The sequence below is a fragment of the Ceratotherium simum genome, chromosome 33 (genome assembly GCF_057802395.1).
Source record: "Ceratotherium simum simum isolate JZ-2026a chromosome 33, ASM5780239v1, whole genome shotgun sequence".
NCBI classification, from domain to species: domain Eukaryota; kingdom Metazoa; phylum Chordata; class Mammalia; order Perissodactyla; family Rhinocerotidae; genus Ceratotherium; species Ceratotherium simum.
This window is the reverse complement of record NC_141932.1, coordinates 12,781,095-12,886,657: the sequence shown is the minus strand read 5'-3', so window position 1 is coordinate 12,886,657 and position 105,563 is coordinate 12,781,095. Positions and strand designations below refer to the sequence as shown.

The 105,563-nt window shown below is 51.0% G+C and overlaps 6 protein-coding genes across 18 annotated transcripts; 4 read left to right on the top strand and 2 right to left on the bottom strand.

Moving 5' to 3' along the window:
- The first annotated feature begins 5,364 nt into the window (after positions 1–5,364).
- Positions 5,365–21,943, top strand: SNRNP70 (small nuclear ribonucleoprotein U1 subunit 70). 2 transcript variants are annotated; one of them, XM_014795154.2, is made up of 10 exons: positions 5,365–5,567; positions 6,305–6,461; positions 8,416–8,478; positions 8,591–8,645; positions 13,766–13,830; positions 13,989–14,051; positions 14,726–14,807; positions 17,973–18,074; positions 20,959–21,046; positions 21,155–21,943. In XM_014795154.2, the coding sequence occupies exons 2-10, from the start codon at positions 6,315–6,317 to the stop codon at positions 21,777–21,779; spliced, it is 1,290 nt and encodes a 429-aa protein (XP_014650640.1). In that variant the 5' UTR covers positions 5,365–5,567; positions 6,305–6,314; the 3' UTR covers positions 21,780–21,943. The 2 variants fall into 2 exon arrangements, with proteins under 2 accessions (XP_014650640.1, XP_014650638.1); XM_014795152.2 differs by having other exon boundaries at positions 21,128–21,943.
- A 4,992-nt stretch (positions 21,944–26,935) lies between these two features.
- Positions 26,936–31,022, top strand: LIN7B (lin-7 cell polarity scaffold B). 3 transcript variants are annotated; one of them, XM_004440420.2, is made up of 6 exons: positions 26,936–26,991; positions 27,412–27,530; positions 27,823–27,894; positions 28,867–29,076; positions 30,408–30,571; positions 30,919–31,022. In XM_004440420.2, exons 1-6 carry the CDS (start codon positions 26,955–26,957, stop codon positions 30,938–30,940), a joined length of 624 nt encoding a protein of 207 aa, XP_004440477.2. In that variant the 5' UTR covers positions 26,936–26,954; the 3' UTR covers positions 30,941–31,022. The 3 variants fall into 3 exon arrangements, with proteins under 3 accessions (XP_004440477.2, XP_087277517.1, XP_087277518.1); XM_087421391.1 differs by lacking the exon at positions 26,936–26,991 and having other exon boundaries at positions 27,184–27,530; XM_087421392.1 differs by lacking the exons at positions 26,936–26,991; positions 30,408–30,571; positions 30,919–31,022 and adding an exon at positions 29,731–30,127 and having other exon boundaries at positions 27,184–27,530.
- Positions 30,564–32,645, bottom strand: C33H19orf73 (chromosome 33 C19orf73 homolog). The gene is given in 5 exon segments (XM_014795090.2): positions 30,564–31,302; positions 31,305–31,469; positions 31,471–31,634; positions 31,735–31,912; positions 32,538–32,645. Coding segments are annotated over 5 exon segments (747 nt in total). The 3' UTR covers positions 30,564–31,170.
- PPFIA3 (PPFI scaffold protein A3) lies at positions 31,478–53,999 on the top strand. 8 transcript variants are annotated; one of them, XM_014795180.2, is made up of 29 exons: positions 36,482–36,736; positions 36,986–37,087; positions 37,385–37,549; positions 37,912–37,986; positions 38,467–38,541; positions 38,861–39,082; positions 40,024–40,170; positions 40,261–40,395; positions 40,793–40,876; positions 41,025–41,156; positions 41,631–41,693; positions 41,845–41,924; positions 42,215–42,359; positions 42,920–43,107; positions 44,361–44,583; positions 45,235–45,398; positions 45,517–45,644; positions 46,361–46,454; positions 46,778–46,859; positions 47,607–47,807; positions 49,111–49,173; positions 49,337–49,363; positions 50,445–50,620; positions 51,022–51,119; positions 51,344–51,519; positions 51,607–51,675; positions 51,901–52,072; positions 52,476–52,547; positions 52,633–52,781. In XM_014795180.2, the coding sequence occupies exons 1-28, from the start codon at positions 36,497–36,499 to the stop codon at positions 52,532–52,534; spliced, it is 3,585 nt and encodes a 1,194-aa protein (XP_014650666.1). In that variant the 5' UTR covers positions 36,482–36,496; the 3' UTR covers positions 52,535–52,547; positions 52,633–52,781. The 8 variants fall into 8 exon arrangements, with proteins under 8 accessions (XP_087277510.1, XP_087277508.1, XP_087277509.1 ...); XM_087421384.1 differs by lacking the exons at positions 49,337–49,363; positions 51,901–52,072 and adding an exon at positions 31,478–31,685 and having other exon boundaries at positions 52,633–53,999; XM_087421382.1 differs by lacking the exons at positions 49,337–49,363; positions 51,901–52,072 and adding an exon at positions 35,790–35,978 and having other exon boundaries at positions 52,633–53,999.
- Positions 53,587–57,456, bottom strand: HRC (histidine rich calcium binding protein). The gene is made up of 6 exons (XM_004440261.3): positions 55,473–57,456; positions 55,327–55,397; positions 54,709–54,777; positions 54,416–54,470; positions 53,905–53,941; positions 53,587–53,724 (listed from the first exon to the last, which is right to left on the bottom strand). Exons 1-6 carry the CDS (start codon positions 57,268–57,270, stop codon positions 53,688–53,690), a joined length of 2,067 nt encoding a protein of 688 aa, XP_004440318.2. The 5' UTR covers positions 57,271–57,456; the 3' UTR covers positions 53,587–53,687.
- A 1,569-nt stretch (positions 57,457–59,025) lies between these two features.
- Positions 59,026–98,873, top strand: TRPM4 (transient receptor potential cation channel subfamily M member 4). 3 transcript variants are annotated; one of them, XM_087421388.1, is made up of 25 exons: positions 59,026–59,185; positions 59,511–59,578; positions 64,325–64,499; positions 64,870–65,050; positions 65,230–65,393; positions 65,594–65,777; positions 70,384–70,445; positions 70,563–70,754; positions 71,051–71,150; positions 74,984–75,096; positions 75,428–75,775; positions 75,942–76,076; positions 81,868–81,997; positions 82,171–82,316; positions 83,322–83,434; positions 83,797–83,874; positions 87,685–88,116; positions 91,619–91,751; positions 92,022–92,196; positions 92,475–92,643; positions 97,140–97,333; positions 97,612–97,744; positions 97,983–98,055; positions 98,147–98,252; positions 98,502–98,873. In XM_087421388.1, exons 1-25 carry the CDS (start codon positions 59,162–59,164, stop codon positions 98,504–98,506), a joined length of 3,633 nt encoding a protein of 1,210 aa, XP_087277514.1. In that variant the 5' UTR covers positions 59,026–59,161; the 3' UTR covers positions 98,507–98,873. The 3 variants fall into 3 exon arrangements, with proteins under 3 accessions (XP_087277514.1, XP_087277515.1, XP_087277516.1); XM_087421389.1 differs by lacking the exons at positions 64,870–65,050; positions 65,230–65,393; XM_087421390.1 differs by lacking the exons at positions 59,026–59,185; positions 64,325–64,499; positions 64,870–65,050; positions 65,230–65,393 and having other exon boundaries at positions 59,518–59,578.
- Positions 98,874–105,563: the final 6,690 nt, after the last annotated feature.

Here is a 105,563-nt window from a genome sequence, read left to right as displayed (position 1 = left end):
TCAGTATCATTCCTGTCATTCCCATGTTATAATAACATACCTTTTGTTACTTTTAATTTTGAAATATTGTTAGACTTACAGAAGAGTTGCAAAGATTGGACAGAGTTCCTGAATATCCTTCACCCAGCTTCCCCTAATGTTAGCCTCTTACATTGCCGTGGTGTATTTGTGAAAAGTAAGAAATTGACATGGGTACAATACTATTGCCTGAAGGACATTCGGATTGTCTCCGCTTTTCCACTAATGTCCTTTCTCCATTCCAGGATCCAACCCAGGATACCACGTTGCATTTAGTTGTCATGTCTCCTTATCTCCTGCAATCTGAGCTCATTTCCTACTTTCTCCCCTTTCTTTAATGACCTCAAAACTTTCGAAGAATACTGATCAGTTATTTTATAGACTGTCCCTCAATTTGTGTTTACCTGGCATTTTATCTTGATTAGATTAAGACTATAAAGTTTTTTGGGGGGGCAGGGGAAGAATATCACAGAGATGAAGTTCCCTTCTCATCACATCATATTGGGGCCCATGAGGCTGATATGTTTTATCATGAGTGATATTAACTTTGATCACTTGGTGAGGGTAGTGTCTGCTGGGTTTCTCCACTGTAAAGTTTTTATTTTTTCCCTTTGTAATTAAAGAATATTTGGGGGAGCCACCTGTTTTGTTCAGTCAAGTATATGGAGGTTTAATTTACATACAATAAAATTTACCCTTTTTTTTTTCTTGTGAGGAAGATCAGCCCTGAGCTAACATCTGCCAATCCTCCTCTCTCTTTTTTTTTTGCTGAGGAAGACTGGCCCTGGGCTAACATCCATGCCCATCTTCCTCCACTTTGTATGGGACACCGCCACAGCATGGCTTGACAAGCGGTGTGTCGGTGCGCGCCCAGGATCTGAACCGGCAAACCCTTGGCCGCCGCAGCGGAGCGCGCACACTTAACTGCTTATGCCACTGGACCGGCCCCTAAAATTTACCCTTTATGGCATATGCTTCTATGAATTTTGGCAAATGAATACAGTCATGGAACTGCCACTACAATCAAAACATAGAACAGCTCCCTCACCCCCCAGAGTTCTCACCTTCCCTTTGTAGTCAGCCTCTTCCCCAACTTCCAGGACGTGGAAAGTACTGCTCTGTTTTCTCTCCCTCCGTCTCTGTGGTTTTGCTTTTCCCAGAATGTCAAATCAATGAAATCGTACAGTATGTAGCCTTTTGAATCTGGCTTCTTTCGCTTAGCATAATGCACTGAAGATTCATTCGTGTTGTTGTGCGTATCAGTAGTTCTTTCCTTCTTAACACTCAGCGGTATTCCAAGGCATGACGTACGCCCATTTGTTTATATATTCACTGTATGTGAAGGACATTTGAGTTACATTTTGTTTATGGCGATTATGAATAAAGCTGCTATAAAAATCCATATACATGCTTTTGTGTGAACATAAGTTTTCAGGTCTCTTGAATAAGTAGCTAAGAGTGGGCTTTCTGGGTTGTATGATAAATCTATGCTTAACTTTTTTTGGCCATCAGCAGACAATTGTGTCATAAGACTTTCTATCTTAAAAAAAAAAAAAAAAACTGGGGCCAGCCTGGTGGCGTAGTGGTTAAATTTGTGCGCTCCACTTCAGTGGCCCGGGGTTCGTAGGTTTAGATCTCGGGCACGGACCTAACCACCACTCATCAAGCCATGCTGTGGCATGTCCCACATACACAACAGAGGAAGATGGGCACAGATGTTAGCTCAGGGCCAATCTTCCTCACCAAAAAAAAAATTCCTTCCTTTACTCCACTTCCTTATCCTGCCGTTAACACCTCTCACTGCTCTACCCACCCCACCCCCATTTTTTTTTTGTGAGGAAGATTAGCCGTGAGCTAACATCCGTGCCCATCTTCCTCTACCTTATGGGATGCTGCCACAGCATGGCTTGCCAAGCAGCGCATTGGTCCGCGCCTGGGATCCAAACCTGTGAACCCCCTGCCGCTGAAGCAGAGCACTCGAACTTAACCTCTATGCTACTAGGCCAGCCCTCTCTGCTCCCTCTGTAGCAAAACTTCTCTAAAGACTTTTCCTGATCTGAAGTGTCCACTGCCTCTCCCCTTGTCTTGTCAGGTCACCTCTGGTTGCCAGACCTCAGTTCTTACCTTTGTGCATTTCCCAGCAGCATTGCACACATTGAATATGGCCTCTTTCCTGAAGCACTTTCCTTCTTGGCTTCCTGGACACCCGACTCTCCTGGTTTTCCTTTACATTCGCAATTACTCCTACTCAGCGTCCTTTGCTGGCTCTTCCTGTTTTATCTGAACTTTAAATGATGAAGGGCCTTGGGACTCAGTCCTCAGACTTCTGCCCTTCTCCGTCTTCTCTCATCTCCTAGATGAGTTCATTCAGTCGCATGAAAGACCATCTCTACTCCAGTGACTCCCAAATTAGGTTTCCAGCCCCAACTCTTCCGTGATTGGCATATATTCCAACTTTCCACTCCACAGCGCCACTTGAGTGTCAAAAAGACATCTCTGAGATGTCCAAACCCAGAACTCCTCCTTAATAATCCCACTCTTCCCTACGTCCTCATTCCCTAAATCAGTGGCACCATCATTCACCTAGCTGCTCAGTCTACAAATCTAGGAGTGGGGTTTATTATCATTATTATTATTATTAAGGAAAGATTAGCTTCATTTAAAATTTTTTCTTTAAACATGTTATTTTGAAATAATTTCAGACACAGAAACGTTGCAAAAATACTACAGAGTTCCCATATATCCTTCACCCAGCTTCCGCCAATGTCCACTTCTTATATAACCATAGTACAATTACATGTCAGGAAATTAACACTGGTATAATGCTATTAACCAATAATACTTCAGACCTCATTTGAATTTCACCCGTTTTCCACTAATGTTCTTTTTCTTGTTCAGAATCGAATCTAGGATCCCACCTTGCTTTTAGTTGTCTCCTTCATTTCCGCTAGGAGTTATTTTTAACTTCTCCCTTTCCCATACACTCTAGTTCCACTCCTATAGCAACTGAATAAGTGAGCTCTGCCTTCACGATATATCCTGAATCCCACCACTCCTTTCCATTCCACTGCTACCATCTGGGTGCAGGCCACCATCTCTTCCCTGGAAATTGTAGCCTCCTCACCATCTCCCTGTTTTTTGTGTGTGTGTGTGTGAGGAAGATTAGCCCTGAGTTAACATCTGTTGCCAATCCTCCTCCTCTTGCTGAGGAAGATTAGCCCTGGGCTAACATCCATGCCCATCTTCCTCTATATTATGTGGGACGCCTGCCACAGCATGGCTTGAGTAAACGCTGCTTATGTCTGCACCCAGGATTCGAACCTGCGAACCCCCGGGCCACAGAAGCAGAGCGCATGAACTTAACCACTATGCCACTGGGTGGCCCCTCACCATCTCCCTGTTTCCCCTTCAGTCCCTTCCCTGAACTTTTTCTGTCCACAGCCATTGAAGGGGCCTTTTAAAAATGTAAATTAGGTTATGTCCGTCTCCTGATCAAAACCCTTTAGTTACTTCCTATTTCATTTCAAATAACACCTGCCCTCTCCACGTAATACTTGATTCAGGCAAGGATCAGCAATGGCTGCTACAATCATGAGGTGAGAGATGGTTGGGGAACAGAATATTTGCATGGTGGCAAAGTCTAACTGCTCAGATTACCAAGGGGAACATGTACCTTTAGAAAAAGAGATCTGGCAGTTAGCTCCTTGACCAGGCGACCAAACTCAGCATCATAATGGTGGGACCATCTGACATTACGCACCTCCAGATGTGATGCAATACGATGTCTGCAGTATTACCAGGGAAATGTTCTTGCCAAAAATGCTTAACTTCAGTGGATTCAAACCTTCAGACTCAACTTCCATTTTACAGGGAAAACAAGGGTAGTGGAACAAAGTAACCACCAGGAGGAAACCATCAGACAAATCCAGAAGGTGGGACATTCTACTGGAAACTGGGTTGAACTCTGGGAAAAATCAACAACACAATGGGAAAAAAAAAGTGTGTGGGTGTGTGCATATGTGTGTCTACTCTATATTAAAAGAGACTAAAGAGACATGACAAGTAACGGCAATGGGTGAAATTTGATTGGCTCCTGGTTCAGATTAAAACAAAATATTCTTGGTCAGTTGGGAAAACCTGAATAGAGGCTAAACTTTCTTAGAGATGAAAATAATTTTGTGGTTATGTAGGAGAATGTCCTTATTCTTAGGAGATACATGCTGAAGCATTTAGAGGTGAAATGCTGCAATTTACTTTCCAATGGTAGACCAAAAAAAAACACATTACGAAGGCAGGTTTAGTTTTGTTTATTTTCTTTAAATTTTTTATTTTGAAATAAATTTAGAATTACAAAAAACCTCCAAAAAATGGAGCAGAGAGTTCCCACATACATACACAAATAAAGCAAATGTCAAAATATTTTTGAAAATGTCCTTTTATATTACATGTTTCTTGAAACACGAAATTAGTCATTTACATTTTGTAATAATTTCTGTAATTATTATTAAACAGGCAATTGAATCTATCCAAAAAACTTAAAATACAATACTTAACTCCTGATGGGTCTACAGGGCCCTAAATAGCATGGCTGCTGACTCTAATCTCAGGGCAAATGACATGAGGTTCCTGCCATCCGTCCTAAACCAGGCCCTTTACACTTGCTGTTAACCCTGCCCAGATCTCCCTTCCATCTGGCCTTTGTGCAAATGTCACCTCTTCAGAAGTACCTTCCATCTTCACCCTTTTTAAATCACCCCGCTCTCACTGCCCACCCCCTTACTCTGCCCTATTTTTTTTTATTGCGCAGACCACTATCCGAAATTATATTTATCTTTTTAAATGACTTTATTGTCTCCCTCAGTACAATGCAAGCTCCAAGAAGAAAAAGACTTTGCTTTAGTCACGTGCTATGTCCCCAGAGACCAAACAGCGCGCTTGCTTAATAGTTGTCGATTTAATAGGTTAGACATCAACTCGGCCACCCTATTCACGTAGGGACTCTTTGCCAGGTGGCGGAAGGGTCTATCACGGTATAGACGAAACACGCATGCGCGCAAGATCCGGGAAGTGTGTTAAGGGGAGGGGCGGAGCATCGAGAAGAGTCTCGCGGACACAGGCGGTTGGAGCCGCGAGCGCGAGGTCGAGGGGGAAGGCTTGGTGAGAAGCGCGCGTGCGCACTGCGGCCTCCAGCCTGCCGCGGCAAAGGAGTTTAAGGTGCACGAAGGCGGGGTGGTGACCTCGCGCGTGCGCAGTGTCCGCAGCGGCGCCAGGTCCCTGTGTGTGGGCGGGTCTCGACTCGCGCGGCGCGTGCGCAGTGCGGCCGGCGGAGGGATTTGAGACCGGTTCCACCCCTTGCCCCTGTCGCGAGCCGAGGCCGCGCGGGCTCGTGAGCAGCGGCCTGGTTCGCGCGCTGAGTGGGTGACGGAGGCGGAGGGACGCGGACCCCGCCGGAGTAGAAGACAGAGTAGGAGTTCCTGCTGCTGAGGGGCCGCCGCAGCCGCTGCGAGCCCCCGGACCGTCGCCAGGCCGAGGAGGGCGCCGCGCGGCGGGTGAGTGTGACTGGCCTTACCGGGTGCGGGGCCACTACCCACAAGGCCCTGCGGTGGGCCCCAGTCCCTTCCCCGCGGCCGGGTCCCCGTCCCGCGCCACCGCCAGAGCACCTTTCTGCATCCCTTACCCACAGTCCCCTGGGCACTCAGGCCCTCTTCCCATGGCTCCCCCGCGGTCCCTTACCCACAGGCCCTTGCGGTGTGTTGCCTTTTTTTTCCTTCTCTTTCGCGGCATCCTGGACCCTTACCCATAATTCCTTTCGTCTCTGGGGTCCTAGATGTATTAGCCGCAAGCCGTTACTTGAGAGGTTTGCTGCTTAGGACCCTGTCTTTTTGATTGGAGGCTTCCTGTGCCCCCTGCCTCATAACCTGTTCTCCAAGGTATGGGACCCCCAGCCGCCACTGCTCTGGATCTCCCTCGTCAGGATCCTTGATTCCCACACAAACCCCCAGGGAACCTCTCGGCCTCACAGTTCCTTGCTTGGGACTCAGACTTTGCTCAGAAACCCTTTTTCCGTCCTTGTTTGCCTTACCGGCCTTGCCCTGCCCTCACGCAGCCTTCCCGAAGAACTTGCTTTCTCCTTCGGGTTTACTCCTTGGCCCTGTGACATAGGGTCACTCTGAGCCCTGGCTGAGATCCTGCCCCATTTCCCTCTTTTTCGGGGAGTCAAGGGATTGTAGGGGCTGCCTCTCCACCCGCCCACCCCCACACAAGGCTGTCTTGCTTCGGCCCTCAGACTTGGCAAGATGACCCAGTTCCTGCCGCCCAACCTCCTGGCCCTCTTTGCCCCCCGTGACCCCATCCCGTACCTGCCGCCGCTGGAGAAACTGCCACATGAAAAACACCACAATCAACCTTACTGTGGCATCGCGCCTTACATCCGGGAGTTTGAGGTGAGTTTGCTGAGCAGACTTGGGGTGGTTTGGGTTTTAGGGGCCAGGGGCCTGGATTTGGAGTCCAGTCTCTGGCTGTGTTCCAGCTGTGTGGTTTAGGCAGGTGACTTGCTCCTCGTGATCTTCAGTTTTCCTCTCTTAAATGGGGTTGATAGTACATCCCTTGTAGGGTTTTTGTGAAAATTTAGTGACTAGCAGTGGGGGATTCGGGCTCTGAAGGCAGGTAGTCTTTGGCACACGCCATTTATCAGCTGTGTGACCTTGGGCAAGTGGTGTATACTCTTGTGCATCAATTTCTTCATCTTGGGCCGGCCCCGTGGCTTAGCGGTTAAGTGCGCACGCTCCGCTACTGGCAGCCCGGGTTCGGATCCCGGGCGCACACCGAGGCACCGCTTCTCCGGCCATGCTGAGGCCGCGTCCCACGTACAGCAACTAGAAGGACGTGCAACTGTGACGTACAGCTATCTACTGGGGCTTTGGCGGGGGGGCGGGGGAGGACCGGCAATAGATGTTAGCTCAGAGCTGGTCTTTCTCAGCAAAAAGAGGAGGATTAGCACGGATGTTAGCTCAGGGCTGATCTTCCTCACAAAAAAAAAAATTTCTTCATCTTTAGTGAGGGGATAATAGAATTTTCCTCATAACATTGATGGGGAATTAACTGCAAAATTTATGTTATGGGGCCTGGCACCAAACAGTCAGCAAATGTCAACGTGTGTTAGTGTATTTATCATCTTTGTGACGTTCATAAAGGGTTAGCACGGTGCGATGGGGTGCTTAAGACCATGGGCTTGAGAACTTGAGCTCTGCACCTGCAGGGTAAACACGAACACATGACTTAGGTTCCTGGGCCTCAGTTTTCTCATTAGTAAAATTGGGATAACAACATCCGTCTCTGAAGGTGCATCAGAGCGCACCTGAGAAATGCTGGCATGCAGCCAGCAGAGGAAAGTTCTGGCATAGAGTGGGAAAGGGCAGCTGGAGGCGGAGGAAGTGGCAGAGCAGAAGTTAGTAGCAAGATAACAGAAGGTTGGCTCTTTAGTGGGATTTGTTGCCTTCAGTGAGCCGGTACTTGGGAAATGTCACTAGCCAGTTAAACTAATTTAGTGGCTGCAGGTCAGTGGCACTCTTTGATGACCCAGGTCATGTGCCAGTTACTCCTTAATGAGTGGTTGGTGAGACCCTCAGGAATTCCCCGGGGCCGGCCCCGTGGCTTAGCGGTTAAGTGCGCGTGCTCCGCTACTGGCGGCCCGGGTTCGGATCCCGGGCGCGCACCGATGCACCGCTTCTCTGGCCATGCTGAGGCCGCGTCCCACATACAGCAACTAGACGGATGTGCAGCTATGACATACAACTATCTACTGGGGCTTTGGGGAAAAAAGAAAAAGGAGGAGGATTGGCAATAGATGTTAGCTCAGGGCTGATCTTCCTGACAAAAATTAAAAAAAAAAAAAGTGCCCGCCCCTCAGAGAGCGTTCAGTTGTTTGCTTCTGGGCGCTGCACCGTCAGCTCCTTTTGCTTCAGGCCTGGTCCCGATTCCTCTCTGTGATAAAGAGAGATCCATTGCAGATTGTGCTTTTGATAAACACAAAAGAATTATTTTCTTTTTTCTAGTGTTTTTAAAGAAAGATTGTAAAATAAAAGATTGAGTCTTTATTATTAAATTCAGTGGGCATAAAGCTACCCCATCAGATCGTTGTAGAAGTTTCTGAATACTTACGGTTTTTTTACTTTTCGCGTCACGGACCGTTACCAGTTTGCAGATAGCATTGGTGCAAGGACCGCGCTTTGATCTGCACCACTCCCCTGCCTCCACTGGCCTGGGAGCTGTCCCTGTTTGTTTACTTTGTGTGTGTGGGGTGTGTGTGTGGCTGAATTGCTTAATATTTCCCGGATGGGTGTCCCTGGCCGTTTTCCCCAGTCCCTCCCACCCTGTCACCTCTCTTCTTGTTCCTAGGACCCTCGAGATGCTCCTCCCCCAACTCGAGCAGAGACCCGGGAGGAACGCATGGAGAGGAAGGTATGTATTTTTTGCCTCCTGGCTCTGCGACTTTTTTGCCACTTTCTCCAGGATGTTCCCTGGCATCAGGGCACTTCTTTCTGCCTTCAATTGTCCACCTTTCCCCTGACAGAGACGAGAAAAGATAGAGCGGCGACAGCAGGAAGTGGAGACAGAGCTAAAAATGTGTAAGTCTCTCTTTCCTCCTCTTTTTCTTCAAACTCGCCTGTGTTTCTCTCCCTCAACCCCAGGATCCTGTTTTGGGAAAGTGAGGTTGTTAGTGCACTTATTTAGTCCCCACTGTTTGCCAAGCATTGTGTTTGGCATTTAAGCAGGAGAGCACGGAGAAGGGGTTGGCAGGAGGGGAGCCCTGCTACCTCGGGCTGTGTCCTGCAGGGGAGTGCACTCGGAAGGGCTGCCGAAGCCCAGCCGGGTCTCACCAGCTGAGGCAGTCCTGGCTCCACCTTACCTCCCTGACCTTTAGACTAGGGATGTTCCATTCCTTCTAGGTACAGGAGGAGTTGGAGTACTGGACGGATACGCTGTAGCCAGTAACCAGACTTCACAAGAGGGTCCCATATCAACCTCAGAGGGTCCTTTCTTGTTGGAGCGAGGGCTTTGTAGTCAGGAGACTTGGGTTTTCATCCTACACCATGAGGCTGTAGTGAATCACTTCACTCTGAACCTTATTCCCTGGAGTGGCACATTTCCTCAGGGTGCTTATGTAGATGCCTGCCGCCTAAATCCTGGGCATCTAGCTGAGCGCTCTCTGAGCCCTGACTCTCACTACAGTGGCCTTCCTGTCTTGTCTTGGATGCCTCAGAGGCATCTCAGACTCAGTGTCCAAACCAGTCAGGAGTCCCCGTCCCCACCAGTCTGGTGTCCTTTGGATATTTCCTTCCGTAGGACGTGGCCATGCCGCTTTGCAAGTCGTAACCTTGGTTGTTGCCATCCAGTTTTTTTTTTTTTTTTTTTTTTAATTTTATTTATTTATTTTTTTCCCCCAGAGCCCCAGTAGATAGTTGTATGTGACGGCTGCACGTTCTTCTAGTTGCTGTATATAGGACGCGGCCTCAGCATGGCCGGAGAAGCGATGCGTCGGTGCGCGCCTGGGATCTGAACCCGGGCCGCCAGCAGCAGAGCGTGCGCACTTAACCGCTAAGCCACAGGGCCGGCCCCCAGTTTGTTTTTAACACCTTTCTTTTTTGTGCTTTCCCTACCCTGTCACTACTTCTCTGTCTTTGCTAAGTCCCGGGGGTTTTTTTTTAAGTACAGCTCTGATTGTACTTTCTCTGCTAACAGCTTCCATTTGCTCTCAGCATAAAGACCAGAGTCCCTTCACTGCCCATTGTTGCAGACTCGTCATGCACCGTGCTCCCCTCCCCTCCTGCTTTAGCCACACTGACCTCTTCTCATGCCTCATCCTTTCCAGATGGTCTCCTGTCATTGGGCCTTTGCCCAGGCTGTTCCCCCAGTTTCTAATGATACCTTGGTTTATGAGTAACAGCCCTTCAGATCTCTGTGCAGCTGTAGTTCCTCAGGGAAGCCTCTCCTGACTTCCTTGCTCAGGTCGAGTCCCCTTGTACACTGAAAGCCCTGAGTTGTGCCGCAGGTTGGTCACTTCAGTTTGCAGGGAGGATTCGCTGATAAATACCTGTCTCTATGCTGGAGGTTCGCATTTGCTCTGAGGGGACAGGGTGTGGATGGGACTTAACCACTGTGGCCCCAGCTCCTCTAGGACCTGGCACACGGAGTTGTTGGTAGCAGTTAACTTGGGAAGTCTTTCAGCTCTGCTGCTAGGGCACAGGCCTTGTGGTCTGACCCACCTGAGTTTTAATCCTGCCTCTGCCACTTACAGCTGTTTGACCTTGGATAACGTCCCCTTGGACATTGTTTTTGCCACTTTAAAAACGGGATTCTATGGCGGCTGGCCCCGTGGCGTAACGGTTAAGCACGTGCACTCCGCTGCTGGCGGCCCGGGTTCGGATCCGAGGCACGCACTGACGCACCGCTTGTCAAGCCATGCTGTAGCGGCGTCCCATATAAAGTGGAGGAAGATGGGCACAGATGTTAGCCCAGGGCCAGTCTTCCTCAGCAAAAAAAGAGGAGGATTGGCGTGGATATTAGCTCAGGGCTGATCTTCCTCATAAAATAAAATAAAATAAAAATGGGATTCTGGCATGTTAAACAACACTGTGAGGATGCAATCAGTCAATCCCAACTGTGGGAAATTGTATAGGACTAATTTGTGACCCAGTGCCTTCAACAAATAGATGACAAGCAAAAATGAGGGCAGGGAGTGGACCTTATGGATTAAAGAGTTGAAGGACACATCAACCACGTGATAAGTGTGGAGCTTGTTGGATCCTGATTTAAATGAGCTAACTATAAAAATCCAGCTATGAAACAATTGAGGACATATGAACACTGGACCCTGGGTCTTGGTCCCAATGTCCAGGGTCCCAAAGGAATTAATGTTAAGTTTTTAAGATGTAGTAATGGTACTGTGGTTATGGTTTTTTAAAAAGTCTTCTCTCTGTTAGAGACTAAAATGGTGTATCTGGGGTTTGATATGAAATGCTCTGGTGGGTGTGGGTAGAGGTAAACAAGTGTGGCCGTGTGTTGGTAATTGAAGCTGGTTCATAGGGCTTCCTTGTACTCTTCTTTACTTCTTTTAAGTGTTTGAATTTGTCCATAAAAGCAAAGAAAAAGGAAAGAAAGAATGGATTGAGTACAGTAGGGTTTCTGTGCTCCTGAGAGCCTCCGTCCCCAACTACAGAAGCTTGCTGTGCCTCATCGCAATTCACAGCTCCCGTCCTCGGGGGCCTTGCACCTTGCTGAGCACTGGTGCACTTCATGTTATTATCTTCCCACAGCTTCCGAGTGGGGCATGGGTTGTTGCTCTCATTTTTAAAATGAAGAAAATGGAGGCTTGTCAAGGCTGAGTATGCTTACCAAGGGTGAGAGTTCTGAGATATTTTCTCCGCCATCTAAAAGCCTAGGGAGGTTTCCCAACTCCACAGTCCGGTCTCTTGAGCCTCTGCTGCTACCTGGACAATCCCTTTAATCAAGGATTTCCCAAGGGCAGCGTTGCCAGCAGAATGGAGGGCAGTGGGGGAGTGTGTGTGCGCGCATGTGCGTGCTGACTGGTGAACTGCTGACCACCTTTTGTTCTCTGCCGCCCTTTTTGAGTTGACCTGTTCTTCTTCAGATACGTGGGTACTGTTGGTTTGACCGCACTAGCTTTTCCCGTTAGTCTCACTGCTGGGCCCCTTGGGTAAGCAAGAACTGCAGAGACTCGTGCACTGTGCCTGGGTGGTTTCGCCTTTGGTGTGCTGGGCACCTCCGGGCTGCCCGTCAGGAAGCTCAGCTCTCTGCTGTTTGACCTTCATCCACTCCCCCAGCAGCGATCATGCTCCTACTGTGGTGACTGTAGTGCTCCTGCCATACCTGTTAGACCACCTGCTGCCTGGTGTTGGTGAGGTGTGTTTCCGGTTGCTGCTGTCACACCTTCAGGTCTTCAGCCAAATGCCATCATCTCAGTGAGGCCTCTCCTGACCTTCCCGTTAAAACTCTTCTCCCCTGGGTGGGCCCCGTGGCATAGCAGTTAGGTGCGTGAGCTCCGCTGCTGGCAGCCCGGGTTTGGATCCCGGGCATGGACTGACTCACCGCTTGTCTGTGGCGGTGTCCCACATAAAGTGGAGGAAGATGGGCACGGATGTTAGCTCAGGGCTGATCTTCCTCACCAAAAACAAAAACAAAAACAAAAAAAACTTCTCGCCGTCTTCCTGTTGTCATCTGGTAGAACTCATAGATGAGGCCCTTGTCGACCTTGTTTACCGTCAGCCTTCCTCCGTTAGTGTATGAGCTCCAGAGGGCAGGGATCTGTTTCATCTTGTTCACTGTTGAATCCTGGACACCTACCGCAGTTCCAGGCACATCCTAGTGCTTACTGGATGTTTGTGGGATGAATGGATGAGAGTGACCCAGTGCAGACTGAGGGACCTGGGCCCAGAGAAGTACAGCCCGGAGGGAGGAGGTATGCTGAGGAGCTGAGGGGGCAGGCACAAAGTTGGAGTTGTCTTCAGAGGCAACCATCAGTCTCCAGGTAGTTACGCCCTTAAATTTGGGCTCAGGCTTCCGCTTTTTAAGAAATTCTCTGAAGTCATCTTGAGCTTCGTTTATGTTTGCAGCCGAACCCTCTCACAGGAAATGGATCTACGACTTCAGTCACTGGCTTCTTTCAACCCCCAGACTATCTTCGTGAGAAGCTAGTGCCCCGCGGGTTTAGTGTGGGAGCCTGGCAGTTAGAACGCCTGGACTGAGAGGTCAGGCTGGGAGGTAGAGCCGGGCTTGGCCTCTGCTGCTCTGATGATTCCCCTCTTCCATGCCTCAAGGGTTGGTTTTGTTGCCGTTTGCAAAGTGATGGTAAATAATTCTCAGCGTCCAGCACAGTGTCTGGGCCTCATTATGCAGTCAATAAATTATTAATATTATTCGTTTTCTCATATTCTTCCAGAATGTGGTGAGTCCTTCTGAGGGTGACACTGTGTTGTAGAGGAACTGCATCCACTGTGCAAGGGGCAGGGTGCCCTTGGGGCCTTGGCGGGAGTCAAGGGCTGTTATGTGTGCTGGGGCCACCATACTTGGTGAAAAGGACTTCTTCCCGGGCTTGACCCTTTAGAATCACCTATAGATTTGGTTTTGTAATAGATTCTGGCTCCTGTGTGTGGAGGTGTTATCCCTCAGTGGCCTTGTGGTGGTCAGGCTAGGAGTACGAATCCGATCAGCCCATTGCAAGCTCCAGCACCAGTCCCAGGTTCCTCCCTGAGGCCACGGGGCAGAGCAGGGCTTGGACTCGCCTCGCCTCCTGCTCCTAGCCTTAGGGTTACTTGATCTCAGGTTTCCCTGAGGGCTGTTGTTGCAGGCTATGCCACTGGGTGGCAGTGTGGCCCTGCAGGTGAGGGAGGAAGCTCAGCACCTGACTCTCCAGAGATGCCCAGTTGGTTACTCACACCTGGGAGGAACAGGGACTTAGGATCTGTAAGTCTGGAATGGCAGTTAGGCTGGCCCCCATCCTGTTAGCATCAAGTCAGCCTTATCCCCTCTCTCCAACAGCCTGAATTGGCCACTCGGGTAAAGGCCACTGTACTTCAGGAAAACCAGGGCTCTAAGAGGGGCATGCTCAACGTCGCTGGGTCACCAGTAGTTTTCTTCTATCTAATGGGCGTCTGCCTGCCTGTCTGTCTGTCTTGCTGCATGAGACTGTTGACATCTTCTACTTACAAATTCTCTTCTTCCTGTACAGGGGACCCTCACAATGATCCCAATGCTCAGGGTGATGCCTTCAAGACTCTCTTTGTGGCTAGAGTGGTGAGTCCCCAGCTCCCGAGCCCCAGAGGAGCCCGGGACCTTGGGCTGCTGAGAGCTTGAGTGTGGGACAGAGGATAACAGGCTAGGTCCCGGGAGTGTTTTGAGGGCTTTGGGACAGCTCACTTCTCCCACCTAACTTCATATCTGTCTCCTTGTAGAACTATGACACAACAGAATCCAAACTCCGGAGAGAGTTTGAAGTGTATGGACCCATCAAAAGAGTGAGTGGACTGGGGCAGGGGCTATGTGAATTGGAGGTGTGGGGAGGGAGAGTGAGGGCTGGCTCCCAGCCCTGAGGATGCATCGTATCATTTCAGGGCAGCTGAGTCTGTTGGCCTGGCTTTACATCCCGACTGTACTTTCATGCAGCAGACTTTGGGTAGCAGGAGTAAAATTAAGAAGTACTGACTTTGTTGTTGCTTTAGAGCAGCGGTTGGCAAACCTAAAAACTTCCTAATTGAAAGTAAAGTTGTGTTGGTAACAGCCAGGCCCATCTGTTTATTATTGTCTGTGGCTGCTCTTTTGTGTAAGGCAGAGTCGGGTAGTTTTGACAGAAACCGTATGGCCCTCGGAGCTGGAAATCTTTCTGCTGGCCCTTATAGAAAACATACGCTGACTCTTGTTGAGAGCAAGGCTTTATGTTTAACTGAGATTTCTTCATTTAGTTTAAGTCACTTAAATGCTCTGGGCAGTAGTGAGGTCATAAATGCACAGAAATTGCTAAGCCCAGTGCTGTTAGAGCATCAGTCACTCTGGGCTCTTGAAGGGCAGAGCGAGGGTCTGAGGCCGCGTGTCACTGGCATCACCCAGCCCAGGGCCTGGCACACAAGCTGTATGATGGATGGGGGGATTTCCCTGTGTCAGAACTGACCTCTGCCCGCTGTGCCTGCCCCAGATACACATGGTCTACAGTAAGCGGTCAGGAAAGCCCCGGGGCTACGCCTTCATCGAGTACGAGCACGAGCGGGACATGCACTGTGAGTACCCGCCGAGCCCTGTCCGCTGACCTCCTCTCTGCGCCCCAGCCCCTTCCCGGCGGCTGTCCCCACCCCCACCCTGCCAAACCTGACATTAGCCATGTCTCTTCTCCTCCTCCCTCTGTTTCTGATATATCTTTTTTTTTTTTATATATACGTGTTTTTTAAAAAACAAAAACCAAAATCCCCCACAACGTGTGTGTGTGTGTGTGAACCCGGGGAGGTAAGTGTCACACGTTGAACCTTAGGGGCAAGGAGGGAACTGGGTGGGGGCTGGGGCCAACTGGAGGTGGGGGGAGGGGTCGGAGTTTTGGGGAGCTTCTCCCCACTCCCCCCCACTGGAGTTGGGGGCGGCCAGGTTGGAATGAGGACTGGCCTTTGAACCTGCCCTCTCTTACTCCCAGCAGAGCTGGGGCTGGGCCACCCGACCCTCCGCCTCCCCACCCCTGGCCCCCCACCCTGTTCCTCAGTGGGCAGTGGGCTGGTAGGCGTGTTCAGCGCCTGCCCCCATATCTCCAAAGTGCCCTTTAAGGCTGCGGCGGCGTCCACATGGGCAGGGATGGGTGGGTGGGGGTGGGCAGGGCAGCGGCGTGTCCAGGGGCCGCCGTATTAATTGACTGTTCTTATTGTCACTGCAGCCACCACGCAGCTGGCTTGCAGCTGATGCTTACGCTCCCCTTACAACACCTCAGTGTATGGTTGGTATAAGGGTTTGTATCATGGGTAAGATCACTCAGCACCGCACACCAGCCCAGCTTAGCCAGGCAGCTCAGGAGCAGCAAGGCGTCCCTCCTCCCATCCCCAGTCGCCCCCTCAGCCTCCCTGCACCCAGAACCCTTGCCTTGTTTGGGTGCCCTTTGTCCCTCCTGTCCTCCGATCCATATGCTCTCCGATGATCTTACTGATCCCAGGAGGAGAAGGGTGAACCCTAATGGAAAGGCAGCTGGCCTCTCCAGTTGGGCTCCACTTAACCCCAGACTTACGGGGCTTCATGATGTCAGCGGCAAGGTGGCGGGAATACTGAAGACGGGGTGCACGAGGGCCAGGGCTCCACATGGAACCCTCAGCCCTTCGCTCACCTGCCCCCGTGCCTTCTGCGGGGCCCTCACTGTGGTGGCCCTGGAGAATCATTTTGGTTGCTAGATTCGGGGTGTTCTGCCCCCCTTCCTGTCCGCCTTATGGTTGAGGCCTCCTGAGGGGCTGTGGTGCCCAGCCGCCCTCCAGAGTGCATGGAGTGGGGAATCGGGGTGTGGGAGGGATCAAGTGACAGGCTGCGAACTGCTGAAGGTGTTGTAGAATTTGTTGAAGACCCTTCCACTGTCTAGAGACCTAAGAGAGGGAGAGAGAGAGAAGCCTAGAAGTACACACGTCACATGTTTTCTTTGCTGTTACTCCCGGGTTGGGCCTCTTTTGGGGTTTGGGACACTGAACCAGAGCAGGGTTCCTTTGCTTGACTGTGTTCCCAGTCCTTAAAATTCCTTTTCCAACTACCGTCCTCTGGGTTCAGGGGCCAAGTGGCCCCTCCTCTGATCACAGGCAGCACTCCATCTCCTGGACCCCCGAGGCTGTCTCCTCGTGTGCCAGCCTTTGGCTGGAGCAGGTGGTGGGAGGGAGCGTGGAGTTGGAGGTGGAAAGGTCCTCTGTGCTGAGGGGGTGGGCGTGTGCCTAGGTTAGCATGGACTTTACTGGGGAGAGGTGAGGGTGGACAGGTTTGCTGAGGCCTCTCCAGCCGCCTTTTCAGATTCCAACAAGATAGTCCCAGGGCCTGCCAGCTCCTAGACTTGATGTGAATTCGCGCCCCGCCTCTTTGAAGGCCTCTGTGAGGTTTCTTTGGGGTCCCCCACTTCCTCTGCCTGTCTCCAGGTGGTGCAGGAGATGTGGTTCCTCTCCCTCTCTGGGGCTCCCTAGGACCCCCCAATCCCTTCCCTGTAGCTGTAGCTGACCCCATGGTGGTGGGGGTGGGGTTTGTGCGCGTGCTCAGGTAAGCTTGGGGGCTCCAGGTAAGCGGTCCCGTGTCCCCCCCCGGGAAGCCCGCCTCCTCGCCAGGCCCCCAGGAGTTGCCGAGCCCCCCCAATCCCGCTCGGTTTGGACACCCGCAAGGCCGGCATCGGTAAATGGCACCTTTTTCTCTTCCTCTGGTTGTTATTTGGGGGGGGCGGGCTGGGGCGGGGCAGGGTATTGTGGTTGGTTGAGGAGAACCCCCTAGGCCAGGGCTGGGGGTGGAAAACAGGGACATTCTTGGCCTTCCTGACAGCCCCTTGTGAGACAGGCCAGGGGCTTGGGCCTGCCCTTCACTGCCCTGCCCAAGAGCAGGAACGTGCTTCTCCCCGCATCTCCCCCTCTACTCCTCACCCCTCCCCAGAGGCTCGGGCTGGGGTTGGCCTCCCAGTGTGTGTTGAGCTGGGGGTGTGGAGGGAGAGATGGGCTGGAGGATGGGGTTGGGTTGCAGTCAGTCGTCTCAGGTAAGGTAGGAGTTTTCAGTAGCACCGCACGTCTCCCAAGCCTCCCTCCACTTTCCCTTTCTCCCACCTGCTGTCGGGGGCCCCTCCAGGGCCCCTGGGAGCCCCATAACCTGCCTTTCTGCTCCCTGCCATCTCCTGAAGATTGCTCCCATCCCCTTCTGGTTCATTTTCTGTTCTGATGTCTGTTCCTGCCACATTCACCTGCCCCCCCAAAAAAAATCACAGAAAAAGAAATCCGGTGTGAACTGGGTTGTGGAGCGGCCCTGCTGGGCCTCCTCCCCCAGCGTGATGTTTCAGGGTGCATGCCTGGGGTTGTGGGGGAGCCCTCCCCCACAGCAGAGTCCAGCCTTAAGTTAACCTCCAGTTTCTTTGCAGCGACTTTGGCCGCCTTGGCAGGAGGGGGCTGCTCTGTCGAAGGGGAGTAGGAAGGGCCTGGGAGCCCAGGGGGGTGGCAGTTGGGTGTGGGCTTGCCCCCCCAATAGTGATTGGGGGTGATAAGGAAGCAGTTGCTGAGATGGAGCAGGCCCCTCCCTGGTTTGGGAGAGGGTTGGTCTGGCTGTCAGTTGCCTGGCTGTCTGTGGGCGTGTGCGTGCGAGTGCGTTGATGGGGACGTGGGGTTGGGGATGCTGCAGAGCTGGGCCCTGTCCTGACTAGGGACCCTCTGGGGACTCCTCCCCCTTCCCCCTCCCCACATCTGTTACAGCCGCTTACAAGCACGCAGATGGCAAGAAGATTGATGGCAGGAGAGTCCTTGTGGACGTGGAGAGGGGCCGAACTGTGAAGGGCTGGAGGCCCCGGCGGCTCGGTGAGCACATCCTGCCCCGGCTGGGCTCTGGGGGGTCCAGTGCTTGGTGGCTTCATTCTTACCTCTCCTACACTCTCTGCTGCTTTCTGTTTTGTCTTCCTCTCCCCGCTAGCTGGCTGCTCACGTCCTCCCTCCCTCTCCAGCTCATCCACTCGTCACCCTCATATTCCTGCTGTCTGTTTTCTCATTCTGGATTACCAAAGTAGGAGCAGGAGCCCTGGCCTGGAGAGGACAGTCTGGGATCAAACGCCGGCTTGTCTACCTACTAGCTGGTGGATTTCCCCTCTTCCTGCTGCATTTTCCTCATTTTGGAAAGTGGGAGTAACCTCAGAGTTCACTAGGCTCAGCGCATCAGATGTCCAGCTGGGTGGGAGGCATGTGGTGGGGCTTGTCAGTGTCCCCCTCTCATCTGCTTACACTTGGCTCTTGCTCATTTGTTCATTCATTCATTCAGCAAAGCCCTTTTTGGTCACCAGCTGTGTACCAGGCTTCTAGGCGAGAGCAAGACATACATAGACAGCCTCTGCCCTCAGAGCCTCCTACATTCAGTCCCCCTCTTTGTCTGTCTCTAGTTGTCATTCACCGTCTTAGTCAAGGTCAGTTTGGTTGCAAGTATCAGAAATACCTTTGAGCTTCCTAAAGCGTAAAGGGGCCTTGTCAGTACGGGATCCCTGGGGGTCTTTGGGAGCCCAGAGACATGCGATGCTGGTGGGCCTCAAGAGGACCTGGTAGCTGGATCTTAATGCTGTCAAGAGCCACCTCTGGCATCTCTGCAGCTTGCTTCCACCTTGTTTGCTGTCTGTGCAGACTGCTTCTGCTGTATCTCCCTGCACTGGGCCTGTGTGGCATTCCACACCTCCCTGCTTTACGCCCAGTCCTGGATAAGTCTCTGCATTTCGGGGTGGGCGGATCTAAGTGGCTCAGCGTTGGGCCGGGACCTGGGGCTGAGCTCTTGCCGTCCATACATGCCTGTTGAAGAGCAACTCCTGCAAGGGTGAGTGACAGTTCTCAGAGAAGAGGGGCTTCCCTGGGCAGGCACCCCAGGCGGGTCCAGTACCCTCTGCTCTTAGTCCTGCCTCTCAGCCCATTATTCTCATTTGTGACTTGCCTGTGCTGGGTAGACCATATGCTCGTCTGCTGAGTCTCTGCACTTACTAGACAGGTTCTTAGATTGCTCTCTGGGATGGAGTGAGTTCTGCAGTCTGCTGTTTGCTGTTGTAGAATCCTGGAATCCCAGAATGTTCTAGTTCGATTGGCATTCAGACTTTCTGATAGCGATACCCAGTGTGTCTTGACCGAGGATGCATGCAAAAATACATATAAGCCAAACAAAAGTTTTAGGAAACAGTAGTTATCTTTCTACAGGCAGTACATACTAGTATTTTACATTCTGTTGCTTTATTTTGTTTTTTAGTACATTGATTGCAACCCATCAAATTGATGATGTGATTCATTGCTGGGTTGTGACCTGAAAATTGAAAACAGTCTATTCTACCCCATACCTGTGACATTCCAGATGTCTCATCAGTCGCCTGTCTCTGTTTGAATGTCTCTGATATCCAAGCAGCCTGTTTCCTTTTTCACTCTCAATGCTGAAAACCATTCCTTATATGGAGCTCCAGCCCGCCTCACTGAAGCTTTCTTCCAGGCAGGGAGGATGGGAGAGAGCACAAGAGGGCAGGTTCTGGAGTCAGCTGGGAGTTCCGTCCCAGCTCTGCACCTTCCTTGCCGAGTCACTAGGGGCAAGTGACTGAGTTTGTTTCCTCATCTGAAGGAGACTGTCCACTGCTCCTTGGGGTGTTCAGTTGTTTGGAGGGTGCACATGGACCTTTGTATCCTGGATGCCGTACCACATGCTGGTCACAGTGAGCAAAGCCAGACATACTCCTGCTTCCATGGGGCTTTACAGTCTGCTGGGAGAGGCAGGTGTTCACCAGCTCACACACAATGTGTAAAGTTTGAATCTCCACTGGGAGTTCTGGGAAGGAAATGAATATGGTCTATAAGTGTATAGTGGAGACTGGCTTAATCTGGTAGGTCGTGGAAGGGGTGCTGAGGAAGTGATGTTTGGGTTAGTGTGTGAAGGGTGAGTAGGAGTTAACTAGATAAGGAAGATGGGATTCCAGGGGAAGAGTTGAATGATCCCAAAAACTGGGGCAGGAAGGAGATGGAGAATATGAGGAGACTGAAAAATGCCTAGAACATAAGGAGCCAGGGGCACTTGGTTTGAAAGGTGGGCTGGGGCCAGCCCTTGGGGGCCCTGGGAGCCCCTTGATGAGGAGTTTGGACTTTAGGCAGTGCGAAGCTGTTGAAGGCTTTGAAGCAGGTTGTGTTTCCAGTTAGGGTTTGCGTGAGGATGAGGATGTCTTGAGAGGAGGGTTTGCGAGGAGGCTGAGTGTCATACGTAGTGGTTAAGAGTCTGAGCTTTGGAGTCTGAATACAGGTATTTCCCAACTTGCACTTCATGGAGGTTGCCTAACCTCTAAACCATGGTTGTCATGTTAAAAAAGTGCACCCAGGGGCCGGCCCTGTGGCTTAGCAGTTGAGTGTGTGCGCTCCGCTGCTGGCGGCCCGGGTTTGGATCCTGGGCGCACACCAACACACCGCTTCTCTGGCCATGCTGAGGCCGCGTCCCACATACAGCAACTAGAAGGATGTGCAACTATGACATACAACTATCTACTGGGGCTTTGGGGGAAAAAATACATAAATAAAATCTTTAAAAAAAAAAAAAAAGTGCACCCAAAATGTCCTCACCGCCCTTGGCCCCAAGACACCACCAGAGGTGCTGGGTGTCCTTCTCTTTGCTCTTTGATGTCCCTCGTCTCCCTTCCTCCAGTGCTCTGCCCAGATTGACGCTCTGTTCATCTGTCCCCGCTGCCAGGTGGCGGCCTAGGTGGTACCAGAAGAGGTGGGGCTGACGTGAACATCCGGCATTCCGGCCGTGATGATACATCCCGCTATGATGAGAGGTAAGATCGGGCAGCCAGATTCCTGGGATGGGGCAGTCACGTGGGGGAGCCCTGCCGCAAACCTCTGCCCACCTCATCCAGGCCCGGCCCCTCCCCGCTTCCCCACAGGGACCGGGACCGGGACCGCGAGCGGGAGCGCAGAGAACGAAGCCGTGAGCGAGACAAGGAGCGAGAACGGCGACGCTCCCGCTCTCGGGACCGGCGGCGGCGCTCCCGGAGTCGAGACAAGGAGGAGCGGCGGCGCTCCAGGGAACGTAGCAAGGACAAGGACCGGGAACGGAAGCGGCGAAGCAGTCGGAGCCGTGAGCGGGCACGACGGGAGCGGGAGCGCAAGGAGGAGCTGCGTGGGGGCGGAGGTGGTGGCGACATGGCGGAGCCCTCTGAGGCTGGTGATGCACCTCCTGATGACGGGCCTCCTGGGGAGCTGGGTCCAGATGGCCCTGATGGTCCAGAGGAGAAGGGCAGGGATCGTGACCGGGAACGACGTCGGAGCCACCGGAGTGAGCGGGAGCGGCGCCGGGACCGTGACCGAGACCGGGATCGAGAGCACAAACGGGGGGAGCGGGGTGGTGAACGGGGCAGGGATGAGGCCCGAGGTGGGGGTGGGGGTGGCCAGGACAACGGGCTGGAGGGTCTGGGCAACGACGGCCGAGACATGTACATGGAGTCTGAGGGAGGCGACGGGTACCTTGCTCCAGAGAACGGGTATTTGATGGAGGCTGCGCCAGAGTGAACAGGGCCTCTGTTTTATTTGGACGTGTTCCTCCCCCCCCTTGCTGTCAGCCTCTCCCCGAACCTTGGCCGCCACCTAAGTTTGCCAGCCAAGGGTAGGAGTCTTCTTATTTGTTCTGGTCCTTTGGATTTAAAAATAAAAATTAATTTCATGTTGATAATGGGCACCTTGGTTTCTTCTTCACTGCTCTTAATATTTTCCCCAGAAGGTTGTCACCTGACTTTTGATGGCCCTACTGTGGTTTGTGTTCCAGCTTTATGACCTAAGGCTGGGGCTCTCCCCAGTACAGCAGAGCTGTGTAAAATGGGGTAAGGAAGTCCTCTCTAGGGGTCCTTGATCCCTTTGTGTTTTTCTTCCTCCTCTTGTTAGGTCTCCCACACGTTCCCTGTGGGGCTGTTCATACCCTATTTGGTGGGAGGGTGAGGCTGCAGGCGCTAGATCACTCAGTGGAAGCTGCAACTTTGAATGTGTGAAATGGAAGCTGTTGTCTGAGTCGGAGAGCAGGAAAAAGGGCGAGGAAATGAAATATGGGAGCAAGATAGAAGGATAAGATTGGGTAGAGCAGAAAGTCTGCACAGGGCCAGGAGAGAAAACTGCCTCCAGTTCACCTTTTGATTTTACTTCATACTTCCTAATGATAGTAGCAGAATAACCAGAAACGCAGAAGTTCCATCAGCAGTTGGGATTTCAGCACATTTCTGGACAGAAGATTAAATAAGACGATGGTGAGAACACTTCAGTCTGGTGACCATTTGAGAAGGAAGCCAGTGAGCCTTGCAGAGCCCTAGAGAGACGCCTGACTGCAACTCCAGGTATAACGACAGTAGGGGACTCGATGGAGACTGTACACAAAACGGTTGCCCTCTGTTTCAGCACTCAGGATGCCTGGGAGCTGGGCATTTGCTTTCTAGGGAAATGCAAGACCAAAATGCTTTGTCTTTTAGAAGTTTCTCAGCCTAAAGGCAGACTTGGCCTCAAAACCTAGAGGCAGTCTGTCAGTTAAATCTGACTGACCCACACAAGGATCCTGGTATGCTTTTTAGCTGCCTGAGTCCTTATAAGCATACCAAACCAAAGACCACAGGCATTTGAGAAAATCCAGCAACGAGACCACAAGATAAATAGAAAAACTGGTCCTGGAAGAAACAATTGAGGGAATAAAAGAGAACTTAATACCCCTAATTAGTATGCTCATAGATACCCCAGATACTGCAATTAGACTTGTGGAACTGGCTACAAAGAACAGCCCATTTTGAACTAACCTAGCACAGATCAGTTACATAAAGATTGGACACAATATATATGAACAACTTGTGAGAGGCATTGGGGAGCAACTGTTGTAGGCCAGACTTGAGGGGGAGAGCACACAGAGGTGAACTTCATATTGACCCTCGCTGTTTCCTTGAGGACAGCTGCCAATTTAGCCTGGGGGAATACATGCAAAGGGGCAGTCCTCCACTGGGCTAGCGTCACAGAGCTTGCACCAGAAAGCTGGCTAAAGTTCCCAGATGGGGCATTGAGCCCCCAAATCTACATGCAATCTCCTGTCAAGGCATTTGCCAACTCCTAAGCTGCTGGTTGTCCTTGCACGACCCCCAAGGGACTCATCAGAAAGCAATAACGAGGCTAAGGAGCTGAGCAGAGATCTCGGCAGCCATGCACTTCTGGAGGCGACAGGTTTGGGTCCAAGGCCTGCCAAGGTGGAGTGGCCATGCTTGAGGTCTCCAGAGAGACACATCATTTGAAGTAAGGCCACAAGTGAAATAGACCAGGCCTAAGAAAACCTAAAATCAGACCTCATGATTTAGGTGATCTGCCTGCCAGAAGAAAACTTAACCTAACTCTTTGGAGGAAGATACCATTCAGATCCGCTATGATTTTTAGCACACAACGCTCAGTGACTACTCAGAAATTATCAGGTATTATCAGGTATGCTAGAAAGAGGACTTGAATTACAAAAAATAGACAATACAAACAGACCCAGACATGATTCCGATGTTGGAGTTATCAAGACTGAAATAACTACGTGTTCACAAAATAAGGAAAAGATGGAGAATTGTAACAGAGATCTGGAATCTTTTTTTAAAAAAAGCCAAATGGGGGTCCTGCCTGGTGGCATAGTGGTTAAGTTCACACACACCACTTTGGCATCCCTGGGGTTTGCAGGTGCAGATCCTGGGGCGTGGACCTACACACCACTCATCAAGCCATGCTGTGGTGACGTCCCACATACAAAATAGAGGAAGATGGGCACAGACGTTAGCTCAAGGCCAACCTTCCTTGGCAAAAAAAGAGGAAGACTGGCAACAAATGTTAGCTCAGGGCCAACCTTCCTCACCACAAAAAAGCCAAATGGAAATTTTAGAACTGGGAAACAATAACTCAAATTAAGAATTTAGTGCATTTGGTGGTTGACTAGATACTACATAACCTGAAACATTCCTGTTATAAACACTAGAAGTGCTAGGGAAAATAAAGAATTAGACAAACTTCCTTGAAAGTAAGAGAAATCTTAGAATCTTTTTAGGAGGTTAACTGAGGATATACTTCATCAAAATGAGGGATTTTTTTTTTTTTTTTTGAGGAAGATCAGCCCTGAGCTAACATCCATGCTAATCCTCCTGTTTTTGCTGAGGAAGACTGGCTCTGAGCTAACATCTATTGCCAATCCTCCTTTTTTTCCCCAAACCCCCAGTAGATAGTTGTATGTCATAGTTGCACATCCTTCTAGTTGCTGTATGTGGGATGCTGCCTCAGCATGGCCGGAGAAGCGGTGTGTCGGTGGGCGCCCGGGATCTGAACCCAGGCGGCCAGCAGCAGAGCACGTGCACTTAACCGCTAAGCCACGGGGCCGGCCCCAAAATGAGAGATTTAAAAGAGGAAACCACAAAGTCTGGCCTGGTGTCATAGTGGTTAAGTTCGTGCACTCCACTTTGGTGGCCCCAGAGTTAGCCAGTTCGAATGCTGGGTGTGGACCTACACACTGCTCATCGAGTCATGCTGTGGCAGTGTCCCACATACAAAATAGAGCAAGAAGGGCACAGATGTTAGCTCAGGGCGAATCTTCCTCACCAAAAAAGAAAAAAAAAAAAAACCAGATCCAGTTTAGCAGAGCAGTGGAGGGTAGTCCTAAAATGGCAGGTTCTAGAGAGTCCAGATTGGGGTCAGAGGACTGAAGTTTCCAAAGAGTTTCAGGATAAAAAGATTCAGTAAAATATCTGTTGTGATGGAGAGTTTGAAAGAAATTGAGAATGTAATGAAGCAAAAATAGAACTCACAGAAAAAACCAGAAGCTGTTCAAGAAAGGAAATGTCATCACAGAACACTCCCTGGGCTCTGCAGTAAACAGTGAGTACTTAGACATAACGTGAGCACTTTATAGACTGACCTAAAAGCTAGTACCATAAAACTACCACGGGGGAGAGGGAAAAGGTGGTAAGAGCAGAAAATCAATATGTAATACATTACTAACGTTGAAAATTGAGAAATAGCATGCTCCTTAAACAAGCAACTAGCAGATTAAACATCTCTAAGTCATTGCCTCTTGCAGTGGGCAGAGTTAGGACAGGGACAGGGGCTGGTGCTTTTCAATATTAGCCCTTCTGTATCATTTGATTTTGTTCTTAACTCTGTAAATACGTTATTTTTTGTTAAAATTAGAAGAGAAAAGTACTATGAAGGAGAGGGATAGACAGACCTGCTTTCAGTCCTCGCACTTTCCTGGGCTCCATATCCCCATCCGGCTAATGGGGCAGCAGCCAGACTTCTCCACGCTCCTGTCTACATTTCTTACATTTCTTTAGAGGCCTCTCTAGAGAATCTGATACCACTGCCCACTTCCTTTTTCAAAACACTCTCTTCTCATGGTTTCTCCTACCTGCTTATCTTTCTACCTTTCTGGCCATGCTTTCGCTTCCTCCTGACTTTTAGATTTTATTTATTTTACTTCCCCCCAAAGCCCCAGTACGTAGTTGTATGTCATAGTTGCACATCCTTCTAGTTGCTGTATGTGGGACGCGGCCTCAGCATGGCTGGAGAAGCGGTGCCTCAGTGCGCGCCCAGGATCCGAACCCGGGCCGCCACCAGCGAAGCGCGTGCACTTAACCGCTAAGCCACGGGGCCGGCCCCCTCCTGACTTGTAAAGGTTAGGAGTGTGGAGGACTCAGTCCTAGATCCTCTTCATTCTATATTCTGCCCCCAGCATTCTTGTCCACTCTTACGGTTTTATTTACCACCTTTGCCCAGATTCCCCAAACTGCTTGGATACTGCACAGGCTCCTCAAATTCAAAATAGCCAATATCCCTCCTCCAGCATAGACCATCTTAGCAAAAGGCCCCGCAAGCAACTTAATACCCACTTCTCCACTTCCCAGTCCTCATAACCAAGACATGTCCAGACACCTCCAAATCTGTCCACTTCTCCTCCATGCCTCTGCCCTGGTCCAAGCCTTCACCGGGTTGCTGGATAGCCTCCTCACTGGTCCCCGCTTCCACTCTCCCTCCCGTCCAATCCCCCGTGGCCACAGTGATTTTAAGCACACATTTGAATAGGACATTTTACTCTTAGGAGTTACCATGAAGTCCAAAATCCTCAACACGGGTATGCCAACACACAAGGCCATGCATAAACTGTATCCTGCCAACCGTTTAATCATAAACCACCCCAATCCTCATTCTGCTGACCAGCCATGTGGGCTCTTTCTGCCTGGAAAGTGACCCACGCCCCACCTCAAGGACTCTGTCAGTGTCCCTCCTAGATCGTCACCTCCCCTCTCCCAATTCTGATCACAGTCGTAGTTGGTTGTCCACCTCCCGCCTCCCATAGACTAGGTTCCAGGAGGGCAGTGGGCTTATCTGCTCTGCTCACCATCGCGTCCATCACCTTGGGCCCAGATGTTTAACACACGTTTGTCCAATGAATGTGGAAAAAAGGATAGAAAGGTGAGGCGTGCAGGGCAGACAGACAGAGGCTGCAACAGGAGGGGTGGCAAACCGGGCCGACTGACGCGGGCTGAGGCAGGGCGGCTAGACCCGCCGCAGCAGGTGGAGCGGCGCGCACGCCGGGCCGCGCCTCCGCAGCGGGCGCCCGTCGCCCGGGGCGTGGCCTCGCGCGGCCCCGCCCTCCTCGCCGGCGACCCGGCGGGCGGGCGGGCGGCTGGCAGCGGCGGCGGCGACATGGCTGCGCTGGTGGAGCCGCTGGGGCTGGAGCGGGGTAAGCTCGCCAGGGGGCCCTGCCCACTCGCCCGCAGCCTTCGTCCCGGACCCCGCTCCCCTCCCCTCCCCCGGCAAGGCCCGGGCAGGTGGGCGGGCGGACCAGGCGGGGGTGGGCGGGGCGGGCGCCGGGAGTCGGGAGATCTAGGGTTGTGGGAGGGTCCGTGGGCGAGCGGGCCAGGGAGGGGGCGTCCGCTGCACACCCCTGCCTGTGTGTGTATGGGGATCCTGGGGACGCAGGGCGCCCAGCTGGCCGTAGTCTTTCCCTTGCCACCGGCGACTCTGCGGGTGTCCGACTGGGACTCGGCTGTCCTTCCCGGGGTCTGTCTGCGCTCGCCCCTACTTGGTCTCCCACCGCATCTCTCCGTGCCTCTGCGTCTTCGCGTCTCTGACTCTGTCGCGCCCCGCCCCCGCCCCGCAGACGTGTCCCGGGCGGTGGAGCTGCTTGAGCGGCTCCAGCGCAGCGGGGAGCTGCCTCCGCAGAAGCTGCAGGCCCTCCAGCGCGTCCTGCAGAGCCGCTTCTGCTCTGCCATCCGGGAGGTGAGAGCTGCGCGGCACCGGGGCACGAGCGGGCGGCCGCCGTCCTCCTCCTGGTCGCCCCAAGCTCGGGGACTACGCCTCCCAGCAGCGCCTGGGGCGGTCCGCCCTGGGGTGCCCGCGCTTCGGCACCGGGGCTCTCTGGGAGTTGTAGTTTCCTCGGGCTCCGGGCTGCGGGGGCGTGGTGGATCCTTGGGTGGGAGGGTCTGGGGGCCTGGACTCCTCTCTCTAAGGGGGCGGGGGGGCGGGGGGCTGTGTGGCTGGCGGCTCCCTGATGCTGCTGCGCCCTCACCAGGTATATGAGCAGCTCTATGACACGCTGGACATTACCGGCAGCGCTGAGATCCGGGCCCACGCCACAGCAAAGGTAGACGCCCCCCACTTTCCATCGCTCATGGTATCCACTGGACTGCATGGTCTATCTAGCTCAGGATCTTCTTAATGTCAGTTATTGCTGTTTCCTTCCTCTTTCACGATTTTTGCCAAATCTGTGTACCACCCTTACTATTACTTATTTATAATTTATTTTAAATAATCTCATATTTTTAACTTAAACAAATGTTATGTAAAGGCATCTTTAGCAACTACAAACAGAAATTAGTACTGCATGCCTGATTAGAAGATAACCTTAAACATCTATACAATGAAATAGCGTTAAACACTGAAATCTTTTTATTTCATTTTATTTATTTATTTATTTATTTATTGTGAGGAAGATCAGCCCTGAGCTAATAACATCCATGTCAATCCTCCTCTTTTGCTGAGGAAGACTGGCCCTGAGCTCACATCTATTGCCAATCCTCCTCCTTTTTTGTTTTTCCTCTTTTTCTCCCCAAAGCCCCAGTAGGTAGTTGTATGTCGTAGTTGCACATCCTGCTAGTTGCTGTATGTGGGACGTGGCCTCAGCGTGTCCAGACAAGTGGTGCGTCGGTGGGCGCCTGGGATCTGAACCCCGGGCCGCCAGTAGTGGAGCACGCACACCCAACAAACAATGAAATCTTATTGAACTAAAGTTAGATGCTATTTCTTGCTGCTTCCTGGAGGCTCTTAGCTCCTTCCAGGCCTTGTTTTTCTGTGTTAAAAAGCGAGACTGGCAAGTGTCGAGTATTCAAGACTCCCAACAAATGGCGACTTTCTCTTTGACACGTCTGAAGCATGCACAGTGAACTAAAAGGGGCAGACGGTCATTACAGAGTGAGCATGTGGGGAGCTGGGGCAGGGGCCCCGTGCTTGGGGAAAGTGATCTGGCCTCAGTTGTTCTCTCCGGCCCAGATCCTCCACCCCAGTCTGCTCGCCTGCCATGGAGGGGCCCTCACCTCCGATGCTTTCTCTCTCCCAGGCCACGGTGGCCGCCTTCACAGCCAGTGAGGGCCATGCACATCCCAGGGTGGTGGAGCTGCCCAAGACAGATGAGGGCCTGGGCTTCAACATTATGGGGGGCAAGGAGCAGAACTCGCCCATCTACATCTCCCGTGTCATCCCTGGAGGCGTGGCTGACCGCCACGGAGGCCTCAAGCGTGGGGACCAGCTGCTGTCAGTGAATGGTGTGGTGAGTGGGGGGGCTGAGGTCCAGCTGGGGTCACAGTCTGTCCAAGGTCGCATAGTCCCTGTTTTTGACATTCCTTCAGCACACACTGAACACTGCCTCTATGTCCAGCCTTGTGCTGGACACTGCTGCAGACCCTGAGAGAAGTTGGCCTCAGCTCCTACATTCAAGGACTCCCTCTCTGATGAGAGAGACGAACTTTGACTGAAATAGTCCTAATCCAGGGAGATAATAATGAGGAAGCAGAAAGCATTGTGAGAGCCCGGATGTGGCACCAGACCAGTGTAGATAAGGGAAGTTTTTGTAGAGGAAGGAACATTTTTTGTGTGTGTGTGTGAGGAAGATCAGCCCTGAGCTAACATCCATGCCAATCCTCCTCTTTTTTTTTTTTGCTGAAGAAGACTGGTCCTGGGCTAACATCGTGCCCATCTTCCTCCACTTTATATGGGACGCCACCACGGCATGGCCTGACAAGCAGTGCATTGGTGCGTGCCCGGGATCCAAACCGAGCCTCCAGCAGCAGAGCATGTGCACTTAACCGCTATGCCACGGGGCCGGCCCCAAGGAAGGAACATTTGAGTTGGGTTTTGAAGAATGAGTAGGAGTTCCCCAAGAAAATAAAGTGGAGAAGGGTTTTTCTAGCTGAGGGTTTTGCAGGTAGAGGCTGTGACTCTGCATTCCTCTGAGCTGAAGAGAAAGGGCTTGATTCTGATGGAGGTCTGAGGCATGCAGGTAATTAAAATCACTGTGGTTAGAGTAGATGGAGGCATAACTGGGTGGGTGGTTGGGGCCAGCCATGCAGGGCCTAAGTGCCAGCCTGAGAAGCTGGGACTTTGTCTCAAGCATTCTGGGGAGCCATGGGAAGGCTGTGACTAGCGGAGGGATAGGCTCAGCTTAGAGGTGTAGAAAGACCTCTTTGGGACACCATGGGGGATGGACTAGAGGCCAGGCCAGGAAGGAGGCTGCAGTGAGAATCCACTGTGGAGAGGATGAGGCCTGAGCTGGGAGCAGGGTGGTGGGGACAAAGAAGGAGGAGTCAGGGCAGGAGGGATGGGGCTGTGGATTAGTGGGCTGTGTGTGGGGGTGGAGGGGACAAAAATGGGCCTAGTCACAAAAGTGACTGAGGGCATAGGGGGCTTGTCCCTGACATGGAGAACCTGGAAGGTTTTGGGGAAGGACACTGAGCCAAGAGTTAATGACTCTCCCATGAGGACATGAGGCAGTGCCATCTCAAGGTTGGTACCCAGGTCACCAACAGATGGTCCCATTTCCGGGGTTGGGGCTGGGTGAGGGTGGTGGGCCCCAGGCCCAGCTGTCTGTGTACCACCCTGCAGAGCGTGGAGGGGGAGCAACATGAGAAGGCAGTGGAGCTGCTGAAGGCAGCCCAGGGCTCAGTGAAGCTGGTGGTGCGTTACACACCCCGTGTGCTGGAGGAGATGGAGGCCCGTTTCGAGAAGATGCGCTCTGCCCGCCGGCGCCAGCAGCACCAGAGCTACTCGTGAGCCCTTTGCCACCACACCCCTGGGGTCTCCACGGCCTCCCTTATCTCCAGACTCCCAAACCCGGCCAGTGATTTCTGGGACCTTGATTGCCAGCCCTGGCTCCTCTCCCCTGGGATTCTGACCCTTGACCTCTGACCCATGTTCTTACCCCAAGCTGTTCTGGCTAAATCCCTTGGGGACTCCTAGCTCACTCCTATCCCAAGATCTGGAGCCTCCTCTCTCTGGAATCCCTCCACCCACTTCCCTGGGCCTTTGGCTCTGGAACCCCAGACCTGGCTCTCTCCCATACCTCCCCAGGCCCCCTCCCCTGAGCCTGGCTCCCATCTCTTCACCCTTCTTGCAGGTCGTTGGAGTCTCGAGGCTGAAACCGTACATCTGGACCCTCATCCCCTCCCCTGTACAGTATTTATTGTCACCCGCTCCTTATTTAAAGATCTTTGACCCACATTGAGCGTCTGTGTGTCTGTCCTGCATCCTGGGTTAAGAGTGTCTTGAGATGTAGGGGAGGGAGAGAAGCTGAAGAAGCCCTTTTCAGAGTCTGGGAGCAGAGTTAGAGACCTCTCCCCAGGTCTGAAGACAGAGGCTGCCCGGCTTCCTAGGGACAAGTCCAAGGGCAGAGACTGGAACCCAGTCTGGGTCTGCGTGCAGGGTCAGAACTGAAGACAACGCTCCCTACCCTTAAGAGAGTCAGAGGGCGGAGGCCAAGCCCCTTCCTCCGTAGCTGGTGGGATGGAGTCCTGAAACGCTGCAGGAGCCAGTGGGCGGCCTCTGTGTGGGCGGGGCGGAACGAACCATTAGCCTCGTCCGCCGGGGGAGCCCTGCAGGCTGTACTACCGTCTGCGTGGGAGGCGGGGGCGGGGGTGCCGCGTGCAGTTCCCGAGGCGGGCGCAGGGGGTGCAGAATAAGGTGCACTCGCCGACCCGGCACCCATGCCACCTTCCAACCCGAGCGCTTGTCTCTGGGAGCCGCCCCCGCCTTAAAATCCAGCCTTTCCTCTCTTCTCGCCGCTGGCCCAGCCCTCCTGTCCGGTGCAGCGCGAGGGCCAGCGCGCGCCGCCGCCTGGATCCAGGATCGCGACTCACGTTCCACGCCGAGCGCCACTCGCTCCAGGTGACATCATCCCCCTGCCGGGCTCCGCCTCCCGCCCCAGCCGCCGCACGCCGCGCGCCTATTGGCCGTCTCGCCTTGAGCCCCGCCTCCCGCTCTCCGCCCGCGAGACCCCTCCCGGCCAGCGCGGAGGCGGGGTTTAGCCGCCGGCCGGCGCCGACGCCGCTTCCCATTGGCCACTCAAGACCGTCTGTCAGCCTCCTGTTAAAGGGGCCACGACCGCCCGGGAGCTGTGAGGGGGGAGGGAGGAGGAATTTTTTGGGGGGGAAGGTGGGATTTGGGGGGCGCTGGTGGGCACCCCTGGATCTGGCGGCTGCGGCCTTGCGGGAAAAGGCTGAACAGTGACAGGGGCAGGGGGCTATTTTAGGGGGTAGAGGGCTGAGACCGTGAGGGGAAGGGGGGTCCCCAGCGCCCAAGCCGGAGCAAGAGACGCGGAGCCCGCGCGAGCAGCGGAGACAGGGCTCCGGAGCCTCAGATCCGGGCCCCGGCCGCCGCCAGGGGCCCCGCCCGGTCCCCCCACCCCACCCCACGTCCCTCCTGCAGCCCAGCTCCGCCCGCAGCCGCCGCGGACCAGGTAGGTAAGAACCCCGGCCCGGCCCGCCTGGCAGCGCCCACCCCGGGGACCCCTCGCCGAGCTTCCCCGGCCTCCCCGAGATCCTGGATTCCCTTCTCCATCCCCGGGGACCCCGGAGCCCAGATTTCCCAGCCCAACCCCAGAGACCCAGGCGTGCCCCTCCTGGCTCTTAGAGTCTCCAACCGAACCCTAGAATCCCAGGCGTACTGCCGCCTTGCGCCTCCTCCAGGGCCCAGGAGCCTGGATTTCAGTGCAGCCCCGGGAACCCCCTCTGGACCTACGTCCTCCTCCTCAGCCCCGTCCCGGGAGCTCCAGACACCCTCCGCGGCTGGGTCAGACTCCCCCGGCGAAGGCCGGCCGTCCCCCGTCGCGTCCGCATAGTCCCCCATTCGCGCACCCCGTCTGCCCATCTCCAGCCCTCCGGCTTGAACAGCCGGCCCCGTGCCTCAGTCCAGCCCGGCTTGGCAGCCGCCCTGGACGCAGGCCCGCTCTGGAGCTGTCCATGGTCAGCGCACTCGGCAGCCTTGCCTCCCCCACCTCCTCCTCCCGCCGCCGGAGAGGGGGCGCCGGCGGCGCGGGGATCCCCCCCGCCGCGCCTTTGACCCGGGGATACCCGGGCCCTCCCCGACCAGGGCGCCTGGGCCTCAGGGTTCCACTGGCCAGGCTGCCGGCCCCGTCCTCGGCACCCCAGGTTTCTGGGACCCCATCTCTTCCTGAGGAGTCAGGGCTTCTGAATGTTCCTGCCTGGTCCACCTTAGGGACCTCGGCATCCGGGGATCCAGCTCCCACCCAGCTCTGGGAGCCCTGTCAGTGCTCCCTCCGTGGGGCTAAAGGACCCAGCTGGTAGCCCTCACCCCCTCAGGACCTAGGAACAGTTTCCCAGCCTTTGTCCCCTTTAGAGACTCAGTTCAACTAGCCCCTGTGCCCCTTAGACAAATATACCCAGCCTCCTGGCACCCCAGCATCTGCTCCCTTAGGGATTCAGGCGCCATGACTCTCTCCCTGTCTCAGGAGACTCAGAAAGCAATGCTTTGGCTTCTGCCTACCCTCCACCTTGGAGACCTAGATGCCTTGTTCCCAGTCCTGCATCCCTCAGGGACCCAGGAGTTCAGATCCCAGCATCTGTACTGCCCACCAGCCTTTACCGAGGCCATGAGCCCCAGCCCTCCTTCCCAACCCCCTGTCCTTTACTTCCACAAGGATTCAGAAGTCCAGGTCCCCAGCTCTGACCTCCCCACGCCCCCCCCCACCCCCCGCCGGGTATCTAGCTCCTTAGCTCTTACTCTTAGCAACCCAGGTCCCTACGGCCTTCTGACCCCCCAATCAACTTGACATCTCTGAGGGCCTTGACAAACCCCTGCCTCATTCCCATATCATCTCAGGGCACTGGGCCCCCTGGGACTCTCTTCTCTACTCTCTCCCCTGAGACCCAGCTTCTTGAGATGTTTCCAGCACCCCATTGCCTCCTAAGGCCCATATTGTGATGTCCCATCCTCTGAGTACACTCTCAGGCTGATGAGCCAAACATATATCCCTTCCTCCAGATGTGTTCTGTGGCCTAGGCTCATTAGGTGATCTAGAACCTACACGCTATCTTCTACATTTCTACTTAAACATGTGCCCTTGCAATGGTCCATGTTCTAGATTCCTTCTAAATCCTAGAACACCCCCAGTCAATATCTCTGTTCTGTCTGCACCCAAGGCATGTCCTAAATTCTAGGCTAGATGCTAAATTCTAGCCGTGTCTTTTCCCAGGTAAATTCAAATATCTAGATAATACTCCCAAGCCAAATTCTGATCCCACCCTCTCCTCAGACATGTTCCAAAGTTTTAGAAACCAGTCCTTGCTTATTCTCTGCTAAAATTTCATTTTAGGTGTCTTCTAGGTTCCAGCCACATCCTTGACTTTGTTCTAGATTCCATTATCTTCCCCAGGGCATTCTAAGTTCTAGAATGTGTATGTTCCAATTATGTGCCCTAGCCTTTCTCCAAATTGTGCTATCAATTCTAGAGTGCACTTCCCAATTTTAGGTTCCAACCAATTCTACAGTCTTAAATCTAGAGGATTTCCACTGAAGTGTTCTACATTACATTTTCTTTCCTCACATTATAGGTTCTAGAACCATCCATTCCCACCTTCTCTGTCCATCTTTCCCCTAGTGTGACCTTAATTTAGAACTTGTCCCCTGGTGGATTGTGGGCCTCCTCCTCCATCTGCCACTTCAGCATTCTAATCATGCTCTAGGCTCTTTCCTGTTCTGAAGTTTTCAGCCTAGAAATGTCCTCATTTCCAGAACATCCCCACCCCCTTTGCCAGCTCAGTCCTTATGCCAGTAAATTCTCAATTCCCAGCATGCATCCTTCTGCATCTTTCCCCGGGCACTTCTAAGTTCCAGGCAAACTCCTTGCTACTCTCTAGGCTTTTCTTCACCTCCAGGGCATGTTCTGAATTCTAGAGAATTTCTTCTGTATTCTGAGTTCTAGCATTATCTAGACACATGATAAAACCAAGAATATGACCCCTGCTATATTTTGTGTTATACTTTCATCGCTGGCAGATTCTGAGTTCTAGCTTATGTCTCCTGACTAGGTTTCTTAGGTATTGCCTTAGGTACGTTCTTAGATATCATTATGCTCCCCTCTGTGTTTGGTGTTCTGGGGTGACCCAGATACGCTTTAAGTTATTGACTGCACTTGGCTGGTTCAAGGTTCCAGACCTGGGTTCTAGAATACGCCTCTTGACCTGGTTCTATGTGCGGATCTTACCTGAAGCACATTGTAAATGTGGAATTATATGCCTGCATTCTGTACTGTGTCTTCATGCCAGTGGCTTTCTAGATTCTATGCCCAGCCTTGCTGTGTTTTGTTTCCTTCTCAGTGAATTTGAAGTTCTAGAGCAGCCTCCCTCAAGCATCCTGTGTTGCGTCTCCTAAGTAGGTTCTGGGTTTTAGATACCATGTTGGTTTCTGGCCTAAGGCTGGCCTGCCCTCTTATAAAACATTTTCCTGAATCTGGCCTCTGAATGTTGGGATTCAGGAGTCTGGATTCCCAGATGCACCTCTTCAAAGACCCAAGGGTACAGCCTCCCAGCCACCTCCTCTCTCTTGTCCCAGACTTTGGACGTAGTCTGCACATTGGGTGGGGCTGAGAATTATCTACTCTCAGAACCGGTTATGCCGCTGCCCGAAGGGAGAGAGGGAAAGGAGGGAACAGAGTGAAAGTCCCTCCTGCTTTCGGCCGGGCCAGCTGGACCCGTCTGACCTGATGTGTGCAGAGGGAGCGGCTCAGGAGACCTCGCTTCATTCTGCCTGCTGCTCGTGCACTTGGACTCCTGGGGCCTGGGGGCCTGGACTCCTGGGTTCTGGGGGAGGAGGGGTCTGAGGCTGGGATTTCTGGGTCTAAGGTTGGAGGTTGAAAGCTCAGACTCTGGTGTCCTGGGGGAGCAGGGGGTGTGGTCTCTGATTCCTGGGATTGGGGAGGAGGGGGCTGGAGGCTCTGACTCCTGTGTCTGGGGGAAGTAAGGGACTCAGGGACCTAGACTCTGTGACCTGAGGGAGGAGAGGGGTGGATCTTGGACTCCTAGGTCATGGGAGATGGCTAGCATGTCCTCCTGCCATGCCTTTTTTTTCCCCCCCCAAGTGGAGTGGGTCTTCAGGTTCTTCTGGAGCTGGGGTCCAGAATTCTGGGAAATTGAAGGAGGCAGGACTTGGGCTGCATAGCAGGTGAGGACCATCCCTGTGACACTATACAGGTAACCTCATACCAGTGACCTAATTCTGTGACCCCAGTCCTGTGGCCTCCTGAAGGCCTGGTTCTCACCTGGGGCTCAGTTTTCTCATGCAGTGGGTTGAGGGGCATTCTCAACAAGGCCAGAATAGGGAGAGACTGATTTTTCCACATTTACTCAGGCAGTGCGTGGGTCACCCGGCTTCGGTTTCTCTGACTAGGCTGGGCCTAGATTTGCTTCCAGTGCCTGGTGGAGTCTGACCTCGGTTTCCCCAAATGCTCTCACCTGGGTAGCCAGGCCTGGTTTCCTGAGAGCAATGGGTTTCAGTATATCCTGCGCCATGATCAGAGTGGACGGGCCTCAGTTTCTTCTGTGCAATGCCTGGGTTGCCCCGCCGTAGTTACCGCTATGTAGTGTCTGAGTGGCGGTGCCTCAGTTTCTCTGCCTGTGTCTTGAAGAGGCTGGTCTCTGTTCCCTATCCCCTCCCCGCACCCGCAGGCCAGCACCGCCGCCATGATGTGCGAGGTGATGCCCACCATCAGCGAGGATGGCCGGCGGGGCTCGGCGCTGGGCCCGGACGAGGCAGGCGGCGAGCTGGAGCGCCTCATGGTCACCATGCTCACGGAGCGCGAGCGCCTGCTCGAGACTCTGCGCGAGGCGCAGGACGGGCTGGCTACGGCGCAGCTGCGGCTGCGCGAGCTGGGCCACGAGAAGGACTCGCTGCAGCGCCAGCTCAGCATCGCGCTGCCCCAGGTCTGGGCGGGGCCGGGGCGGGGCTTGCGGGAGGCGGGGCCTCGACCTGGGAAGGCGCGGAGAGGGCGGTCCGGAAGGGGCGGGACTTGGCACTTGGAAGGGCGGAGTCGGGGATGGAGTTGGCTGCCGGTGATGGGCGGGGCCTGAGCGGCTAGAAGGGGCGGGGCCTTCAAACTCCCAGGCCTATGGAATAAGGGAGATGGGGAAAGGATTGATCTGATTGTTCCGATACTGCCCACATCTGGACAGGAGTTTGCGGCTCTGACGAAGGAGCTGAACTTATGTCGGGAGCAGCTGCTGGAGAGGGAGGAAGAGATTGCAGAACTGAAGGCGGAGCGGAACAACACGCGGGTGAGGGGTGTTGGGGGCGGGGCCTAAGTGGGGTGGGCGGGACCTCGAGGTGCTGCAACCTGACCCATCTTATTTCCCCATCTCGCCCTCCTGTCTTCTCCTCCCTGCTCCTACTACCTGGCCGGTCTCCTCTGGTCCCCTCCTTCCTTCATGTCCCCTCCCCTAACTCCGTAAGGTTTCTCTTTCCTGTACCACTCATTCCTTGGCCCTGTTCCCACCTGTCTGAACCACCCTCTTCCTCAAAGTTGCCTCTCTTCCCTTGCCTCTCTTCCTCGGACCGGTGCCCTATCTGTGCAGCTTCTCCTGGAACACCTGGAGTGCCTGGTGTCCAGGCACGAGAGATCACTGCGCATGACCGTGGTGAAGCGCCAGGCCCAGTCCCCGGGCGGGGTCTCTTCCGAGGTGGAGGTGCTCAAGGCTCTAAAATCCCTTTTCGAGCACCACAAGGCCCTGGATGAGAAGGTATGAGAATCGGAGGAGCCCAGATGCAGAATGGAAACCCGTGGATGGCTGGGGCTGAACTGAATGGGAGAGATTCCGGCTGTGATTGGTTGGGGATGTCCTAAGTGGGAAGAACGTTGGCTCTGATTGGGACAGACGACGCCGGCTGGGACCTGACTGGTTGATAATAGAAAAATGAACTAGGGTGGGGGCCACTAGGGGGTGCGGCTACCTCGGTAGCTGGCTGGGGCTGCACACCCATTATAGATAGAGGAATCTTAATGTTGCCCTATCAGGCCCGTCCCAGGGGTGTTCTGCGTCACGGTCAAACGTCCCAGACTGGGTTTGATCTCCATCTCACTCCATCCTGTTCCCATCCCCAGGTCCGGGAGCGGCTGCGGATGGCGCTGGAGCGGGTGGCAGTGCTAGAGGAGGAGTTGGAGCTGAGCAATCAGGAGGTGGGGGCGTGGCCAAGAAAGGGAGGGCGGGACTAAGGAGCTCCCAACGCGGTAGAGTTGATTGGGTGGGTTCCAGAATCTGCTGGGGCAAGAGTAGCGCAGAGGACCAATGGGGTTGGACTATGGAGAGAACTGGTGGGGTTGCTAAGGAGGAACTCATTGTCAGGGCTGGGGGAGCACTGCCCAGTGAGAGTGAGAATAAGGTGAAAACCAGGGGCTGGGGCTGAGGGAAAGAACTGACTACGGAGGAAATGGTTGGATGAGGAAAGCCAGGGCTAAAGAGGACACCGCCACAAGGAGGCCAAGGTAAGAGTAAGGGTGGACTTCCCTGGTGGGCAGCTAAGGAGAGAGATAATGAGGGCACCGGGTCGAAGGGTAGACTGTGAAGTGGGGGTGGCCCCAGCAGGGCCAGGGCCAGTGGAAAGTAGAGCTAGGGGTTCTGGGAGCCCCTTTGCCCTGATCTCCCTTTCCCATTCCCAGACTCTGAACCTTCGAGAGCAGCTGTCTAGGCGCCGGTCGGGGCTGGAGGAACCTGGCAAGGATGGGGATGGGCAGGTAAGAGGTGGAAATCCTTCGCTCCCTTGCTCTTCATTGATCCCCATTCTTTTGACCTCCACTCAGCTCCCTGACTTTGTGATGGTCCTTTTAATGTTTGGTATGATCGTTATGGACCCTAGGACATCTGAACCCCTAAGACCCTTACTGGCCTTTGACCTTTGATTCAGGTCACCTAACTAACTTCTGTGACCTCCATGACCCTTACTGATCTGTGATTCCCCTTACCCCCCATTAACTTTCTCCTTGCATTCTCTCTATATCTCTGTGTTCCCTACTCTGAGTCCTGTCCCTTCCTCCCTCACTGTCTCCACTCCAGACCCTTGCCAACGGCCTGGGTCCCGGCGGGGATTCGAACCGGCGCACAGCGGAGCTGGAGGAGGCCCTGGAGCGGCAGCGTGCGGAGGTGTGCCAGCTGCGGGAGCGCCTGGCGGTGTTGTGCCGCCAGATGAGCCAGCTGGAGGAGGAGCTGGGCACCGCCCACCGCGAGCTGGGTAAGGCCGAGGAAGCTAACGCCAAGCTCCAGCGCGACCTCAAGGAGGTGAGGCCGGAGCCCCTGGTGGGCTGCCCTCTGTCCCTCCCCTTCCCCCAACCCTCCCCCATTGCCTAAAGTCACAGAGCTCGTGAATGGTGGAACCTGGATTCAGTCCACAAGCTGTGTGGCTTCTCCTCTCTGGCCTCAGTTTCCTCACCTGTAAAATGGGATTTATGGTCCTTGTGAGACGGTTGGCATGGGGTACATACGTGGTAGGCATCCTGTAACTGGTCGCAGTTATTACGTTATCATTGAGAAATTCTCTGGCACCTCTAAATTGAATTCCTTGGTCTGCATTTCATCTCTTCCTGGCTTGAGCCCCTTGATCCTAACTCCCATACCTCAGGGACTGCTGGGAAATGTAGGACCTGGACTCTTGAAGGCAGTGGATGAGAAAGAAGAGTGAGCACTTGACTATTCATCATCCACTGGGGCCTTCACCTCGGATTTTAAGCCTGGATGGCCCTGGGGCCTGTTGGGAAGTGTAGTCCCCCTTATGCGGGCTCCCAGGTGAGAGTCCATCTCCCATGAGACCCTGGAAGGGAACTTCATTTCCCATGAGACCTTAGAGCACTTGCTCTGTGATTCTAAGCCTGGGCTGTGCCAGAAGTTGGTGAAAAATCCAAGACTTGGATTTTTGAGGCAAGTGGGCCAAGAAGAGTGGAGACTTCCCATCCCAAGGGCCTTGGGTCATCCATACGAGGAGAGTCTAAGCCAGTACTGACCTAGAAGCTCACAGGAAGTGTGGTACCACCGTTTAACTCTGGGACCCAGTGTTGGCTATTCCTGGGAGCTCTCTGAAGGTGTGGTGCCACCATTCTGATGCTCGGACGGCCGGGGACTTTATTTCCCTGATACCCTGGGGTGCCTGACCTGGGATTCTAAGCCTAGGTTACCCCAGGGCCTCTGGGAGCTGTAGTCCACACGGCCCTTTGCTACCTCTGCAGGCCTTGGCGCAGCGGGAAGATATGGAGGAGCGGATCACGACCCTGGAGAAGCGCTACCTGAGTGCCCAGCGCGAGGCCACGTCTCTGCACGACGCCAATGACAAGCTGGAGAACGAGTTGGCCAGCAAGGAGTCGCTGTACCGGCAGGTGGGGGCGTGGCCAGGGAGCAGCGAAGGGGGCGAGGCCGTGGCCCGAGTGACCTAGCTCCTCCCCTCCTCCATCTCTGTCCTCCCCCAGAGTGAAGAGAAGAGCCGTCAGCTGGCCGAGTGGCTGGACGACGCCAAGCAGAAGCTGCAGCAGACTCTGCAGAAAGCAGAGACCTTGCCCGAGATAGAGGCGCAGCTGGCCCAGCGCGTGGCGGCGCTCAATAAGGTGGGGGTAGGCCTGGGGCAGGGCCTTGATTGGGGGGCGCGGAGCCTGGAGGAGGCGCGGCTTGAGTCTGGAGGGGTAATAGTCCTTCAACCTGGATTCTGGGAAAGAGAGCCGGGCCTGGAGTGTGGCAAAGGGATGGGACTCGGAATGGGGGCAGGGCCTGGAGGTTTAGGGGGTCTTCTTTAGTCTGGAATGAAAGGATGGGTGGCCTGGAACATGAACTGAGAAAGGGGCAGGGCCTGTAGACTATATAGACGGGGGCAGGGCCTGAATCACAAGTGCAGGGTCTGGAGTCCTGTGGGGGAGGAGCCTGGCACCCAGCCTCGGAGGAGGCGGAGCTGGAGCCTGACTGGGTCCTAGTGGGACAAAGTCAGATGCCATGGTTTCCATCCACTAGGCTGAGGAACGTCATGGAAATTTTGAGGAACGGCTTCGGCAGTTGGAGGCTCAGTTGGAGGAGAAGAACCAGGAGCTACAGCGGGTGAGGGGGCGGACTAGAGAGGGCGGGGCCTTGAGGCTTGGGGAGGAGCTTAGATGAGGGGGCGGGGCTGGGGGCGGGAGCTTAGAGCAGGGGCGGAGCTCTGGGCCGGGTGGGCTTGAGCGCCTCTGTCCTGCTCTGTTTCGGGCAGGCCCGGCAGCGGGAGAAGATGAACGATGACCACAATAAGCGGCTTTCCGAGACAGTGGACAAGCTGCTGAGCGAGTCCAACGAACGGTTACAGCTTCACCTCAAGGAGCGCATGGGCGCGCTGGAGGAGAAGGTGCGCCCCAACCTAGGACTCCAATAAGCCGGAATCCTGGACCACCTCTTGCCAGAATCCTGGGGCCCCAAACCTTTCCCCAAGATCCCTTTTCTGAGATCTCCCCAAATCTGGGCATCCCAAATTCGACAGACTTCTCTACTCTATTGCCGAGACCACTCTTTTACCTAAACACCCCAAAAGCTGAATTCTGGGGCACCCATACCCTGAGTTCTTGGTTTTTCCCCAAGTCTCTAGCCATCCGGCCCAACTCTGCATCCTCTGAGATTACACAGGATGCCGAATATTGGGGATCCCAGGGACTCCCCTCCCCAGATGCATCTTCTACCCCACAACCCCGACTCCCTCCAGCTCACCATTCATGCCCACCTCATTCCCCCTAGGGTCCCCTCAGGCCTCTCTCTGGACACTTACAGCCCCCAGGGCATGCCCCTTCTAGGCTCCACCCTCTCACTGCACCCCTGTCCCCCACAGAACTCACTGAGTGAGGAGATTGCCAACATGAAGAAGCTTCAGGATGAGTTGCTGCTCAACAAGGTAGGGAGGGGCCTGGAGGGGCCAGCCTGGAGGGTGAGGACCAGGGAAATGGAGCAGGCGTTACTTGGGTTGGAATCAGCCAGGCTGGGAGGGGCTGTTCCTCAGGGGCAGGGCAAATTCTGACCTGACACCTCCAACCATCTCCCTCCAGGAGCAGCTCTTGGCGGAGATGGAACGGATGCAGATGGAGATCGACCAGCTTCGGGGGAGGCCACCATCCACCTACTCCAGGTGACAGTAATCTTCCTGCTCCACCTCTGCCCCTGGAGCCTCCAAGGCCAAGGTCATCCTTTCTGATCCCCAGGTCTCCCCCATTCCCACTTCCTGTCCTCCTAGGACTTCCACAGATCTCTCTTATTTTTAACCCCTAACTTCATGACCCCTGACCCCAAACTCCTTTTCCTGACCTTTGACTTCAGATATCTCTCCCAGTCCCCTGACCCCAGGCCCTTCCCTGTGACCTCTGACCTCTCTTTCCTTTTCCTGACCCTTGGTCTCTGACTGTCTCTCCATGCCCACAGGTCTCTCCCTGGCAGTGCCCTGGAGCTCCGTTACTCCCAGGCACCCACCTTACCTTCGGGCGCCCACCTGGACCCCTATGGGGCTGGCAGTGGCCGGGCAGGCAAGAGGGGCCGCTGGTCGGGGGTCAAGGATGAGCCCTCCAAGGTCAGCAGCCACTTTTGGGGCCTGGACTGAGCAAGGCTTGGGTGGGCAGCAGTGGGAAGAGGAGCCCGATACATGGGGCTCTGAAAGAGGTTGGGCTGAGTAGCAGGCTCTCCTGGACCCACGCTGTCTTCTCTTCTCCTACAACGAACTCCATCATCCCTGCTTGCCTGGATGTCTCTCCATGTGGATGTCCTGCTGCCTGGTGAGAACCTTACAGGAATGATGGCTTGGGGAGAGGAGTGGGGGCTGGGGGACAATGGGCAGGGTGTAGAATCCTAGAATGGGTGGGGCCAGGTAAAGAAAGGAAGTGGGCTGGGTGAGGGAAACAATAGAATCAGGGAAGGGGCGGAGTCATGGGTGGTGGGGGTGGTCCAGAAAATGGGTCAAGAGAGAAAGCTGGGCTGGGAAAAGTGGGACTGGGTCAACAGTGAGGCCAGTCAGTGTCAGGGAGCGCGGACAGGGTCATGGAGGGTGGGCAAGGTCAGAAGAGGAGAAGGAAGACCCAGTACTCACCTCAGCCCCTGCCCACCTTGCATCCCTCTGTCCCCACACAGAGACAGGAGTGGGAGCGGTCTGCTCCTGCAGGGTCCATGCCACCCCCATTCCCTGGGGAGCTGGATGGCTCAGACGAGGAGGAAGCAGAGGGAATGTTTGGGGCTGAGCTGCTCTCCCCGAGTGGGCAGGCCGATGTGCAGACACTGGCCATCATGCTTCAGGAGCAGCTGGAGGCCATCAACAAGGAGATCAAGTGAGTGCTGGCCCGGTCCTGCTCCACCCCGCCTGAGCTAACCCTGCCATCCTTCTGGCTCTAGAGACTGATCTATAGGCCTGAGCCCATCTCCTCTCCCACCATCCTCAGGGAATTCTCCCAGCCCAACACTCCCTCCAGCATCCAGGAATCCCCCAGGACATACCCAGAAGTCTCCTATGTTCTAACTCGCTATTTATATCCCCCCAGCCAGTACTCACAATTTCCCAATACACCTAAGACTGCATCCGCAAATACCAAAATTCTCAAAACAACATATCAGAAATCCTCCAGTACACCATGGATTTCACGGCTTCACACAACCAGTATCCAGAGTCTCCCAGTACCCTAAGAATCTCAACACAGCACAAGATACTCAACCCAAAATCCAAGGGTCTCACCCTAACACGTCAAGAACCTCAACTCTAGGGGCCAGCCCCGTGGTGTAGCAGTTAAGTGCGTGCACTCCGGCGCGCACTGAGGCACCGCTTGTCAGGCCATGCTGTGGTGGCATCCTATATAAAGTGGAGGAAGATAGGTACAGATGTTAGCCCAGGGCTGGTCTTCCTCAGCAAAAAGAGGAGGATTGGCATGGATGTTAGCTCAGGGCCAATCTTCCTCACAAAAAACAACAACAACAACAAAGAACCTCAACTCTAGATTCCAAGAATCTTCAGTTTATTAAGAATCTCCCACACCATAAATTCTACCCTGATTCCCGAGCAATTGCCCTATTTAGCAGTTCTCTAATAACACACTCTCCATGGGCCCCAGCAATTATGCCAACATGACCACCACCTTCGATTCAAACTCGCTCTGACTCGAGGCATCGACTGTCACATACCAAATGACTTCATGACCTTCCCAGATCCTAGGTTGACCTCAGAGTCCCCGATCTCAGCCTGATCTTATTACGACCTTGCTCTTGCTATCCTCCTTGGAACTTGACCTCTTGCCCATAGTAATCCCTTTATGATTTTCCAGAATCCCTTTGTTATCATCAGAGTTTCCCTGATGCAGACCCTGATCATCCTCCCTAACCCCTCCATGACCTCTTAACCCTATTATGACCCCTTACTCCCCTTGAACCTGTGATGCCATCATGAATCTGCCAAGACCCTCCAACTTCCTTATGCCTTCCCCAGAATTCTTTTCGCTCCACCAAGCCTTCCTGGCCCATTGGCATCCCTAGACTCCCTCTCCCATTGTCTGCCTCAGACCTCTCACCCAGTCTCCCCCCTTTCCCTCCTCAGGCTAATCCAAGAGGAGAAGGAGACAACAGAACAAAGGGCAGAGGAGCTGGAGAGCCGGGTGTCTGGCTCTGGCCTGGACTCGCTGGGCCGCTACCGAAGTAGCTGCTCACTGCCCCCCTCCCTAACCACCTCTACCCTTGCCAGCCCCTCCCCTCCCAGCTCTGGCCACTCAACACCCCGCCTGGCACCCCCTAGCCCTGCCCGTGAGGGCACCGACAAAGCTGTGAGTGTTCTGAAGTCTCCTCAGCTTGGTGGGGTGGCAGGGAGGTCAGAAACAGGGCTCCCTAACAAACAGCAACAATAACCCCTCACACCAGTGGTTTTCAAAAGCAACCTTAGCTTGCCCTAAAAGTTCCCATTCAAAGGGCAAAGGGTAGATTGAGCCACTGGATTCCTGAACCCTAATTTGTACTTTAGTCAGATCTGGTCTACTTTTACCTGTTTTATGCAATAAGTTTTTGCATAGGATTTTTTTTTAATGTTTCGGTGACTAAACATATATTTGAGAACTATCGTTAGATCCTCAGAATTGACCTCTAGGGAGGCATAAGAGATATTAGCTCTATTATATTTCCTTAAACTCAGCTTTCCTGCTTCCAGAACCTGTGACTCATTAGCTTTCCTTGAGGCTGTGCAGATCCCACTCCTGACACCAGAAGCTAAGATACTATAAATATGGGCTTGTCAAGCTCCAGGTTGAATGCACTCATTGCCTTATGTTTCTGCAACTAACCCCCACTTGTTCTAGGCTACCTTCAGAAATGGTACCCCAAACCAGGGGCATCCCAGACACCCCCGAGTAGACATCCCAACTAATGAGTCCCCAACACGACCCCTCCAACTCAACCCAGCATCTCTGCCTCTCTGTCCCCAGAATCATGTCCCCAAGGAGGAAGCTGGGGCCCCACGAGGGGAAGGGCCAGCCATCCCTGGAGACACCCCACCTCCCACTCCCCGCTCTGCTCGCCTTGAGAGAATGACCCAGGCCTTGGCACTGCAGGCGGCATCCTTGGAAGATGGGGGCCCCTCACGGGGAAGGTCAGCAGGGACAAGGGATGGGGCTTGCTTGGGAGGATAAGATGAGAGTGGATAAAGACTTGGGCTGAGAAGAGGCATCCCACATGGGGTATGCCCTCACTCTGTCCTGCTCACCTAGTGAGGGCACCCCAGATTCCCTGCACAAAGCCCCTAAGAAGAAGAGCATCAAGTCATCCATAGGCCGTCTCTTTGGCAAGAAGGAGAAGGGGCGGATGGGACCACCAGGCCGGGATAGCTCTTCTCTGGGTTAGTACCCTGATTCCAACCTTCTTTTCCTTCCCTCCCTCCCTCCCTTCCCTCCTTCCTTCCTTCTTCTTCTTTATATATTCACTTGACATTCATTCATATCTTCATTCATTTGGTAATTCATTTAGAATGTGGAAGGGAGAGGACTTGGCAGAGGGACAAGGAAAGGGCCTTCTGAGGCCTGCCCCAGTGACTGCGGGGGTGGTAAATGAATTTGTTATTTAATTTATTTATTTTTAAATAGAGACAGAGGGAGGAACATCCTAAAGGCAGAGCATCTGGTATGCTGGAACCTGCTTGTACTGGCTTGCGAGAGCCAATCATAAATTTTCAGGAATTTGTGAGCTGCTTGACATCACATCGGTGACTTGAAATTGGCATGGTGGGATAATTTACACCATGGAAATTGGCAAATGCTGCAAATCAGGGAATATCCCCTCCCTCCCCAGGGAGCCAGCTGTTAAACATTTACCAGCACACCACTGCCACCTTGACAAAGCCAGCCCAGTGAATCCAGCCCTATTTTGGGGATGTCTCCAATTTACTGCCTGGGAGGTGACATTGGTCCCTGTCTGGCTTTATCACTCCCCTTATGTGGCCTCATTTATACTCCCTTGGGGCCTCTGCTTTCCTGGCATCCTTCTCACCCCCCTCAGCATGAAAGATTCTGCCTCCCCCATGAGACTTTCCAAATTTTGGTTCCTCCTTGCCTCCAGCTGGAACACCCTCAGACGAGACATTGGCCACTGACCCTCTGGGGTTAGCCAAGCTGACAGGCCCAGGAGACAAGGACCGAAGGAACAAGAGGAAGTGAGTGTGTGTTTGTGGGTGGGGAGGTTGGTGGTCCTAAGTGAGAAGAAAATGCTGGGAGGGGGATGTCTAAGATCCTGAACTTGCTTGGCTGGGAACTTGGGAACTCCTAGAGTTTTTCCTTCTTTTTTCTCTTCTCTGTTAATGAGGGAGAGGGGGAGGATTTACAGAGATTGACGTGCATTTTTTTTTTAACCTTCTGCCATGTTTTCTACATTCATAAAAAGTGCTTTGCAGGGGGTGGGGGTTATGGTGAAGGGAGCCATCCAGAAGGGCTGGGGGTTTCTACCCCGAGAGCTCCTGCCCTGGCCTCCTCTCTCTAGGCATGAACTTCTGGAGGAAGCCTGCCGCCAGGGCCTGCCCTTTGCTGCCTGGGATGGGCCCACCGTGGTCTCCTGGCTGGAGGTACTGGGGCCCAGGAACGCCCTGACCCTTGATCCCACCTCTGTGACAGCCCCACCATTAGGAGCTGGCCTGGTCCCCCCAGCGCCATCCCCCTACCCCAGAGCTGGGAGCGGGGGAGGGGGATGAGGCCCTGAGAGGGGTCAGGCTTCCTGTTGATCTTCCTGTTGTTGTTTCTCCTTCTCCCTCCGCCCCTGTCCCTCTGGCCATGCCCACCTTGGCCCTGTTCTCCTGTTGTCTCTCTCTGTGTCTCCCCATGTCTCTCTCTCTCTGTGGGATTCTCTATCTCTGTTTTTCTGCCTCTCTCCTCATCTCTGTGTTCTTGTCATTCCCCATATTTCTGCCTCTGTCTCTGCGTCTTCCCATGTCTCTCTCCCAATGTCCTTTGCTCCTTTCTCTCCCCACGCCTGTCTTGTCTCTGTGTGTCTCTCCTCATCTCTGTCTCTCCCCATTCCTCCCTTTCCCCTTTGACTCTGGCATTACCCTTCTCTGTCTCTCCTCATTTCTCTCCCTCTGAGTCTCATGTCTCTTTGCCTCACCCTATCTGTTTCTTCTCTTTCTCATGTCTTTCTGTTTCTCCCCCACTTGCCTTTTCCCATCTCTCTGTCTCCCTCGCTCCCTCTCTTTCCTTCTCCCTCCCATCTCTCTTTCCTTCTCCCTCCCATCTCTCCTGTTTCTCCTGATATCGTCTCTTTCTCTCTTCTGTCTCTGTCTCTGTCCTTCCTCCCTCCCTCCCTCCCTCTGGTGCAGCTGTGGGTAGGCATGCCTGCGTGGTATGTGGCCGCCTGCCGGGCCAACGTCAAGAGTGGCGCCATCATGGCCAACTTGTCAGACACAGAGATCCAGCGCGAGATCGGCATCAGCAACCCACTGCACCGGCTCAAGCTGCGCCTCGCCATCCAGGAGATGGTCTCGCTCACCTCGCCCTCGGCTCCCGCCTCCTCCCGCACGGTGAGTGTCCAGAGGCCAATCTCAGCCCTTGCTGCCTCGGGGCCCTGTCTCTTGTCCTCAGACTAGCCAATCCTGGGCCCGCGCACTCCAGCTCTGTCGCATACACCCTGCTCTTCATTGTCTCTCACACTGTCTCCGAGGGGAGGAGTCTCCCTGCCTCCCCTCTATCCCCAACCCTCAGTTTGTGTTCTACACTGCAGCCAGAGGGACCCCCTGCCTGGGAGAAAGTCAAATTCGTATGGTCCCCTACAAGGCCTTTGATGAGGGGCCCCTGCCCCTCCTTCCCTGACTCTACCCCTTGGCACTTACTGCTCCCTTTCCTTGCAGCACCCCACCCCTTGTTTTCCCCCAGCCTGGCTCCTTTTCATCCTTGAGGTCTCAGCTCAGATGTCACCACCTCCAAGAGGCCTCGCTAACTCAACAGCTAAACTAGTCACCCGCCCCATCACCCCAGGATATTAACACCTAATTTTTCCCCATAGCATTTACTGCCTTCTAATATTTTATCCTTTCATTCCATACAGAAAATTATGTGTACCTATGCCTAATTCAGCAATTAACTCCTTGCCATACTTGGTATTTACATATACGTGTGTGTGTGTGTGTGTGTGTGTGTGTTTGAAGCACTTGAATGTAATTTGTGGACATCATAATAGGTTACCTGAAAAATTACTTCAGTGTGCAACTTCTAAAAATAAGGACATTCTCCTATGTAGCCACCATGCCCTTATCACACCTAAGAATATTGACATTATTGTTAATTTCATCTACTGTTCATTCTATGTTCAAATTTCCCCGTGTGTATCCCAGACCCTACAACTGTGCCTGGCACTCAGGAGGAGCTACATGTGTTTGAATCACTGTGTGAATTATTAACTCGTGGGCTTGTTGGGAGCAGGTGCTCAATTAACGTGAATACACGTCCCCCTCTCCCCAAACATTTGCCCCACTGCTGTATCTGCCACCTCATTCTGCACCCTCACTCTGTACCTGTGTGAGGTTGCAGAGGTGACACAATTTGCACAGGGTCACACAACAAAATACCCAGCAAAGTCCCCACTCAAACCTGAATTGGTCCAACGCCAAAGCCCATGTTCTTTTGCCTGGTACACAGCAGGTGCTCAATAATTGATCATTCCTTGTCTTTGTCACCTCCTGGGCCAGAGCAGTGACTGGCCTTTCAGAGCCAGAAAGCAGAATGTATATAAATGTACATGGCCTGGGCCTCCAGGAGCAGGATTCTCTCCCCCTCCTCTATCCGGAAGCCCTCTCTCAACCTTCCATAACACTGCCCACCCCTCAGTCCACAGGAAACGTGTGGATGACACATGAGGAGATGGAGTCACTTACGGCCACGACCAAGCCTGTGAGTGCCCCCTGCCGGCGGTCTTGGGGGTGGTACTAACTCTCCCTGGGGAGTGGCGGGGGGCGAGTCTGTGGCTGTCTGTCCGTCTGTTCGTCCCTCCCGCCCTCCTCCACCTGCCCCTTAACCCCACCCCTTCTCTCCCCTCTTCCCACTAACGGGTCAGGAGACCAAGGAGATCAGCTGGGAGCAGGTAGGGGGCGCGGGGCGGGACGTGGGCGCATGAACAGGCTGTGCACGCTGCATGGACGCCCCTCCTTCTCCGAGCCCCGCCCCTACCCTCGCTGGAGCATTCCATCGTCACCGCGGGGGGGCGCTGCGTGGAGCTCGGCTCTGGACTGTCTCACTGTGGCTTGGTGGGGGTGGTGTAGAAGCCCGGACTGTTCCATTGTTAGCGTGGCGCACGGGCCATTCCATTATCGAGGGTTGGGGGGGCTCCAGGGACTGTTCCATTGCTATAACCAGCGAGACGCTGAGCACCCGTTCTCCCTCTGGTTGAGGGAGAAGTGGGACTGTTCCAGTGTACGGGGCGAAGGGGAAAGCATTTGGGGAGGACTGACTGCATGTCAGGCTGAGAAGTTGGGGAGGAGGAGCTACACTGTGTTCTCAAGAAGGGGGAGGCATGAACTCACTTGAGGTGAAGGAACTATGTTGGACTGGGGTCTTTGTTTCCAGTGAGGGGGAGGTATGGATTGTTTCCTTATGCTAATGGGAGTGAAGGACTTTGGGCTGATCCAGAATATTGTCCTGGGCGAGATACAGCGTTAGACCAGTATTTTGGGGACAGTGCAAGAGTGATGGATCCATTATCCTTTGTTGGAGGGAGAGCTCCATTGGAAGAACCCATTGTCCTGACTTGAGGAAGTACAGGTGTTGTACTCATCCGTTGTTCTGAGTTGGGACAGTGCTAGACTAGTGCTTCTCAAACTTTAATGGGCAGTTCAGATCAGCTGAGGATCTTGTGAGAATGCAGATTTTGATTCAGTAGCCTGGGGTGGGGTCTGAGATTCTGCAATTCCAGCAAGTTCACAGGTGATGGAGATGCTGTGGGTCCAAGGACCACTCTTTGACTAGATAAGAGTCTATCCTGTCATTATGAAGGGGTAGAAGACAACTTTGGACTGGTCCATTGTCCTGAACAGAGATGGGCCATTGGCCTGCCATAGAATGGAAAAAGAACAACCTTGGATTGGGGGGTTGGACTGTATCCTTTCATATATACAGGGGAAGGGGTCAGAGGGCCTGACCCCTCCTCCACCTGCCCATGGCCCCAGATCCTGGCATATGGCGACATGAACCATGAATGGGTGGGGAACGACTGGCTGCCCAGCCTGGGGCTGCCCCAATACCGAAGCTACTTCATGGAGTCGCTGGTGGATGCCCGCATGTTAGATCATCTTAACAAGAAGGAGCTCCGGGGCCAACTCAAGATGGTGGACAGCTTCCACAGGTGGGGGCTGCCTGGCCAATGGGGACAGTCCAAGGGGAAGCCCTACTCCTGCAGAGTTTCTGGCGATTGGGACTGGGGATGGGAAATTCCTTGGACTATCTTTGGCTCTTTAGCCTGGATCCTCAGGAAATCCTGACTGTTGTGTCTCTTCCACCAATAAGGTGGTCCACTAGGAAAAGTCCAAATACTGAGACAGCTTGGCTAGTTGGCCCCACACCCCTTCCAGGTTAGCCAGTAGGAACTGCCTGTTTCAAATACCCCAGCAATCAATAGACCTGACCCAATGGAACAACTCCTGGACATCTCCCAGAAGACCACAGCCAATGGGGAGGGCCCAATAGGAGTAGCAGTCACTGGGGTTGTGAAGGCTCATCTGTGACTCGATTTCCCCTGCTGCTCAGGGTGAGTCTGCATTATGGTATCATGTGCCTGAAGCGCCTCAACTATGACCGGAAGGACTTGGAGCGGAGGCGGGAAGAAAGTCAGACCCAGATCCGAGGTGAGCAGAAGAGGATAAGAATCCGGCTGGAGCCAGCTGGAGGGTTTGGGGATGGGCTGGAGGAGGGGTGGTTAGGGAAGGGGAGGGAAGCCAGGGAAGAGGAGCGTTACCGTAAACTAGGGGGTGGAGCCAGCATAGGGGGCGTGGTCAGGAAAGAGGAAATGGGGGTGGAAGTATGGGCTAAATTGGACGGGCCTAGCCCTGAGGGTCCCTTCCGTCCCCAGACGTGATGGTGTGGTCCAATGAGCGGGTCATGGGTTGGGTGTCCGGGCTGGGCCTGAAGGAATTCGCCACGAACCTCACGGAGAGCGGGGTGCACGGGGCGCTGCTCGCCCTGGACGAGACCTTCGACTACTCCGACCTGGCCTTGCTCCTGCAGATCCCCACGCAGAATGCGCAGGTGAGCTGCCGCTCGGCCCGGGCCATACTGGGCATCCCCACCTCCCAGACTGCATACTGCAACCCCTCTCCCATCTCTCCTCCCCAGGCCCGGCAGCTCCTGGAGAAGGAATTCAGCAACCTCATTTCCTTAGGCACAGACAGGCGGCTGGACGAGGTGGGCGCAGCAGCGGCTCTGGAGGCTCGGCTCCCAGCTGCCCTTCTAGGGTCAGAGCTGAAGGGATGGGGCTTGACTTTGCCAATATGTCGTGATTGGAGGCGGGGCCAGGAGAGAGGCGGGGTTAAAGAAGAGATGAAAGCCGGAAAGGGGTGGAGTCAAAGGGAGGGGCGGGGTCAGAATGGGGGCCTGGTCCCTCACCGGCTGCCGGACCCCTATACCTAGGACAGCGCCAAGTCCTTCAGCCGCTCCCCATCCTGGCGGAAAATGTTTCGAGAGAAGGACCTCCGAGGCGTAACCCCTGACTCAGCTGAGATGTTGCCCCCTAACTTTCGTTCGGCCGCTGCAGGGGCCCTGGGTTCGCCAGGGCTCCCTCTCCGCAAGCTGCAGCCGGAAGGTGGGCGGCTCCCAAATGCAACAGCCCCTCCTCCCTCCCCCTTTCTCGGGATAGGACAAGGACCTACTCAACATTCCAGAAGCCTCCCTCTCCAGATTCCGAAGTGGCCTAGCCCTTTCTCCCCCACCCTTGACAAATGGACCACTCCAATGTGCCAGCTCCTACACCCCCTTTGCAGGGTGGGAAATGAGCTCGTCCAGTGCCACCTAGGGCACCTTGGATGAATTCAAGGCTGCGAGAAACGGAGGGAAACTGGCGTAGAGCCAGGCGATCGTTGTCGTCTCGGGAGGGGAAATCCGAGGGAGGACGCTTGGGGTTGAGGCTCGGATAAACCCTGGGGAGGATCTGGGCGGGGTGGGGTGTGTGATGCTCCAGGCTGAGCCGCTGCTCGCTTTCCCTCCAGGCCAGAGTTCTGGGAGTTCCCGGGCAGACGGCGTCTCCGTCCGGACCTATTCCTGCTAGTGTAGACCTCCAGGTGAGGACTGTCCTGGGTGATCTTGGGGGTTCGGGGCGGCACAATGGATCTTCACTGCTGCACGTACTGCCCGGCGTCCATACAGGTGACCTCACTCGGATGGAAGAAGCTTCCAGAGGCTGGGCTTTTCCCCCTCCCGCCCAGAGTACGGTCTGGCCAGGGAGAGCGGGCGGGGGCGCTAGCGCCGCGGACTGGACCATCTGCACAGACAAGCGGGGGGCACGCGTCCCCGCCTCACACATGGACTGGGCCTGGACCAAACCACATGAACTGGACTGAGAGGGGGAAAGAAGAGGGCGGGAAGAAATCCCGCTCCGAACTTCCGCCTCCCTTTTCTTTACTTTGTAATTTATTGATCAGTTTCCGATGGGAGATGGAGGCCCTTTCCCCGCGGGAAGGGGGCGGGGCTTCCCTCCCGGGCCGCATGCGGGGAGAGGCTGCCCCCTCTCCTGTCTCCTCCCCAGTCGCGGGGCCCAAGTCTTCCTTCTTCGTCCGAAAGGAGGGGAGGGGGGACTCGCTGCTACAAGCCTCGCCCCCTGTGCCGCTCAGCCCCGCCCCGCCGCGTCCCGTCGCCGGTGCCTGGGGTCAGCTGCGGGCGGGGCCCCCTCTCCATCCCCAGTGTCTCGTGTCCCCGGGGCCCCTCCGCCCCCCGTGCTGTGGCCGTGTCCGTGCCCCGGGGGTAGGGGGCGCAGAAGTGCGCTCCCCGTTCCCCTCCGGCTCCGGGGTTTGCATGGGAGAATCCTCTTTCCACGATGCCACTGGGCGACGTGGCGTGGGGGAAGGGAGGATGGTGGGGGAGCCCTCGCCCCCGACTCTTGGTCGGCCTCCCTGCCCCAGGCGTCACTCAGTGATCACGGGTAAAGAGAACTGTTTCAAAAAGCTCCCATGTGGACTGATTTATTTGTCAGGACCTTATGAAAGCAACCACCTCCAGGACCCGGGAGTCCAGGCTCCTCCTCCCTCAGACCCACGAGTTCAAGTCCCCAGTTCCGACCTGCGTTCCCCGGTGCCCTGAGAATCCAGACCCCACGCCTGACAGTAGGGTTTCGGGAAGCACGTTTATTCAGAGAAATAAATATGGCTCGTGGAAGGGGGTTGGAGGGCCAGAGAGGTACGTCTGCGCGCAGCCGCGCGGCCGGGTCAGGGTTCCGGAGTTGCCAGCATGTCCGCCAGGGTTCTGGAGAGGAGGACACAGAGGTTAGACAGCGTGTGTCCAAGGCTCACCCCAGGGCGCTTACAGATCATTAACTTGCCCATTTTACCGACGGGGAAAGGGAGTCCCAGGGTCCTCCAATAACTCATAGCGGGACAGCGCCACTCTAAACGGCCCTTAAACTTCCCCCCTCCACACACTTACTGGTACAGGGACGAGGAGAAATAGTCGACGTAGCTTCCTGTGGGAGAGAAGAGGCTTGAGGGATACTCCACGGGCGAAATTACGGGGCCGCTTTTCACTCATTCCGGGATCAGAACTAGCTCTGCCCCCCTTTTTCCTAATTGCTTCTCCAAACTGGATTCCTTCTATTGGGACTCCTTTGAAGGTCCCTCTCCTTCCTCCTTGCTCTGGGGGTCCCCATTCTCCAGTAGCCGAGGGCCTTCGAATTCTGCCTGCTTTGGCCCCGCCCACTAGGTTCTAGGCGCACCCCTCAAAACCCTCCACCTGCTCTAGCCTCCTAGGCTTCAGGATCCATCCCCAACCGTCCCTTCGTCCAGGCCCTGGCCCTCTGTGCTCGCCCCGCTCCACCCATAGACTTCCACCTCTGGCCATGCCTCCCCGCCTAGCCCCGCCCCACAACCTTCCGGGCCCACCCCTCCGATTGGCTCCTGCCCCGCCAGGGTTTGCTTCGCTGGGCCCCGCCCACGCTCACCTGGAGTGCAGACTGTTTCGCAGACCAGGGGGCAGAGGTAGCAGAATTGGCAGTGCTGGGGGCGGGGATGGGGAGAGAGTGAGAGCTGGGAGGTGGTTAGGGGCGGAGTCACGATGGAGGCGGGGGCTGTACAGGGGCCAGAGGTGGAGGTTAAGGTCAGAGGCAGGATCGGGTGTGGAGTCAAGGGCGCATCAGGTGTGAGGGCAGAGGCCTGGCTTTGGGGCGAGGGGTGCTCAGAGGGTCCTGGGCCATCCTGGGACCTGGTGGAGCCCGGCGTCCGGGGGAAGTCTCACCTGGCACTGGTCACAGTGCTCTCCCATGTTCTCCTCGTCGCAGTGACAGTTCTCACATTCAGTGCATCGCTGGGGACCGGAGGAGCCTGGTTAGATGGAAACCCTAATCCCGTTTGGAAGCCTCCTCCCAGCCGTCCGCCCCGCCCCCTGGACATTTCCTCAACTCCTCACCCTTATCCCTCCAACACTGAGTTCAGGATCTTCCCCCAAACCCGCTTTCCTCCCCTCTCATTTCCCCATTGCAGGGTGACCCCATGTCCCCCGTCCCTCTGGGCTGGACCTGCGGGTACTCTCTTCACCCGCTCTCTCCCTATTCTCCCCACAGCCTGTCAGTCCCCAGTCCTGTCCCACATGCCCCCCAACTCTGCCATGGACCCTCCTCTCTGTCCCCACATCAGCAGGTGCAGCTCAGGCCTCACTCTCTTTCCTGGATCATTGCCCCAACCTCCTCCCTGGTTTTCTGGCCTCCAGTCTGTCCCCCACATGGCCCCAGAAGTGTCTTTGTTCACTCAGAACTGCCCCTGACCCTCCTTTGCTCAGAGCCCTCCTAAGGTACCCCAGAGCCCTGGGACAGATTCTAAGGACAGCTTGGTGGATGGATCTGGGCTGGGGACATACATTGCAGAAGGAACAGTAGCTACACAAGGACCCTGGCTGGTAGTTCCCGTACTCCTGGGCATCCTGTGGACCTGTGGGGACAGGAGGGCAACAGTGACTTAGGCTGACTCTCCTCCTCCCCGCCCCCACCTGGCCAGATCACTTACTAGTGTCCTCATCACTCTCCTCCTCACTGGAGGCACCTCCAGCCACCTCCTTCCTAGCCAGTGGGTTGGGGATGATGGTGAAGGGGAGCTTGTCTTCCTGCAGCCCCTCCTCTTCCTCGTCTTCCTCCTCCTGGTGCTCTTGGCTCAGTGGAGCCTGAACCTTAGCCCTCTCTTCCCTCCTCTCCACCTCTTCCTCCTCTTCCTCCTCCTCTTCCTCCTCTTCCTGGCTCAGGCTGAGCCCATGACCTTCCTCCTCATCTTCCTCATCTTCCTGCTCTAGGCTGCTGTGATAGGTGTCTTCTCCCAGCTCTGAACCGTCATCATCTTCCTCCTGGGAGCCATGGTCCTCTTCCCCCTCCTCCTCCTCTTCCTCCTCAGAATCTCTCTCCCTGAAATGGCTTCTATCCTTGACCCCCGTTTGTTCTGGGGGCTGGGGGCTAGTCTCCTCTTTGATGGACCCTCTGTGGCCAGTCCGTTCATCTCTGTGGCCTTGCTGCCTGTGGCTGGGAGCCTGGTGGCCAACCTTGGCAGAGATGTCCTCGTCTTCCTCCTTGGGGACTCCGTGGTGGTGATGGCTGGGGACTGCTGTTTTATATTCACCTGAGAAGTCCTCTTCCTCAGAGCTCTTGTGGCCTTGGGGTTGGTGGCTTGCAACATGGTGGCTGAACTTGACTGTGATGTCCTCCTCTTCCTCCTCCTCCTCATCTCCAAGGCCATGGTGGGTATGTCTGGGAACTTGGTGCCAGTGTTCAGTGGACTCATCCTCATCTTCCATGTCTCCATGGCCTCGGTGCCCGTGGCCGGGGACATGATGGTAGTGTTCATCTGAGGCATCTTCATCCTCCTCCTTCCCGTGGCCCTGATGCCTGTGGGCCTGGTGTTCATACTCAGTGGAGACATCATCATCATAATTATCATCCTCATCTTCTTCTTCCTCTTCTTTGTGGCCTCGGTGTCCGTGGCTGGGGACATGATGGTGATGTTCATCTGAGATCTCTTCATCCTCTTCCTTCCCGTGGCCTTGGTGCCTGTGGGCCGGGTGTCTGTACTCAGTAGAGACATCATCATCATCATCATCTTCTTCATACCCTCGGTGCCCCTGGCTGGGGACATGATGGTGGTGTTCACCTGAGACATCCTCATCCTCTTCCTTCCTGTGGCCTCCGTGTCTGTAGGCCTTGTGTCCATACTCAGTGGAGAGCCCCCCCTCTTCCTCATCTTCTTCATCATCCTCTTCTCCTCTGTGGCCTTGGTGTACATGCCTGACGATACGATGGTGATGCTCACTGGACACAACTTCATCCTCGTCCTCGTCTTGATGGCCGTGGCTCCCGTGGCTGGGGAAGTGGTGCCCATGCTTGGCTGAATCATCCACGTCTTCATCTCCATGGCCTCTGTGCCCGTGGGCCTGCCGAGCATGCTCTGTGAAGATCTCCTCCTCAGAGACATTCTCATCTCCGACCTCATGGCCTTGGTACCTGTGGCCCTGGGGTCGGTGACCGTATTCCCTGGAGACATATTCGTCTGCTTCTTTGTGGTCTCTGTGGCTCTGGAATTGATGCCCAGTCTCTGTGGAAACATCCTTGTTCTCATCTCCATGGCCCCTATGGCTGTGGATAGGATGGCCAAACTCACCAGACACGTCCTCTGGGGGCCCCGGGACTCCTGCATTGTTGTTCCAGTTGCTGGGGCCCGGCCCAGCCCCTCTCAGCTGCTGGGTCATGGCAGGGGGGAGGAGGAGGCTGGCCACGGCAGCCCAGAGGAGAAAAGTGTGCAGCCATGACCCACGGTGGCCCATGGGGACAGACAGCGAGCAGAGCTTCTCCCAGGGCTGGCTCCAGCTGCCGCTGTGGCTGTGTGGATGAATGTTGGGGTCCTTGTCCCTTTTGGGGGTCCTTCTCTTTCTTTCTCTCGTGGCTTTCGTTTGCTGGGTCTCTCCACCTCTGCCTGTCTGCCTTCCTCTGGCCCTCACCGCCAGGCTCCGGACACCCCTCTGAGGCAGACTCAGGAGCCCCCTGACCCCCCTCTCGGGCCCTCCCTCCCACTTCCCAGCCAATAGGGTCTCTCCCCTCCCCTCTCTGTGGCTAAATTTACTCTCAGCCCTGAGTTATTCTGGGTCAGTACCCGCCTGCCCCTCCCCTCCTGCTCCTCCTCCCTGCTGGGTAGGGGGTAGGTGCAGGGGTCTCTCCTTGGCCAGGAGAGGGGGACCAAGGGACTTGACTTTGGACTGCCAACAAGTTCATGTTTGGCAGCTGCAAAGACAACAGCTAGACTTTTAGCTGGCCAAGTTGGGGGAGCCTGAGGTACCTGGGTGGGCAGGAGGGACGCATCTGAGAGAGAGACCCCTGCCATGGAAGGATTGGGGGAGTTTCTGGCCAGAATGGGATACATTGCTGAGAGAGTGGATGCTGATATGGAGGCCCTGGAGAGGGAGGACAGGAACTCTGTTCCCAGCACGGATACCCATGACCTCCTGTCCCTGGAACTCAGATCTGAGGGCAGGGGACTGGGCCAGGCCAGGGCTATAAATACAGCAAGGGGGGCGGGGGGCTCAGGTTACCAGTAGCCGCAGCTGTCCCTGTCAGAGAGAGCCATGTCAGAGAGAGGAGACATGTGGCCCTGCCTGTCTGTGCCAATATCTCCCACTCCTCATTCTGTCGCTGTCACCCTCGCTCTTGGGTCCCCATCCCTCTTTATGGGTCTGCCTCTCTCTGGTGGTTTCTTCACCCACTCTCTCAGGGTCCCTGTCCCCTCTGCCCAGGATTCCGTCCCCCTCCCACTCTGAGTGTCTGCCCCTCACCCAAGTCTTTGTCTGGGTCTCTGGGTCAATGTACACTCCCCCCACAAATTTCTGTTCCCCCCTCTTTTTGGTTCTCTGCCTCCCACTTAAGTCCTTGTGTCCCCTCCTCCAGGGTCAATGTGCCACCTTTCCCATCTCTGTCATCCCCCTCTACCTCCCCCTGGGGAGCTGTCCCTCTGTCTCTGGGTCTCTGTCCCCACCTCTGAGTCTCCCCACTTCACCTAAGTCTTTCTCTCTCTCTCTGGGTCAATGTGCCGCTCTCTTGTGGATCTCTGTGCCTCCCTTTCTGAATCTCTAGCTCCTCACCTAAGCTTTTGTGTCCCCTCTGCATCTCCGTCCCCCTGCTTCTGGGTCTCTGTACCCTTCTCTCTGAGTCTCCGTCCCCCTCCCTCTGAGTCTCCATCCCTCTCTGTCTGGGTCTCTTTCCCCCTCTGTCTGTGTCTCTGTCCCCCTCTCTCTCTGGATCTCTGTTCCCCTCTCTCTGGGTCTGTGTCCATCTCTCTGGGCCCCAGTCCCTCTCTCTCTGGGTCTCCATCCTCCTCCCTCTGGTCTCTGTCCCCCTCTCTCTGGGCACTGGTCCCCTTCCCTCTGGTCCGTCCCCCTCTCTCTGGGTCTCTGTCCCCCTCCCTTGGATCTCCGTCCCCCTCCCTTGGGTCTCCGTCCCCCTTTCGCTGGGTCCCTGTCCCCCTCTCTCTGGGTCTCTGAAGCCTGTCCGGCGCTTTGCCCCGCCTCCGTCTCTGCGTGTCTCCGAGACTCCCCGCCCCCCAGATCTTGCCCCGCCCCAGGCTGGTCTGGGAAGTGGCGGATCCGGTTTGTCCGGGGCGTGTCTGGAACCGGAGTTGGTAGAGGGGATGTAAGGAGGCGGATAGGTTGCGGCGGCTGCGGCAGCATGGTGGGCTCGGAGAAGGAGCAGGTACAGCGGCCGGACCCCCGGGTCTCAGGGAACAGGGAGCTGGGGGCCTGGCCTCCTGGTTTCCAGAGAGGAGGGCGCTGGAGACCCAGATTCTTGGGTCGGAGGAAGGAGGGGGTAGGGAGACCCGGACTCCTGGGTCTTTGGGGATGGGTAGGAAGGGAGCTGGGAGGGGGTCGAGCTGGGAGGGGCCCTCCCCCCTCTGGGGGAGGAGGGCGCTGGGGTCCCGGACTCCTGGGTCCCGGGGTGGGGCGCGGGGCGGGTGACTCCGTGTCCCACAGGACTGAATTGGAGCCCCCGCATCCCCACCCCTTGTTCCTGTCCCCAGAGCTGGATCCCCAAGATCTTCAGAAAGAAGACGTGCACGACGTTCATCGTGGACCCCACAGATCCGGGGTGAGGAGTTGGCCCCGGGACGGACCCCTGAGCGTCCCCGGCCCGCTAGCCCCGCTCACCCGAGGGCCCGCCCCTCAGCCCCTCCCCTGTCCTCACTGCGGACACTCCCAAGGGCGTTCCCTGGTGGTCTTCTCCCTCGGGAGTGTTGGGGTCTGCGCGGACACTTCCCAGCTCCCATTCTCCCGCTCGGGGTCGCTGTTAAAGCTCCAGGACTCCGTTCTGTTCTTTCCTTCCCCGTGTCTCTTCTATGCGTCTCTGTCTCCTTATGTCTCTTTCTCTTTTGGCTGTTTCATTCATTCATTCATTCATTCACCCAAGAAACCTTCACTCAGCGCTCCCAACGGGGCATAATTTTCTGCAGCACAGGCCCCGCCAAAGTTCAAATTTCCCCGGGGACACGTGCCGTGTGGCTTTGGGCACATCATTTCGCCTCTCTGGGACTCATCTGGGCATAAAAGCAGGCCTTATCTCCAGGGTTATTGGGAGACTTAAGTTAATGCTTGCAATATTTCTGGAACAGTGCCTGGCACATAATAAGCTCTGGAAAATATCGGCAATTCCCACTGGAAGGTAGCAGGCACCACTGTGGACAGGCCCTGTGTTTGTGCCGGGTGGCTGGGGCTGCTGTGTGAGCCAGTCGGGGTGTTGCCCCCCCTTGAGGAGCTCCCGGCTTTCAGCGATGGTGTCTCAATGGGTTCTGACTTTCTCGTTGTTCTTTTTTTTTTTCTTTTTTTGTGAGGAAGATCAGCCCTGAGCTAACATCCATGCTAATCCTCGTCTTTTTGCTGAGGGAGACCGGCTCTGAGCTAACAACTATTGCCAATTCGCCTCCTTTTTTTTCCCTAAAGCCCCAGTAGACAGTTGTATGTCATAGCTGCACATCCTTCTAATTGCTGTATGTGGGACGCGGCCTCAGCATGGCCGGAGAAGCGGTGCGTCGGTGCGCACCCGGGATCCGAACCCAGGCCGCCAGTAGCAGAGCGCGCGCACTTAACTGCTAAGCCACAGGGCTGGCCCTCTCGTTGTTCTTAAGTCAATCTTTGGGGTGTGGGAAATGTCAACATTCCTATTATAGTGTGTGTTTTGTTATATATGTACTAGCGCAGTGTGGCTTGCAGCTTATATATATATATATATATTTTTTTTTGGTGAGGAAGATCAGCCTTGAGCTAACATCTGTTGCCAGTCCTCCTCTTTTTTTTTTTTTTTTGCTGAGGAACACTGGCCCTGGGCTAACATCCGTGCCCATCTTCCTCCACTTCATATGGGACGCTGCTACAGCATGGCTTGACAAGCGGTGCCTCGGTGTGCGCCCGGGATCCGAACCCCAGGCTGCCGCAGTGAAGCGTGTGCACTTAACCGCTACGCCACCAGGCCGGCCCATGCAATTATGTGTGAATAAACAGATACACATTGTCACCAGTGAGTGCTCAAAACATTTTTTACTGTGAGGCAAGGAGATGGGAGTTGCAAAGGATGCGCCACCGGACCCCATGGGTGCCGAGGGGACACAGGGTGTCACTAATGGCTTCTGGAGGAGGAGGGGCCAGTGAGGTGACATTTGAAGGACAAGTTGGAGTTTGACAGTTGAGATGGGCTCAAGAGAGGCATGTGGACAGTGATCCCAGGAGCGAGACCATCATGTTGAAGTTGCTTCTTGTTGGCAATGTGGTGTGGCTTGAAAATGGAGCAGAGTTCAGGGTGCAAGGGGCATCGTCACAAGAGAGGAGGCCACAGAGGAGGGCAAGGCCTCAGATGGGCCTCACAGGCCTCAAATGCCATCCCAAGGGGCTGGGACCTTGTGTTGGGGTACTGGGGAGCCACAGGAGGGGCAGGGTCAACTCTGGGTGTGGAAAGACCCTCTGGGGGCTGTGAGAGGATGACTAGGAGTTCGGGAAGCCAGGGAAGAGGCTGGGTGAGGGTCCAGGTGGAAGACAAAGAGGCCTGAGCCAGACCAGGGCTGTGGGGACACAGAGGGGAGGGGATGGGGGCAGGAGCTTGGGGGGCGATGGATTTAGGGAGTGACAGGGGAAGGGAGGAGGATGGCTCCAGACATCTGATTTGGGGTCTGGGAGACAGTGGGGTTGTCCTCGAGATGGGGGAACCCAGGAGGATGAGCAGGTTTGCGAAATGTCGCCAAGCTCAGAGTGGGACTTCGCGCGTAGAAGGGGCCTGGGGGGAACTGGGGTCATTGCAGACCTGGGTCTGGGACTCAGGGAAAGGTCTGGGACTTGAGAAGTCCTGGCTGTAGATGGTACAGAAACTGTGGAAGTAGGTGATATGCCACAGGGAAAAAAATGTGTAAATTCAGGGAGGTTGCAAACTGGCAGTTCTATGGCCAATTTTTTTTTGCATAGAAGAGCAGTTTTAAAAACCTGTCTCTGAATGCCTCAACACAAACACGCGTGCCTCATGTCTCTACAGATTCTGGTGACATGCCCGCTTATTTTCCGCCTGATGCTTCTTTCCCTTATATTACTTGCCTGGCCCCCGGAAGCATCGAGTTTGAGACCTGTGTAGGAAGCCGGTGGTCCTTGCTCTGGGGCGAAGCTACACTCAAGGGAAGCACGGAGGAAGAGAAAGCCACAGATGAGGCAGTCACAGAGCAGCTGGTGGGGGCAGGTGTGCCCTGCCAAGGAAGAGGTTCTCTAGAATTGGAGCCTTTTTGCTGTGACCAGCTACTTTGTGATAAAGTCAGATGAGGGGCCGGCCCCGTGGCTTAGCATTTAAGTGTGTGCACTCCGCTACTGGCGGCCCGGGTTCGGATCCCGGGCGCGCACCGACGCACCGCTTCTCCGGCCATGCTGAGGCCGCGTCCCACATATACCAACTGGAAGGATGTGTAACTATGACATACAACTATCTACTGGGGCTTTGGGGGAAAAAACAAAGGAGGAGGATTGGCAAGAGATGTTAGCTCAGAGCCCGTCTTCCTCAGCAAAAAAGAGGAGGAATAGCATGGATGTTAGCTCAGGGCTGATCTGCCTCACAAAAAAATAAATAAATAAATAAAAATAAAGTCAGATGAGACCTGAATACAGGCCACTGTATTTGGGGACGCGCAGGTAATTGCTGATCTTACAGAGAACAATTTCAGTTTCAGTGGCCACGCTGAGGAAGGAGGGTAGGAAGTGAGAAGTGCAGAAGGGGAGTCTGCCAGTGCTACCCACCAGAACTTTCTGCGATGGTGGAATGTTCCATATCCACATCCAATATGGCAGCCACTGGCCACATGAGGCTCCCGAGCACTTGAAATGTAGGCAGAGAGACTGAATTTTTCATTGTAATTAATTTTAATTTATTTGGATATAAAGAATCCCATGTGGCTAGGGGCTACTCTATTGGAGAGCATAGGTTCTGGAACATTCCATGAAGGAGTTTTGTTGGGAAGGGCTAGTGGGAAGTAAATGGAAAGGAAGGAGGTGGTCCAGGGATGAGGTTGAGATGGGTGAAACGATCAAGTGGGTAAACTGAGGCATGCCAGGACCCTGGAGGTAGACTCAGAAAGGAGGGGTGTGTAGTGCTCACTCTGCCAGGAGCTGGGCTGTATATTCCCTTCATCCTGTGTTTGGATCCACTGGCCATTCTTTTAGTGTCTTCACAACTTTTGCCACATCCACGTACCGCCTGTGCTATTCTTTCCATAAAACTGGTCCTTAAGTCTCAGTTCACTCGGTTTACATAAATGCGGGTCTCCCTCGATATATGAATCCTTTCTGGAATCAGGAACCAAAGAAATCTAGATACATTTTCAAATAAATCCCTCATTCCCCAAATTCACGTTGCTTGCTCTTTAAGACTCAGGTGCCAATCCCATTTAGATAGCAGGGATACTTGTACATTTATTTAGGGGGAAAAGGGTTTCATATATGATTACCATAAATGGAAAACCTGTTCCATTTGTCACAAGAAGGAAAAAAAACTAGCCATAAAAGACAGTTACAATGAAAAGCAAATAAAGGCATTTAGCTTCTAACTAGATCCTGTTGCCAGTCCGGTTTTCGTAGCCCGAGGCCGGCTTTTCTCTGTTAAAGAGTAGCAAGGTGTTAGCCCATAAAGATCCCGGCATCCGGCTGAGCCTCTCTCCTTGACTATAATCAGAAGTAGAAAAGGAATGACTTTCTCGCTGTGTTATTCAAGGTTATTTAAAGCTTTGTGTGGAGTTTGTGCAGAGTCGGCTCTCCCTCTGGGTCTGGAATGCAGTTCTCATTTTGGGAATATGGCGTGATTTCATTGGCTCCTCATTGTTCCATGAAGTAGCCTGTGTTATTATCATCTTTTCCTCTGAGGAGGAAATTTAGGCTTAGAGAGGTGAAGCCCCTTGCCCAGAGTCACATGGCACAGGCTCTAGCGCGTGCACACTCTCTGAATCTCTCTGTGGACTTTCCTTTTCCTGGTGAATAGCATCTGTTTGGACTGGGGATGGTGGGGACACCCCCTCTGAGCCCCCTGCACCGTTCCATTTCAGGCCCTGCAGGCAACAGCGAGGGTGGGGCCCTGCAGACCTGCCTGCTCAGGCTAATTTGAGCCGCGGCGGTGTCCTTCTGGTGGGCAAGGTGACTGTGGCTGTCCTCCCCCGCCAGTCTCTCCTTCAGGCTGGTTGGAGCCAGGGAGGGGCAGTGCCAGGGGCAGCATGGACTGTGACTGCTTCTGGGGAGCATGCAGAAGTATGCACACTTCTACAGGATGCTGGGGGCCGGTGGGGACACCCCTGGGGTTCATGCTCCCTCATCCCCTTCCCCCCAGGGGGACCTTGTGCCAGTGTGGGTGTCCCCGGAGTACGCACCCATCAGTGGCTGTGGAGGATGCGTTTGGGGCAGCTGTGGTGACCGTGTGGGACAGTGACTTGCACACCACGGAAAAGCCAACCGATGCCTACGGGGACCTGGACTTCTTGGGCGCCAGCCACAAGGCCAGCAATGTGAGGCCTGCATGTCTGGGCAGGGCCAGGGTCGGCGAGTGGAGCGGCATGCCTCAGGGGCTCCCCGAGCCAGGGTCTGGGGGTGTCCCAGCTGAATGCTGTGTCTCCCCATTTGCCCATCCCTGTCTTCACCTTTCCCTGGATCTCTGTCCCCTCCACCCCATCTGTCTTCTCTAAGTCTGTTTCCCTCTCTCTGGGTCTCTGTCCCCCTCTCTCTGGGTCTCTGTCCCCCTCTCTCTGGGTTTCTGTCTCCTTCTCCCTGGGTCTCTGTCCCCTCCTCTCTGGGTCTCTGTCCCTTTCTCCCTGGGTCTCTGTCCCTTTCTGTGTCTTTGTCCCCCTCCCCGTGTCCCCTCCTCCCATGTGTCCACAGTTCCTCCGGCTCTCTGACCGAACGGATCCAGCTACAATTTATAGTCTGGTCACGCGCACATGGGGCTTCCGGGCCCCAAACCTGGTGGTGTCAGTGTTGGGGGGATCGGGGGGCCCCACCCTCCAGACCTGGCTGCAGGACCTGCTGCGACGAGGGCTGGTGCGGGCTGCCCAGAGCACAGGTGACTTGGGGGGGCGGTGCCTCCTGGGCGGGGGCTGACTGCCCATCTCCCCCGCTTCTCTGGGATGCTGTCTCCCCCGCCATCCCTGTGTGTGGGTTTTTGTCTCACCCTATTCGCTCTCTCTCTGTCTGTACACACCCGTGTGTCTCTGGACCTCACCACTCTCTGTCTCTGTGTAGGGGCCTGGATTGTCACCGGGGGGCTGCACACTGGCATTGGCCGGCATGTTGGTGTGGCTGTGCGGGACCACCAGATGGCCAGCATTGGGGGCAGCAAGGTGGTGGCCATGGGCGTGGCCCCCTGGGGTGTAGTTCATAATAGAGAGAACCTCATCAACCCCAAGGTGGGACTCAGTGTCTTGGAAAAGGAGGGGGCTGGGGGCCCGGACTCCGGGTCTGAGGGAGGAAGGCCTGGGGGATGGACTCCCGGGTCTGAGGGAGGAGGGGCTGGGGGCCCGGACGCCTGATCTGCAGGAGGAGTGCCTGGTGTCTGTCCTCCTGGCCCTGATGGAAAGACTCCCTGGTCTGGCCACTTGTCTCCCAGGGATCGTTCCCTGCAAGGTACCGGTGGCGCGGTGACCCCAAGGACGGGGTCCAGTTTCCCTTGGACTACAACTACTCAGCCTTCTTTCTGGTGGACGATGGCACGCACGGCCGCCTGGGCGGGGAGAACCGTTTCCGCCTGCGCTTCGAGTCCTACATTGCCCAGCAGAAGACGGGCCTGGGAGGTGAGTGGCCTCTTCCCCTCGCGGCCCACCGCCCAAGGCTCAGGATCCCAGTGGTCTGGTCTGGTCGAAATTTGGGGGTTGCAGTGAGGAATTTCCTATGGTCAAGCACCTTCTCCCATCATTTGCTGTGTTTTAAAAAATCTTTATCTTGAAATCTAAAATACACAAAAGTGGACGGCTTGATGAATTTTTAACAAACTGAACCCGCTTATGCAACCAGCACCCAGATCAAGAAATAGAATGTTTCCAGCCCCCAGACACCTCCTCCCAGCACCCAAGGGTCACCCCTATCCTGCTTCTAACAGCACAGAGTGGCTCTGACCGCGTTTCTGCTTCATATGAATAGAATCCTACCATCTGGGCATTTTTGTCTGGCTTCTTATATTCGATGTTATTTCTGTGAGATCCGTCCATATCGTTGCATGAGTTGTAGTTTGTAAATATCCCATGGATCAAAGAAGAAAAAAAAGAAGCTAGGAAATATTTTGAATTGAATGATAATGAACGTATGACATACCAACACTTGTGGGATGCAGCTAATGCAATCCTTAGAGGGAAATTCATACATTTATTTTATTTATTTATTTATTTTTTAATGCTTCTTTGTTTGTTTGTTTATTTATTTGTTTATTTATTTTTTTGTGAGGAAGATCAGCCCTGAGCTAACACCCATGCCAATCCTCCTCTTTTTGCTGGGGAAAACCAGCCCTGAGCTAAGAAATTTGTACATTTAAATGCATATATCAGGGCCGGCCCCGTGGCTTGGCAGTTAAGCGTGCGCACTGTGCTGCCGGCGGCCCGGGTTCGGATCCCGGGTGCGCACCGACGCACTGCTCCTCTGGCCATGCTGAGGCCGCGTCCCACATACGGCAACTAGAAGGATGTGCAGCTATGACATACAACTATCTGCTGGGGCTTTGGGGGAAAAATAAATAAATAAAATCTTTAAAAAAAATAAAAATAAAAAAAAATAAATGCATATATCAAAAAAAAAAGAAGAAGAAGAAGAATAAAGGCTAAAAATCATTAAAAAAAATTTTTTTTTTTTAAACCTAGCAACAGAACAGCAAATCAAGTCTAGGGAAAATAAAAGCAAGGACATAATAAAGGCAGGGCAGAAATTGATACAATAGAAACAAATGTCCAGTGGACAAAGTCAATTCAACCAAAAGCTGCTGCTTTGTAAACATTTCCTGTGTTTAAAAAAGTGTCCGCTTAATTCTTAAACTTTATGTAGTTTTTCGGCAACTTTAATCTTATTTTTAAAATGGTCATACAGTAAGACCAGTTTTGGGGGGTGTATGGTTTTGTGAGTTTTAGCATATGTAGTGATCCATGTGAGTGTTTCCATGATCAGGACACAGATCAGTTACCATGAAGGCATTCCTTTTGTATGAGACCCTTGGTAGTCACTGATCTGTTCTCCATCACTCTAGTTTTCTCTTTTCCAGAAGGTCCTATAAATGGAATAATATAATACATGACCTTTTGAGACTGGCTTCTTTCAATCAACAGAATATATTATGGCAGCTTTAATATGTGCTCATTGAACAAATCAAATCATATGAAGATACATAAAGAAAAAGTTAATGATCTTCTTTTCCCAGCTCCAATCCCCTCTATTGGGGTAATCAGTATTATACAATTTGGAGTTTATCCTTTTATACCTTTCTGTATGCTTATAAAATCCTATACAATTATACTTCCACCTAGTTGGTGTTTCTCTCTTTCTTTTTTATACTATATTTATACATCTTACACTTTCTTATGACCATCTCTTTAGGTCCAAACTTCTCTATCTTTGATCTCCTTCTAATAGTTGCATGATATTCCTTGGTAATGGGTGTACCATCTGTTATTTAAAATTTTCTCAATTGATGGATATATAAAGTTTTACCAGTGTGTGGCACTACAAACAATGCTGAATAAATACCTTTGTATGGACGTCCATAATTACATACAGGTGTTTTAAATTCTATACAGTAGGTGCTGGCCTGGTGGCATAGTGGTTAATTTCACACACTCTGCTTTGGTGGCCCAGGGTTTGCAGGTTCGAATCCCAGTGGACTGATGCACCACTTCTCAAGCCATGCTGTGGCGCTATCCCACATACAAAATGGAGGAAGATGGGCACAGATGTTAGCTCAGGGCCAGACTTCCTCACACACACACAAAAAAATTGTAAGTCAATTATACTTCAATAAAAAGAATTATAAATTCTATACAGTAGGTTCCCCAAGTGAGATTGCTGTGTGTCTGTATTAATAGAGAGTACTAGAAAACTTTCTAAAAGTTTGTAGCAATTTTCATTCCCATCAAGAATGTTTGAGAGCATCCTTTTCCATCTAGTCTCAACCAGCTCTGGATATTCTTGCTTTAAATCTTTTTCCAATCTGATGGGTAAAAAGTGACCTCACTTTTAACTTGATTTTTTAACTTATCTAACCATTGTTAAAAGATATAATCATATATTTTGTTGGCCAACCCAATTTCCTCAATTATGAATTGTCTATTCATATCGTTTGCACAGTTTTGAATTGGGTTATTTCTTTCTTATCTCTTTGTAGGAATTCTTTGTATCCTGTCAATAATAATGCTTTGATTGTTAGATGTATTGTAACATTTTTAAAACATACTTTAATTATGCTACTTCCATAAAAATTCTATCACTTTATGTGATTAGATATTTTTGTTGTTTCCTTTATAGCCTCTTGGTTTCCTGTCTTTTTAGAAAAGTCCATGCCACTCCAACACTATACAAATATTCTCTCTAAGTTTTCTTTTGAATATCTTATATTTAGACCTTTCATCCATCTGGAGATGATTTTTACATGTGTTGAGGTAGAGAGTCTGCATTTCTTTTCTTCAGTTGGGAAGCTATGTTTTGTCATGACCATTTAATAAGTAAGCCATCCTTTTCCAGCTGAATTGAAGCTCAACTTTTATATATTTAGTTCCTTTATACGTAGAAATCTGTTTCTGAAACTTTTTCTCTTTTACCTATCTATTCCTGTGCCAAAACTATATTTTGATTACAGCAGTTTAAAGACGTTTGAGAGCCAGCCCTGTTGGCCTAGTGGTTAAAGTTCCATGCTCTCTGCTTCTGCAGCCCGGGTTCGTTTCCTGGTCTCGGAACCACACCACTCGCCTGTCAGTAGCCATGCTGTGGCAGCGACTCATGTAGAAGAACTAGAAGGACTTACAACTAGATATACAACCATGCTTGGGGCTTGGGGGAGAAGAAAAACACAAGAGAAAAGATTGGCAACAGATGTTAGCTCAGGGCGAATCCTTCCCTGCAAATAAATAAATAAATAAATAAGATGTTTGAATACATATTAGGGAAAGTTCTCCCTCAGTGTCCTTCAAAAATTTCTTAGCTCTACTCTATTTATTCTTCCATATGAATTTTAAAATTATTTTATTCTATTAAAGAAAAAGGAAAACACCTCCAAGCTCCTCCTACTCCCCCTTCCCCCAAACTATATTGAATTTATGTTACTTTGTGACAGGTTGACACGGTATTAGTTTTGCGGTTTATTCAGACCTTGTCCTTAAATAAGGATTATCAGTTTCCTCATAAAAATCTTGTACTAGATGAATTAATTCCCAAGTATTTTATCATTTTTATCTAAACATGGATAAGATACATATCATGACTAGTTTGGAGAAAATTTTTTGATTTTTGTGTATTTTTCTTGCATCAATCCTCTTGCCAAATTCTCTTATTAATATTTACTTATTTTTTTTTTAATTTTATTTATTTTTCCCCCAAAGCCCCAGTAGATAGTTGTATGTCACAGTTGCACATCCTTCTAGTTGCTGTATGTGGGACGCGGCCTCAGCATGGCCAGAGAAGCGGTGCGTCGGTGTGCACCCGGGATCCGAACCCGGGCTGCCAGCAGCGGAGCGCGCGCACTAAACCACTAAGCCACGGGGCCGGCCCCAATATTTACTTATTTTGAGTGGAGTCTCTCCAGTTTTCTGAGAATATATATCATGTTTTCTTCAAATAGATACCTTTGTCTCTTCCGGCTTAAAAAAAATACCAGTTTTCATTCCAATGAATGAATGAAAATCTTTCATTCCATTTCCTTTTCTTGCTTTATTACACTAGCTCAAAACACCCGGCTGAATGTGACTAGTAGTAATATTGTCTCGTTTCTTAGTTTAATGGAAATAGAGTTACTATAAAACTATCTTATATGCTTTTGCTATTGGGCTTTGATAAATATCTTTACTGTGTTTGGATAGTCCTTTTTATTCCTTATTTCCTTCATTTTCTGTTTGAACATTCATCCTCTCCTGGTTCCTGAGTGGTTAATCAATTACAGGATTGACTTGCACCATAAATACCTGCCTCATTCAGGAATCCAGGAGTTCAGGCCCCCAGCCCCCTACCTCCCTTGGGAAGTGGAGCATTACTGTCTTCAAAATCTGGCGCCTCCCAATGTGCTCAAAGACATGACAATTCCCATGAGCCTCAGGACAGAGAGAGGCAGAAGCCAGTGTTTGCCCCAGGGACTCCTGGGAAATGTAGTTCTCTCCCATCCTTGGCAAAGGCTGATGGGAGGTGACCAAGCCCCCAGCTCTCTTCTCTCCTCAGGGACTGGAATTGACATCCCTGTCCTCCTCCTCCTGATCGAGGGTGATGAGAAGATGCTGAAGGTATAGGGGCCTGGACTCCTGGGTCCTGAGTCTTAGGGGAGGAGGGTCTGTGAGTGTGGACTCCAGGTGGGGTGAATACCTGCCTTCCCTGGCCTGACTCCCTCCTTTATCCTGTAGCGGATAGAGAATGCCACTCAGGCCCAGCTCCCCTGCCTCCTGGTGGCTGGCTCTGGGGGAGCTGCAGACTGCCTGGCAGAGATCCTGGAAGACACTCTGGCTCCAGGGAGTGGAGGGGGCAGGAGACGTGAAGTTCGAGATTGGATTAAGCGTTTCTTCCCCAAAGGGGACCCTGAGGTTCTGCAGGCCCAGGTATGACATTAGGGCCCCAACTCTGGGTCCTGAGATGGGAGGAGCTGGGGACCCGGGATCCTGGGTCTTGAGAGATGAGGGTGCTGAGGGAGTCCTGGATCCAAGGGAAGAGGGGCATGGGGGCCCAGACTCGTGGATTTGAGGGAGGAGGGGCTGGGAGCCGGGACTCCTGGGTCTGAGGGAGGAGGGGCTGGGGCCCAGGACTCCTATGTCCTGGAGGGGAATGGTCTCCTGTGTCTCTGTGGACAGGGCTCAGGAGGAGTTGGGCTGGGGATGCAGAATTTGGTATTCTGCAGGTGGAGAAAATCATGACCCGGAAGGAGCTGCTAACAGTCTATTCCACTGAAGATGGCCCTGAGGAATTTGAGACCATTGTTTTGAAGGCCCTTGTCAAGGGTAAGACTTGGACGTCCAAATTCTCCCCCTCTTTCAGCTCAACTTGGGACTCCTTTCCTGGCCTGGGCACTTTATCCATCTTCTCTAAGCCAAGGTCTGTGCCCCTTTTTATCTCTTTTCTATTATCATTACCCTTTTTAGTGTTTCTTGGGGCTTTGCATGATGCTCTTTGGACAGTTTTCCCGGGATACTTTCATTATGTTCCAACACTGCTTTCTTTCTGTTTGATCCATCCATGAATATGTACATTGATCTTCCCATCCTTCCATCTACCCATTATTGCATTCGTTCTTCATTCTTCCATCCATCCATCCATCCATCCATCCATCCATCCATCTATCCATCCATCCATCTTGCCATCCCCTATCCATTGATAATTCCATCCACTCATCATCCATCCATCCATCCATCTATCCATCCATCCATCCATCCATCCATCCATCCATCCATCCATCCATCTATTCATTCACCCACTCACCCTTTCTTCCTTTCCTACGTGCCTCCAATGTGTGTTAAGCACTGAGGAGTAGGGGTTGGGGGTCAGAGATGAACCAAAGCACTGTCTCCCAGTGAGGAACTCCTGACATTTCTTTAGAAATGGCAACTTAGAGGAATGAAGGATGAAAACCAAGGTGGGGAGCATAATGGCCACGTGGTAGAGGCTGGGGATGGAGCTCATTTATTCATTCAACAGACATCATCCTAGGCTCCAGAGACTAAAGCAGACCCATTTCCTGCTCTCAAGGACACCAGATCCTACTAGGGTTGTTTGGACATAGCCTTAAGTAAAATTTAAGACAAGAGCATGGGAGAGGAATCACTGTCAGTAGCTGAGAAAATTCAAGGAGGAGGTCGTTTTTAAATTGGGCCTTGAAGCGTCAGTAGAATTTGGACTTAGTAAGATAGGGAGGTGGGATAGATAAGTGGTAAGGAGGATTCCTGGGGCTCTGTGGGGCTGTGAGTGGGAAGGGTTGTTTTTGGTATCCAAAGAGTTTTACAGGAACAAAACCCACTTAGATAAAAACTCCCAAGAGTCATAGTGTCAATTTATAATGTGTTCTTAGCCCCAGGCCCCTACCCCAATTGTATCCACCATGTTCTTTGGTGTGGCAGAAGGAACAGTTACTTTTGACTTTGGAGTCAGATAAAGCTGAATTTGAGTACCAGCTTGGCCCCTTCCTTGCTGTGTGACCTTGAGAAAGAGACTTCCTCTCTCTGAGCCTTGGTTTCTCTCTCTGAAAAATTGAAATAATACCTTGCAAGAGTGTTGAGAGCCTCAGAGGCAACTTATGAGCAGTGCCTGGTCCCTGGGGCGAGGGGTGGGTGGGTGGGCAATAAACAGGAGCTCTTCTTAATATCATTCCATTTCCTGTGGGGACATAGCCTTAAATAGAAGATGACCACCAGTGGGCAAATCTGATTCACTTTACAGAAGTTAACTCACCAGCCTCCTAGGAGAAAACACAGCAGCTCTGTAAGATGTGGTTTTAAGGAATGGTGCTATAAGTCCGTTGCCTGCAGAATTGAAAGTGATCACACTCTGCTGGGGAAATCAGAGATGGCTGGACAGGCTCGGTGATCACAGAGCTTGAATGGATGGGGTTTCAGTAGGCGAGGAGGGAAGGGGGAAGGGAATGAATGCTCCTTAAGTGTCTAGTATGAGCCAGGCACTGTGCTGAGCAGTTGGCAGACATTTTTGCCCTGATCCTCCATTCCTACCTGCAAGGATTGTCTCCCCCATTTTGCAGATGAAGAAACTGAGGCTCAGAGAGGGGAAAGTTACTTGCCCAAGGTCACACAAGATAACAGGGATCAGGCTTTTAATGCAGGTCTGTCTGACTCTCACATCCACTGCATGGGGCATGTTTGGGGGAGAGGTAAGAGGCCCACATGGATGGCTTGAAGCATACGGCCCGAAGGGAATGTTGGAGATGAGGCCAGTGAGGTGGGCAGGGTCAGACCACCCAGGACCTCAACTGAGACGTTGTCCTGAGAGGCATGGGAGGGCCAGGGTCAGTTCTGTGTAGAGAAGGATGCTCTGGGATCAGGATCAGGGAGACTAGAGAGGAGAAGAGAGACTGTGAGGAAAAGGAAGAGACTGCAGTGATGGTGGTGGGAGAGGATGAAGCTGGGGCCATGGGGACAGTAAGGGGCTAGGCAGAGAGAGTCAGGGGGCTGGAGAGATGGGGCTTGGGGACTGAGGAGCTGTGGGACGTGAAGGGAAGGAAGGGACAATGACAGCAACTGGGGGTCTGCCTCATTGACTGAGCGGACAAAGGGGCCATCCCTGAGATGGGGGAAGACTGGTTTGGGAGAAGGATGCTGAGCTCAGTATGGGACACGGTGAGCATGAAGGACCTGGGGGAGGTCAAGGTGATAGATGATGACATGTTAAGGCAGAATATAAAGCAAGATGTTATAAGTCATTTTTTCCCTTCTCTTGAAACTGTGAGGCAAGTAGGGGAGATTCACAGAAATCCCACTCTGAATTTGCTTCTGGGTTTTGAAAAGAAATATAAGGTTGTGTGGTCCGAGGCATGTTACGACCTCTTTCTGGGCCTCTGTTTCCTCAACTGTCAACCCTAGAGGTTACGTTCGTCAAGCTACAAATTCCTCCCGGTTTGGAACTTCTTCCTGCAGTTATTATTGATAACAGTACTACAAAGTGGGTACCATTATCATTCCCATTTTATAGATGAGGAAACTGAGGCTCCCCAGGTTCAGTGGCTTTCCTGAAGTCATTCAGTTGGTATCAGCAGAGCTGAGATTGGAACCCAGGTCTACCTGCCTCAGAGCTCATTGCTCGTCTCCACTCCACTAGATCACCTAGTTCTGCAATACCAATTTTTAGAACAACCAAAATGAGAAGAAAGTCCCTCCTTGGCTTTGGAAATAGACATGGAGCAAGTGGAGACAGAAGGAAAAAGTAACTCCACAGCACAAGTGTTCTGAGACCCAGGAGTGTCTAGACTTCGCTTTACTTCTCCTGGGAATCGCTGGATACTTCAGACTCTTCAGGTCCTTGTAGACTGCACATGTTTGGATCCATTAAATTGTTGGATCAAAGTTTTAGAGGCCTCTTGTTCTTCCCTGCTCTTTTTAACGACCTCCAGGGTCTTCTGGAATCTCTCTAACGTTCAGATCTTTTCCAACCTCATTTTCCGCTACTGTCAGCTCTCTCTTCTCACAAATACCCCCAAGTTTTAGGAAATCAGAGTGACTCACATTTGCAGTCATACCCTATTTTCCTGTCCCCTGGCCTTTGCTCAGGCTGCTTCTGTTGCCTTGAAGGTTTTTTTTCTCACCCTGGATGCATACCTTCAATCCTACCAGTCTTTCAACAGCCCTACTTCAATGCCATCTTCTAGGAGCCTCCTTTGGATCACTCCATACCTCTGTGATTGTCACCTCACCTGGTCCCTAATCACATCCTATGCTCACCTCCGAGGGCACCAGTCACTCTGTGGGTAGTTATGTGGTTCTGGGACGTATTTTTCTGGAACGAGCTCCTTCAGGGCAGAACTGTATCCAGTTTCTCTCTCCATCCCTCCCACTGCCTGGTCCATAACCTACCTCAATAAACGTTAAATGAATAAATGATTCCTTTTCCTTCTTCTTGGGGGGCTCTAAACCACTAGCCTGCCCTCTGCTCCCTCAAGTGACCTTATGCTTATAATGGCCTGACTTCTTAAAGACCCCAGACTCTGCCCAACAATACCCCCTTGATATGGTATTTAAATGTCAGGCATCCCAAATAGAAGGAAAACAGACATTCATCAGATGTTCCCACCCTCCCCCTGACTTCTTGCCCCCTCTCCCTCTCACTCTTTCAGCCTGTGGGAGCTCTGAGGCCTCAGCTTACCTGGACGAGTTGCGTTTGGCTGTGGCTTGGAACCGCGTGGACATTGCCCAGAGTGAACTCTTCCGGGGGGACATCCAATGGAGGGTGAGGGGTCAGGGCCTGGGGTTGGGGATCTTGACAGGAGGATGAACTCTCTTCCTTCCCTGACATTTGGCCCTGTCTTCCATTATGGCCTGTGCAGCCTTCTCTTAATTGTCCATCCATCTCTGATTGTCCATCTGTGCCCATCTTATTCCCTCTCTCCACATCCATCCATCCATCCATCCATCCATCCATCCATCCATCCATCCATCCCTCCATCCATTCATCATCACTTATAGCTCTGTTTCCTCATCTCTTGCCCTTAACCTCTGACCTCAGCTGGCCTTCTGTCTGTCTCTGCTCATCTCTTCCCATATTCATCCCGCCCCGCCAGTCCTTCCACCTGGAGGCCTCCCTCATGGACGCCCTCCTGAATGACCAGCCGGAGTTCGTGCGCTTGCTCATCTCCCATGGCCTCAGCCTGGGCCACTTCCTGACTCCGACGCGCGTGGCCCAGCTCTACAGCGCGGCGCCGCCCAACTCGCTCATCCGCAGCCTTCTGGACCAGGCGTCCCACTCCCACGGCGGGAACACCAAAACCTCGGCGCTTAAATCTTCTGGGGAGCCCCAACCCCCTAACGTGGGGCGGGTGCTGCGGATGCTGCTGGGGGAGGCGTGCGCGCCAAAGTACCACGCCGGAGGCGCCGGGGATCCCTACCCAGACCATGGCTACCTGGAGAGCGTAAGCACCAGGCGAGGCTGGGTTGGGGAGGTGCAGAGGGACCTGGGGGCGTGGCTATGTCAGTTGGGGGCGTGGCCAGATAGCGAGGGGTGGGGCCTATGGTTGGGGCGTGGCCAGGCAGGGTCTGGGGCGGAGCCAATCCTCACCACGCCTCCCTTGCCTGCAGACTGGCCTGCTTCTGGACTCTGCCACGCCAGAATTCACGCTGAGCACTGTCCTCGGGCAGGCGCCCTGGAGTGACCTGCTCCTCTGGGCTCTGCTACTGAACAGGGCTCAGATGGCGGTGTACTTCTGGGAGATGGTGAGTGCTGACTTGATCTCTGATTCTACTCTCTCCTACATCCCTGTCGTTTATTTCTACAGGACTCCGTTGCCCCCGCTATATGATTCTCTGACTTCTGACGTCATCCCGGCCCCCACCCCATCCTCCATTGCTGATACTTGACTCCAACTTCTGCTTCTTCCTTTTTTTCCCCCCATATCATGCTTTTCTTGTAACTTGCCTTTTCTGTTAACGATATCTATTGGGCATTTTCCCTTGTTCATCCATATAAATCAATCTCGTTCTATGGAAATGTTTGCCTGTATCAGGAAGTTAGACGTTACCCTGTAACTGATGGGGAGTCATTTAAACATAGTTACACTCATAATTTAGATACATTGCTGTAGTTGCAACATAGATGGCAACAAAACTAGAGGCAAAGATGCCAGGTAAGAAAGTAAAGCTGGGGTCTTCCAGGCAGCCAAGATGAGGGGCTGAACTGAAGCAGATGGGATGGAGGTGTTGGGACACACTGGAAAAGTTTGAGAGGTTAAAAAAGAAAGAAAGAAAGAAACGAGTCATGGGATTCAAATAGGATCTAAGATAGAGCCTATTTTTATGCCATAGGAATATCTTGACAGGACTTCTTCAGCCTTGGGTTGTTTTCAGCCCATCAGGTCATGGGTTAAATATAGATTCTTTTTCGTTGAGATAAAATTCACCATTTAAACCATTTAAAATTGTACAATTCAGGAGCCTTTTGTACACTCACAATGTTGTGCAGCCACCATGTCTGTCTAGCTCCAGAACATTTTCATCACCCCAAAAGGAAATCTGATACCCATTAAGCAGTCACTCCCCATTCCCTCCTCCCTCCAGCCCCTGGCAACCACTGATGAGCTTTCTGTCTCTATGGATTTACTTATTCTGAATATTTTATATAAATGGAATCATATAATATGTGATCTTTTGCATCTGACTTCTTTCACTTAGCATAGTGTTTTTGTGGTTCATCCATGTTGTAGCCTGTGTTAGTGCTTCATTCCATTTTGTTGCTGACTATTCCATTGTGTAGATAGACCACATTTTGTTGATCCCTTCATCCACTGATGGACATTTGGGTTGTTTCTGCCTTTTGGCTATTGTGACTAATGCTGCTATGAATATTTGTGTACAAGTCTTTGTTCAGATACCTGTTTTCAGCTCTTTTGGGTATAGACCTGGGAATGGAAGTGCTGGGTCATATATTGACTCTATATTTAACTTTTTTGTGTGTGTGTGTGAAGAAGATCAGCCCTGAGCTAACATCCATGCTAATCCTCCTCTTTTTGCTGAGGAAGACCGGCTCTGAGCTAACATCTATTGCCAATCCTCCTCCTTTTTTTTTTCCCCCAAAGCCCCAGTAGATAGTTGTACGTCATAATTGCACATCCTTCCAGTTGCTGTATGTGGGACGCGGCCCCAGCATGGCCAGAGCAGCAGCGCTCCAGTGCGCGCCCAGGATCCGAACCCAGGCCGCCAGTAGTGGAGAGCGCACACTCAACCGCTAAGCCACGGGGCCGGCCCTATATTTAACTTTTTGAGGAGCTGCCAGACTGTTTTCCACAGTGGCTGCACCATTTTACATTCTCACCAGCAATCTATGGGGACAAAAATTCCATTTTGTCCACATCCTCAACAACATTTGTTATTATTTTTTTTTATTGTGATAAAATACAGATAACGTACAATTTACCATTTTAACCATTTTCAAGTGTACAGTTCACTGGCATTAAGTACATTCACGTCGTTGTGCAACCATCACCATCACCATCTCCAGAACTTTTTCATCATCCTAAACTGAAACTCTGTACCCATTAATCAATAACTCCCCATTCCCCCAGCCCCTGGCAACACCACTGTACTTTCTAACTCCATGAATTTGACTACTCTAGGTACCTCATGTAAGTGGGATCATACAATATTTGTCCTTTTGTGTCTGGCTGCAAATATTTGTCCTTTTGTGTCTGGCTGACTCCACTTAGTGTAATGTTTTCGAGGCTTGTCCGTGTTGTAGCGTGTGTCAGAATATCCTTCCTTTTTAAGGTTGAATAATATCCCATTGTATGGATATACTACATTTTGTTTATCCATTCATCTGTTGATGGACACATGGATTGTTTTGACCCATTTGCTATTGTGAATAATACTGCTATGAACATTGCTGTACAAATATCTGTTTGAGTCTCTGCTCTCAATTGTTTTGAGTACACATCTAGCAGTGGAATTGCTCCATCATACGGTAATTCTAGATTTAATTTTTTGAGGAACCACCATACTGTTTTCTACAGTGGCTCTACCATTTTACATTTCCACCAGCAATGCACAAGTGTTCCAATTTCTCCACATCTTCACCAACACTTGTTATTTTCTGTTTCGTTTTTTTTTTTTTTTTGATAATTGCCATCCTAATGGGTGTGAAGTGGCATGTCACTGTGGTTTTGATTTGCATTTCCTTAATGATTAGTGATGTTGAGCATCTTTTCACGTGCTTATTGGCCTAAGATCTATATACCTTTGGAGAAATGTCTGTTCAAGTTCTTTGCCTATTTTTTAATTGGCTTGTTTATCTTTTTTGTTGTTGAATTCTAAGAGTTCTTTATATGTTCTGGATATTAATCTCTTATCAGATAGATGATTTGCAAATATTTTCTCCCTTTCTGTGGGTTGTCTTTTCACTCTGTTGATAGTGTCTTTTGATGCACAAAAGTTTTATGTTTTGGTGAAGTCCAATTTGTCTATTTTTTCTTTGGTTGCTTGGGCTTTTGGTGTCATATCTCAGTAACCATTGCCAAATCCAAGGTCATAAAGTTTTATCCCTATGTTTTCTTCTAAGAGTTTTATAGTTTTATTATTATTATATATATTATAATTATTTAATCCTACATGTTTATCTTTCTTTAATTTATTTTTTTCTTGAGGTAACATTGGTTTATAACATTATATAAATTTCAGGTGTACATCCTTATATTATATATGTTAATCCTAATGACATTCCTTGTGTGTGATGAGTCACTTCTCTTGCTGATTTCAAGATTCTCTCTTTGTTTTTGGCTCTCAACAATTTGATTATAAAGTTTCTCAATGTGGATCTCTTTAAATTTATCCTACTTGGAGTTCCTTGATCTTCTTGGCTGTATAGATTCATGTCTTTCATCAGATTTGGGAAGTTTTAGTCCATTGTGTCTTCACATATTCTTTCTGTTCCTTTCTCTCTGTCCTCTTCTTTTGGGACTCCCATTATGCATATATTGGTATGCGTTGGTGTCGCACAGGTCTCTTAGCATCTGTTTATTTTTCTTCATTCTTTTTTCTTTCTGCACTTCAAACTGGATAATCTCAACTGACCTATCTTCAAGTTCACAAGTTCTTTATTCTGCCTCCTCAAAGCTGCTGTTGAGCCCTTCTAATGAATTTTTCATTTCTGTTGTTGCACTTTTCAGCTCCAGAATCTCTATTTGTTTCCTTTTTATAATTTCTATCTCTTTATTCATATTCTCTATTTGGCAAGACATTATTTGCCTGGCTTCCTTTAGTTCTTTGTCCATGATTTCCTTTAGCTTTTTTTTTTATAATTTTATTTATTTTTTCCCCCAAAGCCCCAGTAGATAGTTGTATGTCATAGTTGCACATCCTTCTGGTTGCTGTATGTGGGACGCGGCCTCAGCATGGCCGGAGAAGCGGTGAGTTGGTGTGCGCCTGGGATCCAAACCCGGGCCGCCAGCAGCGGAGTGCACGCACTTAACTGTTAAGCCACGGGGCCGGCCCTCCTTTAGCTTTTTGAACACATTTAAGGCAGTTGATTTCAAGTCTTTGTCTAGTAAATCCAGTGTCTGCTATTCCTCAGGAATAGTTTCTATTAATTTCTTAATAAGTGAGTGGGCCATACTTTCTTGATTCTTTGCATGCCTGATAATTTTTTGTTGAAAGCTGAACATTTTGAGTATTATAATATGGCAAATCTGGAAATCAACTTAGCACCTCCCTCCAGGATTTGTTGTTGCTGGTTGTCATGGGTTACTGCTGTTTGTTTGTTTAGTGACTTTTCTAAGCTATTTTTGTAAAGTCTGTATTCTTTGTCATGTGTGACCACTGAAGTCTGTTACCACACCAGGCTCTTTTTGCCTGCCACAAAGTATGCCAATCATGGGGACGGCAAGCTTTGCAGCAGAGAAAGGGTTTATTCACAAGGCAGCCAAGTGAGATGGGAGAACAAGTCTCAAATCCGTCTTCCCAAATATGAGGATTAGGGATATTTATGGGATAGAGGGGCAGGGTGGTCTGGAGCGTGGGGATAGATGATTGGAAGTAAGGAGAAGTGAGAGAATTGATGATCTGCACAAGCATAGTCGAGCTTTGTGGCTCTTCATGGGACGCATATTCACAAAGTGGTGGCATTAGCATGATCTGGGGGTGGAGTTTTCAGCCTCCCGTGATGTCAAAGGGTGACCTTTCGGACATTAGTGCAGGCCCAGTTGATGGGTCGGTGGTCTCAACTGGCCTGAACTGGACAAGGAGTCCACTCTCAGTTCCTGGAAAAACAAGTTAAACACCTGATACCATGGTGACGTGAGCCAGAGATGTTATCTATAAAGAACCTAGTGGGAATCTGATAATATATTGCTTATCTACATGACTATTAAGAATAATCATTATGGCTATCTGGCCACTGGTTTCAAGTCCCTGTTCTGTTAGTTAAGTAGTCAGCTAGTGACTTGACAGAGCCGTCCTTAAATGCCTGGGGGGGGGGGGAGGCAAAACTCTTCCAGTTTGGAGATTGGCTCTGTGATGGAGCTATCTTTCAACACTTAGGCAGGCTGTTTACAATTCCACCTTAGCCTTCACTTCCTGCTTTTGCTGAGCCTAAAAGTCAGCCAGAGGTGAAAGCTTAGGGTTTTCTCTAGTCCTTTCCAATCTTGGTCATGCGTGTAGTCTTCCAGATTCCCTGCTAAACGAGATTTTCAAACCCCTTATTCCCCGAAGTATCTCCTGCCCCAGCCACTTCCCTCCTAAGCCATTCAGTCTATCTGTTGCTTGCCTCAACTGTTATTCTTTTGCCTCAGGCAGCTAAGGCTAATTCATTTGCCTTTAAATGCTTTCAAAGACCACCTGGGAAGCCACTTCTGCTCTGGGAAGCTCCAAGACCACTGAAACAAAGGCAAGCCCTTGAGCTGTTCCTTCAAGGAGCCACCAGCTAGGTCCATAGACACAACCACAATTACTTAAGAGTAAGATCTGAATTACTCTCTCTGATACCAACAACCTCCTCCAGGAATGTGGGCTGTTGCCTCTAAGGCCGCCACTGAGCTGGGGAGTTGGCGACGGTAAGCAGGTTAGTTAAAATGTCACAGTGCTCTTTTACTGAAATTTAGCATTTCTCATTAAGCATTCTCCTGTTTGTTGTAAGTTTTATATTAGATTCCAGAATTCTCAAAAAGTTGATTCTGACAGCTCTTGCCAGCCTGTTTGTTGCTTTTGTGGAGGGACGGAGTTTTGAAGTTCTCCACTCCGCCATTTTAGGCAACATCTCCAATTGCTTTTTGACCAGTCTGTGACCTCTGATGTCATTCTAGCTCCAGCCTAGCCCCTGATCTCTGAACCACCTGACTTCTGACATTTTCACCTGACGTCCAGTTTCTTCCAGATCCATCTACAAACATTACTTTATCCTTGGCCTCTGATGACTTTGGTTAATTTCTGACATCTGGCTCCGTCCCTTCCCTTGATCACAGGCTTCCCCCCTACTTCATCAAGCTCTGACCCTATCCATGACCCCTCTCTGTTTCTCCAGGGCTCCAATGCTGTGGCCTCGGCTCTTGGGGCCTGTTTGTTGCTCCGAGTGCTGGCGCGCCTGGAGACTGAGGCTGAGGAGGCAGCACGGAGGAAGGAACTGGCGGCCAAGTTTGAGGGGCTGTGTGTTGGTGCGTGGGGCAGAGGTGCCTGGGGGCCGGGACAGGGAGCTGCATGAAGGGGGTTGTGCATCTCCCCACTCCTCCTTTCATGACCCTGCTCCCCCCTTCAATCTCCTCATTTCTCCCCTCATCCTGTCTTCCCACTCCTTTCCCTCTGTCTCACATAAATCCTCTGCCCCCAGACCTCTTTGGCGAGTGCTACCGCAGTAGTGAGGAACGGGCCGCTCGCCTGCTCCTCCGACGCTGCCCGCTCTGGGGGGATGCCACTTGCTTCCAGCTTGCCATGCAGGCTGACGCCCGTGCCTTCTTTGCCCAGGATGGGATACAGGTGAGCCTCTGAGACCCCAACATCCCAAAGAGTTCCCAACTGGACTCTGGGAAGTATGGAGGATGAGCCCTTGCCATTGTGGGCAGCCCATGGTCTTGATCAGCCTTTCCTCCAGAGACCACCCCTCCTCTACAAAGCCTCAGCCCTCTCCCAGAAAGCCTGCTCTTCCCATAAGAAGCCCCACTCCCTGCCACAGGAAAGCCAACCTTCCTAAAAAGTTCTAGTCCAGATACAGGAATTCCTGGTGACCTTAGTAGGAAGTCCTGCCTCTCACACAGGAAGTCCTTCCCACTTCCTGAAGAGGTCCCAGTTTTAGGTGTCAACATGTAGAATGACCTCAGTGGACAATTACATCGTGTTCTGGACAAAGACAAACTCTGGTTTAGGAAATCCCGCCCTTCCTATAGGAAATCCCATCCTTTGGGAAGCCCTACTTGTCCCCACAGTCTCTCCCATCCTCCCAATCCTGACGTTTTGAAAGCTTTCTCAGTATCGTTAATCTAAATTTGACAGGGGCTCAGAGAGTCCCGCCCTCTGTGCAGGAAGTTCTGTCTACCCAACAGGAAGTCCCGCCCTCACTTGTTGGAATGACTTGATGGCCTTTTCAAATAATTACCCGGAGTCCTTTGCTTTGGAAAGTGGTTAAACATGGATTCCAGCTTGTTCACCTTCCTTAACCATCCTGTGCCCCATCTGTGAAAAGGGAGAAAATACTAGTACCTGTCCTCCTGGGGGGTGGTGAGGGTTAAGTGAGCTAATCTATGTAAAGTGCTTAGCCCAATATCTGGCATATTGTGCTAATAAATGTTAGCTGTCTAACTCTATTAGCTAAAACCTGGGACAGGTGGCCCTCGCCTTTGACCACCTTCATCCGCCTCTGATAGTTATGGTCCTTGCATTGAGTGCTTGCTCTGGGCTCTGGAGCTGTGGCCCAATCCTTGCCTGGGGTCTTCGGGAAGGGGCTATGGGGAGATTCAGACTCCTAATCCTCCCCACATCCCACAGTCTCTGCTGACACAGAAGTGGTGGGGGGAGATGGACAGCACCACGCCTATCTGGGCCCTGGTTCTCGCCTTCTTTTGCCCCCCACTCATCTACACCAACCTCATCAACTTCAGGTCAGTGCCTTGGGGTCAGATTGGCAGGAGGGGTGCTCAGTTTCTCCTTCCTGCTCACTTCTGGCCGCCTTTCTGCGTAATCTGTCCAGTGCTTCCCCTCTTTATTTACTCTCTTTTCCTTCCCAAGTTGGGGGCATGTTCTGGGAGGTGAGCTTTTGGGGGCTCTCTGCGGTATCTCCAGGGTCAGTTCCTCTGCCCTCTGACCATGGCTCTGGGGGAAGGTCCCTTTGGGGTGACACTCGGGGGGCACCTCTGTGTCTCCCTGCCATGTCTCTGGGTGAAGAAGTTTGGGTTTCTCTGGAGAATTCCTCTTCCACTCTCCCCTCCCCCCATTTCTCCCTCTGTGCTTCCCTCCATTCCAGAAAGTCAGATGAGGAGTCCACACAGAAGGACCTGATGTTTGACATGGATACAGACGTCAATGGGGAAGGGCCTGCTGGGTGAGTGAGGCACCAGCACCGTGTGAGGTGGGGCACCCTGGGCATCTCCAGGAGCACCAGGTACTGTGAGCAAGGCTGGAGGGGAGAAGTGGGGCTTCAGGAGATAGTGGTTTCCTGAAGCCACTGAAGATACTGAGGAAGTTTCCCAAATGCCAAGCTCAAGGCTTGATTCAAGCTTTGGTTCTGCCACCAAGGAGTTCCTCACCGGAAATCAACTCACTTCACGCTACATGTACTTCCGTCTCGGTATCGCAAGTGGAGCTGCATGGATTTGGTTCATTTTGGGATATTTTGCCTATTTTTTTTTTTCTGAGTCCAGGGCTTTTGCTCTTAATCTCTATGCTTTGGTGCCCATGAAGGTGTTATCAAAATCAGGCCCAAACAGATGAAGTAAAATATTTATCAATCTTCTGATAATTCTGCGGAGTGGGGGTGCGGGAGGAGGCGGCTCTGAGGCAAGCAGACCTGGGATCAAATCCTGACTGAGACTTTGGCAGTGACTTCACCCCTGGGCCTCAGCTCTCTTTTCTATAAAGAGAAGGCGCAGGGCCGGCCCCGTGGCTTAGCGGCTAAGTGCGCACGCTCCGCTGCTGGCGGCCCAGGTTCGGATCCCGGGCGCGCACTGACGCACCGCTTCTCTGGCCATGCTGAGGCCGCGTCCCACGTACAGCAACTAGAAGGACGTGCAGCTATGACATGCAACTATGTACTGGGGCTTTGGGGGAAGAAAAAAGGAGGAGGATTGGCAGTGGATGTTAGCTCACAGCCGGTCTTCCTCAGCAAAAAGAGGAGGATTAGCGTGGATGTTAGCTCAGGGCTGATCTTCCTCACAAAAAAAAAAAAAAGAGGAAGAAGAAGGCACAGAGAAGGTTGCACCTGTGTGAGTCAGGTTAGGGTGGGTAATGCTGCAACAACAAAACATCCCAAACTCTCCGTGGCTGGCAACAGCGAAGGTTTAGTTCTCCCTCACTCTCCAGCTGTAGGTTGGCCGTGGCTCTGCTCCACGTGGTCTCTGCTTTGGGATAAGCAAGCCCCTTCTAGCTGAGATGCCGCTGGTCTCATGGCGGAGGGAAAAGAGAAGTGGCGAACCAGGGACTGGCTCTTCAGTGGAAGTGACAGGTGTCACTTTTGCCCACATCTCATTGGTAAAACCAAGTCATCTGGTGATTCCTTAGCTCCTAATTCTCCCACTGGAGGAGAACCAGAATATTTAGTGCACAGTCGTACAATGAACTGCAATGCCTCATGGGGCGGTGGGAGGAGTAATGGAGACCATGTGTATAAAATGCATATCGTAGTGCCCGCCACATGGTAAGTGCTCAGTTAACAGGGATTATTATTACTGCTGCTATTATTAATATATTTACTATTTATTTTGTTGAATGGTGTGTTCGTATGTGTGTATGTAGGTATAAGGGTCTAAATCTACAGTAATAGAGAAACAGAGGAAAAGGCCCACATTTATACCCATCTTTGCATCCTCCACCTCTACTTTAGCCAGATAAATGGGGACAGGGAGGGACCTCACCCTCCAATATCCCAGAAGAAAAAATGTTTCTGGTAACTGTTAGGAACATGATCAGACTGCCAGAAATCTGTAAAACCCATGACATACCTCATGAAATGTCAAATTTAAATATATGTGTATATATATGTATATTTTTTTTTCTGAGACAATGCACAAAGAATGCAAAATATTTGTCAAGACAGAAAACTAAGAAAAAAATTTGGACCACTGGAAAAGGTTGGCTGGAAGACCCCAGTGTCGGGATCAATAATGGTGTCCTTGCCTAGTGATTTCCCAACTGTTGCACCATATGATGACGACGATGACGATGACATAGAACACTTACAATGGGCAGCCATTGTGCTAAATCCTTTTGAAAATAAGTTCATTTAATTTTCTCAACAATCCTATGTAGTAGGGTCTATTATTATCCCCATTTTACAGATGAAATAACTGAGGCATTAAGTCACTCTCCTCAGATCACATGTGGTTGGTAAGTGGTAGAGGTGGGATTTGAACCCAGATCGTATCATGCCTGAATCTGTGCTCTTAGTCACTGTGGAGAGCCACCTCCAGGGAGAGCTCCATAAAAGGACAGATCCCTGGCTCTTGTCCCCGGGAGGCGTGGGGATAGGCCCAGGAATCTGTGTGTGGCCTGGCTGTGGGTGAGTCAAGATGGCAGATGCTGGGAAGTATTCTGACCCACCACACGTTCTCGCTGTCAAGACCCTGCGGAGGGTGAAATGGGAAACCCCAGGACTGTACTCCTCGTCATTAGGGGGCTGGTCTCTCTGCATCTGACCCCCTTTCTCCAATACTTCTCACTCTCTTTACCTTTAACCATTCTTTCCACTTATTTTCTTTAGAACAGCTTAACTGAGATATAATTCACATACCATTCAGTTCACCCATTTAAGGTGTACAAGGTTTTTAGTATATTCACAGAGTTGTGAAATCATCACCACAATTAATTTTAAAACATTGTCATTGCTGCAACAAGAAACTTTGTACACATTAACAGTCACTCTCCTTCCCCCGTTTCCCTCCAGCCTCAGTCAACCACTGATCTACTTTCTATGGGTTTGCCTATTCTGGACGTTTTATATAAATGGAGGCATGCACTATGTGGTCTTTTATGATTGCCTTTGTTCACTTAGCATCATATTTTCAAGATTTATCCACGTTGTAGCCTGGATCAGTGCTTCATTTCTTTTTATTGCTGAATAATATTCCATTGTGTGGATAGAACACATTTGATTTATCCATTCATCAGTTAATGGACATTTGGGTTGTTTCCACTTTTGGGTTTTTATCTTTCTGCTTGGTTTTTTTTTTTTTTTTTTAGGATTTATTTATTTATTTTCCCCCCAAAGCCCCAGTAAATAGTTGTATGTCATAGTTGCACATCCTTCCAGTTGCTGTATGTGGGACGTGGCCATGTGGCCGGAGAAGCAGTGCGTCAGTGGGCGCCCAGGATCCGAGCCCGGGTCGCCAGCATCAGAGAGCGCGCACTTAACCGCTAAGCCACGGGGCCAGCCCTCTGCTTGGTTTATAAAGAGAGGATGCCTGTTCAAGCCGGTTTCTTTTTCCTGTTAGCTTTTTGAGTTTATTATTATTAGTATTACTCATGTTGGCATTTCTGATTTGAGGTCAGAATTAAGAGTCAGGATGAACCTGGGGTAGAGGATCAGAACTCAGGGGAGAAGGCTCAGCCGTGTGAGTGGACCAAGACAGTCAGAATTCAGAAGCCAAATATGGCTGCGTGGTCAGAGATCAGACATGGGGAGGGAAGAGTTATGTGAGAAAACTGGGCTGGATCATCTGATATCAGAATTTGTGGGTCAGAGGTTAATATTCAGGGACTGAGTTCTCAGACCTGGGGAGCCGAGGTCCTGCAAGAGAGAGGTCAGAGGTCATATTTGAGGGTGAGAGGTCAGGTAGACGGTCCAAGGTCAGACATAGAGTCAGAGATTGTGAAGGTGAAAGAAGAGGGACTTGGAGTCAAAAGCCAAACAAGAGTCAGAGGTCATCCCAGGGGTTAGAGGCCAGAAGGGCAGAGGAAGAAGTCAGAGGTGGAAGGTCAGCAGGATTGATGCTAGGAGATTTCAGAGGTCAGAGGTCAGATACAGGGGTCAAAAGTCAAGGAGATGGCAGACATCAGACTTAAGTTTCAGGTCAGGCGGGGTCAGAAGTGGTAAAGATGGAGGAGGTCAGATGTGAAAGGTTAAAGGTCTTGATAATGGTCAAGGTCAGGTTCAGAGGTCAGGTCGAGCCTTCCCCCCTCCTCTCCCTCTCTCCCCCAGGCCGGCAGACCCCCCTGAGAAGACGCCCTCGGAGGTGCTGAAGCAGCCCGGCCACCGGGGCTGCTGCGGGGGGTGCCCCCCGCGCCTGCGCCGCTGGCCCCAGTTCTGGAGGGCGCCGGTGACGGCCTTCATGGGCAACGTGGTGAGCTACCTGTTCTTCCTGCTGCTCTTCGCCCGCGTGCTGCTCATCGACTTCCACCCCGAGCCGCCCGGGCTCCTGGAGCTGCTGCTCTACTTCTGGGCCTTCACCCTGCTCTGCGAGGAGTTCCGGCAGAGCCTGGGCAGCGGCTGGGGCGGCCCGGCCATGGGGGGCTCCGGGCCGGGCCCCCGGCGCGCGCTGCTGCGCCGCCGGCTGCAGCTGTACCTCTCGGACGCCTGGAACCAGTGCGACCTGCTGGCCCTTACCTGCTTCCTGCTGGGCGTGGGCTGCCGGTGAGTGACCGCCAGCGATTTTATATGCAGGGCGCTTAAACTAGCTTCACTCATTTTCATTTTCAGTTTCTGAAATTATTTCCATTTGGTTAGTTATTATTAAGTTTTATGACAAATATTTGGTTCATCGTTCGTGTTTGTGTCTGTATCGAATTTTGCCAAAATCTGGGGTCTGTGCTTGTGAATTTTACTTTGTGGCTTTTGTTTCTTTCATGTCTAGCTTTCTTGGGTCAAATGTCGTAGATTCAGATTTCATCAGAGAGGCTTGAATGTTCTGTCAGCTTTTTAGTCCATAAAAACCGTGACCGTTTCTGCTTATTTCTTAGCTAATTTATAAAAACAAATATTGAGGAATTACCCTCAAATATTTTCTGTTGCCCAGACTGGGCTGTATAATGTTAGTTCATTTCTTCCATAGTTTCCAGATTATACTGTGTGGTGCCGAGAGAGAGGGCAAAGGGCAAGTTAAAACATCTTTGGGTATAAAACTGTCTTGTCTTTGGGTCTTGGCACATGCTGTTCCCTTTCCTGAAACACTGTTCCCTCCTCTCCTTGGCCAAGCCAACTCCTGACTTCTTTTAGGCCTCAGCTTTGCTGTCTCTGTCTCTGCAAGCCTTCCTTTATCCTTCTCAGACTCTGGGTCCTTCCTTTGTGTCCCCTAATGTCCTTAGATCACCTCAGATGGTGCTCTGAGGATGGCTTGTGCTCTCTCTCTCCTCATACAAGATTATAAACTCCTCAAGCTGCATCTATCCCATCTCCCATAACTTAAAACATCTTTGAAATACAGTCTATTACCAAAGAAATGCAGAAATATGTCCTCATTGAACAAGCTTAAACAAATGAAGAAGGACATAGAACAGAAACCAATGATTTTCCTCAATCATTTCAAGAATCCTCCCTTTCTCAGCAGTTACCTCCATCAACAGTTTGGTGCACATCCTGCCTGTTCTTTCTCTATGCATTTACATGGACAGATACACATACTTCTTTTATACACAAATAACATTATATTTTATGTATTCTTCTGCAACTTCTTAGTTTTCTCTACAATATGTCCTGACATTCTTTCCACATCGGTATTTGCAAATATACCTTATTCTTTGAAGATGCTGCATCGGAATCCAGAAGAAGGGGTTTTAGCTGTCATTGGCTAAAGATCAGAATTTAATGAATGAATGCTTTTCATAAGGCAGCAAGACAAAAATTCTGAACTTCAAGAGATAGAAATGAGGCCAAAAGTTTTCCACAAAGTCTCTTTCACTTTCTACTCAAGATAACAGGAAGATATAATCAGATATTAGCTGCTCTGGGTCCAGTATTCTGCGGGTAAAGTTTCTTTTTCTTTGTAGAGTCCTAGCAGTGAGGACACTGCTCCTTTTGAGGCGAGCAAAGAGCTCTGTGGACACAACCTAGTGACTATTTACAAGGGATGAAGGGACTTGACACCCCCTTTTATAAGCTGGATGGTCGACAGCAATGACCTCCCCCCCCCCCGCCTTTTCTCAGTGGACACACTGAGAGGCCTGCTTCCTCTATACCCTTAGAAATGCTACAAAGTAATCCGACATGAATAATTTCTTCAAACAGCAAGATAAGAGAGTTTTGCAGAACACTGCTTCTGTTTATCCTTGTATTTTGTATAAAGTATCTTTTGAGATGAAAAGGCCAAGGCCATATACTACCATGCTCTAGGAGTATGTGTGATATATGAGACACTTTGTCAAGCTCACTGTTTTCTAGATGAAGGAATAATTATTGCACAGGAAAAAATCCAAAGATCTTGGCTCACAAGGGAGAAGTTTCCAATGATCTCCAGAACTGAATGGATGACTCATTTTACCTGCTAACCCCTTCTGGATGGACGTTTCAATTGTTTATAATTTTTTATTATTCCAAAGCAATAAAATTTTACATCCCAGTTGTAAACTTTGTGGGTCAAAGGGTACATATATTCTCCATGTGGATAGATTTCCTTGTAAAATAGCTTCATCCGTTTACAGGCCCACCATCAGGGTAAGACAGTGCCCCCTTGAGGACATGCTTGACAATACTTTCAATCTAAAATTTTGTAGCTATTTAACCTTTACCCTTTTTGGCAATTGGTTGGGTAAAAATGACCTCTCCTTGTTTTAATTTGTGCATCCCCGACTACTAGTTAAATTGAGCATCTTTCATACCTAATAGCTACGTGTACTTATGTCAATTGTCTTTTTATATCCTTCGCCCCAGTTTTTTAAAATTTTATTTTATTGTGTGGATTGATCTCTTCATTGATCTCTTTATATATATAAACTGGTAATGGCTCTCCTTACTCTCAAGATCCTGATCCTTGGTGTTTTTGTTGAAAATATCTTCTCACAATCTGCTGGTTGTCTTTTCACTTTTGTATGTTATCTTAAACATTCTTTTATTCTTTGACTTTTCAGTTTGAAATAACCCGAGACACATAAAAAATGTTGCAAAAACAGTACAAAGAATTCCCAAACACCTTTCACCGAGATCCCCTAAATGTTAACATCTTACATGATCAAATCCAGGAAATCTTATTCAAATTTCACCAATTGTCCCACTGATGTCTTTTTTCTGGTTCAGGAGCCAGTCCAGGATTCCATGTTGCCTTTAGTTGTCATGTCTCCTTAGTCTTCTCTAATCTGGAACAGTTCTTCAGTCTTTCTCTGGCTTTTATGTCCATAACACTTTTGAACAGTCCAGGCCAGTTATTTTACAGAATTTGCCTCGATTTGGGTTTGTCTGGTGTTCCCTCAAATTGAGGCTATGCATTTTTGGCAGAAATTTTGGCCTTTCTCAGTCCATCATATTTATGTTATTTTTTGATTCACAGAAGTTTGATATTTCAAAGTAGTCAAATTATTCACTCTTTTCCTTTATTGTGATTTTGTGTCTTGTATATAAGATTTTTTTCTTATATGGCATCTTATCCTATCTCAAGCTCATGAAGAAATTCTTCTATATTTTGTTCCTAAGATTTTAGTATTTTGCGTTTCACTCTGAGTTTTTAATCCATCCAAAGTTTAAGTACATGATGATGCAAAATAGGGATATAAGTTTTATTTTCCCTATAGGGATTGCTGACGTATTGGCCATTTGACCTTACTCTGTGAATTCTGTGTTATTCTTTATCCGCTTTCCTGTTAGGTCGTTTGTCTTCTGCTTATTGGTTTGCTGGAACTCTCTACATTTTGCCTTTTGTAGGTTGGACAAATATTCCAGCAGTTTTTCCAACTTGATTGTTACAGGGACCTCCCAGCTTTTTGCTAAGGCCGTCGTTCACGCAGCCACTATTTAACGGGTGCCAGCGCCCTGCGCAGCCCAGCTTGGCCCTATGAAATCTGAGTAAACCCCGGGTGAATCGGAGGCTCCCGGTTCCGGCCCCGGGGAGGCCACAGCCTCACCTCAAGGCTGGGCTTGGGAAGCCTCGGGTTTTCCTTTGCACCCTGTGACCCTTGAGTGACCCCTGCTGCATCTCTCCACACCCCAGGTTGACCCCAGGCCTGTATGACCTGGCCCGCACTGTCCTCTGCCTCGACTACATGGTCTTCACCCTGCGGCTGCTGCATATCTTCACCGTCAACAAACAGCTGGGGCCCAAGATCGTCATCGTGAGCAAGATGGTGAGGAGGGCGGGCCCGGAGAGGGCGTGGCCAGGGAGGGGAGGGCGGGGCCCAAGGCGGGAGGGGCGGAGCCAGGAGAGAGGAGGGCGGGGCCAGAGGTAGGAAGGGTGGGGCCAGAGGGGAGACGGGCGGGGCCCTAAATGGGAGGGGCGGGGCCAGAGGTAGGAAGGGTGGGGCCAGAGGGGAGACGGGCGGGGCCCTAAGTGGGAGGGGAGGAGCCAGGGGAGGGAAGGGCGAGGCCAGGCTTGGTCTCATCTTCCTTTCCCGCAGATGAAGGACGTCTTCTTCTTCCTCTTCTTCCTCTGCGTGTGGCTGGTTGCCTATGGGGTGGCCACGGAGGGGCTCCTTAGGCCCCGGGATCGTGACCTCCCAGGTATCCTGCGCCGCGTCTTCTACCGGCCCTACCTGCAGATCTTTGGGCAGATCCCCCAAGATGACATGGACGGTAAGGAGGGATGAGAGGGACTGACACCCTCCCTCTGAGTCTCCCCTCTCTTCCCCCATCTCTGGATCTCTATGCTCCTCTCTGGAAGTCTCTGTCTCTCTCTCTCTGGGTCTCTGACTTCTCCTCTGTCTCTTTGGGTCTCTGTCTCCTTCTCGCTCTGGCCTTCTCACTCTGGGATTCTGTCTCCCTCTCTCTGGGTCTCTGCTCCCCCACTCCCTTCTGGATTTCTGTCTTCCTTAGGTCTCTGTCTCTGGCCCCATCTCTGTCTCCCTTCACAGTGGCCCTCATGAAGAATGGCAACTGCTCATCGGAGGAGGTGCACCCAGAGGGGGCCCAGGCGGGTTCCTGCGTCAGGGTTTATGCCAACTGGCTGGTATTGTTCCTCCTCGTCATCTTCCTGCTCGTGGCCAACATCCTGCTGGTCAATTTGCTCATCGCCATGTTCAGGTGAGGCTCAACTGCTCTCTGATCTGACCTCACCCAGCATGGCCCTTGACTCCAATGTGACTTTTGATCCCAGTTTGACCTTTGACCCCAGCATGACTCTTGATCCCAGCGTAATGAATTCTATCTTTAGTCCCTGAACTCTGCCTCAAGTCTAACTATGGCTTGTCCCCAAACCCAGCCAGACTCTGCTCTTGACCTGAACTTTGGACTCTTGTCCTCTCCCTGAGCCCAGTCTGAATATTTAAAAAAAATTTTTATTGTGGCAAAATATATATAACATAAAATTTGCCCTTCTTGCCATTTTTAAGTGTACAGTTCAGTGGCATTAATTACATTCATACTGTTATGCAACCGTCACCACTATTTCCAAAACATTTTCATCACTCCAGACAGAAAGTGTGTACCCATTAAGCAGTCAATAACTCCCCATTTTTCCTTCCCCTAGTCCCTGGTTACCTGTAATCTACTTTCTGTCTCTATGAATTTGCCTATTCTAGATGTTTCATAGAAGAAGAATCATGCAACATTTGTCCTTTTGTGTCTGGTTTATTTGACTTAGCATAGTGTTTTCAGTATTCATCCATGTTTTAGCATCTATCAGCACTCCATTTCTTTTTATTGCTGAATAATATTTCATTGTATTGATCTAAGACATTTTGTTTATCCATTCATATGTTGATAGAAACTTGGGTTGTTTCCATCTTTTGGCTATTGTAAACAATGCTGCAATGAATATTGGTGTTCATGTGTCTGAGTCTCTGTTTTTATTTCTTTTGGGTATATTTCTAAAATAGAATGCTGGGTCATATGGTAGTTCTATGTTTAGCTTTTTGAGGAACCACCAAACTGTTTGCTACAACAGCTGCACCATTTTACATTCCCACTAGCAATATATGAGGATTCCAATTTCTCCACATCCTTACCAACAGTTGTTATTTTCCTTTTTAAAAAATTATAGCCATCCTAGTGGGTATGAACTGGCATTTCATTGTGGTTTTGATTTGTATTTCCCTAATGACTAATGATGTTGAGCATCTTTTCATGTACTTATTGCCCATTTGTAAATCTTCTTTGGAGAAATGTCTATTTAAGTCCTTTGCCCATTTTTTAATTAGGTTGTTTGCCTTTTTGTTTTTGAGTTGTGGCAGCTCTTTATGTATTCTGGATATTAAACTTCTATCAGATATATAATTTGCAAATATTTTCTCCCATTCTATTGGTTGTCTTTTTCTTTTCTTAATAATATTCTTTGATGCACAAAAGTTTTAAATTTTGATAAAGTCCAATTTATCTATTTTTTCTTTTGTTGCTTGTACTTTTGGTGTTGTATCTAAAGACCCATCACCAAGGTCATGAAGATTTACCCTATATTTTATGGTTTTAGCTCTTATATTCAGGTTGTTGGTCCATTTTGACTTTATTTTTGTATATGGCATGAGGTAGGGATCCAACTTCATTCTTTTTGCACGTGGAACTCCAGTTGTTCCAGGCCCATTTGTTGAAGAGACTGTTTTACCTCCACTGATTGGACTTGGCACCCTTGTTAAAAATCTATTGGCCGTTGTATTAGTTTGCTAGGGCTTCCCTAACTAACCACCAAAAAGTGGGTAGCTTTATTACTGAAATTAATTGTCTCGTGGTTCTGAAGCTAGAAGTCCAAAATCAAGGTAAGGTTAATTCCTTCTGAGGGCTGTGAGGGAGAATCTGTTCCAGGCCTCTCTCCTAGCTTCTAGTAGGTTACTGGAAATCTTTGGCTTGCAGATGCATCATTGCAATCTCTGCCTTTGTCTTCACTTGGTGTTCTCCCTGTGTGCATGTCTTTACCCAAATTTCCCCTTTTTATAAGGACACCAGTCATATTGAATTAGGGACCAACCCTATTGACCTCATTTTAACTTGATTACCTTTGTCAAGACCCTGTTTCCAAATAAGGTCATATTCTGAGGTCATAGGGGTTAGGATTTGAACATATCATTTTTGGGGGGACATAATTCAAGTCATAACACTCATAGATGTAAGGGTGTATTTCTGGACTCTCAATTCTATTCCATTGGTTGATATGTCTGTCCTTATGCCAGTACCACACTGTTTTGATTTTGTAACAAATTTTGAAATTGGAAAGTGTGAATGCTCCAACTTTGTTCTTTTTCAAGATTGTTTTGGCTATTCAGGGCCTCCTGCAATTCCATAAGAATTTGAGGATCAGCTTTCCCAACTACAAAAAAGGCTGTTGAAATTTTGATAGGAATTGCATTGAATCTGTAGATTGCTTGGGGTAGTATTGATATCTTAACAATATTAAGTCTTCGTACTCATAAACACAGGATGTCTTCCCATTTATTTAGGTATTCTTTTAAATTTCTTTCAGCATTGGATTGTAATTTTTAGTGTATAAGTCTTTCACCTTCTTGGTTAAATTTATTCCTAGGTGCTTTTAGATTCTATTATAAATAGAATTGCTTTATTAATTTCCTTTCTGGATTATTCGTTGAAGGTGTATATAAACATAATTGATTTTTGTTTGTTGATCTTGTACCCTGCAACTTTGCTGAATTCATTTATTAGCTCTGGTAGCTTTCTTGTGATTCTCTGGGATTTTCTATATATAGGGTCATGTCATCTGTGAATAGAGATAGTTTTACTTCTTCCTTTCTAATTTGGATGCCTTTTATTTCCTGTTTAATTGCTCTGGCTAGAACTTCCAGTACAATGATGAATAGCAGTGGTGAAAGTGGGTATCGTTATCTTGTTTCTTTTTCTTTTTTTTTGAGGAAGTTTGGCCCTGCGCTTACATCTGTTGCCAATCTTCCTCTTCTTTCTTTTTTCTCCCCAAAGCCCTAGTATATAGTTGTGTATCATAGTTGTAGAGTGTAGCTCTTCTGTATGGGATGCCGCCTCAGCATGGCTTGATGAGCCATGAATAGGTCTGTGCTCAGGATCCGAACCAGTGATCCCTGGGCCACCAAAGCAGGATGTGCAAACTTAACCGCTACACCACTGGGCCAGCCCTTCTTGTTTCTGATCTTAGGGGAAAGCTTTCAATCTTTCTTCATTGAGAATGATGTGTTGACTTGAAAAACCTCAAAACAAGTTTACTTGGGAATAGCCAAAAGGCAATTCAGGATGTGCATGCTGTGGCAAACTACAAGCAAATCCAACAAACAAGCAAAGGGAGCTGCCTTTATAGAGAAAAAGAGAGAGTAAGGAGGGGCTGTTCTAAAGGAAACTCCATTGGAGGGAAGTAACAGTTCAGGGCAGCAACGGCTTCTCATTGGCTGAGCTGCTGCATTTCTCATTGGCTGGACTGTTGCCGGGTGGAGAAAGAAATCTTCCTTTGGTAGAAGTTTTGCTTCCTGTCAGAGATGCAACCCTCTGTTTCTTTCTGTTTGGTGTAACTGATGATGTGTGATAGGGCATGAGAGCTCCTCCTATAGGCCTTCCTGACTCCAATTTAGATAAGGTTTCTCTTATTAATTTCCACAGATGTTACTTACCTGTGGGTTTTTCATAAGTACCCTTTACCATGCTGAGGAAATTTCCTTCTATTCCTACTTTTCTGAGTTCTTTTTTTTAAATCATGAAAGTGTATTGGATTTGGTAAAATATCTTTTCTGTGTGTCTGTGTCAACTCAGACGATCATGTGATTTTTTCCTTTGTTCTATTATGGTGGTATATCATATTGATTAATTTTTCTATGTTGAACCATCGTTGCATTCCTGGGATAAATCCCACTTGGTCATGGTGTATAGTCCTTTTAATATGCTGCTGAATTAGGTTTGTTAGTATTTTGTTGAGGATTTTTGCAAGTATATTCATAAAGTATATTGGTCTGTAATTTTCTTTTCTTGTGATATCTGTGTCTAGCTTTGATATCATGGTAATGCTGGCCTCATGGAATGAGCCAGGAAGTGTTCTCTCCTCTCTAATTTTTGGAAGAATTTGAGAAGGATTGATGTTAATTTTTTTTTTTTTTTAATATTTGGTAGAATTCACCATTGAAGCTTTTTTTTTCGTTGGGACCTTTTTGATTAGTTACTCCATCTTTTTACTTGTTATAGGTCTCTTTTGAGATTTTCTATTTCTTCTTGAGTCAGTTTAGGTAATTTGTGTGTTTCTTGGAATTTGTCCATTTCATCTAGGTTATTTAATTTTTTGGCATACATTTGTTGATATTCTATTATAATCCTTTATATTTCTGTAAGGTTGGTAGTAATGTCCCCATTTTCATTTATGATTTTAGTTATTTGTGTCCAGGCTGACTTTTGAACCTGACTCAAACCTGTATCCTAATTCATGACGCCATCCCCAACTTGACCACTGACATCTGACCCTTGGCCCTCTTAACCCAACTTCTGTAATAACCTCTGACTTTATTGATCCTAACATCTGCTTACTGCCTTGCACCTCAGGCAGACATTGCCTGACATCTAACCATGATCTCCTGCATCTGACCGCGCCTTCACTTCAGGTGACCCTTCACCTCTGCTCTCCACAGCCACACCTTTGGCAAAGTACAGGGCAACAGTGACCTCTACTGGAAGGCGCAGCGCTACAGCCTCATCCGGGAATTTCACTCTCGTCCTGCGCTGGCCCCGCCCCTTATCATCATCTCGCACGTGCACCTCCTCCTCCGGCGATTGGGCAGGAGCCGGGCCAGCTTGCCGTCATCCCCGGTCTTCGAGCACTTTCGTGAGAACCGGGCTTGGCCCAAAAGAGAGAAACAGAGGGGGCGGGACCTAGAGAGAAGGAAGAGCATAAATAGGGTGGGGAGGATGCCCGGGATGCCTAGTGGGCAGGGCTAAGGCTGTCAGGGGCGGGGCGTGGAGTACTAGGGGCGTGGCTTGGAACCACACGGAGGCGTGGTCTGGGAGAGCGCTCGGAGAGTTTGGGGTGGGGAGGCTTGGCCTGGGAGGCGGCCGACCGAGGGCGGGCAGACCCCTTGACTCCGTCCTGACCCCGCCTTCCAGGGGTCCGCCTCTCGAAGGAAGCTGAGCGGAAGCTGCTGACGTGGGAGTCGGTGCAGAAGGAGAATTTCCTGCTGGCGCGCGCGCGGAACATGCGGGAGAGCGACTCCGAGCGCCTGAAGCGCACTTCGCAGAAGTGAGGGGGGGCCTGGCGGGGGGCGTGGCTTCCGGCCTCGGGGGCGGACCCCTGACGGGCGGAGAATGGGGCTGGGGCTTACAAAGAGCCGGGCCAGAGGCGGAGCCTGAGGGGGCGGGCTCCTGGGATGCTCTGGAGGAAGGCGGAGCTCTAGGGGCGGGGCTTCCGAGGGGGCGGGGCTGGAGGGATGCCGGGGCTGGAGGGATGCCGGCGCCGGCCTGAAGCCCTGTGTCCCCAGGGTGGACACGGCGTTGAAGAAGCTGAGACAGATCCGCGAGTACGAGCAGCGTCTGAAGGGCTTGGAACAGGAGGTGAGAACCCCAGGCCAGGCTAGGGGAGTGTGGCCGCGGTGGGGGGCAGTGGGGATCCTGTTGGTGCCGTAATGTCTCTCCTGCTTCCCAGGTCCAGTACTGCAGCCGTGTCCTGGGCTGGATGGCCGAAGCCATGAGCCGCTCTGCGTTGCTTCCCCCAGGGGGGCCACCACCCCCGTCCCCGCTTGCGCCCAAAGGTCAGTGTGGAGGGTCTACTGCGTGCCTCTCCCGCCTCTGTCCCTACCTACGTCTGTGTCTCTGCTTTGCGGGTCTCTGTTCCCGTATCGCTGAGTGTTTTTCTCTTTTGCTACCCTTTGTCCCTGGTTCACTCTCTCGGTCTCCTTCAGGTTTTTAGTGCATCTTTTTCCTTCTTTTCGCCAGTCTCCCATTTTTTCTGTCCTCCTCTCCGTGCTCCCCACCTGTTCTCTCTCCTCTCTTCCCCCTAGACTGAGCCCTGCTGGCGGACTTCAAGGAGTAGCCCTCATAGGGAGCTTTTGCTCCCGGAGTAAGGCCCAGCTGGTCCTCGACTCCCGCAGCTGGCAGCCTTTCCCTTGAGGTAGGCCCCATGCCCCTGGACCACTACCTGGGCTGCTGTCGGGACCACTGCCGGGAGTGTCATCCATGTCAGCCACAGCAGGCCCGCTCCTCCAGGAACCAGCCCCCTTTGGGAAGACCAGCCTCTGGAGCCCTGGCGTTGCCCCTCTGAAAGCCCTGCCACAGCCTGGTGGGCGGGAGAAGGCTGCAGGGCCCTGGGGATACAGGGCCCCAGACCCCATTCACAGCTCCCCACACTGGGGAAATAAAGCCATTTGAGAGGAGTAGGGTCTGGATGCTTGATTCTTGGGAACTCGTGGGGGTCTAGATCCTTTGGGGCTGGGGGCTCAAGCTGGGGGTGGGTTTGCTTGGTTGGTTTGCTGCTATATTTCATGTATCCTAGGGTCTGTTCCCTCTTCTCAGCTCTACTATTCCTGTGTGACTCAGGCGCAGCACGTTTGTCTGCACTGTTCTGATGGCTCTCGCTTCAGTAGGACAAGAACCCCAACCATCTGCAACCCCCCTCGTTCCTACTTGCCAGTGGAAAAGAAACTCAGTGATAAAAAGCAAATTATTTCCTGAAGTGGGGGTGGGTGGGCGCTCTCTACATCTGCTTTGGCAATCCGGGAACAGATGATGCAAATTTGAGTAGATAACTGCATATGTGTCTTTAAAAAGTCTAATTAGTGGAAAATTGCAGGCCACGCACACACAGAATTGAGGCAAATATACATCATTATACATGCACTTAAACTAAATAACCCATAACAAACTAAACTGGTAATGACAAAGCTGAACTGACGGCAGTTATTAGTTAAATAGCAAGAAAGCCACCAACAACCAACACATCCAAAAATCAAAACCAAAACATCCTTTCTCCAAATTGGAGGAATTCCAACTATCTGCCACTTTGGGTGCAGAGTAGCTTTGCAATGTTGCCAAGTGTTATGTGGGAGCCAGATTTCTCTGGAAGACGCTGAATTAGTTCTTGCTAACCCAAGTGGAAATAATAATGGTAATGACAATGGTGGCAATAATAATAATAAAACAGTGAACACAGAGTGCTTTCTATGTGTCTGGCCCTGTGTTCTGGCAAGTGCTAAAGAACAAGAACTAAATCAATGAATTGTGATGAGAACTATATAAGGTAGGTACGAATGTCTCCATTTTGCAGATGAGAAAACCGAGGCACAGAAAAGTGACTCACACGAGGTCACACAGCTAGGAAGTGGCTGAGTTTGAAGAGAAATCTGGGCAATCTGGATCCAGAGCCTTGGTAAAGCACCAGCTTGTATTTAGAAATGTCAGATGCTACAAAGCCCTAGGAACTCACTCAGTCGGCACGCTGGTTTATTAAGCTATTGTCTCTCAGCTCCGAATCTGCCCTTCTATACTCCGCTCTGTGATACTGGGGCTGGGACTCGGCAAGCCTCGTTTCTGCCTTGCCAGCTGGGTTCATATTACGCTGTGTCTAAAGGGGGCGCTAGAAGGAGACCGGCGCTGGAGGAGGAAGGAGGGACTTGCTCCTTCCTCTCTGCTTCCAGTTCCTGAGCGTCGCCCCAGAACAGTGCTCCCTTTGACAGCAGCTGTTAGTTGCAGCTTTTAGCTTTGCCCCAAGCACTCCTGGAACTAGTTTTGTTGTCTGCCCTCAGTCACACCAGCTCCATCCAGGCAGCCCCTTTTTCTAGTCTGGGTTTCAGCTCTATAGGGGCACGTTTCCGAGATTTTAGGTTCTGATAACTATTCTTTTCCCTTTGTCTCCCCAGTCCAGGGGGTGATACCTGCTTTGTGCAGTTATTATTTCTGTGCTGACTCTGTGTTTCTTTCTACTCCTTTCCCAGTTTTCTGAAACCCATTTAATTTATCTGAGACCCTTGTATTAATTTATCTCTATTGAGATATCTGTTGTCAACTTAAAAATCAAATTTGCCTGTTATTTTATCTCAAAATGAGTTTATTCAGGAATGGCCAAAAGAATTGCAACTCCAGATGTGCATGCAATGGCAAACTACAGGCAAATCCAGAAAAGAAAAGAGAGGAGCTGCCTTTATAGAAAAAAAGAGGGAGTGGGGAGGGGCTGTTCTAAAGGAAGGTCCACTGGGGGGAAGTAATAGGTCAGGGGGGGCAACTGCTTCTCATTGGCTGAGCTGAGGCATTTCTCATTGGCTGAGCTGTGACGTTTCTCATTGGTTGAACTGTGGTGTTTCTTATTGGCTGAGCTGTGACGTTTCTCATTGGCTGAGCTGTGGCGTTTCTCATTAGCTGAGCTGCGGCATTTCTCATTGGCTGAGCTGCAGTGTTTCTCATTGGCCGGGCTGTTGCTGGGTGGAGAGAGAAATCTTCCTTCAGAAGTAAAGTGGTTTTACTTCCTGTCGGAGATGCAAGAGCCTGTTCTTCCTGTTTGGTGTAATTGACGATTATGATGGGGGTCAGAGCTCCCCCTACAGGCCTTCCTGACTCCAATTTAGTTAAGGTTTCTTTTATTAATTTCAACAGTATATAACAGGAAAACTCCAGGTCTGGTGGGTAGAAATCTGACATGAGTCATCAAAATGGAGAATTAAAACCTCTTGCTTCATTTCCACCTAATAAACCAATTTGGAAAACACAAGTCCCTTAATTGAAGAGGAGGCTAGATTCTTCAGGAATTAACCTAAAATACTGCCATAAGTTCATATTTTACATCTTCCCTATTTGTGTGTTTTTCCTCAATGAGCCTATTTCACTTCTCTATTGCATAGCCCTAGTGGTGCATAGCCTGATCCCCTTGCATGATATTTGGTGACCACAAAGGAAAATTCTCCATCTGTGCTGGTGCTTTGTTTTCAGAAGCCATACAGAGTGTAACTGGGCTGTTATGAATGTGGAAGATATTCCCTCATACGAGTGATGGCAGGCCACCAGCAAGGCCAGTAAGTGACTGGGTGTCCATTAACCAAGGGTGGGCAGTGTAGCCACAATCTGCTAGTCTGGCGTCCTCTGGAGGGGCTGCTGAAGGTGCGGCACAGCTCTGGCATCCACTAGCCTGGGATCCAGCAGGGCCCCACAAGATGTCTGCTCCAGGTCTCAGATGTGGGGAAGGGGGAATGGCCATCAGTAGAATATGTGAGCCACTAAAACCCCAAACCAGCAGGTCACTTGAAAGAGGGGTGAATTTTATACAAAAAAAGGAAACTCCAGATAGAGGGGCTGTAGGTCATCAGAGAAAAGGGGCAACAGAGTGAAGACTCAAGAATGCATGTGCTTAATGATGGGAGGCGGAGGAACCGGAGGAACCGCTATCTTAGAGGGACAGATGGGGCTATAGGAGACGGAGCTGTAAAGGCTGCTCAAGCTGCAGCCAAAACCTGGAATGGATTTCGTTGTTCCTGTGGGGTAAAGACTTAGACAAGCCAAGGGGCTGATACAAAACCTGGACTGGATTTGAGAAAACTGTGGGTAGTGGACATATGTTTTTTTTTCTCTTGGGTAATACCTAAGACTGGGATGTTTGGATTGTATAATAACTTTATAGGAAACTGCCCCTCTTTTCCTAAGTGGTTGCACCTTTAGCATTTTGCATTTCCACGAGCAATGTAGGAGAGAGTTTCGGCTGCTCTGCATCCTCACTAGCACTTGCTATCATCAGTGTTTTTAATTAGCCATGGTAATAGGTTTGTAGTGGTGTCTCATTGTGGGTTTAATTTGCATTTCCCTAATGACTAATGATATTGGGCATCTTCTCATGTGCATTGCCATCTGTATAGCTTCTTTGGCAAAGTGTCAGTTCAAATCTTTTACCCATTTGCAAAATGGGTTATTTGGGGGCCGGCCTGGTGGCATAGTGGTTAAGTTTGCACTTTGCTTTGGCGGCCTGGAGTTCGCAGGTTCGGATCCCGGGTGCAGACCTGCACATCGCTCATCAAGCCATGCTGTGGTGGCGTGCCGCATACAAAATAGAGGAAGATTGGCATGGATTTTAGCTCAAGGAGCATCTTCCTCAAGCAAAAAGAGGAAGATTGGCAACAGATGTTAGCTGAGGGCCAAGCTTCCTCACCAAAAAAAAAAAAAAAAGGGGTTGTTTGTTTTCTTATCATTGAATTGTAAAATTTAATGTATTCTGGATACTCCTTGATCAGATGTCTGTTTTGCAAATGTTTTCACTCAGTACCTAGCTTACCTTTTAGTTTTCTTAACAGTGTCTTTTGGAGAGCAGAATTTTTAAATTAACAATGAAATTTTATCAACATTCTTTTACGTTTCATACTTCTGTTGTCCTATCTGAGAGATCTTTGACTAACCCAAGGTCACAAAGATTTTCTCCTCAAAGTTTTATAGTCTTGGGTTTTACATTTAGGTCTTCAATCTATTTTGTAGTTGTTTTTTTTTAATGTTAGAGAGTAATGTTATAGTTAAGGTTATTTATTTATTTAGCATATGGGTTGTCTAATTGTTCCAGCACTATAGGTTGAAAAGACTGTTTTTTTCCTCCATTGGAGTATTTTGGCACCTTTGTTGAAAATCAATTGACCATATATGTGCGGACCTACGTCTGGGCTCTCTATTCTGTTCAGTACATCTATCTGTCTGTCTTTTCACCAATATCATTCCGTTTTGAAACTGTAGCTTTACACTAAATCTTGAAATCAGGTAGTGGAAATCTCCAACTTTCTTTTCTCTTTACAAAATTGTTTTAGCTATTCTTGTGTCTTTGATTTTTGATATAAATTTTGGAACCTGATTGTCAATTTCTCCAAACAACCTGCTGGGATTTTGTTTGGGATCGTGTTGAATCTACAGATCAGTTTGAGGCAATTGATGCCTTAATGGTATTGCATCTTGCGATCCATGAACGTTACACATTTATTAATTTAGTTAGGTCCTCTTTACTTATGTCTGGAATATTTGTGGTTTTCAGCATACCTATCTTGCACATATTTTGTTAGATGAATTCCTATACAATATACTGTTGTATAAGATACTGTTTAAAATTTTTTAAATTTCTCATTGCTTATTGCTAGTATACAGAAATACTGCTGATTTTTTTGTATATCGACTTTGTATTCTATGACTTTGCTAAACTCACTTTATTAGTTCTAGTATCATTTTTGCAGATTCTTTAGGATTTTCTATGTATACAGTCATGCTGTCTGTAAATAGAGGCAATTTTATTTCGTTGTTTCCAATTTGCATTTTATTATTTTGGTAAAATACACACAATATAAAATTTACCATTTTAACCCTTTTTAAGTGTACAATTCAGTGGCGTTTGGTACATTTACAATGTTGTAAAATCATTACACTATCTATTCCAGAAGTTTTCATCATTCCAAACAGTAGTCTTGTGTCCATTAAGAACTCACTTCTCACTCTCCTTTCCCCCCAGCCCCTGGCAACCACCAATCTGCTCTCTATCTCTATGGACTTGCCTGTTCTGGACATTTCATATAAATGGAATCATAAAATATGTGGTATTTTGTGTGTGACTTCTTTTACTTAGCACAACGTTTTCAGGATTCATCCATGTTGTATCAGAACTTCATTCCTTTCTATGGCTGAATGAGATCCGTAGTATGGATATATCACTTTTATTTTATCCATTCATCCATTAACAAGCATTTGTGTGGTTTCTACATTTTGGCAATTGTGAATAATGCTGCTATGAATGTTCATGTACAAGTTTTTGTTTGAACACCTGTTTTCAGTTCTTTTGAGTATCTACCTAGGAGTGGAATTGCTGATATTTCTATATTTAACTTTTTGAGGAACTGCCAAGTTGATTTTCCCAAGGGCTGCACCATTTTACATTCCCACCAGCAATCTATGAGGTTCCAATTTCTTCAAATCCACACCAACACTTGTTACTTTCCATTTTTTTTTGGTTATTGATATCCTGGTGGGTATGAAGTGGTCTCACTGTGGGTTTGATTTACATTTCCCTAATGACTGATGACCTTGAACTTCTTTTCATGTGCTTGTTGGCACATCTTTGGAAGGAATGACTTTTTAGTAGTGACCTCCACTGCCTGTGTTGCTTTGCCTGCCGCCTAATCACCATTGACTAAGGATGGACGGGCCTTGGATGAAGAAAAAAATGAAGGCCCTGCTATCCAAGTCATCATCTTGAGGACTCTCTGGGCTCAAATGGACATTTCATAGCTTAGAAAAGACAAACTGTTGGTCCTGCAGCCTCTACCTGCAAAGGAGGCCCAACAAAGATCAGCCTTCATGGATCTTGGAGACACGATGTCCCACAGGTGGAGAATTCACTTAAGCGGATGCTGTGGTCCCAAACTCACACATGTTAGACTCCTTGGTCCATGTCCCCCAAGGAGGAAAACGCACCTGAATTCAACTGATAATGCTCACAGTTGGGGAAAGGAAACTGAAGTGACTTTGTGGGGTCAGGCCTTTGGGCCAATTCAATGTGCTGTTGTTGTGGCTTCCACTACTGAATGTATAATTGGTGTTGATGTTTTACACGTTCATATTGTCAATGTCCCCTTAGTGTCAGATGATTCTCCCATCCAGGGACTGCAGCATGTGTGGTCCTCTAGGCAGAATTCCAAAAGGAGAAAGGAAAAAGGAAAATCACAGCTCTAGTGACTTAATGGCTGCGGGAGTAACCGAGAGGCCATTTCCCGGTACAACAGCGCCACCTGCCTGATGCAGCCACCATGACACCCCTTTGCAGAAAAGGCAGCTATTAACTGCTATTAAGCTCTCCTTGAAAGGGAAGGCCTGACCCGTGCAGACCTTGCGACGTCCTAGCCTTACATCTCCGTTTTGGGGTAGGTCAGCTTGAACTCGACAACTAGTAAGGTCTGAAATGGTTAAATGTAAATGGCATATTCAAGAGCACTGCCGGCCTGGTCCTCGTGTCCTCTTAGTTTTGCGATGGAAAAGTGGCAGCTTTGAAGGAAACTTTATCCCCCTCTCCACTGCCTGAAGCACAGCCGCTGGCTCAGTGGGGCCCTGGATTTCCAGAGGTTCCC

Bases quoted from the DNA above. Each gene is read 5' to 3' on its own strand.
- SNRNP70 (XM_014795152.2), top strand. From the start codon at position 6,315: ATGACCCAGTTCCTGCCGCCCAACCTCCTGGCCCTCTTTGCCCCCCGT. The intron at 8,646-13,765 runs GTAAGTCTCTCT...CTTCCTGTACAG, and splicing joins GGAGACAGAGCTAAAAATGT to GGGACCCTCACAATGATCCC. The intron at 14,808-17,972 runs GTGAGTACCCGC...CATCTGTTACAG, and splicing joins GCACGAGCGGGACATGCACT to CCGCTTACAAGCACGCAGAT.
- LIN7B (XM_087421391.1), top strand. From the start codon at position 27,210: ATGGGGATCCTGGGGACGCAGGGCGCCCAGCTGGCCGTAGTCTTTCCC. The intron at 27,895-28,866 runs GTAGACGCCCCC...TCTCTCTCCCAG, and splicing joins GGGCCCACGCCACAGCAAAG to GCCACGGTGGCCGCCTTCAC. The intron at 30,572-30,918 runs GTGAGCCCTTTG...CCCTTCTTGCAG, and splicing joins CAGCAGCACCAGAGCTACTC to GTCGTTGGAGTCTCGAGGCT.
- PPFIA3 (XM_087421384.1), top strand. From the start codon at position 36,497: ATGATGTGCGAGGTGATGCCCACCATCAGCGAGGATGGCCGGCGGGGC. The intron at 37,088-37,384 runs GTGAGGGGTGTT...CTATCTGTGCAG, and splicing joins CGGAGCGGAACAACACGCGG to CTTCTCCTGGAACACCTGGA. The intron at 44,584-45,234 runs GTGAGTGTTCTG...CTCTGTCCCCAG, and splicing joins GTGAGGGCACCGACAAAGCT to AATCATGTCCCCAAGGAGGA.
- HRC (XM_004440261.3), bottom strand. From the start codon at position 57,270: ATGGGCCACCGTGGGTCATGGCTGCACACTTTTCTCCTCTGGGCTGCC. The intron at 55,398-55,472 runs GTAAGTGATCTG...CTGTCCCCACAG, and splicing joins GGAGAGTGATGAGGACACTA to GTCCACAGGATGCCCAGGAG. The intron at 53,725-53,904 runs GTAAGTGTGTGG...CCTCCTCTCCAG, and splicing joins TTCTCCTCGTCCCTGTACCA to AACCCTGGCGGACATGCTGG.
- TRPM4 (XM_087421388.1), top strand. From the start codon at position 59,162: ATGGTGGGCTCGGAGAAGGAGCAG. The intron at 59,579-64,324 runs GTGAGGAGTTGG...CCTTCCCCCCAG, and splicing joins GTGGACCCCACAGATCCGGG to GGGGACCTTGTGCCAGTGTG. The intron at 88,117-91,618 runs GTGAGTGACCGC...TCCACACCCCAG, and splicing joins CTGCTGGGCGTGGGCTGCCG to GTTGACCCCAGGCCTGTATG.